Source organism: Macaca thibetana, chromosome 5 (assembly GCF_024542745.1).
Source record: "Macaca thibetana thibetana isolate TM-01 chromosome 5, ASM2454274v1, whole genome shotgun sequence".
Classification (NCBI taxonomy): Eukaryota; Metazoa; Chordata; class Mammalia; order Primates; family Cercopithecidae; genus Macaca; species Macaca thibetana.
In genome coordinates this window covers 3715311-3859489 of record NC_065582.1, presented here as the reverse complement: position 1 = coordinate 3859489, position 144179 = coordinate 3715311, and the positions used below count along the sequence as shown (strand labels likewise).

Here is a 144179-nt window from a genome sequence, read left to right as displayed (position 1 = left end):
GCCTCGGTGACCGTTCCGACGGCCCCCGACCCCTATCCCGAGGCGGCCTGAAGTGTCTGTCGCCGGCCTCCTCCCGGCCCAGCCTCCGGGCCTCGTGCAATCACCACGCCCCGGGGCCCGGAAACCGTTTTCCGGTCTTTCGCTTTCGGCTGGCGCGGAGCGCGGAGGCAGCGGTGCTGCGTAGCCCGGGCCGGGCGCAGGAACAGCCCCGTGGCGCCCTCCCTGGCCGCCGCCCAGGCGGGAAACGTCGTTCCGGGGACCCGGCGACTCCGCAGCGCCAGGCCCGCGAGGGGAAGGGGGCGGTGCGCGGCCGGCGCCGCCTCTCATCGCGTCCCCGCGGGCCCGCACTCGCCCGGAGCGCACCCAGCAGTCGCCAGCGAGGGCGATGGCGGGCATCTGGCTGGGGCTCGTGTGGCAGAAGCTGCTGCTGTGGGGCGCGGCGAGTGCCGTGTCCCTGGCCGGCGCCAGTCTGGTCCTGAGCCTGCTGCAGAGGGTGGCGAGCTACGTGAGGAAATGGCAGCAGATGCGGCCCATCCCCACGGTGGCCCGCGCCTACCCACTGGTGGGCCACGCGCTGCTGATGAAGCGGGACGGGCGAGGTAAGGGCCGACGCCCCTCCTGAAGCGCACCGGGGTCCGCAGCCCCGTCCCCACCCTCCGATCGGCCAGGAACCCGCTGCTTGTGGCGCTGGCCGCAGGAGAGAGGAGCCTGTCACCCTGTGGAGAATGCGCTCCCGGTTCTGTTCGTTGCCCCTGGCACCCACCGACACGGCTAGTGCCTCATCCCAAAGTGAGCATTTTCTTTGTGTGTAGCACAGGATGCGGTGTTTCCAAACCCCCGCCCTGAGTCTTTTCCCACCTCCCTGCTGCTCAGCTCTCCAAGCCCTGCCTTTCCTCCTGCCGTGGCTTGGGAAGCCTTAGGCACAGAAGCTCCCTGGGAGCGCAAAGCGCTTGTAAACTGGCCAACACCTTAACGCTTGGGGCCGCCTCCTCTCGCTCCCACTTTGGAAAATAAGAGACTGGAGATTCATTGGAGGCTTCCTCCCAGCATCACAAGACTTGACCGCTGCTTCAGTTCCCGCTTGACCTTCATATTTTAGCCCTTTAAAGGAGGTTGCAAATAACAGTTAAGAAACTGATTTAAAGGAGGTTACAAATAACTGTTAAGAAACTGTGACTTAAAGGAGGTTACGTAATAATAGTTCAGAAACTGACGGCAGGGCCATCCGGCAAACTTCTTTGGAGGGTTTCAAACTCCTTGTTTATTAAACAGTGAATTTTTAAATTAAAATCATGTTTTGAAACAGAGATGAACATTTTATTGATGGGAAAAAAATCACTTGAAGTTGGAAAGCTCTCAAAAGTACCTGGTATTTACAGCCCCCCGTCAGGGAGGGTGAACTCAATCTCAGCGCTTCATTTTCATCAGGGGTTAAGTTGAGGTACCTAGAACTGAAAAGATTTGCCCAAAATGACATATTTTAAAATGGGCCCCGACCAGAACCCAGTTCCCTCTGGGTTTATTTGTCAGTAACTGTTCTACAGGCTGAACGTTAACTAACTCCAAAGCTTGAAGGACTTTTTCTCATTTTCACTTGTTTTCTCTAATAAAAATAACGCTGCCATTTCAGTTTCACAAGATGAGGCCTCATGGAAGAGTGTTTACCAGAATATTAAAAGTATTTTGACAGAAAAGAATCAAGCGAACTCTTTGCCAACCAAATATCATCATGACTGATGTAACAAGTAATCCAGTCCAGATATGAAAATCACACTGTTAAAAATCATCTCAGTTAATTCTAAAAGCAGAGCTAACCACACCTTTTGTCCTAAGGCTTTACGGTATTAAAAAATAATTGTACAAAAATATAGGGGAATAATATATTTAAGTCTCATCATATTCTGTTGGGGATTCCAGTAATTAAAATCTCTGGTGAATAAGACCTGTTTCAAAACAACCTGTGAGCTGACTGGACTATTTAAAGTAATTCTCCTTGCAGTCACTTTCAGAGTGAAGACAATGACAAATGCTGTCTTTTACGAAGGGACTTTTTATTCCACCAACCAATTCTGGATTTTGGCATCAGGAAAACCACTGTTCAATTTCCAACAGTATATCCAAGTTGTTTGAGAAATTATTTAAAACTCTTTAACTTAGAGGGTTTTTCCCCCGTTAAAGTGACTATATTACAGAGTTACTTTAAGGATTAAATTTATTGCTTGCAAAGTTGCTAGATCACTGTCTAGAAGTTGGTTAGAATTGACAACTAAGTTCTTTAGTTGTCAATCAAGCATTTATTGAGGCCCTGCTTTGTGCCCAGTGTTGACCTCAACAAAGTTGGGGATACCAGAATATTCTAAGATATAATCATTGTTCTCAAGAATCCTGTCTTTCGTGTACAAGAGGTGTTGCCTTTCGTTTCGTGGCTCATGTCCAAACGCTGGCCTCAGCCATTTCACCTTGAAGATTGCAGTTGGCTTCCAACTGGCCTCTAAACTCTAATCTAGCATTTTCCAGTCCATAATGACAATGTCTGCCTTCCCCAGCTACTCCCAACTGTGGGCCCTGCTGCCTTAGAATCACAGATTGAGACTCCCCCGTCCCCTCTGGTGGACCGGACCAGGGCAGGCAGTATGTTAGCACGACTCAGGATGATTGACACTGGCGATCTGACCCAGCTCCTTTCATACCGGTTTTGACAGCTGCTCCATCTGAGAGACATTTGGAAGTAGCACAGTGTGTGGGGAAGTTCTGGAGTCTCGGTGCAAGCCAGGTTCCACCACTTACTAGCTCTGTGATATTAGGCAGTCGTTAGAAAGAATGCGCATTCTGGGACACCAAAACCTAATAATTATTATTCTCTAATAGCTAACATGCATTATGTATGTTTATTTGCTGTGGCAAATACTATTTTGAAAAAAACTTTAGACTTACAGAAAAGTTGCACTATTACAGACAGTTCACACATGCTCTCTACCTGGCTTCCTCTAACAGTAACACATTACCGAATTAGTATATTTATCAAAATGAGAAAACAAATGTTTGTCCAATACTGGTCACAACATTCTCATCTTGATTGAATTAAAATTTTGATGTTTTTCCCCAGAATTTTTTCAGCAGATCATTGAGTACACAGAGGAATACCGCCACATGCCACTCCTGAAGCTCTGGGTCGGGCCGGTGCCCATGGTGGCCCTTTATAATGCAGAAAATGTGGAGGTGGGTACGTGTGAATACGACCATTATTGCACTGTGTATCTTACAGTGTGAGAATCTCATCAGAATCAATATAATGCATCCTTACATTTCAACCATTTCAGTGCAAAAAACATTCCATTAAGTATTTTAGACTATATAGGTGCAATTTAATGTTTTTCAGATGTAGCCTGAATCCTGGGAGATTAACACCCTCCAGATATAAGTGCACAACTGCTATCAGGTCCCGTTATATTTATTCTTTTTTTGAAAGGATATCATTTTTTTAGAAACATAAATAAATTATTCCACAAGGCGAGCACTTGTTATCCACCAGATACCATTTTAAGACTTCAAAAATATATGACTAATAAAATATGTTTTCCTCAAGTTGCTCAGGTCTCATATTATATCAATGATAAACTTATTATTCCAAATTTAAAAGACAATGTAAATTTGATATTTATGGGATAAATATTACAAACCGATGCTATTGAAATTAGTCCTCCAAAAAACTGTAGTCCTTTTGCTAGTTGAAAGGTCTGGGGAAATCATCTTGTAGTATGGTGAGAAAAGGATTTGGGTGAGGAAACAAAGATGGGGTAAACAGACCATTGACCAAAATTAAAGGCCAAATTTCCTAGGAAGTAGTGCCAGGACACGTCTTTCTAATTATGGTGAAAATGTTGGAGTTTCTCATGCTTCTCCAGAATCCTGGCTCAGAGAAGAGAGCGAGAAGGGCAGACAGGATTTCAGCCACTGTTGGCCTAGTGTTAATAGAAGTTGGTGTGGTGGATGCAGATGGAGAGCTGTCCGGAGTAGGGGACTCGAGCAAGAAGCCTGGTGAGCACTCTGTGCTCAGCCCTAGACCCCATCCCTCCTCCCACTTCACGTGGACTCTTGGTGATCCGATCACACTCATGGCTTCCCTTGCTGCCTCTATGCTGGGGACACTCAAACAGGCATCTCCAGCTCAGGCCGTATCTTGGCTGTCTCATTTGCTTTCAGACCACAGCAACCTGAATGCCTCAAAGTCAACATCGCCTGAAAATACACCCATGATTTCCATCTCCCCACATGTGCTCACCCTCCAGATTTGCCTCCTCCCCACCTCGCTTTCCACCTCCCCCCATTAAATAACTCCACTTGGTTCCTGGTTTATGGCAGAAACTAGAGAATTGTCTGGGTCATCTTTCTTTCTCCCAACTGCATTGAGTCCCCAAGACTGAATGCTAGTTTTATGTTCAAAACTCTAATTGAAAGTCTTTGAGGCACAGGACTGAAAATGAACCACGGAGAAAATAAATGTTGCGAATGTCCTAAAAACTAGCTGTATTCTAGCCAGGTATTCCTATAATTACAGGGAGGTTGTTTGATGTCTGCATGTCTCTAAAATATGTTTTTCTCTTCCTAAGGTAATTTTAACTAGTTCAAAGCAAATTGACAAATCCTCTATGTACAAGTTTTTAGAACCATGGCTTGGCCTAGGACTTCTTACAAGGTATGCCAGTGTACCTTTGTAAAGCTGTCTATAGAAATGGTTACTTCTACCTGCAGCTTGTTACTTCAGGAATTGACACAGGGTAGCTTTTTTCTGTAGCAGGACTGTGCTGTCAGAAAGGAGGAGAAAGGCTGGAAAGGAAGGGCCAGCTGGCAGCTGCCCTTTGCCCGCCAAGAGGCCAAGAGTCGAGGTGAACGGTTATCTCCAGCTGTGGTGTTCAATAGTGTCTATCGCCAGTGTTCAGGAAGACTCAGAAGTTCCTGATGGACGGGACTGGGCAGGATGGAGGACACAGTAAAGCAAGGAGTGTCTGGAGCAGGGAAATCTTGAAAACCCAATCAAAAAGATAGCCCCAGAGAAGTACAGTGAGCTGGTATCTAGAAACAGGGTTCCATCCTCTGAGAGAGGTCCCCACAAGGGCAAGGCAGGAGCCTAGTAGGGCTTTGGAGAAGTGGAGCAGGGGAGACATCAAGGTAGAACCATGGAGTGAGGATCATCTGAGGACTAAGGCACTGATGGCAGGAGAAAAAAAATTTTGTTAAAAACTTGGAACTCAGAAATTGAGAAAAATTCTTAAATTTTTCAATTTTATGAATGCTATTTTAAACATTAATATTATGGAACAATGTCCAAAATATTCATATTTTATAACTATAGATGAATATCTTATAGATATGTGTATATCTTTGTCATTCTGCCAAAAGCATTTGAGAACCTGTAGATGAAGGTGTTTCAGGAGAATTTTGTTGACTTGCTATATTTATGCTTTAATTGTTTTGGATGTTACTTTTCTCTTTCTCTCTCTCTATATATGTATGTTTTTTGTAACCACATATTTTATTTCTAGTACTGGAAACAAATGGCGCTCCAGGAGAAAGATGTTAACACCCACTTTCCATTTTACCATTCTGGAAGATTTCTTAGATATCATGAATGAACAAGCAAATATATTGGTTAAGAAACTTGAAAAACATGTTAACCAAGAAGCATTTAACTGCTTTGTTTACATCACTCTTTGTGCCTTAGATATCATCTGTGGTGAGTCTCATCGATCTGTTTCTAAATTTATGGCATAAAGAGAAAATGGCCCAAATAGGAAATCACGCTCCACCGGGAAAGCAAATGAGGGGACTGGAAAGGGTGGTGGGCCCTTCAGAGCAGTTCTCCTGCCATGTTAGCCTTCTGAGGAGCAGCAGCCACGCCCAGGGCTGTGAGCAGGGCAGGCACGGAGCAACTGCCCAGGGAGCAAAGGGAAGGAAGAACAGGAACAGAGAGTAGAAGTGGCCGGTACAAGAGAAGGGGGTAAAGGGAGGAAGGAGAATTCTGAAAAATACAAGGACAAAGCAGGATGTACGTCTTTAGTGTCCGCCACTGCAAAATAAACACAAGATAACTAACGTGCATGAATTGAATGGTTGCTTCTCACCCATATTTTATAGAAACAGCTATGGGGAAGAATATTGGTGCTCAAAGTAACGATGATTCCGAGTATGTCCGTGCAGTTTATAGGTAAATGGAGTCCTTTCAGTTATTTCAAAAATTATTGATTTGGACTTTAAAAATTATCGCTAACAATTTCTGTGTTGTATCTTTTTATGGTTTCAAAATTAACCATTAAACTAGAAGTTAACCTCATCATGTAAGCATGTGTTAAGCAGTAGAGTAAAGGTTATATAAATTATGTCACATCTAGATTATGCAGTAATTTAAAATGATTATTCTCTAACATTGAGATTACATTATATTGTACATGATGATGCTTACATTGTGATGCTGAGAAAAAGATATAAACAGTTTTCTGCACAATGATAATTGTTATATTTAAAAAATATTCAAAGAAAACTAGCAGATACTATAACCAAATGTTAGCCATGGTTCTCATTGTCTCGTGTATGTGTTTCTTATTCTTGTGCTTTCCTTTTGTTGTTATTCTTCTTTCTCATATTTTCTGCACCCAGTAGGTATTGTTTTGGTCATCGAAACAGTCAATTTTACGCTAAAATTGCTTGCAATTATTCACCTGTTAAGAGGCAGGGCAAGGACTTGAGGAAGTACAGAGAAGTGCACTGAGCTGAGTACATTTAAGTCTCTTGCTCATTTCACTTCATTTTAACCAACATTTATTAAGCATCTGCGATCTTCCAATCACTGCACAGGGTACTGACTGGTTTTGTAGTAGTACACAAAACAGAATAACACAGGAGTCAGGCATCGGACAAAGAAATTCATGAATTGTAATAACTGCTCAGGAAGAAAAGATCAAATTGATATCGGAGAGGAAAACAAGAAAGTGTCCTACAGAGTGAGAGGCCAGCAAAGGTCTTTCTGAAGAACCGGCGTCTCAGCTGGTCCTGCAGGAGCTCACGTAGGGGCCTTTCTGCTCTATGGCTGGACATGAAAGGGAAGGGCCAGAACAGCCAAGTGACAGCTGGGTACTTCGAGAGCCCTCGCTGGTAGAAGAGGGCAGCCAGTTGTCTTCTGTCCCTCCAGAGGAGCGGTCAAACCAATGATGGACCTTAAAAGGAGGCCGATTTCATCTCAGCCCTTGGTACAGAGGCCCTAGGCAGAGTGGAAAACTCGCCCTGGAGAAACAGAAGCAGAGGCCAGATGGCTATCTAGTAAGAATGTTTTATAATGGATTCTTCATTCCTTTAATGATCCATTATTTTCTCAGGCTTCATGGGATGCATAATAGCCCGTACCTTCACTGTTGAGCGTAAAGCATGGAGCTCTTAGTAGCCTCTGAGACAGTCATCATCATTTCCACGATTGCCTTCATCAAGGCTAGGTACCAAAGAAGGGCTCAAGAAATACACCTTTCTGATACAACAGCTGATGTATTTTTTTCCCATCTATAGAATGAGTGAGATGATATTTCGAAGAATAAAGATGCCGTGGCTTTGGCTTGACCTCTGGTACCTTATGTTTAAAGAGGGATGGGAACACAAAAAGAGCCTTAAGATCCTACATGCTTTTACCAACAATGTAAGTCCCTGACTTTTAAAATTGTGGTAAAATAGACAAAACATAAAATTTTCCTTTACAGCCATTTTAACTGTACAGTTTGGTGGTATTAAGTACATTCACGATGTTGTGCAACCATGCCCACCATCCATTTCCAGAACTTTTGGTAAGTCCATGATGTCAATGTTTTGTTAACATACTCGGTGTAGGACTATTGAGCCTATATCTCAGAAAATAAAAGTTGAATAATAATAGAAAAAATTATTTAGCATATTTATACTTAAATTATGTATTTGACAAATATTAATTAAGTGCTCGCTAAGTGCCAAACACCATACCAAATGTTGGAAATTTAGTAATGAGTAGGACATGTGTATATGATCCCTACCTGAAAGGAAGTTATTCTAGTAAGAGAGGTCATCTATCAACACATAATTACAACATGTGACATGAACTATGAACACTTATTAACAAACAGGGTGCTGTGTAAAAGAATAAAGAAACGAATATCTGTGTATAGGAGTTTTCTGGAAAATGTTTGGATTCGGCAGTCATTTTCAAAGGCAGGGGGCATTGATAGCAGTATCTTAACGTGGAAAACATTACAATTAACTAGATATTAGTATTTTATTTCCAATTCAAAAATAACCAGAAGATAGTGATGTTGTTTTGAATATAGGATGTCAATCTTTGTGTTAATAATGTGTTTTGAAAAAGCAAGATTTAATTGAAAATATACGTCAAATTGTAATTTCAATGTATTGAAAAAAAGCCTATATAAATATGTCCTTTCTTTGCTGTAAATTTTGGTTAAAATCTATTGGAATTACGTCCTTGTGGTGAAGTATATACCCTATCGCAAGAGAGCAAATGATAAATAAATCAGTAGACGCTCCGTGAATGCAGTGTTGGCTGAGCTCGCCACAGTGGAGTGTGATCCCCTGGTTATAGGAGAATAGCCAGCAGGTTATATTTCATAGTTAAATTTTTCCTTAAATTTTGTGCATTAATATTTAATAGCAATAATTAAATGAATTCCTGACTGAATGGACAATATTTTATTCATTTAATAAACATTAAGAATTGCCTACTGAGGCCTGGGCTGTAAGAATTCCACCAAGAATAAAAGAAGACATGGTGTTTTGCCCTCAAAGAGCTTAGAATCTATTTAGGCCACTTAGTAGCAGGTTTGGTCAATTACCTGGTAGGAAAAGAAGGCTGAAATGTACAACCAAATTAAGCGTATGGGCCTTCATTCTTTTATCCATTCAAGAAATATCTAGTGAGTTCAAGCCGTACTCTATATATCAATGAACAAAGACATGCACAAGCATGGCAGAATTTGAGTTGGAAGAGAAAGAGGCTAAGTAACAAGTATAAGTATAATATCACATATAATAATAAGCATATTAGAAGTATCACATAATGTCAGGTGGCAAGGGAAATGGAGAAAAATAAAGCAGTGTTAGGAAGCATCGTAATGCTAGGGACGGGATGGCAAGGATGACGGAGGTCTCTCTGATCGTGCGACAGTGAGCAGAGATCTGGAAGAAGGGAAGGGGCAGCCATGCAGGCCTCTGAGGAAAGCATTTCAGGCAGCAGGAATTGCAAGCATAGAGGGTGAATTCACTAATCTACTTGCTGTTTCTTTTCTCCCCTACAACATGTAATTAAGTCTATAATGAGAGTATTGTATAATGACTGCATTCACTCCACCACTTAAACTTTTTCTCATTAGCACGATCAAATCTCTAGGGTACTATCTAGTAGACTATGATTCTATTCTTGTGTTGAAAAGACGGCAAAAATAGCACTTGAAAATTAGGAATTTGAGTGACATTACATTTGTTTTTAAAAGTTTCACCAAATAATCCCCAAAATATTAATGAGGCTTTACTGTGTTTTCACAAGAGCCTATGTTGTCGAAATGTTGAAATAGAAAGGCTTGGAAAAAATAAATGAAAGAAACTAGCATATTTTATAAGAAAATGTGTTACCAGCATGCATCCAAGTTCAAACAGAAGCATGTGATTATCATTCAAATCGTACAGGTTATCGCTGAACGGGCCAATGAAATGAACGTGGATGAAGACTGTAGAGGTGATGGCAGGGACTCCGCCCCCTCCAAAAATAAACGCAGGGCCTTTCTTGACTTGCTTTTAAGTGTGACTGACGACGAAGGGAACAGGCTAAGTCATGAAGATATTCGAGAAGAAGTTGACACCTTCATGTTTGAGGTATTGCATATTGTTATGTTCAGATATCATTAAACACATTTCAGTTATTGTTGGAATCTTTAGCATTATTTTTTAAAACGTAATCAAATTTTAAAGTCGTTTACTGTAACTGAGGAAGATTCATTATATTTTAATTAGAAATTACAAAATTTAAGAAACTGATTAACTCAACTTCCTTCTTCAGAAAACGATTTTGACTAGTGCTGGGCACAGCAGTAGACGCATTTGTTTTCCCTCAAGAAAACCTAAGACTTGTCAGAGTTTTCCCAAGCGGAAGAGCAGCCAGAGATCGTTGCTCTCGGTTCTCCACGTGGCTTCAGATTTCTTGCCAACCTCCGAGACCCACAAGTCCCCTTCCTCACCACCTCCTTTCTGAGGTTCCAGCAGATGAGCGCTTCGCTACTGCCATGAGCTGCTCTCCCGAAAGAGGACGGTGAGAGCCCTCCCACAGAGAATCGGCCAGTTCATGATTCTGAAGAGACCTCTGATCTCAAATTCATACAGATATATGAAGTGCTTTTTACAAAGATAGCTTAAATATTAAATACTACAAAGAGAGACTTTCTCTTTATGTGGATTGCAAAATAGATAAAGCGTGGTGTTTAGAAGCCATGTAGTAATATCCTCCACGTGGAGCAGAGTGAAAGGCACCTGAGTTGTTTTATTGTTTTTGAGACGGAGTCTCGCTCTGTCGCCCAGGCTGGAGTGCAGTGGTCGGATCTCAGCTCACTGCAAGCTCCGCCTCCCGGGTTCACGCCTTTCTCCTTCCTCAGCCTCCCGAGTAGCTGGGACTGCAGGCGCTGCCACCTCGCCCGGCTGAATTTTGTGTATTTTTAGTAGAGACGGGGTGTCACCGTGTTAGCCAGGATGGTCTCGATCTCTTGACCTCCTGATCCACCCCCCTCGGCCTCCCAAAGTGCTGGGATTACAGGCGTGAGCCACCGTGCCCGGCCAGGCACCTGAATTTTTAATGGCTCTGCCTGCCACCCACGTGTTAGCTGCTCTGTGGCAGCCTCTGGCAGCAGTGCCAAGCGTGTGCACTCTGGTGTGAGGCTCCACGACACGGTAGAAAAAACTGTGTGAAGGGTCTTTAGATCCGAGTTCCAGTTCAGGCTCTGTGCTGATGAGCCAAATAAGATGGTTCTGATCATTCCAGAGCGCTTTCACAATTTTCCTATGTGTAAAGAGAGAGATGGGCTACACTGGCAGTTTTAAACTTTTTAAAGCAGAAAACTTTACTGAAAATAAATCTGAAGCAGAAAGTGGACATGTAAATTAGCTGAAAAGTAGACAGGTGTTAAGCGTGTGGGCTCTAAGACCACATCCCAGCTAACACGCTGGAACCATGACCTCAAGCACCTCACCCAGCCGTTCTGGGCCTGAATATTCTTATTTTAATAGCACAAGCCTCATGGAGTAGTTATGATGATTAGATTTGTAAAAGTGCCCTGAGAATCGTGATTGGCCCATAAGAAGAATGCAGCACATACCAGGTGTCATTTGATGTTGAAGTGGAGAGCCTTCTCACATCTTCACCTTGCCCATGTACACACATGTGCACACACACATGCATACACTCATGTACACCCATGCACAAACACACATGCACACGTCTACACACACACATGCTCATGCACATACACACACATGCACAGACACATGTATATACCCACAAACACATTCACATATACACACATACACAAATGTATGCACACACCTACATACACTCATGCACATACACACATACATGCACACACATACACAAACGTGTATATCCACATGCACACACACGTGTATACAAACACACACAAATATACACACACACCCAGATACTCATGCACTTACACATGCATGCACACACATATATACCCATATGCACACATGCATGCATACACATACATGCACACACCACCCCACACACGTGCACACATTCATGTACATTTATGCAAATAATCACACATACAAAAACACACGTACAGACCTACATACACACATGCACATAGACACATACACATACATAGATGCACATATAAATACACATGCACACAGTCAGATGCACAAAGCCATGTACACTCGTGTATACATAAACACAAATGCACACACAAGCACATGTACATAGCCATGTACACACATGCATATATGCACACACCCCCATACACACATGTACACACATGTGCACACACACATCCATCTCCTACCAGGAACCTCTCAATCTCACGAAAACAACCAGAACCAGACTAATGATTTCTCTTCCAACTCTAACATTCCCTAACATTCTAATTCTTTTCTTCTTTGCATTGAAAGGGAGGCATAGCCGGTGTGAGTGTGATACTGTGGCCTCCTCCACAGGCTGGTCAATTTTTAATGCAGAGGATATGACTTAGAACCACACCTCTACCCCACCGGTGCCCGCCATCAACAGGCAAGGCCCACCTGACAGATGGGGGAAGGCAGAGAAGTACAGACCTGACAAGCAGGCTCATGAAAATCAGACTTCGTTCTATTCACAAAGGCCCAGCTCGCCTAGTGCCCGTGCAATGCCCCCTTTGTTAACACAGCACAGGCACGTCCCACCAGTGCGCACCACCATGCGGCGCAGAACTGTCATCTCTAGGCATGAACCTCCGCTTTTCAGGGACTGTTTCCTTGTTTATCACCGAGGTAAGGTGCTGCACGGAATTCATTTCTTATGTTCTGCAGTCACAGTGCAGCCATCAAATCTGGAGACAATTCAAAAGAGGTTTCTGGTCACTCCCGATCATCGCAGTGTAACTCTGCTTTTTCAGCTACTGTTTTCTCCATTTGTAGGGCCACGACACAACTGCAGCTGCAATGAACTGGTCCTTATACCTGTTGGGGTCTAACCCAGAAGTCCAGAAAAAAGTGGACCATGAACTGGATGACGTGTTTGGTATGTCTGGCCCCTTCCCTGGTTATATTGTGGTACTAAGTCCCCTGCAGAGATGTCACTGTGTTGTAAACACAGCGTAATGAGCAGGGAGGCTCCCCCGCGGGATCCTTTCCAGTACCATCCCCTTTGCAAGGCCTCATCCATTCACCCACAGGCCTCTGCCAGTCGCCTGGCCAGTGACCGTACTGGGCCGGATGCTGTGGTGCACAGATGCGTGCTGCCGTCCTCAAGGGTCTCACTGCTTCCCAGGCAAAACAGACACCTACGTGAAGCTTTGAGTCATGGGCTGTGCATTTGAATGAAGAAGGTGCTCTTTGGGAGAAACGAGGAGCTGGTGAAACTATCCAGAAGGGTACAGGAAAGCTGTTTCACAGATTGCATCTCGCCACAAAGGAGAGAAAAGATGGATTAAGCTACCAGGAGATACATTTCTATTACACAGCAAGCAACCGGAGGAAACGTCCTGCCAGTAGGATGTGCAGGGTCCCAGCCTTGCCCTTTGCTCCCTGCCCCTTACCGTCTTGGCTTTTGTTCTCTTGATTGGCGTTCCAAGCATCACATTCATCTTCAAGGCAGGAAGACGGGGTGGGGGTGCCGGGTGTCTTGGTGTCCTGTGGCTGCTGTGACAAATCCACAGACGGGGAGGTTCACAGCAGCGACATCTGTTCCCTCACAGTTCTGGACACCTGAGTCAAAGATCAGTGTCACTGAGCCCACATGACCGTGTGGGCAGCGCTGAGCTCCTCCTCGCCTCTTCAGCTTCCGGTGGCTGCCAGCGTTTCTTGGCTGACAGCTGCATCGCTGGCATCTCTGCCAGTCTCTGCATTGCCTTCTCTTTTCTCTGCGTGTGTGTGTGTGCACACACGTGCATGCGTGTGTGGTGTGTGTGTGCATGTGTGTGTGCTTGTGTCTTTCTCTCACAAACATACTTGTGACATACTTGTGATGGCGTTCAGGGCCCACCTGGATCATTGCCCCACTATAAGATCTTTAATTTAATCAAATCTGCCAAGAATTCTCTTCCTCCAAATAGGGTAACATTTACAGATTGCAGGGATTAAGACCTGATATTTTGGGGCCCATTATCAGCCTGCCACAAAGGGTCTTCCATCAATTTTATCCTTTTTGAAAATCACGTGTCACATGGCCCCCAATAGCTGCAAGGCGAAAAGGAATAAAGTTGAGTTAGCCGAGCAGCCAGTGGTATCTGATGCAGTTTTATAGCGAGAAGAGGGGAAGGAAAACTACAGGTATAAAGGTGGTGAGAGAAGGCGTTCTAGAAAGAGAGGAAGCAGATGAGCAACAGCGCAGAAATGGAAAGGGTTCTGGTCTGGAGGGCAATAGTGGAGAGTGAGAGACCGCGAGAACTCATCTCTCATTCCCTGGGAGATGAGGATGGAAAAGCAGTTTTGTGTGCAGATTGTGCTGGGACTGGAATTTCATATTAAGAGGCAAGCTTTTATTTTGCAGAATGGACACCTTCTAAACCTTTTGGCAACATTTTTGTCATCATTTTATTTTGTTTACACTGATTTTAGTTTTGCTTAGATTGCCTTGAGTGGGTAAATTTAGTCTTCTAAAAGCTCACAAGTTCTTTTGGAACAGGCTCCAATCCTCTGTATCCTCCACAATGTTAGTTCATTGCCAGTTCCACAAAGGTTTTTGGCCCTGCAGAGTCGGTGACACAGTCATCATTACTAGAATCTTTGCTCCGTGCTTCTCGTGTTTTCTGCTTATTGTGCCTCACTTTTTCTTCTACCCCCAATCCTAGTTCTACAATTTTTGAGCAACTAGACTGGGCATGGTGGCTCACACCTGTAATCCCAGCGCTTCAGGAGGCTGAGGTGCGCGGATCACAAGGTCAGGAGATGGAGACCATCCTGGCTAACCCGGTGAAACCCCGTCTCTACTAAAAATACAAAAAATTAGCCTGGCGTGGTGGCGGGCATCTGAAGTCCAGGCTACTCGGGAGGCTGAGGCAGGAGAATGGCATGAACCCGGGAGGCGGAACTTGCAGTGAGCCGAGATTGCGCCACTGCACTCCAGTCTGGGCGACAGAGCGAGACTCCATCTCAAAAATAAAAGAAGAAATTCTTTTTTGAGTAACTAATCTTTGTGTAGTGAGTTGCAAGTATTAATTCCTTGTTATTTTTTTACTGAGGTAAATGTCACATAATGTAAAATCTGCTATTTAAAAGTGTACATTTCAGTGGCATTTAGTACTTTCACCATGTTGTACAATAGTTACGTCTACCTAATTCCAGAACATTTTCAGCACCTCGAAAGGAAACCTGGTGCGATTAAGCAGTCCCTCTTGATTCCTCCTTCCCCCGGCCCTGGCAGCCTCTGATTTACTTTCTGTCTCTGCGGATTTACCTATTCAGAGTACTATTTATACATGGATTCGTACAATATGTGATCTTTAGTGTCTATTCATTTTACTTGGCATATTGCCTCATTTTATTTTGATTATGCATAGTGTTAGAAATTCTGCTTTAGCTGTGGGTATTTAGCATCTGGTGCATTGATCCACATGTTCTTCTTTGATGGGTATTTGATGGGTATTTAGCATCCCTTGCCTTGATCCACATGTTCTTCTTTGATGGATATTTGATGGGTATTTAGCATCCAGTACCCTGATCCACGTGTTCTTCTTTGATGGGTGTTGATGGGTGTATAGCATCCAGTACCTTGATCCACGTGTTCTTCTTTGATGGGTATTTGATGGGTATTTAGTATCCCCTGCCTTGATCCACATGTTCTTCTTTGATGGGTATTTGATGGGTATTTATCATCCAGTACCTTGATCCACGTGTTCTTCTTTGATGGGTATTTGATGAGTATTTAGCATCCAGTACCTTGATCCATGTGTTCTTCTTTGATGGGTATTTGATGGGTATTTAGCATCCAGTACCTTGATCCACGTGTTCTTCTTTGATGGGTGTTGATGGGTGTTTAGCATCCAGTACCTTGATCCACGTGTTCTTCTTTGATGGGTATTTGATGGGTATTTAGTATCCCCTGCCTTGATCCACGTGTTCTTCTTTGATGGATATTTGATGGGTATTTAGCATCCAGTACCCTGATCCACGTGTTCTTCTTTGATGGGTATTTAGCATTCAGTACCTTGATCCATGTGTTTTCTTTGATGGATATTTGATGGGTATTTATCATCCAGTACCCTGATCCACGTGTTCTTCTTTGATGGATATTTGATGGGTATTTAGCATCCAGTACCCTGATCCACATGTTCTTCTTTGATGGATATTTGATGGGTATTTAGCATCCAGTACCCTGATCCATGTGTTCTTCTTTGATGGGTATTTAGCATCCAGTACCTTGATCCACGTGTTTTCTTTGATGGATATTTGATGGGTATTTTGCATCCCCTGCCTTGATCCACGTGTTCTTCTTTGATGGATATTTGATGGGTATTTAGCATCCAGTACCCTGATCCACATGTTCTTCTTTGATGGGTATTTAATGGGTATTCAACATCCAGTACCCTGATCCACTGGTTCTTCTTTGATGGGTATTTGATGGGTATTTAGCATCCAGTACCCTGATCCACGTGTTCTTCTTTGATGGGTATTTGATTGGTATTTAGCATCCAGTACCTTGATCCACGTGTTCTTCTTTGATGGGTATTTGATGAGTGTTTAGCATCCCCTGCCTTGATCCACGTGTTCTTTTTCAATATATGAACCCCTGGCCCCCACCGCTCTTTCAGGTCATCTTATCTCGTTGCTTTCATCAGGGAGGTCTGACCGTCCCGCTACTGTAGAAGACCTGAAGAAACTTCGGTATCTGGAATGTGTTATTAAGGAGACCCTTCGCCTTTTTCCTTCTGTTCCTTTATTTGCCCGCAGTGTTAGTGAAGATTGTGAAGTGGGTAAGTATGCTATACCTAGAGTAGAAGGAAGAGGGAAACTTTCTAATGTCTGTCTTGCTATGGTCTCATGACGTATTGACTACTTCTTGACAGCAGGTTACAGAGTTCTGAAAGGCACTGAAGCCGTCATCATTCCCTATGCATTGCACAGAGATCCAAGATACTTCCCCAACCCTGAGGAGTTCCGGCCTGAGCGGTTCTTCCCTGAGAATGCACAAGGGCGCCATCCATATGCCTACGTGCCCTTCTCTGCTGGCCCCAGGAACTGTATAGGTTTGTATCCATCTCAGTTGGTTTGACCTTTCAGGCCCACTTGATAGTAGGTTTCTTACAGTTATTTCTTTGAGATGTGATATGATGTTGCCCACATGCAATAACCTTAAAAAAATAGCTGGTTCCTTTTTTCCCTGACTTACTGTGCTTTGTAGTTTTAAAATATTATGGTCAAAAGGTATATTAGTATATTAGCCTGCGTGGGCTTCCATAGCAAAATACCACAGACTGGGTGGCTTAAACAGCAGATATTTATCTTCTCACAGTTTTGGAGGCTGGAAGTTCAAGATCAAGGTGTTGGTAGGTCTGGTTTCTCCTGAGGCCTCTCTCCATGGCTTGTAGATGCCGTCTTCACCTCATGTCTTCACTTGGTCTTTCCTCTGTGTAGGTCTGTGTCCTGATCTTCTGTCCAGTCAGACTACTCTAGGGCCTACCCCAATGACCTCACTTATACTTACTGACCTCTTTCAATGACCTGTCCCCAAATACAGTCATATTCTAAGGCACGGGGGGCTTAGAATTTGGAGAGAGACACAATTACCCATAGCATAAGACATAATTAGTTTCATGGTAGAGTTTCAAAATGTTGTAGATTTTTAATTACAGTAGAATATCTTATTGTGGTAAAAACTTTATTTATGATTACTTATGGTTAACCTAATTTTTGTGTTTATTGCTTTTAAGAATTTCATTTTACAAATCAAAACAGAAAATGCTTGCCATATGGCCAGCTGAAGTACTTAAGCAAAATGAATGCACATCACTGCCCTGCATTATAAACCCTTTTGGTTTTAGTATCTCTAGCATTTTGTCATTTATGTAAATGCAGACCTTGGTAAAATGAGGACAGAATGAAATGGGTGAATCTGAAGCTTATTTGGTGAATCTATAGTAAATTAAACACCCACTAAGGCATAATCTAGAGTAGTGAGTCTCAAGCTTGAATGAGCTCAGGATTTATCTGGATCAGCTGGAGTACAAATTCCCTGGTCCTCCCCAGCTATAGATATGCAAAGTGGGAGCAGGGAGGGAAACTCAAGACTCTTCATTTTTAACAAGTGTCCCAAGCCATTCTGATTCTCCTTCCGCCTACTCTGAAAATGTAAAATGGCTTGCTTCCTGTGATAGGACCTCTTGTTTCTCACATTTGGGGTAAATCCATATCTAAAGCGATGGTATCTACATTGATTTGAAGGTCAAAAGTTTGCTGTGATGGAAGAAAAGACCATTCTTTCGTGCATCCTAAGGCACTTTTGGATAGAATCCAACCAGAAAAGAGAAGAACTTGGTCTAGAAGGACAGTTGATTCTTCGTCCAACTAATGGCATCTGGATCAAGTTGAAGAGGAGAAATGCAGATGAACCCTAACTTTATTATTGGGTCATGCCTTTATCATGAGAAAGGTCTTTATTTTAAGAGATCCTTGGCATTTACAATTTATAGATCATGAGTTCAATATGCTTGAATTCCCTAGACCTAATTTTTCCTTGATCCCACTGATCTTGACATCGAGTCTAACAAAGAAAGAGTTTTGAGTTTTGTATTTTATTTTATTTTCTTTTTTTTGGGACCGAGTCTCACTCTGTCGCCCAGGCTGAAGGAGTATAGTGGTGTGATCTCGGCTCACTGCAACCTCCAACTCCCAGGTTCAAGTGATTCTTCTGTCTCAGCCTCCCAAGTAGCTGGGATTACAGGCGCCTGCCACCACACCTGGCTAATTTTTTTGTATTTTTGGTAGAAACAGGGTTTCGCCATGTTGGCCAGACAGGTCTCGAACTCCTGACCTCAAGTGATCCACCCGCCTCAGCCTCCCAAAGTGCTGGGATTACAGTCATGAGCCACCGCGCCCGGCCAGAGTTTTGTATTTTCATCACCATCATAGATGTTACAGTTGGCTGTGGTCTCAAAAGTAGAGTTAAGTGTGTCAGTACCCAAATAAACATCTAACAGGTTTCTCAACAGAGGAATCCACAGTCCAATTCCACTTCAATTGATAGACCCCAAAAATATAATTTAATCAAAGTTCTAGAATTTTTGTTTGTTTGAGACAGAGTCTCGCTCTGTCGCCCATGCTGGAATGCAGTGGTGACATCTCAGCTCACTGCAGCCTCCATCTCGCAGGTTCAAGCAATTCTCCTGCCTCAGTCTTCTGAGTTGCTGGGGCTACAGGCGCATGCCACCACGCCCAGCTAATTTTTTTATTTTTAGTAGAGATGGGGTTTCATCATGTTGGCCAGGATGGTCTTGATCTGTTGGCCTCGTGATCTGCCTGCCTTGGCCTCCCAAAGTGCTGGCATTACAGGCATGAGCCACTGCGCCTGGCCCAAAGTTCTAGAATTTTTTAAAGGTATTCATGTTGACTCAGGAATACACAGACACACACACACACACACACAGCATAATTTGAAAGAGGTAAGTACTCTGACTTAGGCTCTCAGGTTTTAAAAATTATATTAGTGGCATCAGTTATGACAAGAATAATCATCATAGTACTTTTCAGATTTTATAACCTAGAGCAGATTATTTACAAGTTGATTTGCAGGTTCTGTTACAGTTTCTCTTTTGATTGTCACTTATGGTCTTCATTTAATTCCTCATAGAATCCCAATCACCTTTATATATTATTGGAAGAGATTCATCTTCATAATCTCCAACTTTTCACAGTGCCTCACAAGGTTAATCATGCCTTTTGGAGCTAGGACTTTAGAATGTGTCTAGTTATGCTCCTTTATATTATAAGTAAGGGAATAGAATCAGTAAGACAGTTTCTGCCCAAAGCCATGTTACCAGTTGGTGACAGAGCCAGAAATACATAGAGATCTATACTCTAAATCTCTCCACTCACATGCTGATATACTTTCTACTACAGTATGCTGTATGGAACTCAGGGTGATGAGCAGACGTGTCATTAGAACATGAGTCTTCTGCTTCTGATTTAGGCATACTTCTGGGATTCTTCCATCTTTAAAGGAAAAAGGAAGCCATTCCTCTGTATTTAGTAACCCAGTAATATCTCACTTAGTTTAGGGTTAGACCTTTAGTTAATTCAACCCTACAGATCATACTTATCAGGCTGATAACTGACACATATTCCCTGAATTTTAATTTGATAGGCAATACATCTACCCACTCCATTATTTTTTTAAAACTTCATTTAATAATTTAAACAAGATTGGTTTTGTTTTCAATTTTTATTCATTCTTCATAGAATCACAATTACCTTAATCATATATTTTTGGAAGAGATTCCTCAGTAACTGCCAATCTCTCATAGTGCCTCACAGGGTTGATCAATGGCTTTTGGAACTGGAAGGACCTTAGAACTTTCCTGGTTATGCTCCCAATAGGCAATAGCAGATAGAACCATGCAATCAAGAGGGTAGGATATGTATTCTTCAATGGATATCAAAGGAAGAGGTTGCAAACCAAAGCCATTTGGCAAGCCCTGTAGCCTGGGCCATTTAAGGCGGGGGCAATCTCAGCCATTGCACCCATTTAACTATCCCTAAAAGCCACAGTGCATAGAACCCAGGCCCTAAATTGGTGAGGAAAAAGTCAAGGAAGGAGGTGACACAATTGGAAATATTCCCGTCAAATGGTTAATCTTGTTATCTAGAAAATGGGTATATTAGAAAATTTTCTTCCGAGATGATTTTGGATAATAAGAGTTGTATTTGTGGAAATTGGTCTTATCTCTGTTTTATGCACTTACATTTACCCCTTACATTTTGTTTTTAGTGACCCCACATGACATTAAATTTAAAGAAAACATTGCTTAATGTTACCTTTTGGTCTGAGAACTTCATTCAGCTCCAGAATTATTGTTACTCACATTTTAATCAGTAAGTCATTTAAGCTATGACAGAGTAGGAATTGAGAAATTATTTCATGTGCTGCAGTATTGAAATGTGGATGCTTCCTTGTTTTATAAGAAGATGATCAAGTATCTGTTTGTGTGCCCATTACCTTTCTTCTGCTTGAAAGACGTGTCTCAAGAAAAATAAATTATATTTTAGATGCAGGTGCTGCATTTTATTCTAAGAATTGATATCAATTGAAAACATAGAAAGCTGTAAAAGATAAATCAGTGGGTGGCTGATTCATAATGGGTAATAAAAGAAATAGCACTTTTGAGTTGATGTCTTCAGTGACTCTTGGATTTTCTAACGAAAGGTTCCTGTACTGTTGTTGTAGACCAATCGTGAATTTCTCTAACCCTGAAGAATCAACTAGAAGAAGTAGAATAACCAGAACATATTGCTCAGCTGAAAGCACAAAGTAAACTCAGCTACTGGGAATCAGTAAAATCCACAGGCATCACTGGTCCCGGGGATTTAGAGTCCAGACACCTCTCCAGGTGATGGACTGTTGATCTGGGGTTCTGTGCATTGTCACAGGCAGCTGGGGATGTCAGTTTCCAGACCAAATGACCCAACAAGAGATGCTGGTCATAAAAATCCATTTTTATCTGGAATGTTTCTAGAAGATCAAAACATTTTTCCTTCCAGCATCTAATGCCTGAGTGATACATTTAAACATTTTTAGTCTGCCTAGGCACCCTCTTTTTCTAGGAGCAGCACTCTTTATTTTTGAAATTATCCTACAATGAATTACCGGCTTTTCTTCTGTTCTCATCTTTTTCCTTCTCCAACATACACACACTGTAAATATGTGGTTTCAATTGGAGCTGCCATGGTCTTAGGCAATCCCGCTTTCTCAACCTTTGTTGAGTGACCCAAGCAAGGTTAAATTCAAGTTCTCCCCCATGAGTTTTCCCAGCTGCAATTGAAGAAGAGATACAATCTCTGTGGTGGAAACTCCACGTTGTGAAACTCAAGATCAATCAGCAGTAGAATCTCTGGAGCAGCTGCTGGGTGATGAGTAGAGAAAAAGCAGGCAGAAGAAATGACCAGAATCCTGGAGGAGTCTGCGTCCCACGTGGCAGGTGATGCTGAGGCTCACTGCATGTCTGCCCTGGCCACCGTGCGGTGGGTCTACCCTATGTGGGAACCCAAGAGCCAATATATTGCCATTTGCTTACAAGGACTGTCTTTCATTTATGATCAAAAGCAACTTAGTGTGTGTCAGGTCAGCCGCAGGATGAAGGAAGGGCCCCCATTCTCTGGATATGATCTTAGGTCTTCACCCTATTTTCTTTGTGCTGTTCAATAATTCTCTAGATTGGATTATCAGCATATATGCCCACCAGTCATTTAAATGCAATACCATTTAAGAAAATGCAGAGTTTTCTCCTTTCTAGATAGTAGGAAAATTAAAGTTACAGTGCATTATTTTAGAATACAGCTAGGCTTAACCTAACACATCAGTCCAGTTTTTTGGTTCTGCCTTGATGACTCTCCGGACTAATTAGTCATTTTTCTCCTTCTCTAATTAAACCAGGTTCATTTTCCTGCTGGCTACCTGTATGTCACATTTCAGGGATAAATCTCTCATCCTTAATTACTGAAATGGACTGGTTGCATTCTTGCCTCAGTTTCTTGTCCAGAAGTTCACCAAATGGTTATTTCCTTGGGCCAAATTCAGTTTTGGAATGAACTCCAGTCTTCAGCTGTTGATTTTGTTCTCTTTATCCTAGTAGATAAATTTTTGGCACATTCTTTCTCCTTCCCATTGTTATCTGTCCTCTTTACCCATCACTTTCTTTCTGTTGGGGTTTGGATTTATTGATCTCAGCCTTTCCTGATACTACTCAATTTATATTTCACAGAAATAAAGGCTATACTTAAATGAAACTCAGATTCCTATATACAAATGTTGTGATAACTTGTTTCCTTCAATAAGGGTCACACAGATAGTATAGATCTTATCGGGAAGAAAAATTATCACAATATTTAGACATGACGGTCTTATTTTAAAAATGTTTTCAGTTTACTTTCAGATTCCATATATAGTTTTAAAATACATGTTTTAGTTGAAGAGTAAAAAAAAAAAGTGTAAGCACAGGAGTGTCATTGGGCACTCCTCGGAAGGAGAGCAGCCTTTTTTTTTGTTTTTTTTTTTTTTCCTTCCTTCCTTCCTTCCTTCCGTCCTTCCTTCCTTCCTTCCTTCCTTCCTTCCTTCCTTTCTCTCTCTCTCTCCTTTCTTTCTTTCCTTTTTTTTTTTCTATATTCTACCTCTAGGCTTTGCCTCCTTGCTTGCTCAAGTCAAGCCCAAGTTCTAAGTTTTATGCTTATGGAAATACAGTAAATTAAGGCATTTATTTATTCATTTATTTAATTTTATTTTTTGAGACAGGGTCTCACTCTGTCATCCAGGCTGAGTTGCAGTGATGCAATAGTGGCTCACTGCAACCTTCACCTACTGGGCTCAATGGATCATCCCACCTCAGTCTGCTGAGTAGCTAGGACTACAGGTGCATGCCACCACGCCTGTCTAATTGTTGTATCTTTTCTTGTACAGTTAGGGTTTTGCCGTGTTTCCCAGGCTAAATTAAGACATCTAAATCACTCAGGCACAACTAATTTTTTCATATTGCCACATCCTCCTATGAGAGGGATTGTGCTTCAGTCTTTTCAGCTGTCTATGCCTTAATTGTGACTCCCATCAATAATGCTTGATGTTGTAGCCAGCATTGGTTTGTTATTACCAAAAGCAATGCTGTTCTGGAAACACAAGGACAGCAGTGTCTCATGTGATGCAATTGGACAGAACCTCAAGAGGACATTTGCTCCCACCAAAGGGCATTCAGCAGAACAAGGACCAATCAGAATTCATCCGACAATGATGTTCAGTGTCATCTGACACCGGCAGGTCATAGCTTACATGTGTGATTGTGACTCTCATATGAGAATGAGATGGTCCACAACTGTGGGTGAAGGAACCTTCCTGTTCTCAATCTCTTGTTTTTTAAAAATATTTCATTCCTTATTCATGTGCTTATTTATTTATCATTTTACTCTTTCATTCATAAAAGTCTGCCAAATGCTATTCAGGGAACTAGGGAAAGACAAGAAGCAAGCCCCAATCCTTCCAGCAAAGTGTTACAGACAGGGGCATCTGAAGAACAACAGAGAAATGGACAAGGAGGCAATAGAATGGCAGAGAGTGAGAAGCGCTATGCGGAAAGACAAAGAACGGTAAAGAGACAGGAGGTGGAAGAGATGGAAGGTGCCTTTTCAGATGAGATGCTTGCTGGAGGATGGCATCCCAAGCAGATGATGCTTGAGCAGTGGTCTGATTGAAGTGAGTCACATGGAGATCTGGGACAAGGGGAGGTGGAGAGGGCTCCATCCTAAAGTGTCTAAGGGGAAGTTCTGGAGAAAACTTTTCTTTCAAGCACGTGCAGTGTGTTGGAATATTCAGAGCTTCTGATGGTAGGGGTGAAATCCCCATGTTCTTTTTGGCTCTGGTCCAGAGATGACTCTCAGGTCCTGCCCCGTGACCCATCTCAAAGCCAGTGCTGGAGCACTTCCCTGCTGTCAATCGCTCTCACGCTCTGAGTCTCTCTGACTTCTCCTTATGCTGACCGCAGAGGAAAACTCTACTTTTAACGGGCTCAAGTGATGAGATTCAGCCCACTCTAATTGACTCCATTTTGATGAGCACAAAGTCAACTGTTTAGTAATCTTAATGCCATCGGCAGAATTGCTTTTCTCATGTAACAATCACGGGCAGATGTGAAATCTCATTTTATTCACTGTCCCCAGGATTTGAGTGGGAGATTTGGGAGAACATTTTAGAATTCTACTGACCACGCCTCTTTTCAATTTAGTTCAGATTTGGTTCACCTGAATCTACAGAGGTTTTTTTAGTTTTATTGTATTACTAGAATGTAACATATTTCACTGTAAGAAAACTCCGAACTAAACACAGAAGCATATTTAAATAGGTTAAAAGTCTGTAATTTCACCTTTTAGAGAAACAAATTCTGAGGGTTTCTGCTGTGATTTGCAGGCAGGGTGCTTTTGTCCCAATTGCTTTTTGTTTTTTGTTTTCTGCTGAGCCTGGTAGCAGGTGAAATTTAAAATTTAAACTCTTTTCTACTCTGCACAAAGTGGAGAGATTTGTTGACTACTCTGCTGCACCGCTTGATATCCTAAATCTAAAAGACAGCACAACAGGCATATTTAAATTATGCTACTTCATTCCACCAGAAAATATTGTATTGGCAACATTATCCTACATTTCTAATAAATGTAGTTCTGCATTCCAGTAGTATACATAAAATATTTATTTAAGAATCGACTCCGAAAACTCTAATTTACTAATCAAGGTGATATACTGTAATTTCAAAGAATAGAAAACAAGGAGATTTAGTGGGCAAGTCATTGTGGTCTTTAAATATTTTAAAAGCAGAAAAAGGAAAATAAATTGTTTTGTGTGGGTCTAGTATGTAAATCTAGGACTGAATGGTAGAAGTTGCACGGAGGTATATTTCAGTATACAGGAAGTTTTTTTCTTTTCTTAAAAATAAAATTAAAATAGGGCCCTGAGCTCTGAAATAAAATAAAATTAAACTAGAGCTCCCTGAGTTGGAGCAGACTGCTTAGGAAACCAGTTTCTCCTCAGTCGAAGTATTTTGAGAGGAAAGTCTAAAGTCTATGTCAGAAGTGTTATCCAGCAGGTTTCAGCCAGCCTTATCTGTAGAGTCAGACAGTAAATCTTCTTGGCTTTTGAGGCCATGCTGCCTCTGTAGCAACTTCTTAACTCTGCCATGTAAGGTGAAAGCAGGCAGAGACAGTAAGTGAATGAATGGCCATGGCTGTTTTACAATAAAACTTTATTTACAAAAACAGGTGCAAAGCCGAATGTGGTCTGTGAACTGTGGTTTGTCAAGCCTGATATACTGCATTTCCTGAATTGGGTGGGAATAGGACCTAAACATCAACCCAGTCCCCTCCAAATCTAAGATTTCAGTGTTATGTGATTCTTTGGTAGGGTGTAGGAAGCATAGATATTATTTGCTAAAATATCCCTCTAGGAGCAGCTATCCATACCCATCCGTTATTGACTGTGCCTCCAAGCAACTCTAATAAAAAACGTTCAGTTAGAAGAGGTGCCAATTGCATGCCACCAAATAACTGGGAATGTTATGAGCATTTTTAAAAATGGAAACTTGTGCATAAACTGTGTGACCCTAAAATGAGATTAAGGTCCTTTTGAGTGCAGCATTTTTCTACCTTTTTTGATGTGTCTTTTACAAATAAAAATTATATATATCTTCTGTGTACAACATAGTGTTTTGATATACATGTACATTGTGAAATGATTACCATAGTCAAGCTAATTAGCATGTCCATTATTTTACATAGTTATCATTTGTGTGTGTGTGTATGTGTGTGTGCTGAGAACCCATCAGATCTATTCTCTAGCAAAGTTCATGTATACGATATAGTATTATGAACTATAGTCACCATGTTTGCATTAGTCAGGGTTTTCTAGAAGGACAGAACTAATAGGACAGATGTACATATAAAGGGCAGTTTATTAAGGAGTATTGACTCACAAGATCACAAGGTGAAGTCCCACAGTAGTCTGCCTGCAGGCTGAGAAGCAAGGAAGCCAGTCCCAGTTCCAAAACCTCAAAAGTGGGGAAGTGGACAGTGCAGCCTTCAGTCTGTGGTTGAAGATCCAAGAACCCCAGGCAAACCACTGGTGTAACTCCAAGAGTCCAAAAGCTGAAGAACTTTTGTTCAAGGGCAGGAAACATCCAGCACAGGAGAAAGATGAAGGCCAGAAGACTTAGCCAGTCTAGTCCTTCCACGTTCCTCTGCCTGCTTTTATCCTAGCTCTGTTGGCCCCGATTAGATGTTGCCCACCCAGATTGAGGGTGGGTCTACCTCTCCCAGTCAACTGACTCAAATATTAATTTCCTTTGGCAACACCCTCACAGACACATCCAGGAACCATACTTTGCATCCTTCAATCCAGTCAAGTTGACAGTATTAACCATCACAAGTCTACCCCTTGTTTACTTGAACCCATACGCATCTCCTGAAATCATATATAATCTTCAAATAAAGTCAATAATAAGGTCATAATTATGTTAGGTATACATAATACAGCTATCCTCCATACAACCAGAAATGTACCAATCCCCAAACCAAATGCTATTACATAAAGTTAACATTTAAATGCTATATGAAGTAAATAAATCTTATGTCACATGATAAAGGAAAAAGAAAGGAAATAAAATGAAGAAATTTTCTTAGTACAAGTGTATACATACACAAACATGTTCTTAACAAAATAAGGAGGAAATATGACAATTACAGTCCTCGTTTCTGCAACTGGTCATGTGGGCATAGCTGGTATTGATGACTACCTTCTTCTACTACCCATTCTGTATTCCTTTTGCCTTCAGCAAGCATCTTAGCAGGTTGTGGTTTTTTACCTAGTGGAGTGACCCAAACATTCATTCTTAAGGGGTCTGGGCAGTATGTAGCACTGCCTGGATTGAACTATTGTAGTTTCCCATTGACCTTGATCACAGAGCATGGTACTATGCTCATGATCACAGAGCTCTGTGATCATGGTACTAAAAGCATGGTACTAAGAGGTGCCTGAAGGGATCTCCTGTATTCCTCGCATACTCTTCCTTACCTCCATTGTGGAGTAATAGACTAACTTCATCCTTTTTTTTTTTTTAACATAAAATATTTTTAATGCAGGTGTAAAAATAAAAGAATTGTGAACATAATAAGGTATATTTAATTTTACTTCTTTTTAGGAAGTTAGAGTACAGACATGTATGCATATTTTGTTTCTTCTATTCAGTACAAGTCTATTTATAAAGTTTCAATATGTGCTATTTCTCTTTGTAGGGAGAAAAAAATGAATACAATGAACAAGTTGAGACAATATTCCTAGAGAATATATACAGTAACCAAATATAAAAGCAGCTTGAAATATGTTCCAAAATTATAAATTAGGCTTACATTCTTAAAGAGGATTGTTAACTATGCAAACTCATTTTCTCATCTCTAAGAACAAATGTTTGAAATTTAATTAAATACTATAAAATGCATATTGATGACATATATTTTAATAATGCAAATAGATCAGATTAATATATTGCAAAGGTCAATAGGTTATGCAACACAGGCCAAGTGAGATACTAAATACACATCATGACTTCTGTTTCTTCATCTTGATAGTCCAGGTCAATCATCCCAGCCAACACTGCAACTCCCTTCTTAGCCTGTTGACTTAGAGGTAAAAGGAGCTCAAAGTGTCCAGGTGGCAATCTTAACTTTCAGTTTAATGGAATCCTTGTTGTGTCTTCTGGTGGCAGCATTTTTGCCTCTGAAACTAATACCTCTAGGCAAGCAGAAAGTAATGTCTTGGGAACAGGAAGCAAAAATTTTGCTACTGGATCGCTAGGGATGATGGTGAGTGGTGCCACTTCCACTTCCACCCCTTGACTCCTAGACCTGTGAATCCTGGCTATGGGAGAAACAGTGCCATGTATTGGATGTTGATTCAGAGCATACACAGCCACCTGGAGAATTTTGCCCCAGCCCTGCAAAGTATTGTCCCCTAGTTGGCATTGTAATTGTGACTTCAAAAGACCATTCCACAGTTCTATCAATACAGCTGCTTCAGGATGATGGGAAACAATGTCATATATTAGATCCCCCAACTTATTCACACCGTGTAATTGAAACTTTGGACCCCTTGACCAAAACCACCCCATAGCCGGCACTCCCCATATGCTGGCTACCACCATTCTACTTTCTGTTACCATGACTTTGACTTTTTTTAGATTCTGCATGTAGTTGTAAGTGCCTCTCTTCAGATGATCATATGATTTTTATCCATCATTTTGTGAACGTGGTAGATAGCATTTATTGAGTTGCATATGTTGAACCATCCTTGCGTCCCAGGCTCGGTTGATCATGATCCTTTTAATGTGTTGTTGAATTTAGTCTGGTTAAGATTTTCTTCAGGATTTTTGGATCTATGTTCATCAGGAACATTGATCTATAATTTTACTTTTGTTTTCTTGTGATGTTCTTGTTTGGCTCTGCTATCAAAGTAATGCTGACCTCATTAAATGAGATTGGAAGTGTTTCCTCCTTTTCAATTATTTGAAAGAGTTTGAGAAGGATTTGTGTTAATTCTTCTTTAAATGTTTATAGACTTCACCAATGAAGACATCAGGTCCTGAGCTTTTCCTAGTTAAGAGTTTTTATTTCTGATTCAATCTCCTTACTTATTATTGGTCTGTTCAGATTTTCTATTTCTTCCTGATTCAGTCTTGGTAGGTTGTATGTTCCTAGGAATTTATCTATTTCTTCTATGTTATTTAATTTGTTGATGTACTGTTTTTCATAGTAGTCTCATGATTTTCTGTATTTCTGTGGTATCCATTGTAATGTTTCCTCCTTCAATTACAATTTTATTTGAGTTTTTTCTTTTTCTCCTAATTAGGCTAAAGATTTCTTGATTTATCTTTTTAAAAACAACAACAGTGTCACTGATCTTTTCTGTTGTTTTTCTGGTCTCTATTTTATTTATTTCTGCTCTGATCTTTATTATTTTCTTTCTTTCTCTGTCTTTGGGCTTAGTTTTTGTTTGTTTGTTTGTTTGTTTGTTTGTTTTTGCTTTCTTATTACTTCAGGTGTAAAGTTAGGATATTTCGGATCTTTCTGTTTTCTTAAGGTAGGCATTTATCGCTATAAACTTCCTCCTTAGAACTGCTTTTGTTGCATCCCATAAATTTTCAATGCCACAGGTTTTGTTTCTCTTTTCATTTTTCTCAAGATATTTTTTGATTTTCCTTTTGATTTCTTCTTTGACTCATTGGTTGTTCAGGAGTATGTTCATTTTCACATATTTGTGAATTTTCCATTTTTCCTTCTGTTATTGAGTTCTACTTTTATGCCATTATGGTTGAAAAAGATGCTTGATATGATTTCAATCTTCTTAAATTTGTTAAGATGTTTTTCATGGCCTAACATACGACCTATCCTGGAAAATGTTCTGTGTGCACTTAAAAAGAATGTGCATTCTGCTGCTTTTGGAAGGAATGTTCTACACATGTCTGTTAGGGCTATTGGTTTATAGTGTTTTGAAGTCCACAGTTTCCTTGTTGATTTTCTGTCTAGGTGATCTAATTCATTGTTGAAAGCATGTTGCTGTTTATTTTTCCTTTAGTTATGTTAATATTTGCTTTATAGATTTAGATGCACTGATGTTGGGTACGTATGTACTTACAATTGTTTTATCCTCTTAATGAATTGACCCTTTTACCATTGTATAATGACGTTCTCTGTCTCTTGTGACAGTATTTGACTTAAACTCTATCTCGTCTGTTGTAAGGATAGCCACCTCTGCTTTCTTTTGGTTATCATTTTAATGCAATCCTTTTTTCATCCCTTCACTTTCAGCTTATGTCTGTCCTTAAAGTGAAAGTTAATCTCTTACAGGCAGCATATAGTTAGGTCTTGTTTTTTATTCACTCAACTACTCTGTCTTTTGATTGGATAATTTAATACATTTATATCTAAAGTAATTATTGGTAGGTAAAGGCTTACTACTGTCATGTTGTTAATTGTTTTCTGATTGTTTTATAGCTCCTTTGTTGCTTCTTTTTGTCTCACTGTCTTCCTTTGTGACTTAATGATTTTTCTGAAGCAATTTGCTTTGATTCCTTTCTCTTTATGTTTTGTGTATCTACTATAAACTTTTTCTTTGTGGTTATCATGAGGTTTACATAAAATATTTCATATTTATAACCATCTATTTTAATCTGGTAACAACTTAGACTGCATTTAGAAATACTGTATTTTAACTTCTCCCCCCACATTTTATTATTTGTGCCATAGTTTATATCTTTTGTATGTTGTGTATTAATTAGCAAATTGTTGTAGTTATAGTTATTTTTTAATACTTTTGTTTTTTAACTTTCATACTAGAGTTAAAAGTGACTGTGGCACAATAACAGTATTGGAGAATTCTGTATTTGACTGTATAAGAATACCTTTAATGGAGTTTTATTCTTTCATATGTTTTCATGTTAGTGTCCTTTTGTTTAAACTCGACAATTCCCTTTTGCATTTCTTGTAAGGCAGGTTTAATGGTGTTGAAATCCCACAGCTTTTATTTGTCTGGTGACATGATTTGGCTCTGAACTGCCACCCAAATCTCATCTCGAATGGCAGTCCCCAGGTGTCAAAGGAGGGAGCTGTTGGGAGATGATTGGATCATGAGGAGTTTTCCCCCATTATGTTCTCATGATAGTGAGAGTGTTCTCATGAGATCTGATGGTTTAAAAGTGGCAGTTACCCCTGTGCACATGCTCTCTCTCTCTCCTGCTGCCTTGTGAAGAAGGTACCTGCTTCCCCTTCACCTTTCACCATAATTGTAAGTTTCCTGAGGCCTCCCTGGCCATGAGGAACTGTTAGTCAATTAGACCTCTTTTGTATATAAATTATCCAGTCTCAGGTAATATCTTTTAGCAGTGTGAAGATAAATAATACAGAGAATTGTTACTGACAGAGTGAGGTATTGCTGTAAAGATAACCTGAAAATGTGAAGGAAACTTTGAAACTGGGTAACAGGCAGAGGTTGGAACAGTTTGGAGGGCTCAGAAGAAGATAGGAAGATGTGAGAAAGTTTGAAACTTCCTAGAGACTTGTTGAATGGTTTTGACCAAAATGCTGATAATCATATTGACAATGAAGTCCAGGCTAAGGTGGTCTCAGATGGAGATGAGGAACTATTGAGAACTGGAGCAAAGGTCATTCTTGCTATGCTTTAGCAGAGACTGGCAGCATTTTGCCCCTGCCCTACAGATATGTGGAACTTTGAACTTGAGAGAGATGATTTAGGGTATCTGTCAGAAGAAATTTCTAAGCAGAAAAGCATTCAAGATATAACCTGGCTTTTTCTGAAAGCATACAGTCATATGCGTTCACAAAGAGATGGTCTTAAATTGGTACTTATGTTTAAAAGGGAAGCAAAGCATAAAAGTTTGGAAAATTTGCAGCCTGACCACGTGGTAGAAAAGAAAAACCAATTTTCTGGGGAGAAATTCAAGCTGGCTGCAGAAATTTACATAAGTAACCAGGAGCTGAATGTTAACTGCCAAACAATGGGGAAAATGTCACCAGGGCATTTCAGAGGTCTTCAAGGCAGCCCCTCCCATTACAAGCCCAGAGGCCTAGGAGGGAAAAATGGTTTCATGGGCCCTACTGCTGTGTGCAGCCTTGGGACTTGGTGGTCTGTGCCTCAGCCACTCCAGCTATGGCTAAAATTTCCATCTCCAGCTATGGCTAAAAGGTTCCATAGCTCAGGCTGTTGCTTCAAGGGTGCAAGCCTTGGTGGCTTCCATGTGCTCTTGGGCCTGCAAGTGCACAGAAAACAAGAGTTGAGCTTTGGGAGCCTCCGCCTAGATTTCACAGGCTGCGTGGAAACACCTGGCTGTCCAGGCAGAAGTCTGCTACAGGGACACAGCCCTCATGGAGAACCTCTATTAGGGCCATGCAGAGGTGAAATGTGGGGTTGGAGCCCACACACAGAGTCCCCACTGGGGCACTGCCCAGCGGGCTGTGAAAAGAGTTCCTCCATCTTCCAGACCCCAGAATGGTAGATCTACTGACCACTTTCACCATGTGCCTGGAAAAGTTGCAGGCATTCAGTGCCAGCCAATGAAGGCAGCCGTCGGGGCTGTACCCTGCAGAGCCACAGGGGCAGAGCTGCCCAAGGCCTTAACAGCCCACCTCTTGCATTAGCATGCCCTGGATGTGAGACAGGGGCTTAAAGGAGGTTATTTTGGAGCTTTAAAATTTAATGATTTCCCTGCTAGGTTTTGCACATGCATGGGGCCTATGGCCCCTTTATTTTGGCCAATTTCTCCCATTTGGAATGGGAACATTTACCCAATTCCTGTACCCCTGTTGTATTTTGGAAGTAATTAACTTGTTTTTTATTTTAAAGGCTCATTGTCTCAGATGAGACTTTGGACTTGGACTTTTGGGTTACTGTGGAATGAGTTAAGACTTTGGGGGACTGTTGGAAAGACATCATTGGTTTTGAAATCTGAAAAGGACGTGAGATTTGGGAAAGGCCAGGGGAAGAATGATATAGTTTGGCTCCATGTCCCCACCCAAACCTCATCTTGAATTGTAATCCCTGCATGTTGAAGGAGGGGCCTGGTGGGAGGTGACAGGATCATTGGGGTGGTTTCCCCTGTGCTGTGTTCTCATGATAGTGAGGGATTTAAAAGTAGCTGTTTCCCCTGCACATGCACACTCTGTCTCTCCTATCACCTTGTGAAGAAGGTGTCTGCTTCCCCTCTGCCTTCCATCATGATTATAAGTTTCCTGAGGCCTCCCCAGCCATGGGTAACCGTGGGTCAGTTCAACCTCTTTTGTTTATAAATTGCCCAGTCTCAGGTAGTATCTTTACAGCAATGTGAAACTGAACTAATACATCTGGGAAATTCTTTTTCTCTCCTTCCTTTCTGAAGGACAGCTTTGCCTGATATTATATTCCTGGTTGCCAGGTTTTGTACTTTCAGTACTTTGAATATATCATCCCATTCTCTCAGCCTACATGATTTCTGCTGAGAAATCCACTGATAATCTTATGAAGCTTCCCTTGTATGTGAAGAATTGCTTTTCTCTTGCTTCTTTGAAAATTCTTTCTTTGTCATGGTGAGGATCTCTTTATATTTAATCTATTGGAGTTCTTTTGGGCTTCATAAATCTGGATGTTTATTTCATTTATGTCTCCAAATTTTGAGAGTTTTCTGTTCTTATTTTTAAAAATAAGTTTCTGCAACTTTCTCTTTCTCTGCTTCTTCTGGAACTCTTGTCATGCATATTAGTTTTCTTAACAGTGTCCTGTAATTTTTGTCAGCTTTCTGCAATCTTTATCATTCCTTTTATTACTCTGACTGGGTAATTTCAAATGACCTGTATCTGAGTGTGCTGATTCTTTCTCCTGCTTGATCAAGTCTGCTGCTGAAGATGTTTGTGAATTTTTTCAATTCAGTCATTGTGTTCTTCAGTTCGAGAATTTCTGTTTGGTTCTTTTTATGGTTCCTATCTATCTTTTTGTTGAACTTCTAATTTTGCTCATGTATTATTTTCCTGATTTTGTTTACTGTCTATCTATATTGTTTTGTAGCTCACTGAGCTTTCTTAAGATAATTATTTTTAACTCTTTGTCATGCAGTATAGATCTCCATTTCTTTAGAGTCGCCTCCTGCTGCTTTATTTTCTTCCTTTGGTGGTTTCTTGTTTCCCTGATTATTTGTGATCAGTGTGGCCTTGCATTGAAGTAGGTACCTATTTCAGTCTTTACATACTAGCTTCAGTAGAGGAAGCCGTTCACTAGTCAGATTGACCAGAGATTATGGGTGGGCTGTCTGTTGGGGTCTATGCATAGGATTTCTGTTGGAGTTCTAAGGTAGGCAGGGCTGGATTCTGGGTTCATTCATTGTGGTTGTCTGTATTCTGTGCACAAGGACTGGCTTGAAGCATGGATCCTTGAGGGCTGACTTGGCACTGAAATGAGCCTTAAGCCTGAGTCTGCAGGGGCCAGCCTAACATGGGGATCACCTAGCACCTGAGTTCATGGGGACAGACCTGTTCCTGAGTTTATTCAGGCTGTCCTGGGACCAGGGTCCACTGGGGTGAGCCCAGCATCTGGGTCCACATGGCCAAGATCTCTGGAGGCTGACCTGGTGCTGGATCTGCAGGGGATGGCCTGAATTCTAGGCCCATGGGTACCAACTTGGAGCCTTGGGCTGCTGGGGCTAATGTGGAGGCTAGAGTCTTGGGGGCCAGGCTAGAGCTGGAGCAGGTCTGAAGTCTAGGTCTTCTGTGGCCACCTTGGAGTCTAGACCCCCAGGGGCTGACCTGGTCTGGGGTGAGCATGGGGCTGAGGCCACAGAGGCCAGTCTGGCCTGTGGCAGGCCTGAATCCTGGTGCCGGGGTTTACTGGAGTGGGCTTGGTGCTTGGGGTCTGTGGTGAAGGTGGGTGCTATCTTAACTGTCCCTCTTCCATGCAAGAGGGTATCTCTCTCCATGCTGTGCTGCCCAGGCTTGAAGGTGGGGTGACACTGGTAATGTGAAATTGTCCTTCCTATGCACTTCAATGTGTCTTTTCTTACTTCTGTGCTGCAACTGGGTGGTATAACCTCTCACCTGATTCCTGAGCTCTAGTGAAGTTATTTTCGTGCATGGATACTTATTCAAATTGATGTTTCTGCAAGGGATGAGCACTAGAAACTCCTGTTCTGACAAACTCCTATTCCGGTTCTTGCTGACATCACTCCCTGAAATAGTTAATATACTTAACAGCTGAACACGGATAGGATGTTCACGGAATATGTTGACAGGACAAAAAGTTGAAACTGTTGGCAGAAACCCAAAGTCAATATCGAAGCCAAGGAAAACATTGCCTGCGGTGCCACATTAGAACAGCTTGAAGACCGTTCATTTTTAAGTGACAAGAGACTCACCTCCAAGAAGCAATTGTGTTTTCAGGTAGCAAATTTCTATTATTCTGATTGTTTCCAAAGAAACTATAATTTTTAAAGTATAGTTTTTTACTTTATGAGAAAATTAGTCATTTATATTCTAATTTCCTGAGTATATAGATAGTAGAGAAGGAACTAATATTCCTTTATGTAGAAATATTTAAATGTAAGATGACTTTAAATCAAAAAGAATACTTGATTGATTTAAAATTTTTAATTGGGCTTTAATATTTTCAGAGGTTTTCTTTACTTAGGGATTTTTGGACTGACATTATTGCCATTATTTATTAATTTTCTTTTTGCTCAAATCAAGAGGTTTCATAACTGTTTAATCTCTCTCTCTACCAATTCCCTTTCCAACATTACTAGCCACAGAGTTTGCCAATCAACAATAAACACAACAGTAGTCTGGAGGTCTCAATTTGTATCTTGGGAAGCATTATAAACTTTCCAACTCCCTAGACACAAATGTAGAGAAAAAAACCCCTTGTTTTCTATACCAGAAACTGTGTGCTTTGTCTTGTAATTCAGACATTTACCAGAAGATCTGTATCACCTTAAATTAAGATTTATGTTAAATGCAGTCTAAAACCAACAGAGTTATGTATTGTTTTCTTTTTTAGAATGATTTTATTCAAGCAAGCAACTTATTTCGTTTCCTTGTTTGCTACAGTTTCCTGTGGTAAGTGAATTATCTCTAAAGCATGAAATTCAGGCTAAGACAGGAGTAGCCAAGCAAGTCGCACCACCTCTGGAGAAAGCTATTGAACATACAGCTTCGGGGATGGAGATAGTCCCTGATGATTCAGGACACGTGTCTATTTAATGTTCCAGAACAAGTACGACTTGTGAGATATATTGCTGTATACATACATTGCAGACCAGAGGAAGGAGCTCAGAAGCGGGAATGTCTTGGGACTTGTGTTAATAAAAACTTCTGTTCACAGATGACACTCTGCAAAACAAAACTCAAAACAAAAAAATTACTCCTCTATTTTTATCAACATTAAAAAATTAAACATTATCTGAAATTTCAAAAGAGTGCTGGGCATTATATAGTGTCTGGGTCCAATCCAAGTATCTGTTAGGTACATGATACATAGTTTTACTCTGGACAGCCAGGGAACCATTTCAAAAATGAAAGTACCTGGTTTAAATTTAACTTAGCAAACCAGGCATTTGGATAGTTCTAGGTGAATAACTTTCAACACTAGATTTCGATCTCATTTCTCTATTAATATCATTAATTTTTGGAGAATAAAAATGATTCTGGACATTTCATTAATCGCTATAGAGGGAGTTTTCTCTGTGTCCCCACAAGGCATGATTCTGAGTCTATGGTGACTTAAGAGGGCCACATAACAATGAGTATTTAACTTTCCTCTCGTATGGCTACAATAAACGTCTACAGGGAAGGTTTACATTCATAAAGAGACTACTTTTCCAGGAAAAAAGGCTTTGATTCCCCCTAAATCACAACTCCCCTGTGTCTGTCCCTCAACCCTGATTGCTTTTCTAAACCGTAATTTACCAACCCATGTGCAAACCCACTGAAAACTGAAAAGGAGCATGAGCCAGGGATACTGTGAACCACGGCCACCTCCAGGTGGTTTCTCATTTTCTGTTTTTTTTCTTCTGGCAAAATAAATCATGATTATGGCTAGGAAAATTAAGGATGTAAATAAGCAAAAAACTATAAACTACATATTGCATGTAGTCCCCAAATTCAGAAGCAGTCGTTGTTAAACATCTTTTGTTTAGTCTTTCAGATATTTTTCTACATATGCCTATTTGCACATTTTACAAAAAAGAGTTATTAACTATGGATACTCTTTGACTTGCATTTTCCACTTACAGCTACCTTTTGGTGCAAATAAATGACATTTTTTGGAGCTTGCTATTCTCTTTTTATGGTATGTTTGTGTGCACATTCTTATGCACTTAGTTATTTCTGTAGAATACATTTTTTGAAATAAAAATACTAGATTCAAAGGTATGAATATTTTAGAAGGTTTTATGGTGTGGCATCATGAAATTATCTTTCAGAAAAGTTACTCCCTAGTTGACTTCTTCTACCAGCTAATAATAGAGTCCTCACTTACCCCACTTAGGCCAACTCTAACAGGCTTCTGTTGCTTTGCATCCCGACATGTTTATCTTTCTGGAAACAGTATCCTAATTTATTTCTGCAGAGCTACTGCCTCTCAGTTTTGGTCCATGTGGTTCTGGTGACCCTGACTCTTCTGCTGAACCAGGAAGTGCACACATCCTGCTGACTGCAGTGACCCAATCAGAGCCAACATCTTGCAATGAAGCGTTTGTTTAGACGTCTAGAAATAGGACTCTTACTTTTTTTTTTTTCCAATTTAACTTGAAACATAAGAGAATACAGAGGCCTGAGCTGCTGGTCCTATTTTGCTACTATGTGGAGCTTGAGAGTAATGGTAACACCATGACTGGAGCAAGCGGAAGGAGACTATTGTCCACTGATGCTATCCGTTGAGCACAATGTGGGGTTACTCCTTAAGCCAGAGTCACCATGGGCTTTTTGGCTCCTGAACCAATAGATTTCATTTGTATTCAAGCCACTTTGTACTAGGTTTTCCATCATTTGCAATCAAAACCAGTATACAAATACTGGTTATTTAATTTTTCATTTTTACTAATCTCATGGAAAACTGGCTTCTAGTTGTTTTAACTTGCCTGTATTTGTGATTCTTCCCATTTTCGTGTACTTACTAATCACTTCTATTTCTTTTGTAAATTATCTTTTCATATTTGTCCACTAATTCTTTAAAATTAGAGTACTTTTCTTCTCCTTATTGTTTATGTAATTGTTAAACAAGACTGAATAACCTGCCCAAAATCCGTGGACATGGGAGCCCATGTGAAAGCTTTGAAAGCCACCATCATTATGAGATAAACTATATAACAGTACTTTACATATGCTCCAAAATACAGTACAGACACGGCTATCATTGTCATGATCATCATTATCAGCATGATCACCAACTTAGGAGGATAAGCAAGAACACCTACTAGAAGTTTCTTTCCATTCAGCAACAAAGTTGGCGTTTTTCTAGTCACTCCCTTCCCTGACTGAGTCACATGGCAGGTCACAGAGGCTCAATGGCAGAATGGGAAGCTCTGGGCCAGCACCAGCCATTGTGTGCATCCTTGCGTGTGAACCTAGGTGCTGGAAGAGGAGTGACTGCTTGATAATTATGAGTCAGTCAAAACCACCAACTGTCTGACAAAACAGACCTCTTTGTAACCTGTATTGTCACTAAACCAATGCCTCCATGCTTTGTGCATACATGAAATCTAGGCAATACACTTGTATTCCCCAAAGCTTCCATTTGAAGAGATCTGTGCTCTTCCCAAATGTAAACCTTACCCGAGAGGTGGTCATCTGGCCGCACCTCTGAGAGGGATAGAAGTCTTGCTGTGTTGGGTGGTCAGACTGGGGCTCAGGGCCAGAATTCCCAGGGGGTAGGATTGTGCAGAGAAGATGGCACTCTCCAGTGCTTAATAAAATGCACGTGGTCTAAGTTGCCCATTCCCTCAAAGGCAATAAAAAAATAGGTACTATTTAAATTGAAGAGTAACTACTGCCCCAGCGAATGGACAGGTTGTCATCGGAATAGCCATGGTTAATGCCCCAGCGAATGGACAGGTTGTCATCGGAATAGCCATGGTTAATGCCCCAGCGAATGGACAGGTTGTCATCGGAGTAGCCATGGTTAATGGTCAGTTGACTGACTGAAATGAATATGCTGGCTGACCAGGAAAGCTCATTAAGCAGACTTGGAAGAGAGTCTTTCCAGGTAAATCCACATTTACAAATTAAAGCAGTAATGACACCTAATTCTCTAATAATAGGTGGGGTGCAGTGTATTTTAGAGCTGGGAATAATTCCAAACAGCAAATAGTTCAAAATTTACTTTCCATTTAGCATATGCATGCATTTGCTTAAACTATCTTAAAAATGAGTAAAAAATATTGTCAGTTTGCTTGAATCATACTGAGATGCGGAACAATATTTAGCACTGCATGCTAGAAAAGGACGCAGGATTGGGAGTCAGGGCTGGGTGACTGTCGCAGGATTTTCATAAGTGTGTGGATCTTGGGCAAGTCTGTATGCCCTGAGATTCAGTTATTTAACTTTCTTTCAAAAAACCTAATCCAGATGCAGATAACAAAACCTGCTTCTAACTTCCCTTACAGAATTGTGAGAAGCTGGTGGAGATGTTTGTAACCAAAGTGTTTTGAAAATAGAGCAAATATTATTCTTTTTAAGGCATGATATTTTCATAGCATGTCAGGCAACAGGGAAAAACTAAGTTAGGATTTTATTTTATTGTGGGTAATTTATGTGCAAATTTTTGTGCAATTTAATGAAAATAAGCCAAAGTTTTAATGCAGAAGTGCCCAGAAAATTAAATAACAATCTACATTGTTCAAATGGTTGCCTTAATATATTTTATTTTCTCAGCATAATTAGAATTATATTATACAGGTCTTGGAGTAGTCAGTCAGTGGGAGAAGTTAAGACAACAGATATCTTTTTGTTAAAATTATTATTTGAATTATCTCAAATTAACTTTTATGGTTCTATCACAGGATGTCTGACTCAAGTATATGAAAACGCCTTCTTCAGAGGTGGGGATGTAGCTTCCATGTACACCCCGAACGCCCAGCACTGCCAGATGATGTGCACATTCCACCCAAGGTGTTTGCTATTCAGTTTTCTTCCAGCAAGTTCCATCAATGACATGGAGAAAAGGTAAAAGTTGATATTTCATTATTGGAGAAGCCATTTTTCTAAACTGAATCGGTTTTGTGCAAAGAGGTGTAGTATAACTGAGAGTTCTGTCTCAGACGGGGTTCAAGGACCAGCTTCAGCAAAATCCCTTCAAGTGGTTCTTACCAATGCAGATTCCTCGGCAGCAACCCAGATTTGCTGAACCAAAGTTTCTTGGGACTAGAAATTGCATTTTAAACAATCACTGTGTTTATTTAAAGTAGTAGAAGTTAGTCATTTTCTATTCAAAGCCTCAAAATGCTTGAACATCGTTGGGCTAAGAGATTGTCTCCAGAAAGCGTCTAACAGGCGAACATTTCATCTGAATAAAGAAACAGACTTAACTGTGTGACCCGTGATCACATTAGTGGCTAGCACAGTCCGAAGGAAATAACGTAAGACAAGCATTTTGTGGAGAATATAATTGAGAAACATCTAGAACTTGTGATTTTGGGACAGGGCAGATCTGAATGACGCCTAAAGTGAGCCAGTTTGGGCACCTATGGCATGATGCTATGTATGGTATGTGTGTGTTCATGTGTGCTTGTGCTTGTGTGAATATGTATTATTAACTGGAGATTTGTAAAAGTATTGGAAAAATACTACTTATGATTTTTTTTTTTTTTTGAGATGGAGTCTTGCTTTGTAACCCAGGCTGGAGTGCAGTGGCACGATCTTGGCTCACTGCAACTTCCGCCTCCCAGGTTCAAGCGATTCTCCTGCCTTAGCCTCCCAAGTAGCTGGGATTACAGGCACGCACCACTACATCTGGCTAATTTTTGTATTTTTAGTAGAGACGGGGTTTCACCATATTGGCCAGGCTGGCCTTGAACTCCTGACCTTGTGATCCACCTGCCTCTGCCTCCTAAAGTGCTGGGATTACAGGCGTGAGCCACCGCAACCGGCTGTAATTACAATTTTTATTACATCAGAGAGATGCTTATTAATCACAAGCTACAGTTTCATCTTAATGATTTTCATTTTGAATAAGAATAAGCTTTTCTTTGTTCTTCCCATTTCCATATTCATAACTCTTTTCTCATCTTCTCCACGTGAGTTTGTGAACTAGAAATTGGATAGTCATTCTCTGATCCTACATGTTAAACTTGTAGAGAAAACCCAGATTGTATGTGAGGATCATCATCTTAAAAGTGGAGGTAGGTTCTAGAATTCTTATAAATAATGAAATTAACATGGAGGCTGACATTTGAGACAGAGGGAAGTCTTTCATTAAGTGCAGACTACAAGGAGTTAATAAGCAAGATGAACACACAATATACAGATCCAGCTCTTATCACTAAGTTAATTTTTTAAGTAAATGAAAGTATTTGCAAAAATAATTACCAATTAAGGACATAGTTGCCTGAAAGTTTAAGAATACAGGAAAAGTCATTAACTCTTCAATGTGGTTGACTTCCTGTACTTAAAAAATGTGAGTGTAAAGAAAACGCAATGCTGAAGTTAAATATTATGGGGATGTTATAAAATTACCTCTAAGAGTGTTCTTTCCAGCAAGTTTTGGGGAAGCTATATTATTTCCCTTATTCCTGGTTTTATGTTAGTGTATAGAAAATGCTAGACATTTCCTCAATGTATGTTTGTTGTTCTACTTCCTAAATAAAGCTACTTTTAAAACAGGTTTGGCTGCTTCTTGAAAGATAGTGTTACAGGAACCTTGCCAAAAGTACATCGAGCAGGTGCAATTTCTGGACATTCCTTAAAGCAGTGTGGTCATCAAATAAGTGGTAAGCTGCGAATTTCTTAGCTACATTTGAGTTAATATTGAATCTACCTTAGAACAGCTTTTGCTAAAAGTCTGTACTGCTACAGCCTTTTGGAAGATAAAGATAGAAGATGGGGCAGTATTCTGGACACAAAAGAGGGACCCATATTCATCTGGACACTTCTGTTGTCTTTATCAATCGACACATATTTAATGAGCCTCTATTATTTATGAGGTTAGCACTCAAGTGTAAGATTTGCAGAAAATGAATCCAAATAATCGTGTCTCCTTGTTTCCAGATAAGAATTTTTAAGAAAACACGAGGGAACATCTCTCTCAGGTTCACGTGAGGGTAATTTTTATATCAGTGATTCTCAACCGGCAGTGATTTTTGTCTCTTCCGTTAGGGGACATTTGACAATGTCTGGAGACACTTTTGGTTGCTATGACTAGGGAGGGCGTTATTAGCATTTACTAAATAGAGGCCAGAATGCCTCTCTCATTTACTAAGAAGAGGCCAGAACGTTCGAATGCTGCTGCCCAACCTTCTACAAGGCACAGAGCAGTCCTCCACAGCAAATAATCTTCTGGCCCAAAATGTCAACAGTGCTGACATCAAGAAACTCTGATATACCATTAGGCCCAAACTGAAGAACTGGGTTCTGCGAATCTTGCTAAGAATAATACTTCTTAAAGGAAACTTGAGGACTAGGATGCTAGAGAACTTTGATTTTACATCTGAAGCTACTGATGTCTTGGGAAATAATTTCCAACACTATCCTAATAAATTTAAGACAAATGAACTATTTCTCAAACATGACTGGGACTGATCAGAAAGTGAGAAGTGCTGAAAAGATTCAACTGATGGGTTGTCGGAATCTTAAAATAGCTGTGCTGTGATTCTATGTGTGACTATACATCATAACTATTTTATTTGTATTATGCACAATTAATTTTGTAGGTTCAAATTTCAGATGTTTTTAAATTTGTCATCCTTTCCTCCCTCATTGATATCACCCCTTCAATACATACACACTTTGAGCCTGCTGTTTGCATGTTAACCAGTTATCAAAGGATGGCAAAGCGTTCGTTATGAATATGGGCCTGACTTAGCCAGTGTAATAAGTGTAGTCTACCTGAGGTGGGGTACATTTCCTGTTTTATAAGACCAATGTGTATGTTCATCTAATTTGGTATAAAGTATTCAAGGAAGTGCTGTTTCCAATTGTTGTATCTTATAGCAAAATTTAAAGAAAAAGTAATATTGTGCCTTCCCCAATATTCCTGTTATTGTTAATGTATTCTAAAACTCAGTGTTACTCACTTAGCTTGCTTTTAATGTTTTTTTCTAACTTCATCATCTTAAAGTGAAAAATTGTTCCCAAGTACATAAAATCTCTACTTTCAGGAACAATTCTAGTCGAAAGCATTTAGAGCTTTCATATGAACACTTACAAAGTTGTTATTTGTGAGAGTCCCATCCCAACTCTTAGCCTACTCTTTTCTCACATGCAGAAAAATTGGAAAGAGATTTCATTTCGACCGTCTGCAAATTCCTGTGTTTAAGAACCACTGTGAATAATCCACCTCCCTACCCAATTCCCAATTCGACATGCAGTTTTCCTGACAGTTTGTATGTTTTCTGTCTTTCCCACCCTTAAATTTAGTTTTATGACTTCAACCACACTTCTTAGGAGTGGAAAGTTACCTGTAATAGATTATGGTTTATTCCACATAATCTTGGGGAATAAAACTTTAAAAAAGTTTATGGTTTATACTTCTGGTTTACATTACTTCCTTAACCAAAAGTCTAACTAAGAAATTTGAATATTTTAAAAAAAAGAGCCTAATTTTGCTTCCTTGTCTGTGAAAAGAATTATCTATATCTTTTGCATGTAAGACAAATCTCAGTGAAAAGGGTGCTTAAATAGAAGTTAACACTATTTTAAAGCAAGAATGGAAGTGGCTTCATCATGCATAAACAACAACTCTCCACATTTTGTAACGATTGATCCAGATGCAATTTGTAGTCAGACAGGAGAAGTTGAAAGCAGAGAAAGAACACTGGGAGATACAGAAGCTCCTTCATTCAATGCAAAAGGTCAAAGGCACATCAGTTTCTTTAATAATGCAAACCTCAGCACACATGATCAGTGTCCTCATTATTATTGCCTTGTTTATTTCCCACTGCTCACTGTTAATTTCAACGTGAAATTTACCTGTATTGCTGCATGCATCTTGCAGTTTAAGAAGCGAAGTAACCCAATTTCCAAGCTAGTGCTTTCAGGAAAATACTGGATTGTATTTACTTCGAGCAGAGTTTGATAATTTATGGACATCATAAAAATTTTAAATCCCTTAATTAATATAGCAATTGCCAAAACTGGGCTGTTATCCTTCTAAACTACCGGCCCAAATGGTAGTGGGATCCGTCTAAACTACCGGCCCAAATGGTAGTGGGATCCTTCTAAACTACCAGCCCAAATGGTAGTGGGTATCTAATCTACCTCTAGAAAGAAAATGGACTGTGTTTGCTCTATTTACTTTTTCTTGTACAGCTTGCCACCGAGACATTTATAAAGGAATTGATATGAGAGGAGTCAATTTTAATGTATCTAAGGTTAGCAGTGTTGAAGAATGCCAAAAAAGGTGCACCAATAACATTCGCTGCCAATTTTTTTCATATGCCACACAAACATTTCACAATACAGAGTACCGGTGAGTACAATTCATGGTGTTTGTTCTTTATATTAGTACCCCCAGGATTTCACTGTATTCTTCACAACCTCTTTTGTTCCCAAACTAAAAACCAAACAGGGCTTTTACTCCTAACCACTTTCCTTATTTACTTACTCTATTTTATATTTTTATCTTCTTTTTTTTTTTTTTTTGAGACGGAGTCTCGCGTGTTGCCCAGGCTGGAGTGCAGTGGCGCAATCTCGGCTCACTGCAACCTGTGCTTCCTGGCTTCAAGCAATCCTCCTTCCTCAGCCTCCCATGTAGCTAGGACTACAGGCACCCACCACCACACCTAGCTAATTTTTATGTTTTTACTAGAGACGGGGTTTTACCATGTTGCTCAGGCTGGTCTGGAAATCCTGATCTCGTGATCCACCCACCTGGGCCTCCCAAAGCGCTGGGATTACAGGCATGAGCCACTGCTCCCGGCCCTTCATTTTAAAGTTAAATAATTCATTTAATTTCATTTGTTTCTCTACTCTTTTCCTCTGGCAGGTAATTGTACCCCATCTTCAAAGCCTGGCATCCTCTTCCACCACTTCTCCAAAGGCTGATTCTTTCAGGTCTTTCCTCAGATACCGTCCCCTCCAAAGGGCCATTTCTGAGCATTCTCTTTTAAGCCACATTCAGCTCTGTTTATTTCATTCGTAGAGCTAATCACAATTTGATTTTAACTTGTGAATTTCTTTCCTTATTTTTAAATCTCATTTTTGTTAGCATAGATGTATGGGGTACAAGTGTAATTTTGTTACCTTGGTGTATTGTACAGTGGTAAAGTCTGGGCTTTTGGTATATCCATCACTGGAGTCACGTACATTGTACCCACTAAGCAATTTGTCATCACCTGCCCCTTTCCCACCTCTCTATCACCTTCCCAGTCTCTACTGTCGATCACTCCATGCTCTTCTCAGTTGTGGTGTCATTTTTCCTGAAGCGAAATTTCGGTGTCATTGTTTCTGAAGTCATTTTCTGACGTCTGTGTCATTTTTTGCTTTCCTGAAGTGAATTTTGGTGTCATTTTTCCTGAAGTTCCATTTGCCCCACGCATAGGCCTTACTTATAGAATGAGGGTTTAGTGTCATGGTGTCTCCTGCCTCATTCTCACCCCAACTTTCCCTTGACCCCTTTGCGAGGAGAAGGATGTCCATTTGATTAATAATGCAAACCCCTAACCCACTCATTATCAGCATCATTGGTTTTTCCACTGTCTGTTTGAATACTAAATGTTACCTGGACTGCTACCTCCGCCTCAAAGTGCAGGAAGCAAAGTCACCTCTTTTCTTCCCATTCAGGAACACTTGCCTCTTAAAGCACAGTCCCGGAGGAACACCTACCACTATAAAGGTGCTGAATAACGTGGAATCTGGATTCTCACTGAAGCCCTGTGCCCTTTCAGAAATTGGTAATTGTAGGACCACTTCACCTTGTGATTGTAGTAGGCGGAATAGGACCCCCCAGAGATGTCCCTGTGCGGAGCCCCGGTACCTGTGCGTGTGTTCCCATAGCTGGCAAAAGCGTTTCTATCAATGGGATTCAGTTAAGGACTTTGAGATGGGGAGTTTACTCTGGATTTTCTCGATGGGCCCAATGTACTCACAGGATTGGGTGCTCACAAGGCTAATAAGAAAAAGGGAGAGGCAGAAGGGTCAGAGGCAGAGAGAGGTTTGAAGGTGTTACACTGCTGGCTTTGAAGATGAAGGTCCATGAGCCAAGGAATGCAGGTGGCCTCTAGAAGTTGAAAAGGGCGAGGAAACAGTTTCCCTGTGGAGCACCCTGGAGGAACAAGCCCTGCTGATGTCTTGATTTTAGCCCAGTAAGACCCAATCTCTAGAATGGTAAGATAATAAATTTTTGTTGTTTTTAACCACTGAGTTTGTGGTTATGCCCCTATAGCTGCAGTTATAGGAAACTAGTACAGTGATATTGTTATAGGTACAATGATATTGTAGCAAAACTGTAAGGACCTTCCTTGGTTGTGTCCCTATCTAGGGAAATGACTCTACCGGGGGGAGGGAAATAACATTCTGTCGTGTCACACATAAAGCTAATTTCAATGGAATTGTCCAGAAAATTGCCATGACATTCCACCTCATTTAGCGTATCAGGATGTTAATGACAAGATGTTACTGAAACCAAATCCCTTACTGCCAGTTCTCCGCAGTAGTGGGTGCTGGCTCTGTGCCTGGCCCTGTATTGGGTGCTGGGCTAGGATTTCCCTGTGGAAGATTGGGAAGGTTGGTTACAAGGTGTCTATTTTCCTGTCTCCTCTTTGTGACAGCACACCTTCTCCACGGTGCGTGCCAGGTTCACGTGTACTGGTGATGTGATTTTAACGTTCATATTATTTTTTTCCGGGAGAGTTTTTGAAGGCTGCCAGGAGGCAGGACTCGATGCAAGCATGGTCCATTCTGTACCCAGCACTGTTGCTGGAAGGATTTGCTGCACTTACCCAGGGAACAGGCAAGCTCATGCCGTGGTTCTGGGCTGTCACAGCTGCTGTCCACACCTGGGAGAGCACCCTGGATGGCTCATCTCTGTACTTGCTTTCTTGTTAAATTGCAGTGAGTTCACATGTGATTTAATCTGATCAAATGGCCTTTACAGACTGGTAAAAATCTGGCTGTTTCAGGCAGTGTTTTGAGCTGCTAAGGGCATGGCTTTTCACTGAGTACGTGTTCCCCGTTCCTCAGGGAACACCCAGTAGCTACGTGCCTCCTCAACCTGGAGTAGGGCTGTCTCCTGGCCTCACTGCCCAGATGAGATTCATAAGTTAGGGATAATCTGTAGTCATCACTACAGGTTTGTCCTTAGTTTCACCATGGATTTTTCTAATTTTACAAACAAAACCCCTAAGGCTCCTAGAAGGAGGGCAGAAGTGAAGGTGCTTGGGGGTCATATAGCTGATGAGCTGAACGAGAACTTGACCCTTGGGTCACACAGATTTCACATTGCTCACTCCCCATTTTGATTTTTTAATGGATTTAATGGTGTTTTAAAGTCTCCTGCCTCTCAACTCATATAAATTCATCATATTTACAGATTTCCTTCTCTTGCGGTCCATCTTCCTGCATAGATCTTGACAGATGTCAGGGTAATCACATCTTCCCAGTTAATTTAACAAAACCGTTTGCAATTCTGATATGGGAAATCTACCATATGACTTATTAATTTATCAATTGAGGTGATAAACATATTTTTCAAGCCAAAAGTAGGAGAACATAAACTGGAAAAAAAAGTTTTTTTTATTTTTTATTTTTTTATTTTTATCACCTCTGGGGAAGAAAATCTGATAAATGAACCTGGTTGATGAAATTGCAATTAGTGGGAGCAACATCATGGTTTCTATTCTGAGAATAACCAGATGGTATACTTGAAATAGAGAATGTCCTAGAAATCAACTGGTTGCTTGGCCAAAATATCTATAAACAGTGCCCGACATATTAGATAGGAAAAGCAAAGTAAAAGCAATTTTAATAGGTTAGGACATTGGGCTGAAGTATTGCATATATTTAATGTCACGTGCATCTGTGTGAAGAGACCACCAAACAGGCTTTGTGTGAGCAATAAAGCTTTTTAATCACCTGGGTGCAGGAAGGCTGAGTCCAAAAAGAGAGTCAGGGAAGCGAGATAGGGGTGGGGCCATTTTACAGGATTTGGGTAGGTAATGGAAAATTACAGTCAAAGGGGTTGTTCTCTGGTGGGCAGGGGTGGGGGTCACAAGGTGCTCAGTGGGAGAGCTTCTGAGCCAGGAGAAGGAATTTCACAAGGTAATGTCATCAGTTAAGGCAGGAACCGACTATTTTCACTTCTTTTGTCATTCTTCAGTTACTTCAGGCCATCTGGATGTATGTGTTCAGGCTTAGGCCCAGAGACCTGACATTCCTGTCTTCTCATATTAATAAGAAAAATAAAATGAAATAGGAGTAAAGTGTTGGGGTGGCAAAAATTTTGGGGGTGGTATGGAGAGATAACGGGCGATGTTTCTCAGGGCTGCTTCGAGCAGGATTAGGGGTGGCGTGGGAACCTAGAGTGGGAGAGATTAAGCTGAAGAAAGATTTTGTGGTAAAGGTTGATATTGTGGGGTTGTTAGTGGGAGCATTTGTCGTATAGAATGATTGGTGATAGCCTGGATATGGTTTTGTATGAATTGAGAAACTAAACAGAAGACATAAGGTCTGAATAAGAGAAGGAGAAAAACAGGTATTAAAAGACTAAGAATTGGGAGGACCCAGGACATCTAATTAGAGAGTGCCTAAGGGGGTTCAACATAATTAGTTGCTTGGTTGCTGAGTTTTTGGGCTCTATCCTTGACAGAGTCCTCCTTCTTAAGTTGGAGGCTGAGCTTGGTGAGGTGTGTTTTTAAAAGACCATTAGTCCTTTCTACCTTTCCTGAAGATTGAGGAGAGTAAGGAGTATGAAGGTTTTACTGACTACTAAGAGCCTGAGAAACTGCTTGGGTGATTTGACTAATAAAGGCCAGTCCATTATCAGATTGTATAGAGGTGGGAAGTCCAAACCAAGGAATTATGTCTTACAGAAGGGAAGAAATGACCACGGTGGCCTTCTCAGACCCTGTGGGAAAGGCCTCTACCCATCCAGTGAAAGTGTCTGCCCAGACCAAGAGGTATTTTAGTTTCCTGACTCGGGGCATGTGAGTAAAGTCAATTTACCAGTCCTCTGCAGGGACAAATCCCCAAGCTTGATGTGTAGGGAAGGGAGGGGGCCTGAACAATCCCTGAGGAGTAGTAGAATAGCAGATGGAATACTGAGAAGTGATTTCCTTGGGGATAGATTTCCACAATGGAAAGGAAAAGAGGGGTTTTAAGAGGCAGGCTAGTGGCTTGTAACTTACATGGAAGAGGTTACGAAATGATGACAGAATAGAATGGGCCTGTGAGGCTGGAAGGAGATATTTTCCTTGGTCCAAGAACTATTTGCCTTGTGTGGGAAGAGATCGATAGGTGGAAGTTTCAATGTGGGAGTAGATGGGAGTGACCGATTAGAGGGAGGAAAAACTGGCCGTGAGGGACAGAAGTTGGAATGCTAGCTGCTTTTATAACTACCTTATCAGCATGGGTGTTGCCTTGAGCAATGGGATCTGATGCCTTTTGATGGCCCTTGCAGTGAATGACTCCAGCTTCCTTTGGACGTAAAGTGGCCTTGAGAAGAGTTTTTATTAAAGAGGCATTAATGATGGAGGACCCTTGCAGAGTGAGGAAACCTCTTTCAGCCCATATAACAGCATAGTGGTGCAGGATATGGAAGGCATATTTAGAGTCAGTGTAAATATTGATGCATAGTCCCTTTGCAAGAGTGAGGACCTGAGTTAAGGCAATGAGTTTGGCTTGCTGAGAGGTAAGTTAAGGCAATGAGTTTGGCTTGCTGAGAGGTAGTGGAGGGGTGCAGAGTGGTAGCCTCAATGATAGATGTAGAAGATATTATAGCATACCCTGCCTTTGCTGGTGGGTGGAGATTAGGCCTGGTGGAACTGCCATCAATAAACCAAGTGTGATTAGGGTAAGGAATAGGAAAGACAGAAGTATGGGGAAATGGAGTGGATGTCAGGTGGATCAGAGAGATACAGTCATGGGGATGGGGGCCAGCCTAAAACAGTAAGGTCAAGTTGTTTCGACAGAAAGCCTACAGGGCATGGTCCTGGCTCTTGTGTAAGAATTTTGACTGCACAGCCCTGTACTTTGGTTGTGTGTAATGAAAAGGGTTGGGATGAATTAGGGAGAGCTAGTGTGGGAGCAGCTTCTAGTGCTGTTTTTAAGGAATGGCAAGAGGAGTGGCTAAAGGATTTAGGATCTATGGGGTCAGCTAGGTTTGCTTTTGTGAGTTTATATAATGGTTTAGTTAGGATGGTAAAACTAGGTATCCAAAGGCGGAAGTACTTAATGCCTAGGAAGAAAAGGAGTTGTTGTTTTGTAGAAGGGGTTGGGGCTTGGGAGATTAGCCAGACATGATCAGCAGGGAGAGCACGTGTGTTTTCATGAAGAATTATGTCCAGATAGGTAATGGATGAGGAAGAAATTTGGGCTTGACTGAAGTAATGGGGGCTGTCTGTGAAGCCTTGCAGCAGTACAGCCCAGGTAATTTGCTGAGCCTCATGGGTGTCAGAGTCAGTCCAAGTGAAAGCAAAGAGAGGCTGGGATGAAGGGTGCAAAGGAATAGTAAAGAAAGCATGTTTGAGATCCAGAACAGAATAATGGGTTATGGAGGGGTTGTGGAGGGAGGTATTGAGGATAGGAGAGTATATATCCACTGGGTGGATAGGCAAGACAGTTTGGTTGATAAGGCACAGATCCTGAACTAACCTGTAAGGCTTGTCTGGTTTTTGGACAGGTAAAATGGGGGAATTGTAAAGAGAGTTTATAGGCTTTAAAAGGCCCTGCTGTAACAGGCAAGTGATAACAGGCTTTAATCCTTTTAAAGTGTGCTGTGGGATGGAATAGTGGCATTGGGCAGGGTAAGGGTGATTAGGTTTTAATGGGATGGTAAGGGGTGCATGATCAGTCGCCAAGGAGGGAGCAGAGGTAACCTACACTTGTGGATGAAGGTGGGGACATAAAAGGGGAGGATGCGAAGGAGGCTTTGGGGACAAGGGTGGCAATGAGGTGTGGCTGTGGCCTAGGAAAGTCAGGGAGGCAGATAATTTAGTTAAAATGCCTCAACCTAATAAGGGAGCTGGGTAGGTGGGGATAACTAAAAAGGAGTGCATAAAAGAATGTTGTCCAAGTTGGCACCAGAGTTGGGGAGTTTTAAGAGGTTTAGAAGCCTGGCCATCAATACCCACAACAGTTATGGGAGCAAGGGAAACAGGCCCTTGCAAAGAAGGTAATGTGGAGTGGGTAGCCGCTGTATTAATTAAGAAGGGGACGGACTTACCCTCCACTGTAAGAGTTGCCCAAGGCGTCTGTGATGGTCCAGGAGGCTTCTGAGGCGATCAGGCAGCGTCAGTTTTCAGCTGCTAAGCCGAGAAGATCTGGGAAGGAGTCAGTCAGAGAGCCTTGGGTCAGAGTTCCAGGGGCTCTGGGAGTGGCTGCTGGGTGAGTTGGAGAATCCAATTTCCACTGGGGTCCCACATAGATGGGACATGGCTTAGGAGGAATCCTCGGCTGTGGGCATTCCTTGGCCCAGTGGCCAGATTTCTGGCACTTGAAACAAGATCCTAATGGAGGAGGTCCTGTAGGAATGCTTGGCCACTGCAGCTTAGGCATTTTGAAGTTTTTGTGTGCTGGAGATGTGGCTGGGTTTTGTCTCACAGCAGAGGCAAGGAATTGCAACTCAGAAATATGTTGCTACTTCTCTGCCTCTACTCTATTATTGTACACCTTGAAGGCAAGGTTAATTAAGTCCTGCTGTGGGGTTTGAGGGCTGGAATCTAATTTTTGGTGGTTTTTTTTTAAATGTCAGGAGCTGACTGGGTGATAAAATGCATATTGAGAATAAGACAGCTTTCTGGCCCTTCTGGGTCTAGGGCTGTAAAGCATCTCAAGGTTGCTGCCAAATGAGCCATGAACTGGGCTAGGCTTTTTATATTTGATGAAAAAGAGCCTAAATGCTAACTGATTTGGGAGAGGTCACATAAAGAAGAAGGAGCATTAATCTTGACTATGCCTTTAGCTCCAGCCACCTCTTTAGGAGGAAATTGTTGGGCAGGTGAGAGGGCCAGGTGTGAAGCCGGACCGGGTGTGAGGAAGGGAGGTGATAGAAGGATTATAGGGTGGAGGAGCAGAGGCTGAGGGAGAATTGGGACCTGGCTCAGTCTGGCAAGGAGCAGCCTGGGGAGGAGGGGAGAGGTCAGATGGGTCCATAGAAAAGGAAGATTGGAAAGACTCAGCAACGCTTGGGGTTGGGATTGAGGGGACAGGCGGGAGGGAAAGAAGGAAGATTTGGGATGAGTTGCATTGGGAACAAAGACTAGGGAGGGACTGACGTGTAAAAGACTGCCTGGACATCAGGCAGCTCAGACCATTTGCCCATTTTACAACAAGAATTATCTAGATCTTGTAGGATGGAAAAATCAAAAGCGCCGTTTTCTGGCTATTTGGAACCATTGTCAAGTTTGTATTGGGGTTAAGCGGCATTGCAGAAGAAAATAAGGCGTTTTGGTTTTAGGTCAGGTGTGAGTTGAAGAGGTTTTAAGTTCTTGAGAACATAGGCTGAGGGAGAAGAAGGAGGAGTGGAGGGTGGAAAGTTGCCTATAGTGAATGAGGCAAGCCCAGAGAAAAGAGAGGGTAGAGACACGGAGAGAAGGGGTCAGGGTGCTTGCCCCCCACGAAAGTGGTGCTTGCCACTAAGGGTGAAGGATCAAGGCAGGCATCCCTAAGGTGATCAGACACCTCTGAAACATGGGCGCATAATCAAGCAGGTGTCCCTGTAGTGATTAAATGCCAAGGGAAGACTGTCTTCCCGAGTCCATGACTGGTGCCAGAGTTTTGGGTTCACAGATAAAACGCGTCTCCTCTGTCTCTACCAGAAAATGAAATGAATTGAAATTAAGAGAAGGGAGAGATTGAAGGATGGCGCCAAGATTAAAAGGAGAAAGAGGTTGAGGGATAGTGAGAGAGATTGGATAAGAGAGTAAAAAGAGGCCGTTTACCCAATTTAAAATTGGTGAGATGTTCCTTGGGCTGGTTGGTCTGAGGACCAGAGGTCATAGGTGGATCTTTCTCACAGAGCAAAGAGCAGGAGGACAGGGGATTGATCTCCCAAGGGAGGTCCCCCAATCCGTGTCACGGCACCAAATGTCATGTGCACCCGTGTGAAGAGACCACTAAACAGGCTTTGTGTAAGCAATAAAGCTTTTTAATCACCTGGGTGCAGGTGGGCTGAGTCAGAAAAGAGAGTCAGTGAAGGGAGATAGGGGTGGGCCGTTTTATAGGATTTGGGTGGGTAATAGAGAATTACAGTCAAAGGGGTTGTTCTCTGATGGGCAGGGTCGGAGCTCACAAGGTGCTCAGTGGGTGAGCTTCTGAGCCAGGAGAAGGAATTTCATAAGGTGATGTCATCAGTTAAGGCAGGAACTGGCCATTTTCACTTCTTTTGTCATTCTTCAGTTACTTCAGGCCATCTGGATGTATGCGTGCAGGCTTGGGCCCAGAGACCTGACATTTAACATGAATAAATGTGAAGTTCTTAGAATCATACATACACATTGGAAAAGATGGGGTTTAATAGCACTTTATAAGGAGACTTGAAGAATGTTTGAGAATCCACCATGAAGCTGCTGAAAATATCAAGAAAATTTAATTCTTATGTATATAAATAATGTGTCTGTTTTACATGAATTCCCTCTATCAAGTTTGGTATTTTAATATAGCATATATTATTTTTTCATAGTAGATTTAAAATTTTTGATGTATAATTTAGATAACATAAAATTAACCCTTTGAAAGTGTACAACTCGGTGGTTTTTAGTATATCCACCTGATTTCACAAGAATCACCACTATCTAGTTCCAGAACATTTTTATTACCACTGAAGAAAGACTGTATCCATTGGCAGTCTTTCTCCATTGCCTACTCCTCCAATCCCCTGGCAACCACTAATCTACTTTCTATGTCTGTGGACTTGACTCTTCGGGACATTTTACATAAATGGAATCATGCAATGCAGCACATTTTGCATATAGCTTTTTTCATCTGGAGTGTTTTCAAGGCTCATTCATATTCTAGCATATATCGGTACTTTGTTCCTATTTAGGACTAAATAGTATTCTATTATATGAATAAACCATATTTTGTTTATATACTTAGTTTGATGAACATTTGAGTTGTTTCTGGATTTTTTTTTTTTTTTTTTTTTTTTTTTGCCTCTTATGAATAATGCTGCAATGGACAGCAGTTTTTGTGTAGGCATACATTTTAAATTATCTTATGTATATACTTAGGATTAAAATTGTTGGATCATACAGTAACTCCATGTTTAACTTTTTGAGGAAGTGTCAAACTGTTTTTGAGAGCAGCTACACAATTTTACATTCTTACCAGCAACAACTGAGTGCTTCAATCTCTCTACAACCTTAACAACACTTGTTATTGTCTTTTTTATTATTGCCTTTCTAGGCAGTGTGAAGTGGTGTCTCACTGTGGTTTTGATATGTATTTCCCTAATGACTAATAATGTTGTGTATCTTTTCATATGCTTATTATCAATTTGAATAAATTCTTTGGGGAAATCTCTGTTTAAATCCTTTAGCCATTAAAAATAATTGTGTTATTTTGTTTTCATTGTTGAGTTGTATGAACTCTTTATATACTCTGGATACTACACTCTTGTAACATATATTATTGGCAAATTTTCTGTGCATCTGCAGGTCATCTTTTCACTTTAGTGATGGTGTTCTCTGAAGCGCAAAAGTTTTTAAACTTGATGAAATACAGTCTGGCTTTATTCTTGCATGTGCTTTACCTAAAATGTCAAAACCTAATTCATGGTTATGAAGATTTTTGCGTATGATTTGTTCTTAGAGGTTTATAGTTTTAGCTCTTACATTTAGGCATTTGATGCATTTTAAATTAAATTTTGTATATGGTGTAAAGTAGGAATCCAACTTAATTCTTGTATGTGGATATTCAGTTATTCCATTGTCTTGAAACTTTTTTCAAAATCAATTTTCTATAAATGTAAGAGTTTATTTTTAGACCATCAGTTCTATCCCATTGACCTGTATGTCTGTCCTAATGCCAGTTACACACAGTCTTGATTACCATAACTTCGTAGTAAGTTTTGAACTCAGACAGTCTGAGTGCTTTTATTTTGTTCTTTTTCAAGATTAATTTGGTTATTCCGGATCTTTTGCATTTCCATATGAATTGTAGGTTGGTTGTCAATTTCTGCAACCAGAAGGCAGCAGGATTTTGACAGAGAGTGCATTGAATCTGTAGACCAATGAGTATCAATAGAATTATGTGTTATCAAATTTAGTAAACTACGTAAACGATAGGAACACAGCTAAAATAAAACTAAGATATAAGATCGTATTAATGTAATGTTAATAAAAGTAGATTGTCTCCCATTCTAATTTTAATGGGCACAAGGCATTTTTGTTAATCACTTCTTATTAAATAATTTTTTATAATATTCAGGAAAATACAACAACAAAAAACCCTTACATTCCAAAGGCCTCAGAGTCAGAGTAATAGAAGGAAAACGTAAACACATGCTGAGTAATGCAAACATTTGGCAACGGTGGTGACTGGAGCTGGGAGCACAGCTTTTATTTCTCTGACATAGGAGTTTGCCTCTTAGAGTTGGACCAGTTTTGCCTTCCTCTAAATGACAAACAGTTTGGAGGTATTTTAAAGGACGTTTTGTCACTTAGGATGTTTAGTACCATGAATAATATAAATAGTCATAATTCCTTAATTACGATGACAAAATACAAGCGAATTTAGCATCGTGTGGTTTCCTAAGGAACATCTCTCCTGAGTTCACAGGTTGTCACATGAACATCTTCCAGCATCTTGCCTTCTCGGATGTGGATGTTGCCAGAGTTCTCGCCCCAGATGCTTTTGTGTGTCGAACCATCTGCACCTATCATCCCAGCTGCCTCTTCTTTACGTTCTATACGAATGCATGGAAGATCGAGTCACAAAGGCCAGTATGCATGGCTGGCACTTGCTGCTGTACTTTCATCAATTTTATTTTAGAGTCTGAGTTTTTAAAAGTTTCCTTCATTTCCCTCAAAACACTTGGACCTGCAGTTTAAGTAGGTACTTTTCTGCCAGGTGCAGATTAGTTAAGAGATTAGCAGACTTCTCTGCTTGTCTTCTCTTACTTTAAAACACAGGTTACCGGACGGGCGCGGTGGCCCACGCCTGTAATCCCAGCACATTGGGAGGCCGAGGCGGGCGGATCATGAGGTCAGGAGATTGAGACCATCCTGGCTAACACGGTGAAACCCCGTCTCTACTAAAAATACAAAAAATTAGCCGGGCGAGGTGGGGGCGCCTGTAGTCGCAGCTACTCGGGAGGCTGAGGCAGGAGAATGGCGGGAACCCGGGGGGCGGAGCTTGCAGGGAGCCAAGATGGCGCCGCTCACTCCAGCCTGGGCGACAGAGTGAGACTCCGTCTCAAACAAACAAAAAACAAAAACAAAAAAAACACGTTACCATTGAATCCAGGAAGCAATAGGCATGAGAACAAAGAAGGATCTGACGCCTTTGAATGAAGATTCAAAACATGATCTTCATGTTTTGTAATAGCTTGGCGTAAAAGCCACTCCCTGGCAGAATATCCCTTAAGCTTTTTGCCTCTTCCCTTTGTTTCAGAAACTAGAGCTCTGTTTATTCTGATCAAGGCTCTGTCCCACTCTCTTTATCTCAGATAACCCACCCTCTTCTACACACAGCATGGAGCTAAGAGAAGGGTGCCTAGTTATGGAATATCATCAGCAGCATAAACTCCCAGAATTTCTTCTTTGATTTGTTTGTTTGTTTGTTTTTCCAGTTAGAAGGTGGAACTTCGTCACTGTCCTCTCTTCAGGTTGTCTGTGCCTATTAGTTTTCTCCAGAGGGAGATGTGGTTTGATTTACATTTAATCTCTGCAATTTATTAGAGTCCTGTAGTCGGATTTACTTGGAAGAGAGTTTCCCAAAAGAATAAAATTTGCCAACTTCCTTTTTGGGTGTGAGCTGCTTTTGTATTTGCCTAATGCCTTTAATGCAAACTTCTTTCTTTCTCTCTTGCTTTTTTATAAAAATTAGAAATGTTTGTTTTCTTAAAACATCTGAAAGTGGCACACCAAGTTCCTCTACTCCTCAAGAAAACACCACATCTGGATACAGCCTTTTAACCTGCAAAAGAACTTTACCTGGTAATGTGATTCAATAATAATATTACATAAAACGTAACATATTTCATGACTTAACAGCAACAGTGTTGAAACAATCCACAAGGTAACAGAAACTTGTGTAAATGTCGTTCATTGCTTTTCTCATTTGGTATCTTTTCATGTTTATAATTGACACAGAACCCTGCCATTCTAAAATTTACCCGGGAGTTGACTTTGGAGGAGAAGAATTGAATGTGACTTTCGTTAAAGGAGTGAATGTTTGCCAAGAGACTTGTACAAAGATGATTCGCTGTCAGTTTTTCACTTATTCTTTACTCCCAGAAGACTGTAAGGAGGAAAAGTAAGGGACATTTTATTTTTCATGATCATTTCATATTCTTTTTCCCCTAGTGAAGGCTTACTCTTTCTACTGTTCATTTCATCTAGGTGTAAGTGTTTCTTAAGATTATCTTCGGATGGTTCTCCAACTAGGATTACATATGGGACACAAGGGAGCTCTGGTTACTCTTTGAGATTGTGTAACACTGGGGACAGCTCTGGTGAGTAACCTCACTTTTTCATGGAACTGTAAGGGATGTCTGTCATGTTGATAGTGTGCTTAGTCTTAAGGAATTATATGTCTTGTTCTCCTTGGTTAGAAGGGACTTTGATTCACTTCTAATTTCAACCATTAGCATCAACACTCTTGTTTCAGTCTGCACAACAAAAACAAGCTCACGCATTGTTGGAGGAACAAACTCTTCTTGGGGAGAGTGGCCCTGGCAGGTGAGCCTGCAGGTGAAGCTGATGGCTCAGAGGCATCTGTGTGGAGGGTCACTCATAGGACACCAGTGGGTCCTCACTGCTGCCCACTGCTTTGATGGGTAAGTGTTGGATGCATCTCATCCAGAGTCTTACCTTGACTTTTCATTTTGAAGGGTCTGTGATCAGCTGCTTCACCGTCATGTGACTTTATGAATAGAGACGTGTTAAAGCAGGGATGGTATTCACAACATTTAACTAGCAGAGTCCAAGCACTGACCAGTCTGACCATCATAACAGAGTGTGGTCTCTGTACAGGACTGATGGCCCTGGGTGGGTATTCTCCCACAGAAAGAGAAACAAACACAATACACCACTCCTCCAACCCACCACCCGCCACCAATCCCACCACCCATCCCACCACACAACCCACCACCCATCCTGACACCAATCCCAACACCAATTCCACCACCAATCCCACCACCACCCACCACCAATCCCTCCACCAATCCCACCACCACCCACCACCAATCCCATCACCAATCCCACCACCAATCCCACCACCACCCACCACCAATCCCACCACCAATCCCAGCACCCGTCCCACCACCAATCCCACCACCAATCCCACCACCCATCCCACCACCACCCACCACCACCCACCACCACCCACCACCAATCCCACCACCAATCCCACCACCACCCACCACCACCCACCACCAATCCCACCACCAATCCCACCACCACCCACCACCAATCCCACCACCAATCCCAGCACCCATCCCACCACCAATCCCACCACCAATCCCACCACCCATCCCACCACCAATCCCACCACCAATCCCAATCCCACCACCACCAATCCCACCACCAATCCCACCACCAGTCCCACCACCACCCCACCACCAGTCCCACCACCAGTCCCCACCACCACCCACCACCAATCCCACCACCAATCCCACCACCACCCACCACCAATCCCACCACCACCCACCACCACCATCCCACCACCAATCCCACCACCACCCACCACCACCAATCCCACCACCAATCCCACCACCAATCCCACCACCAATCCCACCACCAATCCCACCACCAATCCCACCACCACCCACCACCAATCCCACCACCACCCACCACCAATCCCACCCACACCAATCCCACCACCAATCCCACCACCACCCACCACCAATCCCACCACCACCTACCACCAATCCCACCACCAATCCCACCACCAATCCCACCACCACCCACCACCCATCCCACCACCAATCCCACCACCACCCACCACCAATCCCACCACCACCCACCCACCAATCCCACCACCAATCCCACCACCAATCCCACCACCACCCACCACCAATCCCACCACCAATCCCACCACCACCCCCCACCAATCCCTCCACCAATCTCACCACCACCCCCCACCAATCCCACCACCACCCACCACCAATCCCACCACCAATCCCACCACCAATCCCACCACCACCCACCACCAATCCCACCAGGAGTCCTACCACCAATCCCTCCACCAATCCCACCACCAATCCCAGCACCTATCCCAACACCAATCCCACCACCAATCCCACCACCACCCACCACCAATCCCACCACCAATCCCACCACCACCCCACCCACCACCATCCCCACGACCCACCACCAATCCCACCACCAATCCCAGCACCCATCCCACCACCAATCCTACCACCACCCACCACCAATCCCACCATCACCCACCACCACCCATCACCAATCCCACCACCAATAACACCACCAGTCCCAATGCTACCCACCACCAATCCTTCCACCAATCCCACCACCACCCACCACCAATCCCACCACCCATCCCACCACCAATCCCACCACCAATCCCACCACCACCAATCCCACCACCACCAATCCCACCACCACCAATCCCACCACCACCCACCACCAATCCCACCACCAATCCCACCACCAATCCCACCACCACCCACCACCAATCCCACCACCAATCCCACCACCACCCACCACCAATCCCACCACCAATCCCACCACCACCCACCATCAATCCCACCACCAATCCCAGCACCAATCCCAGCACCAATCCCACCACCACCCACCACCAATCCCACCACCAATCCCACCACCAATCCCACCACCACCCACCACCAATCCCACCACCAATCCCACCACCACCCACCACCAATCCCACCACCACCCACCACCAATCCTACCACCAATCCCACCACCAATCCCACCACCCACCACCAATCCCACCAGCAGTCCTACCACCAATCCCTCCACCAATCCCACCACCAATCCCAGCACCTATCCCACCACCAATCCCACCACCACCCACCACCAATCCCACCACCAATCCCAGCACCCATCCCACCACCAATCCCACCACCACCCACCACCAATCCCACCACCACCCACCACCAATCCCACCACCAGTCCCACCACCAATCCCACCACCAATCCCACCACCAATCCCACCACCAATCCCACCACCACCCACCACCAATCCCACCACCAATCCCACCACCAATCCCACCACCACCCACCACCAATCCCACCACCAATCCCACCACCACCCACCACCAATCCCACCACCACCCACCGCCAATCCTACCACCAATCCCACCACCCACTACCAATCCCACCAGCAGTCCTACCACCAATCCCTCCACCAATCCCACCACCAATCCCACCACCCACCACCAATCCCACCACCACCCACCACTAATCCCACCACCAATCCCACCAGCAATCCCACCAGCAATAAATCAAAGACTTATTTCTCAGGCCCATAGAAATGTTACTTCTTGCTTTTTGATTAATAAATATACTAATAATAATTTTTAAAAGTGAGAGTTTTGTACTCCGTATATTTCAACGTATATAATTTGATCTATTTCAGTTTTATTGGTCAAATAGTAGACATGTTAGGTAAGTCTTAAAACACTGAGGTTTTGGAGTTAGACAAAACATGGCTTGAGTGATAGCTTTGCTGCTTATTAGAGGTGTGGCCTAGGAGATTTGTAAATCTCTCTGAGCTTTATTTTATCTAAAATATAAATAATAATAGTACCTAATTTGTAAGGTTATTGGGAGGATTAAGTGACACATTTAAAATGCTTAGTACTATATGTTGAACATGAACACTGCTCAACAAATGTAAACTATGATTTCTATATTCAATAAGAAGTGTAGAAATGGACAAAGCATATGAAAAAGCAAAAGAAATACTAGAAGACACTTGATTTTTCTAAAAAATAAACACAAAGTACTTTTGTTTTAGTGAAATTCATGCTTAGATGCTGTGTACTAGGATTGAACATATAGCCGCCAAAATATAGCAGTTGGTGGTACAGGTGGGTGGAGCAAGCCCCCTCCACCTTGTCACCGTGAAGGGGCTCCGCCATACATCACCTTGCATATGGTTTAAAGGTGGTTGGCCTGGAAGAAAAGGCCCAAGATGGGAAACAGTAGGTGTCTTTTTTACTAAATGCACTCCAATTTGAGACCAGGAATTTTCATTCTTGAAGGCTCAGTATTGTAAGTTTATAAGAGATAATAGACATAAAAGTACTATGATTTCATTAAAAAAAGGCTCATTTGCACGTGATATCTCAGTTATTTTTTCTAGAATATTGTGCACACATGCCTTGCACCACTTGGTGATGATAAAGATTTCTAGATCTTTGCACAGAATAAGGCTTTGCTTTAGATCATAATTTTGGGTGTACTTAGTATGTATTCATCTTTTAAAGAATCAATTTAAATTTTCATACTTTCATATATATATATATACACACACACATACACAAACACATGCACACACTTTATTTTAATATTTTATTTATTTATTTATTGAGATGGAATCTCACTCTGTCACCCAGGCTGGAGTGCAGTGGCAGGCTCTCGGCTCACTGCAGCCTCCGCCTCCCAGGTTCAAGCGAGTCCCCTGCCTCATCCTCTTGAGTAGCTGGGATTACAGGCATGCACCACCATGCCCGACAAATTTTTGCATTTTCAGTAGAGACGGGGTTTCACCATGTTGGTCAGGCTGGCCTTAAACTCCTGGCCTCAAGTGATCCATCCGCCTCGGCCTCCCGAAGTGCTGGGATTACAGGTGTGAACCACTGTGCCCGGCCGTATAGAGATATTTTAAACAACACTGAAGTCCTCCTACTCTGCCTAATTAGAAGAGCGTTGAAAGATCAGTCTGACTTCTTGATAGTTCTGAATTTAATGGAGCAATGAGGTGCAGCTTTGGTGAATGAGCTTAATTTTTCCATGATAAATTGCTAGTCTCTTCCCACTACAGTGTCTCTCAAAAATGGGACAGCAACATTCTTTGTGTTTTCACTTGCAGTAAGTAAGCATGATACAATTACATAAATGTACACTTCTCAGTTTGTTAAATAGAATCTTCAGAGATTCACGTCTGCCGCTATTGGTGATGAAAAATGACCGTGGGAGGAATTAGGTAGGAGAAAATATGTCCTATGTAGTATTTCCTTCCCAGTTCTCTTTGAACGAGAGTGATAGGAAAAAGGAACAATATTGAAGGAAGGCCTTCCCAGTTTCAAACAGGTTTTATTTTTCTCTCCTAGGCTTCCCTTACCGGATGTTTGGCGCATTTATAGTGGCATTTTAAATCTGTCAGACATTACAAAAGAAACACCTTTCTCACAAATAAAAGAGATCATTATTCACCAAAACTATAGAATCTCAGAAGGGAATCATGATATCGCCTTAATAAAACTCCAGGCTCCTTTGAATTACACTGGTATGTAGCGTATGTAAGAAGGTGGATAACAGAATTGTACTGGATGATATTTTCATATTAGTTTGAACAAGAGGGCAGATCTAGAGAGACTGTTGTTATTTTCTGACCAGTGGAGTTGAGGGAAAGGTGAGGGTTGCATGGGAAGTGAAGATCCCACGACTTGCCATGAAATCTCTTCTACGTAAAGAGCAAGAAACGTGAATTAGTTCTTTCAGGGAGGAGCACAGCCGCGTGCAGGTGATGGAAATAATGGACGGAGGAGATGTCTGTGCCGTCTGAGAGGCACCGGGCTTCTTTTGACAAGAGTAGCAGAACTGTCATTGCTTTGGGCTTAGGGATATTAGAATGTGTGAGGACCAGTGGGACTAGATACATATTTCCAGGTATAATTTTGGTAGGAAAGAGACTGATGCCGAAAGAAGCCCTGGAAAGGCCAGAGCATCGTGATCAGAGGTGTTGCCTTTGGAGGTTCATTGCTGCCAGGAGCTGAATACCCACTGTATCCAATAACATTAATGGCCAGGCATGGTGGCTCACCCCTGTAATCCCCACACTTTGGGATGCCCAGGTGGGAGGATTGCTTGAGGTCAGGAGTTTGAGATCAGCCTGGGCAACACAGTGAGACCCTGTCTCTACATAAAATTACAAAAAAAACAATTAACTGGGTGTGGTGGTGTGCACCTGTAGTCCAAGCTAGTCAGGAGGCTGAGACAAGAGGATCATGTCAGCCCAGGAGGTCAAGGCTGTAGTGAGCCAAGATAGTGCCACTGCACACAATTATGTGACCTTGGGCAAGTTGCTTTACCTCTTTGCACCTCTTAATTTCCTCATCTGTAAAATGAGGATGATAATTTCTTCCTGGGTTTGTTGTAATAATCAATACATTAAAGCACTTCATGTCTGGAACAGTGAAGACACCTGCTATGACTATTAAGGATAGCATACACGGAATAAGACGCAGGAACTTCTAAATGCTTTTGACCGTAGATTTAGGTTCTGAGTTTTAAGAATGTAACTCAGGAAATTGTAACACCAAAAAGGTCATGTGAAAAATGGTGGTGACAAATTTTCTTGAATCAATAGCCTTAGAAGTTGGGCAGAAAGCAAAAAAGTTATTCTTGGTGCTACTCTATAGAAAGAGAAGACAGAAAAAGAAAAAGATGTATTTTTAAAGTCTATATCCATAACTTTATTTGACCAAACTCTAATTTAAAAATTATGTTTCAGAATTCCAAAAACCAATATGCCTACCTTCCAAAGGTGACACAAACACAATTTATACCAACTGTTGGGTAACTGGATGGGGCTTCTCGAAGGAAAAAGGTACAGCATGATGCTTTAAATATTGCTTCTAGAGTAAGTCTTACATGTTGAGATGCATGGAGTGGGTCGTTTTAATCGGCTTCTCTCTGAAATTATATCGAACCCCTTTATCTTTCCTACCTATTTATTCCCCAATATTTATTCAGTTATTCTTAAAAAACGTATTTTTGCTTTGGCTTGAAAAAAAAAATTTTAGGGAGAATTTTAAGCATCTTACTTCATTCTAAAGATCGTTTGCTTGACTTCGCACGAAAGATTGTCCCCATCTAAGGCTGAGGAGCCCGTGCAAGACCATCTGGTCCTCAGTGTTAGCAGCATTCCCATCTCCCAATACCATGTTCTCCCTTGATGCTAATGGCCCGGAGCACAGGCAGGCGTGTCGCCTCTCTCTGTGGCCAGTTCTTCGTCTTCTTCTCCCAGGCACCCTTCCTGCAATCTGAGGAAGCCTAGGAACCACTTCTCTAACAATGCTTTTAAATGCTTAAATAAAATACACAGGATTACAAAAGAAACCAAGTGAAGTGCAAGACAGTTCTCAAAATACTTTCAAAAAGTACTACAATAATATATATGCCTCTTTATTAATCCTCTACATAGCAAGTTATTCTAATACCAAACCTACTTTTGAAATAGTGGTGAGCATAAATGGCATTTTCACTTATCTGCCACAACAGAAAAGGGATATGAAAATATCTGTAATCTCTGTTGATGGCAAAGTCATAGGTGCCACTGATACTGCTGTGTTTGTTGTCTGCATTCGTAATCGAAGGGAGTGGTAGGCTTCATCTGGAGGTTTGTGAAAACAAAGACTTTTTTTCTACACAAATTTATAAGCCATGTGAATTCTTTCTGAGGACCTTAGGTTTGCAATTCCTACTTGTGGGTATCTGGAGTGTTCCAATTGTCCTTGAACTTTTTAGAAAACAGACCAGTCTCCCTTTCCAAAATTATGTTCCTGACAGACACTATGGAGAATAATATCTGTGTCATTCTTTACAGAAGAAGGTAGCTTGCCAAACTCTCTCCATCTTTCCCAATTCAGTCCTTCGTTCAAGTGATTCACATTTTTAGATTTTTTACTGGTAATCTGAGACAAGAAGAAATTAAAAGTAATCTTCACTAAGCAACGAAAGCTCCCAACACTGTCCTCCCCATGAGAGATGCTCGCTTGCATTTACTCAGAAACAAAAGACCCCAAGACCCCTCTGTCGCGAAAGCTCGGAGGGCTTTTCAGAAACGATAGGGCTTTCAATTATAATTTGGAATATATGAAACAAAAAAATGAAAAGTGAGAACTTCCAGGCTTTGGATTTTTGTAGATGATAAATATAAAATGGGATTTCTGTGGGACTGTTACCGAGATGAGGGGATGGAAGAAGACACGGAAGCAAGGTCTCTGGTCAGCCCAGGGTGCTGGGCTTGTCCCAACACCACACAGGTAATAAGAGGACAGTGCAGGGCTCCGTGTCTCTCTCTCTCTCTCTCTCTCTGTGTGTGTGTGTGTGTGTGTAACACTACCTTCCTAATTTTTACTATTTGTATTCAAAGATACGGCCCTTATAAAAAAAGTACACTGCTCTGATTCACTTGAAAACTTATTTCCATATTTACTATTTATTGTGTTTCCTCCCTCTGAAGTTATATATTGGTTACTTCACAGGTGAAATCCAAGATATTCTACAAAAGGTAAATATTCCTTTGGTAACAAATGAAGAATGCCAGAAAAGATATCAAGATTATAAAATAACCCAACGGATGGTCTGTGCTGGCTATAAAGAAGGGGGAAAAGATGCTTGTAAGGTAATGCATGAGATTATGAAAAACACAATAGGCTGCTTGAGAAAATTCACTTCAAAATATATTTTCCAATAGCATAATTTATTATAGTTTTTAAAAAAATTCAGAGACAAATGATCTGATAAATTTATAAGCAACTTTTAACAAATTGAATATATACAATACATATTTATATTATTCATGATGTATGTCAAAATCTATGCATGTGCTAATTTAAGAGGGACAAAAATACATACAATAGTTGCACTAAAATATAAAAACATTAGATTTCTTTGTCATTGGGATGATGATATCAAGATTTCTTTGTTAGATTTATTTAAGAATTGAAGAGGGGATACAAAAAATGCAGGCACATGAGATACTTGGAGAACTTTAAGAAAGTTGTGTGTGTGTGTGTGTGTGCTGTGTAGTGGACTACAGAATTTTAGAGGTGGTCACTTATTTGAGTCCCATTGTCATAACTTTCTACCATTTTATTTTTCCCCTGTGACTCAGGGAGATTCAGGGGGTCCCTTAGCTTGCAAACACAATGGAATGTGGCGTTTGGTGGGCATCACCAGCTGGGGCGAAGGCTGTGCCCGCAGGGAGCAACCTGGTGTCTACACCAAAGTCGCTGAGTACATGGACTGGATTTTAGAGAAAACACAGAGCAGTGATGGAAACGCTCGGATGCAGGCGCCAGCATGAGGAGCAGCCCAGAGTCTTGGCGAGTTTTACAACCTGGGTTCAAGTCAAATTCTGAGCCTGGGGGTCCTCATCTGCAAAGCATGGAGAGTGGCATCTACTTTGCACCCTGTCATAAGGACAAAAGACAGTGCACTCAGAGCTGCTGAGGACAATGTTTTGCTGAAGCCAGCTTTCAGCATTCAGTAACTGGGAGCTGATAATGTGAAGTCGCAACTGAGATCTCCATGATTGTGTGTCGTAAAATAAAATGGTAAAAGATCACAATTAGCAAGTGTTTTCTTCTGGTTGTGAAACAGAACTGAAAGTAAGTGGTTGAGGTTCTAGCACAGTGCCTGGACTCCCTCTAATTGCACTACTTCTTCTGGAACTCAGTCTATCTCAAAGATGTAATTTCCTCTCCTTGCTGCACCTGGTTAGCCACTGAAACCCACGATTGTCTGCTTCACTTGTGGCAAAGAGCTAGCAGGCTTGGGTTCTGTTCTGCCGAGTGGAAGGGAGAACACCTGCGTCACACCCACTCTTATAAGAAAGAGATGGGTTACCTGAACCCATAGGGTATATTTGCCTCTTGGCCTCCTAACTTTGCTACTGGGGCATGGATAGGAGGGTCCAGGCTGCGTGTGTGGAGGAACTCGAGGGGCTGCAGCATTGCACAGCCTTCATGGTAGGCAAGGAATCTGCTTTGCAAGGGGCATTAGCCCTGGAGGCTCAGTGGATATGGGCTATTGCAATACTAATTCAAGGAGCATTTTTAGGATGGCACATTGGCTCATGCCTGTAATTCCAACAATTTGGGAGATCACGGCAGGTGGATCTCTTGAGCCTAGGAGTTCAAGACCAGCCTGGGCAATGTGACAAAACCCCATCTCTACAAAAATTAGCTGGGCTTGGTGGTGCATACCTGTAATCCCAGCTCCCCCAGAAGCTGAGGCAGGAGGATCACTTGAGTGTGGCTGCAGTGAGCAGAGATCGCACTACTGCATTCCAGCCTGGACGACAGAGTGAGACTCTGTCTCAAAAAAAAAAGGAAGCATTGTTAGGTATAAATTACTATTATTTATTTATTTATTTTTGAAAGGAGTCTCGCTCTATCACCCAGGCTGCAGTGCAGTGGCGCCATCTCGGCTCACTGCAAGCTCCGCCTCCCAGGTTCACAGCATTCTCCTGCCTCAGCCTCCCGAGTAGCTGGGATTACAGGTGCCCGCCACCACGCCTGGCTAATTTTTTGTATTTTTAGTAGAAACGGGGTTTCACTGTGTTGGCCAGGATGGTCTCGATCTCCTGACCTTGTGATCCACCTGCCTTGGCCTCCCAAAGTGCTGGGATTACAGACTTGAACCACCGTGCCCGGCCCTGTTAGGTATAAATTATTTCATAAAATTCAGACTTGTAAATTTATCATAGCCTTTAGAATGGATGATAGAAATCCTTATGCCACACAAATTCCTCATATGCCAGGGCTCACCATAACTGATACCAGCTCACTTGATTCAGCTCAGTTTAACATTTACACAGAATTGGCCATTTACAAAATCTTACATAAGTTAAGTAGAAAAATAGAAAAGTGAGGTTTTCTGAAAGAGTTTGGGTTTTTCCTTCAATGCTCAACAACAGAGGTCCCCAATCTTTCTGGCACCAGAGACCAGTTTTGTGCAAGACACTTTTTCCATGAACCAGCGTGGTGGGGGGGGGATGATTCTGGAATGATTCAAGTGCATGACATTTATTGTGCACTTTATTTCTATGATTACTACATTGTAATATATAATGACATAATTATGCAACTCACCATAATGTAGAATCAGTGGGAGCTCTGAGCTTGTTTTCCTGCAACTAGACAGTCCCATCTGAGGGTGATGGGAGACAGTGACAGATCATCAGGCATTAGATTCTCATAAGGAAGCTAGATCCCTCGCATGTGCGGTTCACAGTAGGGTTTGAGCTTCTATGAGAATCTCCTGCTGCTGCGGATCTGGCAGGAGGCTGAGCTCAGGTGGTAATGCTTGCTGGCCTGCCACTCACCTCCTGCTGTGCGGCCTGGTTCCTAACAGGCCATGGACCGGGTACTGGTCTGTGTCCCCGGGATTGGGAACCCCTTCTCAAAGACACACTGGGTGGTAGGAGGGGCTAAAGGTGGAGAGGCTAAAGGAAAACATGAGGTCTGGGCTATCCACAAATCAGATAGTAGGAAACTGAAGAGTTAAAAATTTACTTCGGAATTGAATGGCTTTTGTAAAATCCGGCTAGATTCCATGAAATCATTTTAAAACCGCACTATGTAAACTTTTGCCTTTGCATGCTATGAAGACATTAGTCCTTGTTCATGTGGATTTTTTTACGTTTAAAAGGGAGAAAACGGTTTGCAATGAAACTCTTCTATCTCAGTCTTTGAGTGTTGACCATCGGGTGTCGGAACAGGACTTTGGAATGCCTGCAGGGGAAACCTTTGGTCTGTGTTAGTCAGGGAATGACCTAGTTTGGTAAAACAGAGGAGAGTTTTGAAATGTGGAACTTTCCCGAGGCATAAACTGTCATTGTAAAGTTGTCAATCAAAGTCCGGTAGGACCGGGATGGTGTCTCGGTCACTCACTGTGTGCTCACACCCAGGGGAAACTGAGGAGCCCTTCACACAGTTACAGCCTCGTGGGACTAAAAAGTGTGAAATGGGCTAAGCAAATGAGAGGCTGGAATGACTTCACTCTCACCAGGAAGAGTGAAGGGAGCAGGCATGGGTCACTGGCAGTTCTACTTCACCAAGGCTGGTGGCAGTGCCAATCCTGCGAGCTGGCCTTGCCCTCCTGCGGGTGCAGTGTACACGTGGCTTGCAAGCACATGCGCAAGTCATCTGGCTCCAAGGTCGGCCAAGGGCTCCAACATCTGTCTCAGTCCCTGCCAAGGCATGGGAACCCCCTCTTGAAAACTTGGAACTTTTCCTTTCAATGATTGTTTCTGTCTGTCTGCTTTACTTGACTGCGAGCAGCTTCTAGGAAGGCTCTCTCATTCATGTTGCATATGATGGGCATTCAGTAAATGGCTGATGATGATACACCTTTATTACAAAAATAAGGCAATGGAGACTTGAAGAGGTAAAATGATTAGCTCAAGGTCACTGGCAAGGACAGAGCTGGAACGAAGCTCAGTATTCCCGTCCCAGACAATGTCCTCTCACCGATATCCTGTTGCTTCTCCCTAGGAGAAGGAGGAAAGCTGACGGAGCATTTATAACCGCCATTTGTTATTTTCATTAACATCTGACACTGGTGTTTCCCCACCGGGAGCGATTTTGCCCTCCCTTCCCCTCAGGAAACATTAGGCAATGTCTAGAGACATTTTCGGTGGTCCTAATGGGAGAGGGTGTGCAACTGGCTGGAGTGGGTAGAGGCCAGGGATGCTGCTAAACATCCTGCGATGTGTGGGACAGCCCCTCACAAAAGAGAGTTATCCTGCCCCAATATCAGTAATGCCAGGGTTGAGAAAGCCTGACCTCATGTCAGCATTAAAACCTTGTAATAAGAAGAGGACGTTTCAGGAACAGCAAGAAAGGGGTCGTAGGACCTGGCAGGTTGTGCCCTTTCTCTTCTTTGTTTTTGATACATTATATTTGTACATATTCATGGGGCACATGTGAAATTGTGTTATATGCATGGAACGTGTAATGATCAAGTCAGGGTGTTTAGGATACATACCCATCACCCGACCATTTCTATGTGTTGAGTACATTTCAAGTCCTTTTCTAGCTATTTAGAAAACTATGATACCTTGTTGTTAACTATAGTCACCCTGCTCTTCTATCAAACATTAGAATGTATTCCTTCTGTCTAACTCTATGGTTGCACCCATTCAGCAACCTCTCTTCGCCCCCACCCCCCACCCCCAACCCACACACCCTTCCCAGCCTCTGGTAACCACCATATACTCTCTACCACCATGAAATCATATTTTATGGAATCATGCGATGTTTGTCTTTCTGTGCTTGGCTTATTTTTAACATAATGACCTCCAGTTCCATCACGTTGAATGGAACACTTACCATAATGACCTCCAGTTCCATCCACGTTGCTGCAAATGAAAGATTTCCTTCTTTTTTATTGTGTCTGTTTTCAAAGCGGGTTTTGATAGGCGAGAGAAGGGGCTCTGAGAGTTGACTAGGGCCATGCCTGAGAAGGGGTCTTAGTCAACTGATGCCATTGTGGTCATTCCTGTCCCAAGCGGAAGGCTTTAGGTCACAATATGTCCAATACATCTCCCACCTATGATCCACTGGATCCCACCTATGATCCACTGGTCCCAATAAACCTTGGGACCCCCAAAATCACGAAGCCACATGGAAAAGTCAAGCTGGGAACTGCATTGGGCAAACCTTCCTCCCATTCTATTCCTAAATAAGATAGTTTTTCTAAGCTATAAGAAACCTTTTTTAAGCTTTAAAAAGGTTTTAAAAAGCTACATTCCTCACAATTTGCCCACGAGGAAATTCCTTATGGAAAGAGGACAGGCAGAAGTCAGAGTCGCCCCTCTGCTGACATGAGACAAGCGGGTATCTGATTGCTTCATTTGCCATGTTGTTTCACGGAGCCAGACTAAGGCATGAGTGACTGTTCTTGTAAATTGCATATTTGGTGAAGGGCTAATCGGAAACTCGATAAAATGCACCTGTTGTCTCTTATCTACCTATGACCTGGAAGCCCCCTTCCCTTCTTCTAGTTGTCCCACCTTTTCAGACCAAACCAATGTACATCTCACATAGATTGATTGAGGTCTTATGTCTCCCTAAAATGTATAAAATCAGGCTGGGCCCTGACCACTTCGGACACATGTCATCAGGACCTCAGGAGGCTATGTCATAGGCACATCCTTATCCTTGGCAAAATAAACTTTCTAAATTGATTGAGACCTGTCTCAGATACTTTTTGGTTTATAATCCTAACTTCTGACTTGTACTTGGGTTTCTGCAGACTAACTTCCAGATTCTTCCCAAGACTTTGTCTAGTTATTCCTGAGTTTCATCAGGTGTCAAATATTCAAAAACCATTCATTTCACTGAAAAACAATTAGGATAAAAATAGCTGATATCAGAATTTTAAACTGCAACGCATTAGTTGAAAATAATTTTTAAAGAATATCTAGGTCAGTTTAAAAGAAAGGTCTATTTAATCTCAAAGAGTTTCTATGTAGTCAAGACTTTTATTCTAGGCCGGGCCCGGTGGCTCACGCCTGTAATTCCAGCACTTGGGAGGCCGAGGCAGGTGGATCGCTTGTGCCCAGGCATTCCAGACCAGCTTGGGCAACACGGCAAAACCCTGTCTCTACAAAAAGTACAAAAATTAGCCATGCGGGGTGATGTGCAGCTGTAGTCCTAGCTGCTCAGGAGGCTGAGGTGGGAGGATCACCTGGTGGCTGCGGTGAGTTGAGATCACACCACTGTACTCCCATCTGGGTGACAGGAGTGAAGCCTTGTCTAAAACAAAACAAAACAAAACAAAACAAAAACTCTTATTCTACTTTTATCTAAATAGACACAAATTTTTTGAATCCTGATACTATTTCAAAGACCTTAAAGATTTCACTAACTAGCTAAATCAAACTTAGGAAAATATTATTTGGTTTTCCAATGAACATTTCTCTTATTTAGACCCTTTCTGTTTCTCTCAATAGGGTTGAAGAGTTATCCTTATCTTTTTTTTATTGTGGCTTCAGAAGAGAGATGAGGTTTCATGGAGTAAACAATACAAGGATATAAGGACCTCATATAATCTCACATATCTGTTCTCCATGAAAGCCATTCTTAGCATGAATTTGCCATTCTATGTTTGAGCCTCATAAAAGGCAATGCATCATAAATATGCACTTTTTGGGCAGCTGGAATGTACTTAACTTTAAATGGGAAACTCAAGAAAACAGCTAGGAACTCTTTATGCCAGGATAGGTCAAATGTACTGGCAATAGATCAAATAAAAATATCTGAGTAAATGCCTTCCAGATAGAACATCACCCTAGTTCTTCAGCACTTTACAAAGTAAAGACCTGTTCTCAGTTCACATTCCCTTAATTCCCTGTCATTTCTCCCCTGGTCTTCCAAATATGTTTTTTAAAATTATGATTCCATTTATAAACACAAGATCGTATTTTGCTTCTCTAGGAAAAATTGAGAGCCTTCTCTGAACCATAAAATTATCTTTCTCCAAAATGTATTCAAATCACGCATATTGAAAACTGTTTTGTGCTCATGTTGTGAGGTTTTTTAGGGAACCGCACAGAAACTCTGAGCGCTAGTTAGTGCCTTATGTTCTAAATGAGGAAACTGAAGCCAAGAGCCTGCAGGTGGCTGGTGACAGTGCACAGGGGTTCCGCTCAAGTCACATGACTCGTCAGCCAGTGAGTAGGTCTGGGTGACAGTGAGTAGGTCTGCGTGACAGTGAGTAGGTCTGGGTGACAGTGAGTAGGTCTGGGTGACAGTGAGTAGGTCTGCGTAACAGTGAGTAGGTCTGGGTAACAGTGAGTAGGTCTGCGTAACAGTGAGTAGGTCTGGGTGACAGTGAGTATGTCTGGGTGACAGTGAGTAGGTCTGCGTGACAGTGAGTAGGTCTGCATGACAGTGAGTAGGTCTGGGTAACAGTGAGTAGGTCTGGGTGACAGTGAGTAGGTCTGCGTAACAGTGAGTAGGTCTGGGTGACAGTGAGTAGGTCTGCGTGACAGTGAGTAGGTCTGGGTAACAGTGAGTAGGTTGGGTGACAGTGAGTAGGTCTGCGTGACAGTGAGTAGGTCTGGGTGACAGTGAGTAGGTCTGCGTGACAGTGAGTAGGTCTGCGTAACAGTGAGTAGGTCTGGGTGACAGTGAGTAGGTCTGCGTGACAGTGAGTAGGTCTGGGTGACAGTGAGTAGGTCTGCGTGACAGTGAGTAGGTCTGGGTGACAGTGAGTAGGTCTGCGTGACAGTGAGTAGGTCTGGGTGACAGTGAGTAGGTCTGCGTGACAGTGAGTAGGTCTGGGTGACAGTGAGTAGGTCTGGGTGACACTGAGTAGGTCTGGGTGACAGTGAGTAGGTCTGGGTGACAGTGAGTAGGTCTGCATAACAGTGAGTAAGTCTGGGTAACAGTGAGTAGGTCTGGGTAACAGTGAGTAGGTCTGGGTGACACTGAGTAGGTCTGGGTGACAGTGAGTAGGTCTGCATAACAGTGAGTAAGTCTGGGTGACAGTGAGTAGGTCTGGGTAACAGTGAGTAGGTCTGGGTGACAGTGAGTAGGTCTGGGTGACACTGAGTAGGTCTGGGTGACAGTGAGTAGGTCTGGGTGACACTGAGTAGGTCTGGGTGACAGTGAGTAGGTCTGGGTGACACTGAGTAGGTCTGGGTGACAGTGAGTAGGTCTGGGTGACAGTGAGTAGGTCTGGGTGACAGTGAGTAGGTCTGGGTGACACTGAGTAGGTCTGGGTGACAGTGAGTAGGTCTGGGTGACAGTGAGTAGGTCTGCGTGACAGTGAGTAGGTCTGGGTGACAGTGAGTAGGTCTGGGTGACACTGAGTAGGTCTGGGTGACAGTGAGTAGGTCTGGGTAACAGTGAGTAGGTCTGGGTGACAGTGAGTAGGTCTGGGTGACACTGAGTAGGTCTGGGTGACAGTGAGTAGGTCTGCGTGACAGTGAGTAGGTCTGGGTGACAGTGAGTAGGTCTGCGTGACAGTGAGTAGGTCTGGGTGACAGTGAGTAGGTCTGCGTGACAGTGAGTAGGTCTGGGTGACAGTGAGTAGGTCTGCATGACAGTGAGTAGGTCTGGGTGACAGTGAGTAGGTCTGCGTGACAGTGAGTAGGTCTGGGTGACAGTGAGTAGGTCTGCATAACAGTGAGTAGGTCTGGGTGACAGTGAGTAGGTCTGCATGACAGTGAGTAGGTCTGGGTGACAGTGAGTACGTCTGCGTGACAGTGAGTAGGTCTGGGTGACAGTGAGTAGGTCTGCGTGACAGTGAGTAGGTCTGGGTAACAGTGAGTAGGTCTGGGTAACAGTGAGTAGGTCTGGGTGACAGTGAGTAGGTCTGTGTGACACTGAGTAGGTCTGGGTGACACTGAGTAGGTCTGGGTAACAGTGAGTAGGTCTGGGTGACAGTGAGTAGGTCTGTGTGACAGTGAGTAGGTCTGCATAACACTGAGTAGGTCTGGGTGACAGTGAGTAGGTCTGGGTAACAGTGAGTAGGTCTGGGTGACAGTGAGTAGGTCTGGGTGACACTGAGTAGGTCTGGGTGACAGTGAGTAGGTCTGCGTGACACTGAGTAGGTCTGGGTGACACTGAGTAGGTCTGGGTGACAGTGAGTAGGTCTGGGTGACACTGAGTAGGTCTGGGTGACAGTGAGTAGGTCTGGGTGACACTGAGTAGGTCTGGGTGACAGTGAGTAGGTCTGGGTGACACTGAGTAGGTCTGGGTGACAGTGAGTAGGTCTGCGTGACAGTGAGTAGGTCTGGGTGACAGTGACTAGGTCTGCGTGACAGTGAGTAGGTCTGGGTGACAGTGAGTAGGTCTGCGTGACAGTGAGTAGGTCTGCGTGACAGTGAGTATGTCTGGGTGACAGTGAGTAGGTCTGGGTGACAGTGAGTAGGTCTGGGTGACACTGAGTAGGTCTGGGTGACAGTGAGTAGGTCTGGGTGACACTGAGTAGGTCTGGGTGACAGCAGGCAGGGATGAACATGCCCTCCATAGGCTTTCAGACCTTCTTCAAGGCCAGAGGGAAAGCATTCATGGAAATATAATTATGTGACACCCCCCAAAATGTTTTCACAAACTTTCCCGCCTATAAGCGACAGGTCCTACCACTGCAAGGCTCCCTCCAGACAAAACCACGCTTTCCTTCCGGGATGTGACCTGCTCTGCTTTTGCTGACTGTCATGCAGCCGCTAGACGTGTCACTTCCTAGCTCTCCATTTGGGTCTGTGTCCCAGGATCTAAAGAAAGCTAAAAAGAGGCTGGGCGTGGTGGCTCATGCCTGTAATCCCAGCGTTTGGGAGGCCGAGGCTGGCGTATCATTTGAGGTCAGGAGTTTGAGACCAGTCTGACCAACATGGTGAAACCCTGTCTCTACTAAAAATACAAAAATAAATAAACAAATAAATATAAATTAGCCAGGCATGGTGGCACGTGCCTGTAGTCCCAGCTACTCAGGAGGCTGACGCAGGAGAATCGCTTGAACCCGAGAGGTGGAGGTTGCAGTGAGCCGAGATCACGCCACTGCATTCATGCCTGCATCACGAGAGACTCCGTCTTAAGAAAGAAAGAAAGAAAGAAAGAAAGAAAGAAAGAAAGAAAGAAAGAAAGAAAGAAAGAAAGAAAGAAAGAAAGAAAGAAGAGAAAGCTAAAAGAGCTTATTTTTTTTTTGTTTTAAAAAATAGACTTTTAGTGTTCACAAGTGAGAAAAAAAAAAAAAGCTTGGCCTTAGCAGGAATCCTGTCTGCATAGGCCTCTGAGAGCAGCCTTACCTGAAAGGAAACTGACTCCACAGGAGCCAGGCACTTAGGAGCCGTCTGTACTTTGCTTCCCACCCATCCTGTCTCCCCCAGCAGCCAAAGTCTCCTCCCTCCACTATATTGCAAATCAATGAATCCATTAGACTTTCCATGTTTTCTTTTTAGACTTTGGGATTCAAGGTAAGCTGGAATTAATGGTTAACAGCCGACAGGTGAAAGTGTGGTTAAATGCAGCTTTGGCTAGCAGGCACGTTGTGTGACCGCTAAGGCACACAGACAAAATCAAGCTCTATAGCTGTCTGTGTATGTCACTTGTTTGAATATGAATTAAAATTAAAATATAAATTCAATGTATTGAGAAAGCAAGCAATTCTCTCAAGGTATATTTCTGACATACTAAGATTTTAACGACTTTCACAAATATGCTGTACCGAGAGACAATGTTACATAACACTGAGAACTAGTACAAGTAAATATTAAAGTTAAGTGACCATTTCCTACACAAGCTCATTCAGAGGAGGATGAAGATCAATTTGGAAGAAGAAAAACACCCTTATTAAGAATTGCAGCAAATAAGCAAACAAGGTCTTTTCAGGTACAGTTTCAGAGCTTATTATTTAACATTCCTCTCAAGCAAATATGCCTTGAAATGCTTTTTGTAAATCATAGGAATTTAAAAACACTTTACAATAGAGAATGACGGATTTTTAAAATGTGTCTGATTGAGCTTTGTAGTGATGTTCAGCTAATATCCATAACTAATTTGAGAGGAAATGGGGAACGAAAGAAGAGCAACAGTGTCTACTCAGTGACAAGTGTTTTATGAGTTAAAAAGGCATCCAAATGCAATACTGAAAAATCGGAAGTCTTGATTTGTCTCACTGATGACTCCGTCTTTCCTAGAGCCTGTTTAATGCTTAGTGGGGATAAATAGATTCATAGGTGACCAAGACAATCTATTAATGTATTAGCCACAGATTTTTTTAAAGAGAAAATTTTCTAAGTAGGAAATCATTCATAGCTCTTTGAAAGATATAGGGAGAGGCCTCAAGGAAAGAAAGGAAGGAAAAAAATTGGGAAAGGAAACAAAGACGAACAATTGGGGTCAGGAGAGCGGCCAGATGGTGGCGGTGGGAAGGATCTGATCATAGCAAGCAGCGGGGCGACTGGGAAGGAGGGAGGAGGGGAGGGCCTGCTTCCCTGTGGGTTCAGCTTCTGCAGAAGCTAGTGTTGAACGATACACACACAGCCACACTAAGGAATGCTCCAGGATTGGGAAAGATAACATTCAACATTAAGTTAACTACTCCCCTCTCTCCCTATTTCTTGTAAATCTTAGTGTCAGTAAACTAATTCTAAATTTACATTTTATATTCTAAAAACATGCACCTTTTTCTCATTGTAGGATGATTTTCTTATATCAAATGGTACATTTCATTCTATTTACGTCAGTTTCTGGTGGTAAGTAGAGTGTTATCTTAACTAGGGACTGGGAGAGGGAAACCACACTACAGTCTCCACACATGTGGGAGAATCCCACACTGATTATGCCAGGGAAGGAAATAAAATGGTTTTCTTTACTTCCTGATTAAGGCTCCAGAGGTTTTCAAAGCAGGGTAGGAATTGAGGTGGAAAAATTGTTTGTACTGGTAGGAATCTGTGTCTTTAAGTATACCGTATCTATATCCATGCCTACGTACATCATTCATTTAAATGATATTTAAAAGCAATATTAAAAAGAAGAAATCTTGACTTGCCTCACTAATTGGTTGGTTTTTCATAAAGCAGTCAGTTCAATGGAACATACACACACACATAAAATAGGAATTTTGTACTGAAAAATGTTATGTAAATATTCATACATAGTTTATGCATTTCAATAATTTAACTACCCTGTTAATTCTCCACCGTATGTCACATCTGCTAAATCTGTTTATAAATTACTTAGCCAATATTAAGTAGAATATATCAGTACAAGTATTGTTTAGTTCCACGACCATTCTTTACTTAAAATGAAAGCTGAAGCATTCTTTTAGAAAAATAGCTTATGTATACATGTTATATTTAATTTCTGATACTATTGCTAGCATTTTAAGCACAGCAAATTCTTCTTTTTCTGGCATATGTGAAAAAAGGCAAATCTAGGTGAAGATATTAAAGATAAATTCCACTTAATATATTAAATTACACAGTTCATAAGTTCAATGTTCTCTGTGACAAGATTACTGCTCAAGTTATACTATTCCTTTGTTATAATTATCCGGAAATTGTATTGTTATTTCATTGATAAACATGTCAGCGCTAAATAATTGGATATATTTTGAACACTGGACCCAATAACTGCATGAACAATTGGCCCCCGAATCATGAGTTCTACATCCATGGGTTCAAACAACCTTGGAGTGAAATATTTTTTAAAAATTGTACTCAACATGTGTAGACATTTTTCTTGTCATTGTTCCCTAAACAACACAGTATAACAACAATTTACATAACATTTACATTGTACTAGGTATTATAAGTAATCTTAAGATGATTTAAAGTACACAGGAGGCTGTGAGTAGGTTATATGTAAATACTATGCCATTTTATATCAGGGACTTGAGCGTTCATGGATTTTGGTATCTGCAGGAGGTCTTGCAGCCAATTCCTCACAGATATCAAAGAATGATAGTGTACATATATAGGTCCTTTATACATGCATACGGAACATTTACAGATATTGACCACACACAAGCCTCTGAAACAAGTCTCAACAGATTTTAAAGGGTTAAAATTATACCGAACATGTTATTCAATCACTGTGAATGGGAGCTAACATAATAATAAAAAGGGAACTGAAAATCCCCAAATGTTTGAAAATTGAGTATACCTTTTTAAATTAATATGAGTCAGAGATGAAATCACAATGGTAATTACAAAAAGAATTGTACAATAATGAAAATACAGTATATCAGAACTTGGAGATGTAACTGAATCAGTGTTGAGATCAAATGTACAGATTTACATGTATACATTAGAATACAGAAAACGTAAAAATTAATGACATAAGATGACCAGAAGATAGAGAATAGCGACTTAAGTGCTAAGAAACTAGAAGGCAGAAAGAATAAATCGCAGAAATTAATTAAATGGAAGACAAACATATTTGAGAGATCAACATAATCCCTTTCCAATCCATTTTATAAGGTCAGTGTAATCTTAACACCAAAATCTCATAGGAAAATTCTGAGGGAAAAAAAAAAATCACAGGTCTTTTATCTTATGAACATATGTAAATATCCTTAACAAAATATTATCCAACTTAACCCAGTAGAATGTTAAACAAATTAAAGGATGATTACAGTGTGACATTGTGACAACATTAGGCTTATTCCAGGAATGAAAAGTTGATTTAACATTCAAAATCAATAGATGTGTGACTTTGGGGTATATACCAAAAAAAAAAAAAAAAAAAAAAAAAAGGGAAAGCAGGACTCACACAGATATACCTGTACACCCATCTTCATAGCAGCGTTATTCACACTAATCCAAAGGCGGAAGCAGCCCATGGCTTTATCGACAGGTGGCTGCATAAACAAAGTGTGGTACATACAGACAATGGAATATTACTCAGCCCTAAAAAGAAAGGAAATTCTGACACATGCTACCACATGGATAAACCTTGAAGACATTATGCTAAGTGAAATAAGCCAGTCACGAAAGAACAAATACTGTGGGATCCCATTGATATGAGGTACCTAAGGTAGTCAATTTCATCAAGATGGAAACTAGAACAGAGGTTGCCAGGGGCCGAGGGGTGAGGGAAGGGGTGAAAGTTGGTGTTTAATGGGCACAGAGCATCTGCTGGGGAAGTTGGAAAGTTCTGGAGGCGGATGATGCTGATGGTTACGCAGCAATGTAAATGCACTTAGTGCCACAGAACTGTACACTCAAAATGGCTACATGGCACATGGTATGTTATCTGTCACAATAAAAAATAAAAATAATTTTAAATATTAATATGTGCAGAAAAAGGCTTGCTAAAATTCTGTTGTTGATCAAAACTCTTAGTAAGCTGAAAATGGAAGCAAACTTTCATCAACCATTAAAGGGCATTTTAAACAAAAGCAAACAAAAATCCAAACCAAAAGTTTTCAAAAAACATAATACATAATAGTTTATTATATGTGGAATATATAATATATGGAATATTGAAAGCTTTCCCAAGGGATTGAGAATAAGACAAGAATACTTCCCATTGTTTCCATTTTATATTATAAGGAGGTACTAGTTGGTGCAGTAGGGATAGGAAATAAAAGGAAAATGATTAGGAGGAGCATAAGCTCTCATTTTACACAGATGATATGATCGTGTACCCAGAAAAATCCAAAATTAACCATCACATAAATTATTTGAGCCAATTAATTAAATTAGTAAGAAGTCTAGATACAACGTCAATATACAATAGCAAGCCCTTGCTAGTTCGCAAAACAGATTAACTAGTTTTTACTGACACTAGAAGCTGCATGTGGATTTTCCAAAATTTTTAAAATGTTTATATGTTTAGGAGCTGTAAGTGCAGATTTCTTACATACATATGTTATGCAGTGGTGAAGTGCTGGCTTTTAGTGTACCCATCACCCAAGCAGTGAACCAACAGGTAATTTTTCAATGCTCACCCACTCCCATCCTCCCACCAGGTGGCATATTGAAAATCAATTTGTCTTGTAAAATTAAATAATCCAATTAGGAGGGGGATATATTCTAAGAAAATCAGTGCATGGTGCACACACACAGAGCACGCGTGTGTGCACGTGTGTGTGCACGTGTGTGTGCACGTGTGTGTGCACGTGTGAGAGAGAAGGACAGGAGGGAAACTGAGTCTTGCTCTGTCGCCCAGGCTGGAGTGCAGTGGTGCAAACACAGCTCACTGCAGCCTCAAACTCCCAGGCTCAGGAGATCCTCCTACCTCAGCCTCCCGAGTAGCTGGGATTACAGGTGGAAACCACCATGCCCAGCTAATTTTTTTTTTGTATTTTTTATAGAGACAGGGTCTTGCCACATTGCCCAGGCTGGTCTTGAGCTCCTCAGCTCAAGCAATCTGCCTACCTTAGCCTCCCAAAGTGCTGGGATTACAAGCACGAGCCACTGCGCCCACGCCACATGATTAAATATAGAACATTTACTTGATTCGTCAATTAATATTCTTCTTAAAAGTAGTATTTTAAAGTAGCAAGATTGCTTTCCCCCCAAAGATGGGGATTTCCATGGTGGGGTTTCCAGATTATTCTCAGTGGGGTGAGGATGTATGTTATCACACCCCCGGGCCATCAGATGCTGTCAGAAACTGATCACTCTGGAGCCTTCGTTTCAAACAAGCACAGGGTTTGGACGAAGAGACGCAGTTAGGAAAGCAAAAAGCAGAAGGCTCATTCCAAACCGGGATGAGATCCTGAAAAGCAGCAGCTTTTGCCAGTAAAGATCCTTGAAACGATTCAATCACTCTCAAAGCACTCCTCGTCTCCAAGACAATGACTCATAAGCACAATTCCATTGAAGCCAATGTACCATTTTGTGATTTTCGTTTCCAGCTGAGGCTGTTCATTCAGAAAACTCACATAAGTGTTCATTGCCTTGATTTCCAAATTCAGGTGTATTTCCTGTTAAGTAGAGCTACTTGCCTTGCCTGTATGAGATTATTACCTAATTAGATATATGCCCAGTAAAATCCAAAATAAAGCATGCCATGTGTTACATCACAGAATGTGTGACTCGGTTGTTCAAGGACATCCACTTTGAAGGAGGGGACATTGCTACGGTTTTCACACCAAGCGCCAAGCACTGCCAGGTGGTCTGCACTCACCACCCACGATGTCTGCTCTTCACTTTCACGGGGGAATCTGCATCTGAGGATCCTACCCAGTGGTAAGTGCTTCTGTTTCCACATCGAGGAGACGGATTTTTACAGGGAGACTGCTGTTCTTAACACATCTCCATCTACCGTTTTACACAATTTAACATTGACAACTGGAAGATCAATTGTCTTTCAGTAGAAATATTATTACAGAAAGAAGGGATGGTGGTTAGGCAGTTCAGAAAAGAATAAATATGCCTCCAAGTGTAGGCTTTCCAGCCTCTCTTATAGTCTCAGTATTAATGGTATGTTTCTTCTGTTTGTCTCAATTTTTATGCTTCTTAAACATTTCACACTTTGCTTTTCTATCAATTATTAATTTTTGTTGTGCTTTAAACTGGAACTTCTCCCAACTATTTTATTAGAAAAAAAATTAAATATTTAAAAAGATAATTTGAAGAAATAGTACAGTACCATGATCCCTTGCCACCACCAAGACTGCAATGTTTGCTATATTTGTATAGCAATATACAATACACAATATAATATATAATACAATACACAATACCTATATTTGTACACATGCTTAACCATTTGAAATAATTTTAAAACATGACACTTTACCCCAAATACTTCAACATGCATTATCCTACACAAAAGACATACAAAATTTAACAAGAATTCCTTTATATTACTTCAGTTTTCCCTCAAATGTAATTTATAGTAATTAACCAGAATCTTACCAAGAGTTACACATTGCACTGGGTTGTTTGTCAGGTTGAAAATATTTTGAACAGTCCGCCAACCATTTGTGTTCCCATCCTGAGCTTGAAAGTGTAATAATAAACCTTTCTGTAGAATTAAGTTTTCAACATCTTTGTGTATTATTGCTGCATTCACAGGCATTTATATAACACCCTGAACTTATAACATTTACTACTCCAGAATCTAGAACAGGGTTTGGAAAATGCCTTCTTAATAAAGCAGAGTAAATATATTAGGCTTTGTGGGCAAAACCCGCAGTAAAGCCAAGGATATTATATAAGTATTTATGTCACCGCTTAAAATGTAACCATTTGAAAATATAAAAATCATTTTGTAGAGCTAACAGGCTAAACAAAAACACACAGATTTTTGGTTGCATTTTACCAACAGGCCATAGTTCACCCACTCCTGTTTGTTCCTGTTAGGAAGGAGTATTACACGTAGTCTCTTAAGTGTAGGGATGTTGAAGTAAAAAGCAAACTCAGAATCTTGCTAAGAAAATATTTGTTTTGGCATGAGATAAAGTAGTTTGTTTCCTTCTCTTTGGCTTTCTGTGTGCTGACTTTTAAGACCCATTATTTTAAAAACATAAATTCCTATTCAGTAATACGTATTTTTTAAAAAACAGGTTTACTTGTGTCCTGAAGGACAGTGTTACAGAAACACTGCCAAGAGTGAATAGGACAGGAGTGATTTCTGGGTATTCTTTCAAGCAATGCTCACACCAAATAAGCGGTAAGATATGTTGTTAAAACCGACAAATACCATTGTGATGTATACATATAGTCACATCAGATATGGTTTTATGGCAATGAAATAAAACACTGCTATGTGGAAATAAACCCCCTTAACGAAGTTCTTTCAATGTAGAGTATAAACTAGCATACTGCATGCCTGCCCTCCAACACACTAAAAATTTCCTTACCTCATAGAAAGACATATCTTACTACCTCACTTCTCATCATTTATTTATATTGTTTCTACTTCCCAGCCTAAAATCTTAAATGAAAGTCTTTTTTTTTTTTTTTTTTTTTTTTTTTTGCGACAAGGTCTCACTCTGTTGTCCAGGCTGGAGTGCAGTGGTGCAATCACAGCTCACTGCAGCCTCAACCACCTGGGTTCAAGTGATCCTCCTGCCTTAGCCTCTGGAGTAGCTGGGACCAGAAGCATGCACCACCATTCCCAGCTAATTTGTTAATTGTTCCTAGAGACAGAGTCTCACTGTATTGCCCAGGCTGGTCTCAAACTCCTGGCCTCAAGTGATCCACCCGCCTCGGCCTTCCAGAGTGCTGGGATTCCATGGTGCACAGTTGAAATTCATTATTAAACATATTAATCCAAATCAAAAGGAGCAAATATAGAAGTTGAAGTGACACTTGTCTTAATAGTGAGCAGATACTTGAATGAGTTAATTAGTGAAATAATCAGTGCAGTTAAGGAGCAGAGAGGCAAGGTCAGAAAATCAAAATGTGAATTTATGAGTCTAAAATTGTTACAATACAAGAAGGACATTGGCATTCTTTTACTGCTTTCATTCAAGAATAAGAATTTTGTAGATTAATGTAACAAAAGACTTCTGAGGAAAGGTGGGTGAAAAAGTTCAGGGTGAGTCAGGAGGGACAGTTGCTGAGGTCAGCGCCTCTGGAATCTGGAAGGTACTCACGTTGTCTGCTTTTATTTCCAGCTTGCAACAAAGACATTTATGTGGACCTAGACATGAAGGGCACAAACTATAACAGCTCACTTGCCACGAGTGCTCAAGAATGCCAAGAAAGATGCACGGATGACGTCCACTGCCACTTTTTCACGTATGCCACAAGGCAGTTTCCCAGTCTGGAGCATCGGTGAGTGAGCTTCGGCATTCGAGTGGCCAGTGACAAACAGAATGGTGATTTACTAAAAAGTTTTTGTCATCAACTTTATGCCAGAATTAATTTTGAACCCCTAGAAGGCATTTCAATAAAAGTACTCCTGGTTTTCTTCATGAAAAACACACTTAAAGCCTAATTTGGATGCATTTCATTTGTGGTAAGGAGTTTATCTTTTAATAACACTGTCAGAAAAATATATACACTTAGCTAATTTCAAAAGTGCTACACTTTTAAATTGGCAATTTTGAAACAGCTACAATTGGTCTGATTGTCAGTGCCCTTCCCAGTCTAAAAAATGTTACAGTCTAACAGAATAAAAATAAAAACCTACTCCTCTCTCTCTCTCTCTCCCTCTAAATAACAGTTCCTTACCTAAGACAAAATACTCATGTAAAAAGTATTATCCTGCTGCATACTGGATTTTGAAATATTTCAAGGATAAATCTATTGTGTAAGGATTTAAAAATGATCTGATCTCCAATGACCAAATCTGTGTCCTCATCTTTAAAAATTTCCATGGGAAATAGATTATTTTGTATATTCAGAAATATACATTATACAATATACAATATTATGCAATATTGTATACAATATACAACATTATCCAATATTGTATACAATATACAACATTATACAATATTAATTTGTATATTCAGAAATATACTGAGATTATTTAGATTTTCATAGTAAACTGCATTTATCTGGAATCAACAGAAAAGTGAAAAACATTCTAATTACTAATATTTGTGAGTTTCTTTCTTTTTTTTTTTGACAAAGTTTCGCTCTTTGTTGCACAGGCTGGAGTGCAATGGCGCGATCTCGGCTCACTGCAACCTTAGCCTCCTGGGTTCAAGTGAATCTCCTGTCTCAGCCTCCTGAGTAGCTGGAATTATAGGTGCCCACCACCATGCCTGGCTAATTTTTGTATTTTTAGTAGAGATGGGGTGTCACCATGTTGGCCAGGCTGGTCTCGAACTACTGACCTCAGATAATCCTCCCGCCTTGGCCTCCCAAAATGCTGGGATTGCAGGTGTGAGCCACCGCACCCGGCCTAATATTTCTGTTTTAACATTGGATTTTAACATTCTGCCCGCCACATTAACAAAGAGGAGTAAACGGAAAGCAAACAAAGCATCAATGAGTTATTTCAAAAACAACAGTGATTACACACACACACACACACACACACACACACCCAAACCCCTAACTTAGTCATTTGACTTGCAACGCTTGTCTGTAGCTCAGCTCAGATGACAGCTTTTATGTCTAAGACTTAACGGAATGTGAACTGCAAGCCAAGAAAGTGGAGGCTTCTAAGCAAGATAAAAAAAAGTAAAATCATTAAAAGTAAGAAGGACTTGGCCAGGTGCAGTGGCTCACTTTGCGAGGCTGAGGTGGGCAGATCACCTGAGGTCAGGAGTTCGACACCAGCCTGACCAATATGATGAAACCCCATCTCTACTAAAAAAGAATACAAAAATTAGCCAGGCGTGGTGGTGGGCGCCTGTAATCCCAGCTACTCGGGAGGCTGAGACAGGAGAATCGCTTGAACCTGGGAGGCAGAGGTTGCAGTGAGCCGAGATCGCGCCATTGCGCTCCAGCCTGGGCAACAAGAGCCAAACTCCGTCTCAAAAAAAAAAAAAAGTGAGAAGGGCTTGAGAAGTCATTCACTCATGCAGTCTCCTTCTTCATGTGGCCACTCTCTCAAGCTGTCACTGTACTGAAGAAGAAATAAAGTTACACGGTTCACAGGTGCTTAGTGGCACTGCTAGGACCACGCCCAGCCACTCAGCCTCCCAGATGGATGCTTCAGGGTCTCGCAGGTCCTCTCTCCAAAGGGGACTTTCTTCTTGTCTCATGTTTTCTCCTCCTTGCACTTGGAAGAATAAGACACTTTTCCTTTTTCTTTTTATTCAGTAACATTTGTCTACTGAAGCACACCCAAACGGGGACACCAACCGGAATAATGAAGCTCGATAAAGTGGTGACTGGATTTTCACTGAAATCCTGTGCACTTTCTAATCTGGGTAACTATTGACTTCTTGATGACGTAGTGCAACCATTAAACATGCTGATGATCAGGACAATAGATCTCACTCAGGATACCAGCTTATGCTCACAATGGAACGGACCCAAAGACCTTTACCTTCTTCATGTGATAGATTTCATCATGTCTTGTACAGTTAGATCCTCTATTTAAATTTCAAGTTTAAAATAATCATGTCATTTTCTTCTAAATAAAAAAAATTTAAAAGATCTTGGGATACACTTACATTTTTTAATATGGAATTTACAAATGCTGTGACTGGAATTTTCCTGATAGCGGGTGAACTGAGTTCCTAACACAGTTCTTCTGTTGCGCAGCTTGTATCAGGGACGTTTTCCCCAACACAGTGTTTGCGGACAGCAACATCGATAGTGTCATGGCTCCAGATGCCTTTGTCTGTCGCCGGATCTGCACTCATCATCCCGGTTGCTTGTTTTTTACCTTCTTTTCCCAGGAATGGCCCAAAGAATCTCAAAGGTAAGGAGTTAACAAGTAAGGATAATTTGTTATCTTTTAAAAATAGCTGATCAAAATCCATCATTAAAAACTCCAAGTAACTAAAAATTTACTCTAAATGTTAGTATAGGATAAAAATTGCAAAGAATTTCTAGCCGCTCTCCCATTCTATTCCCCACCTACTTAGCACAAACCCGACATTACCGAGGACTCTTTTTTTTTTGAGACGGAGTCTCGCTGTACTGCCCAGGCTGGAGTACAATGGTGTGATCTCAGCTCACTGCAACCTTTGCCTCCCAAGTTCAAGTGATTCTCCTGCCTCCGCCTCCTGAGTAGCTGGGATTATAGGCATGGGCCACCATGCCCAGCTAATTTTTTTTTTTTTTTTTGTATTTTTAGTAGAGACAGGGTTTCACCATGTTGGCCAGGCTGGTCTCGAACTCCTGACCTCAGGCGATCCGCCTGCCTCGGCCTCCCGAAGTGCTGAGATTATAGGGTTGAGCCACCATGCCTGGTCAATAAATTTTAAAATAAATATTATTTTACCTAAATAAATTTTAGGTACAGGTACAGTTTTGTTACATGGATATACTGTGTAGTGTGAAGTCCGGGCTTTTGCTGCTCCACCCTCCCCTATCCTTCCAACTGTCTGAGTCTCCAATAGCTTTCATTCCACTCTCTCTGTGCCTGTGTACATTTTATTTAGCTCCCACTTATAAGTGACAACATGGAATATTTGACTTTCTGTTTCTGAGTTGTTTCACTTGAGATAATAGCCTCCAGTTCTATCCATGTTGCTGCAAAAGACATGATTTTATGATTTTTTATGGCTAAGTAACATTCTATAGTATATTCTATACACCACATTTTCTTTATCCATTCATTTGTGGATAGACTCTTAGGTTGATCCATATCTTTGTTATTATGAATAGTGCTGCAGTAAACATGTGAGTGTAGGTATCTTTGAGAAATAATGACTTTTTTTCTTTCTTTTCCTTTGGACATGTACCCAGTAGTGGGATTGCTGGAGGTCTCCTTGGCAAAGGGAGAGTTGTCTAATTCTAAATGAAATGAAGAGATTCCATTTCCGTTTCATGACCACTAAAAGACAATTCAGTCCAATGCTTTGTTTAAAATAATTGAACCAGGAGCAGAAAGAGCTGAAAATGTCAGTGACATGTCAAACCCAAAGTGGAGAGAGAGAGGTGGAAATGAATGTCTCCATCAAGTGGGTTAGGATGGTGGTGGAGGGAGATTTGAGAATTGAGTTCCTGTTTCCTTACCAATGGAAATTAACACAGGACATCAGAAACAGCATGAAAAAATTCTTTGATTATCAAAAGGACATTAGCTAAGGTTGCTGTCCCTCTTTTATTTATTTATTTGAGACAGGGTCTTGCTCTGTCACTCAGATTTGGGTGCACTGGGTGTGATCTCAGCCCGCTGCAGCCTCCACTTCCTAGGTTCAAACACTCCACCTGTCTCATCCTCCCAAGTTGCTGGGACCACAGGTGTGCACCACCATGCCCAGCTAATGTTTGTATTTTTGTAGCGACAGGGTTTCGCCACGTTGGTCAGGCTGGTCTAGAACTGCTGGCCTCAAGCAATCCATCGGCCGTGGTCTCCCACAGTGCAGGGATTACAAGCCTGAGCCACCATGCCCAGCTTGCTATTCTTCATTGACAACATTCACTTAAACAAACAAACATCCATAAAATTAAGTCAGTTTTAAAACCTAGCTTGTATATATCTTTGAATTGGAACTCTCAGAGCCTTCAGCACTTGCTTGATTGGCCTCCTGTTGATGAAAATGTGTCCTCCAGACAATTCAGCCAAGGGGAGCCCCGTGTGCCTTGCCCATCACACGAACCTCGCTTTCCACTGAGTGAGGCTGTAATTTCAGAAGTGCCAGGTTTGTCACATGAAAATATATCTGTTACCATCACCTACTGAACAAATTTAGTAGAATTTGTTTGGTGCCTATTATGTATCAGGCATTGTTCTGAAGACTGGGGATACCATTTAGTGAACTAAATAGATGAAAACCTTGCTGATTGGACCAGAGTGGAGATGAGAGAGAAGTGACCAGATTGATATGTGTTACAGCAGAGAGCCAATAAGATTTACTGATGGATTGGATCATGGATTGTGAAGTAGTCAGTGATAGCACCGAGACTTTTGGCCCAAGAAACTGGAAAGATGGAAATGCTGATGACAGAGATGTGGAAAGTTTCACAAGCAGCAGAGTGTAGGAGAAGCAATGCCCATGACACATCTAGAGGAAAGGGTTGAACCGACAGCTGGAAATAGAAGTCACATTCAGGAGAGAGGTTTATGTGTACATCTGTGTTTATGTGTCGCCAATATACAACTGATATTTTTTAAAAATCTGGTGAAATTATCAAAGAATTAAATGCAGACAGGGAAGAAAGTAGGTCCAAAGATGGAGCCTTGGGGTGTTATAAAGTTCAGAAATAAGAAAGATGCCATTGTCACTTGTAATTTTGTGTTCGTCACTGCTCTTTTTCTTTGTCTTATTCCCTTACCGACCAATTCCTAGACTAGGAATAACACATTTGATCTTTAATACAGAATGTGATAGGAATATGGCTTCTATAAGCCAAAGCTTGGCAATTTAAACTTAAATTTATTAAAATTAAATAAAACTGGCTGGGTGCAGTGCCTCATGCCTGTAATCCCAGTACTTTGGGAGGCAGAGGCAGGTGGATCACTTGAGGTCAGGAGTTCGAGACCATCCTGGCCAACATGGCGAAACCCCGTCTCTACCAAAAATACAAAACTTAGCCTGATATGGTGGCGTGTGCCTGTAATCCCAGCTACTCAGGAGGCTGAGGCAGGAGAATCACTTGAACCCGGGACGTGGAGGTTACAGTGAGCCGAGATCGGGACACTGCACTCCAGCCTGGATTACAAGAGAAAGACTCTGTCTCAAATAAATAAATAAATAAATAAATAAATAAATAAATAAAACTAAAAATTCACCTTCCCAGCTGTATTGGCCACATTCCAAGTGCCCAGCAGCCACATGTGGTTGGCGGTTACTATATTGGATGGCATAGACATAGAATATTTCCATCACTGCAGAAAGTTCTAGGGACAGCCTTGCTCTAGACTGTGGTTTTGTCTACTTAGGAAAAGTCACTCTTTTCCAGGAAGATGCTTCCAGGGTGTAGAGTCAACGATGTACTTCACTCATCTCCTTATAAACCTGTTGCAATCCTGGATAGGAGGTTTCTAGGTAGCATGAAGACTCTTGAATCTTTAAGACAGGCTGGGAGTTTTGAAAGGAAGAAAATGGAAAGAGAAGATACTGGGAAGACTGACAATAGAGTAAGCTCAGAAAATTGTTATGGAGCCAGGTGATTTAGTTAGAAAATGTGTCTGAAACCTAAGGGTCATGGAGTGTGACTCTGTGGTTTATGAGTGTGACTCTGTGGTTCATGGGTGTGACTCTGTGGTTTATGAGTGTGACTCTGTGGTTCATGGGTGTGACTCTGTGGTTTATGGGTGTGACTCTATGGTTTGAGTGTGACTCTGTGGTTTATGAGTGTGACTCTGTGGTTCATGTGATTCTGTGGTTTATGAGTGTGACTCTGTGGTTTATGGGTGTGACTCCACGGTTTGGGTGTGACTCTGTGGTTTATGAGTGTGACTCTGTGGTTTATGGGTGTGACTCCATGGTTTGAGTGTGACTCTGTGGTTTATGGGTGTGACTCCATGGTTTATGGGTGTGACTCCGTGGTTTATGGGTGTGACTCTGCGGTTTATGAGTGTGACTCTGTGGTTTATGGGTGTGACTCCATGGTTTATGGGTGTGACTCTGTGGTTTATGAGTGTGACTCCATGGTTTATGAGTGTGACTCTGTGGTTTATGGGTGTGACTCCATGGTTTGGGTGTGACTCTGTGGTTTATGAGTGTGACTCTGTGGTTTATGGGTGTGACTCTGTGGTTTATGAGTGTGACTCTGTGGTTTATGGGTGTGACTCTGTGGTTTATGAGTGTGACTCTGTGGTTTATGGGTGTGACTCCGTGGTTTGAGTGTGACTTTGTGGTTTGAGTGTGACTCCGTGGTTTATGGGTGTGACTCCATGGTTTATGAGTGTGACTCCATGGTTTATGGGTGTGACTCCATGATTTATGAGTGTGACTCCATGGTTTATGAGTGTGACTCTGTGGTTTATGGGTGTGACTCCATGGTTTGAGTATGACTTCGTGGTTTGAATGTGACTCTGTGGTTTATGGGTGTGACTCCGTGGTTTATGAGTGTGACTCCATGGTTTATGGGTGTGACTCCGTGGTTTATGGGTGTGACTCCATGGTTTATGGGTGTGACTCCATGATTTATGAGTGTGACTCCATGGTTTATGAGTGTGACTCCATCGTTTATGGGTGTGACTCCATGGTTTATGGTGTGACTCCATGTGGTTTGAATGTGACTCTGTGGTTTATGGGTGTGACTCATGGTTTATGAGTGTGACTCCATGGTTTATGAGTGTGACTCCGTGGTTTATGGGTGTGACTCCATGGTTTATGAGTGTGACTCTATGGTTTATGAGTGTGACTCTGTGGTTTATGGGTGTGACTCCGTGGTTTATGAGTGTGACTCCATGGTTTATGTGTGTGACTCCATGGTTTATGGGTGTGACTCCATGGTTTATGAGTGTGACTCCGTGGTTTATGAGTGTGACTCCGTGGTTTATGAGTGTGACTCTGTGGTTTATGGGTGTGACTCCATGGTTTATGAGTGTGACTCCATGATTTATGAGTGTGACTCCATGGTTTACAAATAGTACTTTCAAAATAGGAAAATCTTCACAATTAAGTGCCAGCATGAGCTGACTTTACTTTCTCTAGGTGCTGTAAAAATGTTTTTACGTGTCTGATATATTTCTACTTCCCTTTTGTTTTTGTTAGAAATCTTTGTCTCCTTAAAACATCTGAGAGTGGATTACCCAGTACACGCATTAAAAAGAGCAAAGCTCTTTCTGGTTTCAGTCTCCAAAGCTGCAGGCACAGCATCCCAGGTAAACTGAGTTCTGCATTCTGGCTGAGAGTGACCAGCCCCGAGGAGGCTGATGCATGCTGAGGGAGGGTCTTGCTCTGACATGTGGTCTGCTGTCTAGTGTTCTGCCATTCTTCATTTTACCATGACACTGATTTCTTGGGAGAAGAACTGGATATTGTTGCTGTGAAAGGTCACGAGGCCTGCCAGAAACTGTGCACCAATGCCGTCCGCTGCCAGTTTTTTACCTATGCCCCAGCTCAAGCATCTTGCAACGAAGGGAAGTAAGCCATGTGAAGCGCTATGCAGATACCCTTGTCTCGTCTGCCTGTGAGGCGCATTACGTTTATACCATTTTGTTTCCAACTGCAGGGGCAAATGTTACTTAAAGCTTTCTTCAAATGGATCTCCAACTAAAATACTTCGCGGGACAGGAGGCATCTCTGGATACACATTAAGGCTGTGTAAAATGGATAATGGTGAGTATAATGTCACTTGAAAAAATACAGCTGAAGGAATTATTCCATACGGAATCCATCACAACCAAGACTATCAGGTCCAGCCGCAGAGGGGAGAACGTTCATGAAATAAACACATTTTGCCGTTTTCCATTGTTTTCACTCCTATCACCCAAGCTGACCATGTTTTAAACGTAAATACTGGGGCTTGACCAAACTGTACATTGCCTAGTATTAACCAAATATATGTTTTAATTTGACACATTTATACACCTGGCATTTCTGTTTTCTTTCTTTTTTTTTTTGGAGACGGAGTCTCGCTCTGCCGCCCATGTTGGAGTGCAGTGGCCGGATCTCAGCTCACTGCAAGCTCCGCCTCCTGGGTTTACGCCATTCTCCTGCCTCAGCCTCCCCAGTAGCTGGGACTTCTTTCGCCCGGCTAGTTTTTTTTTTTTTAGAGACGGGGTTTCACCATGTTAGCCAGGATGGTCTCGATCTCCCGACCTCGTGATCCGCCCATCTCGGCCTCCCAAAGTGCTGGGATTACAGGCTTGAGCCACCGCGCCCGGCCTTCTGTTTTCTTTCTTTCTTTCTTTCTTTTTTTTTTTTTTGAGACAGAGTCTCACTCTGTTGTCCAGGCTGGAGTGCAGTGATGTGGTCAGTGTTTACTGCAGCCTCTGCCTTGAACTCCTGGACTCCAACAATCCTCCCACCTTAGCTCCCTGAGTAGCTGGGGCTACAGGCGTGCACCACAACACCCGGCTAATTTTTTGTAGAGATGGGGTCTTGCCATGTTGCCCAGGATGCTCTTGAACTCCTGGGCTCAAGCGATCCTCCCGCTTTGGCTTCCCAAAGTTCTGGGATTATAGGTTTGAACCACTGTACCCAGCCACAACTGGCATTTCATAATGAGACCCAGACTCTGCCAACACTCCTGTGATCAAGGCCAGTAATCTTTCCTGTTATCCTTTGTAAGGGAAATATCGATCAATACTTTGGTTAGTCAAATTACTCATTTTCTTCTAAAAAATGTGTATCTGTTCAAGAAATACTGGCACACCTCCTTTTTAGAGGTCTTTATTCAGATTCCATGCAAGGTTCCAGAGACTTAGGAATTGGCATAGGTTAAGGTAAAACTTTACTAACAACAATGAGTGTGGTAGGGTGGAAATAAGAGTGTTTAGATTATACAAGACCTATGGTAACATAAAAGTTGCAAGAAAAATCCGACCAGCAGTGTTTCCATCCCAGTGGCCAGTTTCTGAGTATAGTCACAAGAGATGGTTTGTAGGCAAATAGAATTGTCCCAAGGGACAAAATCCCCAACAGGAAAGAATGCACCACAAGCACTCCTGCCTAAATTACTGTCATAACTTAGGATGGCTTTACTATATACTGATTTACAGAAGCTGTATGTTCTTAACTGTTTACTGCTAAATGTCCAATATTCCAATACACTGTAAGATGCAACTGAGATTTAATGAATGAAATGCAAGTGATAATCATGCTTTGTCATAGTTTTAGAAGCACAAAAACCTTTCGTGTCAGATTATCTGCTGTACTGAGAAGGCGAGTCAATCCTTCATTTCTGAGAACTTGTTTTGTAGAACATAAAGATGTCATATTGGCCGGGCGCAGTGGCTCAAGCCTGTAATCCCAGCACTTTGGGAGGCCGAGACGGGTGGATCACGAGGTCAGGAGATCGAGACCATCCTGGCTAACCCGGTGAAACCCCGTCTCTACTAAAAAACTAGCCAGGCGTGGTGGCGGCGCCTGTGGTCCCAGCTACTCGGGAGGCTGAGGCCGGAGAATGGCGGGAACCCGGGGGGCGGAGCTTGCAGTGAGCTGAAGATGGCGCCGCTCACTCCAGCCTGGGCCACAGAGCGAGACTCCGTCTCAAAAAAAAAAAAAAAAGGAAAAAAGATGTCATATTGCCTCCAACACTGATATCCTAACTAGTAAACTGCGCCCTCCTAGAGCTCAGAGGCGCTCCGATGAGAATCTTTGGATGGCTCAAGCCTCCTTAAAAAGCAAGTCGATTAAGTCGTATCCCATACATTGTTTTCCTCACCATAAATTTCCCTAAGACAAGAAGGAGCATTCAGCACCATTCTGCTGTCTTTCTTCTACTTCTGAGCATTAGAAGGGACGCTTAGCGGATGTTGTTGTTAAGTAATGTTGACATGATTTAAAAAATGGGAACGAGCACGTATACCTTAATACATTGCAGACTGCGTTTCCCCCTTCCTTCTTCATTATGGTTTTCTCATTGGATTTACAGACTCTGGCCTGTAGAAGTTACAGAATATACCAGATAAAGATTGATAGCTGCAGGAGAAAATGTAAGATAAAGGAAAATAAACTTATGTCTTTTCAGTGCACCTTTGGAGGGAGTGAATTAGATAACTAGGTTTTTGCTGCACTGTATTTGATGAAATAACTCCCTAATGTGAAAGGGAATAGCTACGTGAGATGTTGATGGTGTCTTGTCTGCCATTGGTCTACAATGTAACTTAACTTTCTGAAGATAGATAGCAGCACCATTAAAACAAACATTTCTTAACACAAAATATGATTCTAAACACGTATTTTCAGCCTTTCGTTTAAACTGAGAATCAAAATAGGATGAACATCAAGGCCTCTCACCTGTACTTAATAGGTTCTTGATTGAGTTATTTCTAACGTACACTAGTTACTGCTTACCTATTAATTTTCCTAAAATTTACCTTTATGACACTTCCCACCTTGCGAACTATAAAGGCTTCCGAGAAATTCCAGAATAGAGGGCCCTCCAAAACAAATTTTCACCCTACCAGCTCTAAAATGAGAGCCTCTGTTCAGGCTTCCAAAGACACAGCCTGCTCGTTCTCACCTCAGTTGCTGTTAGCTGCTGTTTCCTTCCAAACTCCTTCTCTCTTCCTCTCCTTCTATTTGAAATCCACGCCAGAATTATACGCTCATTTTCCTACCATGGAGAAAAAGGCCTAGAAAGGTTGTTTTATACCCACAAAACGAGTGAGTGGATCTTCTAGGATCCGGCTTCTCATCAGTGATTCTTCTGTTAACTTAGACTCCTCCCTTAGCTTGGGACACGGAGCCTCTCTGAGCACCTGAGCCTGGTTATTCTAAGTGTGATCTGGGCACGGCACATTGGCATCGCCCAGAAGGTTATTAGAATTTCAGGACCCACACAGACGTTACGGAGTCAGGATCTGCAATTTAAAGGCTATGCAGGCGACCCATAGGCACATAAAAGTATGAGTCGCATAGGTGTGTGCGTGTGTGTGCATGTGTCTAGAATACTGCTGTCTACGAACCCCCACTCCCATGCCATCTGTATTCCGTGTGCGCGTGCGTGTGTGTGCATGTGTGTGTTCGTGTGTGTGTCTAGAATACTGCTGTCTACGAACCCCCACTCCCATGCCATCTGTATTCCGTGTGTGCATGTGTGTGCATGTGTGTGTGTGCATGTGTGTATGTGTATGTGCATGTGTGTGTCTAGAATACTGCTGTCTACAAACACCCAAATCCCATGCCATCTGTGTTCTGTGTGTGTGTGTGTACGTGTGTGTGTGTACGTGTGTGTGTGCATGTGTGCATGTGTGCATGCATGTGCATGTGTAAGTCTAGAATACTGCTGTCTACGAACACCCCACTCCCATGCCATCTCTTTTCCTTGTGTGTGTGGGTACGTGCATGTGTGTGCACGTGTGTGTGTGCATGTGTGTGCATGTGTGCGTGTGTGTGTGTCTAGAATACTGCTGTCTACAAACACCCCATTCCCATGCCATCTCTGTTCCTTGTGTGTGCGTGTGTGTGTGTGTGCATGTGTGTGCATTTGCGTGTGTGTACACACGTGGGTGTGCATGTGTATGTGTGTGTACATGTATGTGTGTGTCTGCGTGTGTCTAGAATACTCTTTACTAACACCCCACTCCCATGCCATCTGTGTTCCATGTGTGCGTGTGTGTGCATGTGTCTAGAATACTCTTTAACACCCCACTCCCATGCCATCTGTGTTCCGTGTGTGTGTGTGTGTGCATGTGTCTAGAATACTCTTTAACGATTGTGTGCATGCACGTGTGTGCGATTGTGTGCATGTGTGTGCGTGTGTGTGTGCGTGTGTGTGTCTAGAATACTGCTGTCTATGAACACCCCACTCCCATGCCATCTGTGTTCCGTGTGTGTGTGCGATTGTGTGTGTCAGAGTGTGTGCATGCCATCTGGGTGTGTGTGTGTGTGTGTGTCTAGAGTATGAACACCCCACTCCCATGCCATCTGGGTTCCGTGTGTGTGTGTGTGTGTCTAGAGTATGAACACCCCACTCCCATGCCATCTGGGTTCTGTGTGTGTGTGTGTCTAGAGTATGAACACCCCACTCCCATGCCATCTGGGTTCCATGGCAGGCTGGGTCAAGGTTCCAGCCTGGAGGATGGGTTCTTGTGTTGGGCATCCAGTAAGTAGAAAGAGAAGGAACTGTTCTTTCTAGGCAGCCCCAAGAGTAAAGAAACACAGAATGAACCTAAGTCAAAGTCCCTGAAAAGTACCAAGGACCCCAGAGAATCCCAAACTGTCAACAAGGCCAAAGGTCAGAGGAAGTTCGCAGATCAGTCTTACTTTGGACGTGGATGGAGCAGGAGTGACTGGGAGTCATGGTCAGCAGAGTCACGGGAACAGGGCAGGAACTAGATAATGGCTGCAGCCTGAGGGCAAGGTGCTCGCCTTTTCTTTCTAAGAGTAGTTCTCAAACGCCAGCAGGGCTGGTTTAAACACAGAGGGCTGAGCTTCCAGGCTGGAGTTTCTCATTCACTGGATCTGAGGTGGGGCTGAAGAATGTGCATTTCTGACAAGTTCCCAGGTGACACTGTTGGTCTGGAGACTGCACTCGACAACCACTGGTTTAAAAGAACCATTCGCGTTATCATTTGAAGAAGGATAAGACAGCCTCGTAGTACCACACAAGAGGGCCACATCCTTTGGGGTGTGTAATTACAAGATGAATTAGTTACTTCCATTTTTCATGTGCATGTTTTGCTTTGGCAACTTGATTATAAAGTCTCTGGAACTCAGGGTCATGATAAACTGTTGACTTGAGGGCAGGTTTTCTTCTTCTTGTTCCTGAAAGAGCACAATTACTGGTGGAAAGGAAGATGTAGGAAGCTGCTCATCGCAATGCTTCTGTTGCAGAGTGTACCACCAAAATCAAGCCCAGGATCGTTGGAGGAACTGCATCTGTTCGTGGTGAGTGGCCATGGCAGGTGACTCTGCACACCACCTCACCCACTCAGAGACACCTGTGTGGAGGCTCCATCATTGGAAACCAGTGGATATTAACGGCCGCTCACTGTTTCTATGGGTCAGTACCACGGCTGCTTTTATTAGTTCATCTTCTTCACGCATTTATAAAAAATATTACTAGCATATCAGGAAATACTTTAATCAATTAAATTGTCTTATTTGCAAAATTAATTCCTTCAGTGGTAAAAAAGGCAGAAAGGAAGAGTCCCTCATGGTCTCCCAGCATCAGAACAGGTGCAGGTACACGGCCGCTTGACTGCCTGCAATTCTGCTTCCCGTTTAACCACATCCACATCCCCAGGGGCCTTCATGTTATTCCCTGCAAGAGCATACCTCCCTCCCTGTGTGTGCCTCGCTCTGTGCGCTGCGCCCAGAACTAAACTCACAGAGGATTTACCACTCTCGGAATCAAATTTCTAATATGTGTGTGTGCGTGTGTGCGTGTGTGTGTGTTTAAACACAGAAAGAGGCCAGGTGTGGTGGTTCATGCCTGTAATCCCAGCACTTTGGGTGGCTGAGGAGGGAGGATCACTTGATGCCAGGAGTCTGAGGTCAGCCTGGGCAACATAGTGAGACCCTGTCTCTAAAAATTATTTAAAAACGAGTCAGGCCTGGTGGTTTGTGCACCTGTAGCACCAGCTGCTCAGAAGGCTGAGGTAGGAGGAATGCTTGAGCCCAAGAGTTCAAGGGTTCAGTGAGTTACTACAGTGCCACTGCGCTCCAGCGTGAGCAACAGAGCGAGACCCTATCTCTAAGTAAATAAATAAAATACAGGAAGAGTTCAGTAGGCATCCTCAAACTGGGTTCCTTACTTAGGTCACTTTCTGCACTGGCCAAACATAAAGGCTCCAGCTGGGGGTATATATATATTCCAGGGAAGTTAAGTCAGCCAAACTTTCTGTTTGCTACTTTAGTATCCTCCGAGTTGTTTCCAGACACAGTTTTGTGTGCTTTTTAGTTTTAGTTTTCTTTTTTAATCAGTCTGCAGCACACTCATATTAAACTCAAGAACACATGTGAAATCAAGAGTCCCCGTTACCTGTCACATATGGGAATGGAGTAGCAGAGAGGCCGCCTGAGTTTCTCAGTGTCACAGCTAGTCACTGGCGAGGGTGAGACTAAGTCCAGTGATCTTCGTGTGTGTGTGTGTGTGTGTGCCTCTGTGTGCCTGTGTGTGTGTGTGTTGGAGCATGGAGGGGGTGCTCATTCATTTTTTGTGTATAATGGATTTTCTTTATAGGGTGAATATGTTTTTTATCCTGAAAAATCTTAGGAAAAAAATCACTTTTTTCCACCTAAATGTCCGTCATTGGCAGAAAATATTAGTAATAGTTAAATAGTCACACACTTCACAATGTCTGGGAATTATTTTCAGTAAAGGAAATTTGTTTTCCTCTGCTGTTTGCTCCTTAGGGTACAGTCACCTAAGATTTTGCGTGTCTACATTGGCATTTTAAATCAATCTGAAATAAAAGAGGATACATCTTTCTTTGGGGTTCAAGAAATAATAATCCATGATCAATATAAAATGGCAGAAAGTGGGTATGATATTGCCTTGTTGAAACTGGAAACCACAGTGAATTACACAGGTATGGAGAATTTTATCTGGAAAGTTATCTCCAATGGTGAACTGGATAAAATGTTTAACGCTGCTAGATTTACGACCTGAGCCTGCCAGTCTCTCTGTGTGTTATCATCATGGAAGCGAGAGGGCCTGGAACACGAGCCATTCATTCTGTTAAGGCTGACACACGTTCCTGGCGATTGAAACTTATTTGGGGAATGTGGGTGAAGAGATACGTTTTCCTGAGGCTTCTTCAGGTGCATAGAATGACACAATTTCATAATACATTGGAATAGTAAAGATAATTTAGTCTAAAGATAATTTAGTAAAGGTAATTTAGGGATGAAGGATTGAAGGTTAGGACAATTAAGCAACTTGTGCAGGATCACAAACTGAGTTGGATGAGGAGTTAGTGGCCAGGGTGGGGCTTGTCTCTCTCTCGCCCCCTCATCCTGGCGCTTGTGCGATATTATGCTGAACCTGAGGGAGGAAAATATACGAAAACAAGGCAAAAAAAGAATATAGTAAACAAAGAAAACACAGATAATGTACAGTGGAAGAAGAGTCTCTTCTGGAAAAGAGGATCTATTTTGCATCTCATATTTAAACCATGATTTTTTACATTTAGATTCTCAACGACCCATATGCCTGCCTTCAAAAGGAGATAGAAATGTGATATACACTGACTGCTGGGTGACTGGATGGGGGTACAGAAAATTAAGAGGTAAAAATGATGTTGTTATATGTGCTCCAGCCTAGAAATGAAGAACGGAAACCTTTCTGCCCTGTCAAGTCATGTAGCTGAAGCACAAGTCGAGTCACACTACTCAGCTGCAGGAAGCGGATTAATACCGATGGAGAGGCAAAAGTCACCCAAGTGAGGCTGGTGCCTCGTCTGTTTGATTGGAAATTTTAAATGTGACTACATCTCTTTAAAGACTAATTATATTTAATGAAGTTTAATGTGAAGCCTAGCACTTTTCAGTAAATGTTCTAGCCTGCTATCCAATTACTTTCTCTGGGAAGTCATTCCAGTTAGAGTCATAATTAATTTTGGAACTTAATTAACATTAACAAAATGGTACATGCAATAGTGGGAATAATGTTTTCTTCATACTTGCAATTATAAAAGGTCTGTGAAGTAAATCTAACATTTTTTCCTTCTAGATTTTTATATAGGCATGATTGTTGTTGTTGTTGTTGTTGTTGTTTTTGAGGTGGAGTCTCGCTCTGTCGCCCAGGCTGGAGTGCAGTGGTGCAATCTCGGCTCACTGCAAGCTCTGCCTCCCGGGTTCAAGCAATTCTCCTGCCTCAGCCTCCCAAGTAGCTGGGATTACAGGTGCCCACCACCACCCCAAGCTAAGTTTTGGTATTTTTAGTAGAGACAGGGTTTCACCGTGTTAGCCAGGATGGTCTCCATCTCCTGACCCTGTGATCTGCCTGCCTCGGCCTCCCAAAGCGCTGGGATTACAGGTATAAGTCACTGCGCCCGGCTGTGATTTTTATTTTAAATATATGCGGCCGGGCGTGGTGGCTCACGCCTGTAATCCCAGTGCTTTGAGAAGCCAAGATGGGTGGATCACTTGAGGTCAGGAGTTCAAGACCGGCCTGCCCAACACGGTGAAACTCCATCTCAACTAAAAATACAGACATTAGCCGGGCATAATGGCAGGTGCCTGTACATCCCATGTACTCGGGAGGCTGAGGCAGGAGAATTGCTTGAACCTGGGAGGCGGAGGTTGCAGTGAGCCGAGATCGCGCCACTGCACTCCAGCGTGGGCAACAAAAAGAGACTCTGTCTCAATTAAAAAAAAAGTGTGTGTGTGTATGTGTGTGTGTGTATATATGTATATATGTTTATGTGTATTGTATATGGTTATTCCACAAACAAACCAAAAAATTTTTTTCAGACAAAATACAGAATACTCTCCAGAAAGCCAAGATACCCTTAGTGACCAATGACGAGTGCCAGAAGAGATACAGAGGACATAAAATAACCCATAAGATGATCTGCGCCGGCTACAGGGAAGGAGGGAAGGATGCTTGCAAGGTAACGCAGTGTTCTTAGCCAATGGAATATACACAAATTGGAATGCTTAATGCATTTTTTTTTTGAAATGGAGTCTTGCTCTGTCACCCAGGCTAGAGTGCAGTGGTGTGATCTCTGCTCACTGCAACCTCCACCTCCAGGTTCAAGCGATTCTCCAGCCTCAGCCTCCTGAGTAGCTGGGATTATAGGCGTGCACCACCACACCTGGCTAATTTATTTTGTATTTTTAGTAGAGACAAGGTTTCACCATGTTGGCCAGGATGGTCTTGATCTCTTGACCTCGTGATCCACCCGCCTTGGCCTCCCAAAGTGCTGGGATTGCAGGTGTGAGGCACCGTGCCCGGCCGCTTAATGCATTTTGAAAAGCAGTCTTCTGCCAATGAGCAGGGAACACAGTGTATTTGCTTGACTTGGAACACAGTGTATTTGCTTGACTTGGCAAAAATGAGGAGACTGACTGGAAGAACGCAAGCACCCGGGTTCTCTGCAGTATATTAAGAGTCCAAGACAGCATTTACACAAAATCAGCCTGAGCAAGATGTGCTGAAGACGGGAAGCGTCTGAGTTGATCTGTGCACCTTTTCTTGTCTCCCCTTGTTCTAGGGAGATTCGGGAGGCCCTCTGTCCTGCAAACACAACGAGGTCTGGCATCTGGTGGGCATCACGAGCTGGGGCGAAGGCTGTGCTCAAAGGGAGCGGCCAGGCGTTTACACCAACGTGGTCGAGTACGTGGACTGGATTCTGGAGAAAACTCAAGCAGCGTGAACGGGTTCCCAGGGGCCACTGCAGTCCCTGAAAGACAGAGGATTTGCTGGGAGAGGGCGTTGAGCTCATTGTGCCAGCTTGCTTCCTCCACAGTAACACGCTGAAGGGGCTTGGTGCTGGTAGGAAAATGCCAGAAGAAAACAAACTGTCACAAGCTGTTATGTCCAAAGCTCCCGTTCTATGATCATTGTAGTTTGTTTCAGCATCCAGTGTCTTTGTTTCTGATCACGCTTCTAAGGAGTCCAAGAATTACCATAAGGCAATATTTCTGACGATTACTATATAGGCAGATATACCAGAAAATAACCAAGTAGTGGCAGCAGGGATCAGGTAGAAGAACTGATAAAAGAAACCACCATAAATAGATTTGTTCAATGAAAAATGAAAACTGGAAGAAAGGAGAACAAAGACAGTCTTCACCATTTTGCAGGAATCTACACTCTGCCTGTGTGAACACATTTCTTTGTAAAGAAAGAATTTGATTGCATTTAATGGCAGATTTTCAGAATAGTCAGGAATTCGTGTCATTTCCATTTTAAAACATATGTGTAAAAAAATCAGTTTGAGTAGACACAAGCTAAGAGTGAATGTGAAGATACCAGAATTTCTGTATGGAAGAGGGTGACAAGCAGCAATGTACCTGGAAGTGGTACCTTAGGACCAATCTTAAAGATACACTTTCCTGAAAAATGATTTGTGATGGATCGTATATTTATTTAAAATATCTTGGGAGGGAGAGGCTGATGGCGATAGGGAGGCAAGCTGAAGCCTCCATAAGACAAGCTGCTACTGCGACTGTGGCCCCCAAAGAGCTACACCACATATTTATTTGACAAAAGTCACCATTGACTACATCCGTACTACAGAGAAAAAACAATTTGGGCACAAATGGATGGTTACAGTAAAGTCTTCAGCAAGCAGCTCCCTGTATTCTGAGTACTGGGCTTTTCTGTTTGGTGCAAATATTTATCTCATTATTGCTGTGATCTAGTCCAGTAACCTAGAATTTGATTTGTCACCACATAGCTTTCAACCTGTGCCAACAATTATACAATTCATCAAGTGTGAATTTTTTTTTTTTTTTTTTTTTTTTTTTGAGACGAAGTCTCACTCTGTTGCCCAGGCTGGAGTGCAGTGGTGTAACTTCGACTCACTGTAACCTACACCTCCTGGGTTCAAGCGATTGTCCTGCCTCAGTCTCCCAAGTAGCTGAGACTACAGGCACACGCCACCATGCCCAGCTAATTTTTATATTTTTAGTAGAGATGTGGTTTCACTATGTTGGCCAGGCTGGTCTTGAACTTCTGACCTTGTGATCCACCCACCTCAGCCTCTCAAAGTGCTGGGATTACAGGCGTGAGTCACTGAACCTGGCCTTGGAAAATATTTATTGAGCACAATTACTTGAGAGCATCATGCTGAGCTTTGAGGATACAGTGGTGAGCAAACAGATATGTCCTGGCTTCATGAAGCTTATACTCTAGCTAACATGAACAACAAAATAAAATAATCACACAAAATATAGAAGTTCAAGCTGAAATGAGCGGCTGCACCGGATTCTATCAGATGAGAAAGGACAGTTTTCACAAAGTTCAAAGACTGGGGATACAAAGGAATTTGTCCTGAGAAAGACAAAACAAAAACAACCAACAAAACCCCAAAAGAGTAAAATGACGGTAGGGTATAACGGGGCCAGATCCAAAATGCGGACAGGTTCAAACAAAATTGGAACTGAAAATCAGAGTGCCTTCAAGAGTAGCAAACGATATTATCTTGTTACCTGCTAATTACCTTAGTAGACTGGAAGCAACACTTCACACAAAAGAGGGTTGGGATGTAATTTCTGATAAGAAGAGGTGTTTCTGTGAAGTCTTTCCTGAGAACATATTATTTGAGAAAAACACATATTGTTGTTTTTAGCATTTCACTTTGTATAAGTCTTAATTTTTGAAGAGCTGGTATATGCCCATGATTTGTTAATGAAAATACTATAAGATATAAAATATACAATGAGAAGATCTCCTCTTCTGTGCCAGGAGAGTGCACATTCTACACACTGCGTAGCACCTTTCTGACTTCCGTTCTGTCTGGGCACAGTTCTGATTGCCATGCAGAGGGCTCCCTCTGTCTGGGGATATTTCTCACGGGTACCGAGAGAGCCTCCTCTATCTTGGGGTATTTCCGATGCGTACAGAAGGACTGCCTCTGTCCACTATGGAAGGCTGGTGTTCACTGCGGGGATTCCGCACTTCGTTTAACCAGAGTCCCCTGTGGAAGGACACTTGGGTTGTTTTCAATCTTTCCCTCTTTCACACATGTGCAGGAACATTTGTAGGATAAAGTCCAGAGGTAGAATTACTGAAGAAATTTCTCTTCAAAAATTTGTAGCCATTTTCTCTCCCACCAGCAATGTAAGAGAAGGTCACATTCTGGCTACCGTAACACCACAATTAGGAATTTTTGACAGTCTGATAGGTGGGAAAAGGTAGCTCACTGTAGTTTATTTTGCAGTTCTCTTACTATGACAAATTAATATAAATGACATTATGCTAATTTGGTGTATAAAGTCACCAAATTGTTCATCACTTCATTTTTTACTTAAATACTAATTTGGTATTTATCACGTAGACAAAAATAGAGTATGCTCCTTGCAGTCATATAAAAACGGTAAGAGTTCTTGCCAAAAGAACAAAACAAACGTTCCGAGCTTTTGTTGTTCAACCTTGGGAGTGGCTCAGTGTGGCAGACCTAGTGGTTGTCCAGCCTTCTCCCTGTGTGTTAGGGACATAAATTTGGGGTGCAAGTGGCCTCATCTCCAGGGGTGGATCCTGATTCCCACACATTCCCTGATGGAATCGCATCCTCGTTGCCCTGGGAATCGGTTTCTGGTGGTACAGGCCAAGGCAACGGGTACACACCTTCACCCCGTCAGAGCGACGGGCACGCGCCTTCACCCCACCAGACGGGCACGCACCTTCAGCCCCCAGAGCGACGGGCACGCGCCTTCACCCCACCAGACGGGCACGCGCCTTCACCCCCCAGAGCGACGGGCACGCGCCTTCACCCCACCAGACGGGCACGCACCTTCACCTCCCAGAGCGACGGGCACGCGCCTTCGGGCACGCGCCTTCACCCCACCAGAGCGACGGGCACGCGCCTTCACCCCCCAGAGCGACGGGTACGCGCCTTCACCCCACCAGACGGGCACGCGCCTTCACCCCTCCAGAGCGACGGGCACGCGCCTTCACCCCCCAGACGGGCACGCGCCTTCACCCCCCAGAGCGACGGGCACGCGCCTTCACCCCCCAGAGCGACGGGCACGCGCCTTCACCCCACCAGACGGGCACGCGCCTTCACCCCGCCAGAGCGACGGGCACGCGCCTTCACCCCACCAGACGGGCACGCGCCTTCACCCCCCAGAGCGACGGGCACGCGCCTTCACCCCACCACAGTGACTGGCTCCGAGTCAGCATCCCGGGCAGAGGTTGAGGATTTGCATGTCCTGTCGGAATAAATGCTTTCTCTTTCCCTTCCACGTGAATGCGGAAGCGTTGGCCCTGGGGGCGGTGGCACTAATCGTGAGAAGCCACCCGAGGTCCCTGATGCCCAGACAGAGGGGCTGAGGTCTGCACCAGCTCTGGGCTTCCCTCTCCCGCAGCCACGGCCGCTTTCGTGTTTGAGCCGCGGGTTTCCCACCACCTGCGGGAAGCGTCCCGTGTGCTGGGGCTCGGGTTATTGGTCACACCCCCGAGTCAGGGAAATGTACCTGACATTGATGAGGCACGCGTTACCATAGTGCTCTAGGCGGCACAGTTTTTTTTTTTTTTTTTTTTTTTTTTTTTTCCGATTTTAGAAGTTGGAAATATTCTTGAATAGTTTTGATCCTAAACCTTCAGAAAGTCTGTCTGTGACCCTCTCCAGAGCTGCCTCCCTTCTGACGTGAGCGGTGCTCTCGGCCAGCGGGCGATGAGGCCACGCTGGTGATGGACGCTGCGGTTCTCACCTGCGGCACCCTGGGCACCAGTGGCTGGTTATTGCTCTACACTCGAAAGAGGGAAACTAAACTTTGGAAGGAGAATCAAATGTTTAAGATATTTAAGAAAGGCTTCAGAAATAATGCATTTACATTATACATGACCCACTCATGGCCTTACCTGTGGGCCTGTCTCATGAAAGCATTAGAGGAAATGTTCCCCATTTTGCTAAGGGGCATGTCTCCATCTCACCTGCTCCGGTCCACTTCTCCCCTCATCCTGGCTTTTCTCTGTGATTTTTCACTCCATTCACCGGTCCTATTCAGGATGGGTCTTTCCCAGGCCAGGTGTGGTGGCTCACGCCTGTAATCCCAGCACTTTGGGAGCCGAGGAGGGCGGATCATGAGGTCAGGAGATCAAGACCATCCTGGCCAACATAGTGAAACGCCGTCTCTACTAAAATACAAAAAATTAGCTGGGCGTGGTGGCGGGCGCCTGTAGTCCCAGCTACTTGGGAGGCTGAGGCAGGAGAATGGCAGGAACCCGGGAGGCGGAGCTTGCAGTGAGCTGAGATCAGGCCACTGCACTCCAGTCTGGCCTACAGAGTGAGACTGTGTCTCAAAAAAAAAAAAAAAAAAAAAAAAAAAAAAAAAGAAAAAAAAGAAAAGAAAACGGAAAGAAAGAATGGGTCTTTCCCTTGGCTCGTGTGAGAGGATTTTCAACATTCCAGCCAGCAGTGTCCCAGAGCTCACGTGTATGGAATTTCCCCACTGCACAGAGGCTCCGCCGGCCCTGTGTGGTCAGGGCAATCCTCTCTGTGAATGTCCTTTCCACAAGACATCTCTGAGGCCACCTGTCACCTGGGAGGGCTTCCCTTTGTCCAGGCAGAGGTGGCGGCCACAGTCTCATGGATTCCTGGCGCGCCCTGTGGGCCCCACCCCAACTGTCCCACCTGCTTCCCGCTTGTTGTATGCGGATGTGTTCATTATTCACAGCAGGCCAAGCTTCTTTTAGAACATTTCTTCCTTTCCAAGGCAATCCCACGAACTACAAATAACTGTTTAGAGCAATTCTTCAGTGAGGAACGTCCGTGTGTGTGTGTGTGTGTGTGTGTGTGTGTGTGTGTGTGTGAGAGAGAGAGAAAGAGAGAGAGAATGAAAATGAAAGCGATTATTTCTGATACCCGAAGCGCTCGGACACTCCAGCTTCACTTCCTCACTGGTCCCTGGGTTTCCTCACCTTTAGATGCTGTGTTACTTTCCTTTGGGTTCTGTAACAAATTACCACAACCCACCAGGGTGGCTGAATAGCCCAGATTTCTCCCCCTGGCTCTGGAGGCTGCAACGCCGGAACCACGGTGTCGGCAGAGCCCAGCTCCCGTCCAGGCCTCGCCTCTTCCTCGTTCCTCGGCTGCCTCCTTCTCCACTTGGGCCTCTCCCATGTTTCTTCTCCCTTTCTCGTAAGAAAACTAGTAATATTGGTTGAGAGCCCAAACTGCTGTTTACAGTGTGTACTATATGTGGCACACAGTACACAGCTTACTGTCGTTTTCCATTGAATTCTAACTTTCAGAGAAGAGACTATATTCAAGCTGCCTCCCACAATAATGGGCACACACAGTGTTCAGCAAACTAGTTCCCTCTCCTTTGCCCTTGGGTATCAGGCAATTGTCTTTACAAATGTAACAGTGTATGGTGGACTCACTGGTGGAGAGAATTGTTTGGGTTTGTGTTTGTCTTACCTTATCTATCCAGAGAGGGGTCAAAATTTATCTTATATGTACGGATGCAGCTTTCTACTGCGCCCAGCACTCCCCAGGAAACATGCGCACGCTTTGTAGCCACCGGGAACTTTCAAAGGACGATGCTGTGCACAGGTGGCAATTTTCACGTGCTGTGATGATTGTGTGGATTCCTTCAATGCCCAGACACTGTCAAAACGGCAGTCAGAATGGCTCCCAAGAGCGTGGTTGGGAAGGCACCTTTACAAACAATACAGACTAGAAAACCTTTGTCATCCACGGAAAACACTATCAAACACAACACAGAAGTATGGGTTTTGGGGTTTGGGGTTTTTTTTGATAAGTTTCTGCTGCTACCATTTGAAATAATTATCTTCACTATTAGAACAAGAAAGCAGTAAAGAAAATATCAAGACAAAAAGTGACTTTCTCAGAAATATTTATATACTTGAGCAAATTAATATTTGATTTGGGTGAATCTGAATGTATTTCTCAAGAAATTGCTTCATTAAAAATAAAACTGTGGGCTGGGTGTGGAGGCTCACCGCTGTAATCCTAGCACTTTGGGAGGCCGAGGTGGGTGGATCATGAGGTCAGGAGATTGAGACCATCCTGGCCAACATGGTGAAACCCCGTCTCTACTAAAATACAAAAAATTAGCCGGGTGTGGTGGCGGGCGCCTGTGGTCCCAGCTACTCAGGAGGCTGAGGCAGGAGAATTGCTTGAACCCGGGAGGCAGAGGTAGCAGTGAGCCGAGATCGCGCCACCGCACTCCAGCCTAGGGGACAGAGTGAGATACCGTCTCAAAAACAAACAAACAAATAAAACAAACTTTCGCAGAAACAGAAAACCAAATGCCACATGTTCTCACTTCTAAGTGGGAGCTGAACGTTGGGTACTCATGGACATCAAGATGGGAACGTCCTGTCACCTCCAGCAGCTTCCGGCCCAGCACTGGGGATTTTAAAAGGGGAGATGAAGGGAGGGGCCGAAGGCTGAAAAACTACCTATTGCGCGTTATAGTCTCTGCCTGGGCAATGGGATCAGTAGAAGGTTAAATCTCAGCGTTACACAATACAATGACCTGCATGCACGCGCCCAGAATCTAAAATAAAAATAGGATAAATAAATAGAAGAAATAAAGGCATTAAAAATAATTTTTCAGCAATATATATATACATATAGATAGATATTTCATTGTGCTTGTTATTTGGCAAGAAAAATCAAGATAGGTCTATTTTTCAGATTTGAAAGTTAGTTTTTAAAATTCAGATTCCATTTTATAAATGAGCAGTTTGTGATGTGATGGGCAGCCTTTAATATTTTATCTGACAATCAGTAGATGGATTTATCAGCATGTTTATGGCTGTGCTGGTGTCTGTAAAAATAGTATACAGCTAATTTTTTTTTTTTTTTTTTTTTTTTTTTTATGAGACAGAGTCTCACTCTGTCGCCCAGGCTGGATTGCAGTGGCGCAATCTAGGCTCACTGCAACTTCCACCTCCCGGGTTTAAGCGATTCTCCTGCCCCAACTTCTGGAGTAGCTGGGATTACAGGTGCATGCTACCATGCCCAGCTAATTATTTTTTCTGAATTTTTAGTAGAGACGGGGGTTTCACCATGTTAGCCAAGAGGGTCGGCTGCTGGTGTTGCTTCAGTATACAGCTAAATTAAAGGCTTCGATTCTCAGTTTGCTCATTCTAATTTAGCTGAATTCTGAGTATTATGCATTTGTATCTGAGGTTCCAGGCTTCTCCCTCATCCTTCTCGGGCTGTTAAAACTCATGTTGCCAGGTGCAGTGGTGCATGACTGTAGTCCCAGCTACTCAAGAGGCTGAAGCAGGAGGATGGCTGGGGCCAGGAATTTGAGACCAGCTTAGGCAACATATGGAGACCTCCATCTCAAAACAACAACCACCAAAAAATAAAAAATAAAAAAAATTTTAAAAACCCCTCACGTGAAGAGTTCTTTCTGCTACCCTTGAAGATCAGAATAACGTAAGCTCAAAGCTGCTCTGGTATCCAGTCAAATCTACTCCTTCATTTTTTTGCATTGACCAAAGTGCTAATGGTCAGGAAGTAACGAGACCAGTGGAAGATGTTATTTGGCACGTTGATTATTGGGGACCTATTGGGGACCCCTAAGCTGTTAGAGCTGAAGGAGACTTTAGCAATCATTCCACAGAAATGAAACTCCAGGCGGGGATGTGACCTCTCCCAGCTCACAAGGCCTGTCAGGGCAGACGCTGAGCCCAGGAAATGTAGGTCTTTTGTGCGTCTTCAGTTCTTCAGGGGACAATTTAAATGAGAAGGAAGTTGGGTAGCAGAGTCCATGGAATAGCAGTTCCTCTATCAGGCCTGTGTTTCTCTTTGCTGCTACTTACATATGAGAAAGAAACATGTTCCTGAGATGCTACACTTATCACTTAAAGGCACTTTTCATTGTGTTGCTGTTGGTCTGTGCTCACTGCTGACAGCAATGGCAGGCTGCCATCCTCGGAGTGAGGACCTGTGGTTCTCCTTCCTGCTTCCTCTGAGCCCCAGCAGCTGCCAGCACGGCGTCTAGGAATAGTGGATGTGGACATAATTAGGAGTTTCTTGGGCAGCCTAGTTAACAATCCCGCAGAGGGCATGATCATAAGAACGTCAATCATGTCGTTATCATTTAATTCTATCCAAAAAGAGTTAAAATGGACATTCTAGAGTTAAGTGAACAGCTTGTTAAATGAATAACATAGACATAAAATCCAGTGGGTCCAACCAGCAGTGATTACTATAGTTAATAATAATAATATCATCTTGATTAACAAGAACAGGAGATAGAATACAGATAAGACTATCGCCATATTCACGTGTTTCAGGATCCTGCGATGCGCTGTGCACCATGCAGCGGGCTTTGCTTCTCACCAGCACTGTGCAATAAGATATTATTATTATTCGCTTTATAGCATAATCCATGTGTTTTACAGGTGGAAAAGAGAGACAAGACAAACCTGCTGGTAAATATTTCAACCCAGTTCTCCATTTTCCCACTAGATGGCACTTTTATACCTCTCTGGTCCATTTTACAATCACAGCAGATGGGCAGAGTGCACTTAATTTATAGTATGTTTAAACAAATCCTATGTATATATAATATCTGGGAACATTAAATCAAATAAACGGCTTCCATTCAAATATGCTTTCCTTTTCCAATATAACAGTTGTAAATATCTGGTCCCTGGACAGCCTGTTCGCCTTTCCACCAGATGCTCCAAGGCCGGCTCTGGGCCCTTGCTCCTGCCCTGACCACCCAGCCTGAGCCCCGGGGCCAGGTCCACGGTGCCCGTGCGCACTGCCTTCTGCTGGGGCTGGGCTCAGGGCTGCTTCGCCCCTCGCCGGCTTTCTCTGCGCTGTTGCTGCCCTCCCTGCACCCCCACCCCGGCTCACTCAGCTCCTTCACCTCTTCCCTGATGAACTGGGGAACAGCATCCCCAACCTTGATCCACAATGTATTAAGGCTGTGTTGTACTTTTAAAACAAACAAACATAAACATTTGAACGCTGAAGGCTTAGTGATAACAAAAATAAATAAATCTACCCACTCCCCCACACATCACAACGCACACACGACACATGCATATATAAAACATACATCCACACATGAAACACACACATAAAACACATTCGCACACGAAACACACACACATATAACACATTCACACACGTGAAACACACAAAACAACACATACAAAAAACACACACACAACACACAAAATACAAGCAAAACACATACACATGAAACACGCACACAACACACAAAACACACATGAAACACACATGCACGTGAAACACACACATATAACACATTCACACACATGAAACACAAAACACAAACAAAACACGCACACAACACACAAAATACACACAAAACATACATGAAACACAGATGAAACGCACACAACACACAAAACACACATGAAACACACATGCACATGACACACACACGAAACACACATGAAATACGCACATCGAACACACATGAAAGACACACGACACACACACATCGGGAAGCGGCGATGGACACGCCCACTCCAAGACCCCAGGTCCCGCGGAGGCTTCCCGGGCCCATGTCCGCTGCCAGCCAAGCCTAAGCCCGCTCTCCGCGGGGCCCACGGGGCACCCACAGGTTCTGCGCGGCTGAAGCTTGTACCATTTTGTGACTGTGACATAGGAAGCCTCCTGGGGACAAACTTCGGTCAGCCTTTGGCTGTCCCCTTCCTGTGCCCAGAGAGAAAGGCTGAGGTACGAATCAGCCCTGACTGGGGACAGTGTCTCATAAACGAGTCAGCTGGTCAGGGACTCGGAAAGACACGGGAACGGGGACCAGAAAGCCTGGGGGACGGAGCCCCGCGGCGTCCAACTGTGACCACCAGAGGGCGCCGTGCCCCCGCCCGCAGCACCTCCGCCCGCAGCACCTCCGCCCGCAGCACCTCCGCCCGCAGCACCTCCGCCCGCAGCACCTCCGCCCGCAGCACCTCCGCCCGCAGCACCTCCGCCCGCAGCGCCCCCTCCCGCAGCCTCTGCCCGCAGCGCCCCCTCCCGCAGAACCTCCGCCCGCAGCCTCTGCCCGCAGAACCTCCGCCCGCAGCGCCCCCGCCCGCAGCACCTCCGCCCGCAGCCTCTGCCCGCAGAACCTCCGCCCGCAGCGCCCCCGCCCGCAGCCTCCGCCCGCAGCCTCCGGAGGGCTGGGCGCTGCTTGAAGCTAGAACGCACTCCCTTCTCAGTCCCACTTTTGCCGTCTCTTCACCTTGGAGCCCCCAAGTTTCCAAAAGAGACTGGAGTCCCGTCTCAGCCTGAGCACCGTATAACAAAATTAGGGTTCAACCCCACTAACTGGAGGTAACCGGAGGTAACTGGATCATGTGGGAGGCCCAGGTGTGCAGAGCCCCCGGAAAGTTACAGCATCTCCACCTAGGCGTGGAGACCTGGGCACCCCAGCCCCGCTGGGCATCGCATCGGCGTGGAGACCTGGGCACCCCAGCCCCGCTGGGCATCTCCACCTAGGCATGGAGAACTGGGCCACCCCAGCCCCGCTGGGCATCGCATGGGCGTGGAGACCTGGGCACCCCAGCCCCGCTGGGCATCGTATGGGCGTGGAGACCTGGGCACCCCAGCCCCGCTGGGCATCGCAGGAATGGGCTTCCAGTGCCTCCTCCGTGTGGCCATTACACCATCAAGCTAAAACCACCTCCCATGGACTATATATGTATAAAGAAAACAAAGGAGACCCCTTCAGAAAGTGAGCTCAGATGACGCCCCTCTGCTAAGAGGTGCCTGCTGGGCAGGTATTTCTTTGGGTGCCACATACTTTTGGGGAAAACAAGGCCTTAGCAACTCGTATTTTTATTCACAAATAAGCCATTAAACTGTTCATTGAAGGAAGAGAGTGTGGCCTCTATTAGAAAATACAGAACAAACATTTACACAAAAGTGTTATTTTGGAATAAATTTCAGTTCGAGAGCTCCCTTTTTAAAGTCACCCTAAGCATACCGGTTGCTACACAGAGCAGGATTCAAACATCAAAATTACTCAAAACTCTTAGAGACAAACCAGTGAAATTCATTGTCCTACTCATTATCCAATTTACCAACAGTAATCGAGTACACGGTGTAGGCAGGCGTGTCTGAAGGCATAGAAGTCTCTGCCTGGGCATTAACAAAATGACTGGAAAAATCGGACAACTGCATCTTGGGGCATTGATATCTCTTATCTGCACATTAGACTTAGTTTTATGAGTAACAAAATTGAGTTGAGACTCTTAACCGATGTTCAGATTCACAGCCAGCACTCCCCACACATAAAAGGAAACGCCCTGTGTCCGGTGGGCAGACCCACGCAAGCCCACCCCCAAAGCCCGGGGACACACCCCCAAAGCCCGGGGACACACCCCCAAAGCCCGGGGACACACCCCCAAAGCCCGGGGACACAGAGGGGCTGAGGAAAGAGGCTGACAAATCCAGACTCTCAGAAAGGAGCACGGAGTAGGGACTTATGCCGCAGCTGCCGTCCAGAAAGCTAGCTAGCTTGCTTGCTAGCTTGCTTGCTTGCTTTTTTCTTTTTCTTTCTTTCTCTCTTTCTCTCTTTCTCTCTCTCTCTCTCTTTCTTTTTTTCTTTCTTTCTTTCTTTCCTTCTTTCTTTCTTTCTTTCTTTCTCCTCCTTCCCTCCCTCCCTCCCTCCCTCCCTCCCTCCCTCCCTCCCTCCCTCCCTCCTTCCTTCCTTCCTTCCTTCCTCCTTCCTTCCTTCCTTCCTTCCTTCCTTCCTTCCTTCCTATATGGAATCTCGCTCTGTTGTCAGGCTGCAGTGCAATGGCGCAACCTCAGCTCACTGCAACCTCTGCCTCCCGGGTTCAAGTGATTTGCACCAGCCTCCCGAGTAGCTGGGACTACAGGTGCGTGGCGCCTCACCCAGCTAATTTTTGTATTTTTAGTAGAGACAGGGTTTCACCATGTTGGCCAGGATGGTCTCAATCTCTTGACCTCGTGATCCACCTACCTTGGCCTCCCAAAGTGCTGAAGTGCTAGGACTACAGACGAGAGCCACCATCCCCGACCTAGAAAGCGTTCTTTTTACAGCAGCTTTTGTAAGACTGGTGCACCAGACCCTCTTGCGAAACTGCTGCCCAGTGGGGAGGTTGAATCAGCATCTTTATAGGGGTTGTCTATGCCACAGGCATTGTTTGTTTGTAGGGGTTGTCTATGCCACAGGCATTGTTTCTGAGGAACTAATTGGTGTGCAGGGGTCCAACAGTCACTTCAAGATGGCTGACTCTTGCCATGCACTGATCTCACCACTCAGAAAACACTCAAAGGCCACTTTCTGGGGCACACATGAAAGGTCTCTGCTCTTCAGCTGAATCGAAGCATTTGAAATTGGCTGTTTGTTTTCAAATCTGTTCAGGTCAATTTAACTGTTATTGTAAAGAAGTAATTCACTTATAGTTACATAAGCCCAACCTGAAAGAATTCCCAAGAACCAAAGCTGGAAGAACTCGAGTGGCAGAATGAATGATCTCGTATTGGATTACATCTGAAAGTAAAAAATCAATATCCCATGAGTTCATACAGATACAAAATGACTGAGTGAATAAAACAGTGAGAGAGAAGAGAGAAGTCTCCCATACAGGATTCCAAATAAGTTACACCATTACTCCTCTCTCAAGGACACGGAGTTTAACTCTCTACCCTCACTTAGGAAACTGCTTCCAAAGAGTAGAGCATGGATAGGAGGGAGAAGGTGATTTAAAGAGGAGAAACAGGCTATCGGTGAGCTAACATCACCAATGATAAGTCACATTCATAGCATGCACTGTTTAACAAACAGATTTATCAATATATAGTCATGTATACCCAAACTTCCATTTAAAACTATGATTCGGGCCGGGCGCGGTGGCTCTCACCAGTAATCCCAGCACTGTGGGAGGCCGAGGCAGGTGGGTCATGAGGTCAGGAGATGGAGACCAACCTGGCTAACATGGTGAAACCCCGTCTCTACTAAAAATACAAACAATTAGCCTGGCATGGTGGAGGACACCTGCAGTCCCAGCTACTTGGGAGGCTGAGGCAGGAGAATGGCATGAACCCGGGAGGTGGAGGAGGTTGCAGTGAGCTGAGATGGCACCACTGCACTCCAGCCTGGGTGACAGAGTGAGACTGCATCTCAAAAATAAATAAATAAACAAATAAATAAATTAAATAAAATAAAATTATGATTCAGTGATTTTTAGTATATTTCCAGAGTAGTGTGATCATTAACCTAATTTTCTAACATCTTCATCACTCCCCAAAAGAAACCTCATACCTATTAACAGTCATTTACCCATCTATCCCAGCGCCAGACATTCACTACTCTACTTTTGGTCTCTGTAGATTTGCCTTTTCTGAACATCTTACGTAAATGCAATCATACAACATGGGGTCTTTTGTGACCTGTTTCTTTCACTTTCACCTTGTTTTCAAGGAGCAACCATGTTGTGAAGCCTGTACTTCATTCCTTCATATTGCCATATAATAAAAAGGAATTGCCCTTGTGTAATTAAACACATCCTATTTATCCATTCATCAGATGGAAATGTGGGTTTTCTCACTTTTTGGCCATCATGAATAATGTTGCTATAAATATTCATGTATGAGTTTTTGTGTGGACACATGTTTATGTTTCTGTTGAGCGTGTACCCAGGAGCAGAATTTCTGGGTCGTATGGGAACACTATGCTTCCTATTTTGAAGAATGACGTTTCTGAAAGCAGCTACACCATTTTACGTTCCCACCGGCAACGTCTGAAGGCTCCAGTGTCGCCACATCCTGGCTCACAATGATTATTCTCTGTCTTTTTGATTCTAAGGCCACCGTAGTGGGTGTGAAGTGGTATCTTATTGTGGTTTTGATTTGCATTTCCCCAATGATTAATGATGTTGAGAACGTCTTTATGTGTTCATCAGCCATTAGTATATTTTCTTTGGAGAAATATTTATTTACTTATTTTCTCCATTTTTAATTGGGGTATTTGCTTTGTATTACAAAGTTGTGAGTTCTTTACATATTCTGGATGCAAGTCCTTGTCAGATACATGATTTGCAAATATTTTATGCCATACTATGGGTTATCTTTTCACTTTCTTGATGGTGTTTTGTGAAATACAGAAGTGTTTATTTTTGATGATGTCCAGTATATCTATTTTTTTTATTTTGTTGATTATAATCTTGAAGTTGTGTCTAAGGAACGATTGCCTAATCCAAGGGCACAAAGATTTATTCCTGTGATTTCATCGAGGAGTTTTATAGATTTAGCAGTTACGTTTAGGGGCGTGATCCACTTTGAGTTCATTTTTGTGTGTGATGTGATACATTGAGTCCAAATCCATCTTTTCCATGTGAATTCCAGTTGTCCCAGCACTGGACCCCTTGTCAAAAGTCAATTGACCATAAATGTGAGGGTTTGTATCTGGACTCTCAATGTTATTTCATTGATCTATGTGTCTGTCATCATGCCCGCTCCACACAGTGTTGACTGCTGGAGCTTTGCACTAAATTTTGAAATTGGGCAACATGAGTCCTCCAAATTAATTCTTCTTTTTTTAAATATTATTTTGGCTATTTTGAGTCCCTTGAATTTCTACATGAATTTTTGGATCAACTAGTCTATTTTTGCAATAAAAGACAGCTGAGATTTTGATAAAGATTAATTTGTGGAGTGTAGCCATCTTAACAATATTAAGTCTCCTGATCCATGAATGTAGAATATCTTTCCATTTATTTAGATTTTTAATTTGTTTCATATCTTAGCATATAAATTTTGTACTTCGTTTGTTAAATGCATGCCTAGACATTTTATTTTTATGCTATTAAAATGCATTTTTTCCTTAATTTTCATTTTTGTATTATTTATTGCTAGTGTATATAAATAAAATTATTTTTGTATATTGACCTCATATGCTGCCTCATGCTGAAGTGGTTTGTTAGCTGTAGTGATTTTTCTGTGGATTCCTTAGGATTTGTTTATATATGTGATCATGTCATCTGAAAATGGAGGTCGTTTTAACTGTTCCCTTTTTTTTTCCTTTGTAATTGCCCTGGCTACAACATCTAGAAAGATGTTGAATAGAAGTGGCTAGAGCAGGCATTGTCTCATTCTTGATATTAGGGAGAAAGCATTAGTCTCGCTCCAGTAAATATGATGTTAGTTGTGGGTTTTTCATAGATGCTTCTAGCCAAGCTGTGAAAGTTTCCTATGTCCAGTTTGCTAAAATTTTAATCAAGTTGAGGAGGTTTCCTCCTATGTGTAGTTCGTTAAGCATTTTTATCATGAAAAGGTTTTAGATTTAGTAAATTACTTTCTTCCATCTATTGAGATGATTGCCATAACTTGTGCCTTGTTCTGTGAATATGATGCATTACATTGATAGGCTCTTGGATGTTGAACTGACCTTACATTACTGTGATAAATTCCACTTGGTCAGTGTCTGATCTTTTAATATGGGATGGAATTAAGGTTGAACCGACCTTACATTACTGTGATAAATTCCACTTGGTCATAGTGTCTGATCTTTTAATATGGGATGGAATTAAGGTTGCTCATAATTTGTCGAGGATTTTTTTAGTCTCTAACGGTTATCACTGTGTGATTTTTTTTCTTATGATGTCTTTGGTTTTAGTGTTAGGGTGATACTGGCTTTACAGCATGAGTAGGGAAGTGTGCTCTTCTGTTGTATGTTCTGGAAGAGTTTGTGGAGAATCAGTATTAATTCTTTGAATGTTTTGTAGAATTCACAGTGAACCCCTCTGGGCCTGGGATTTTCTCTGTTAAAGTCTTAAAATTAACAGTTCAAGCTTATCCATGTCTTCTTGAGTCAGTGTCAGTAGTTTGGGTTTTTCTGGGAATTTGTCCATTTTATCTGAGTAATTTGTGGCATGCACAATTTTTCATAGTATTTCACTATAATCTTTTATGATTGTTCGTGGTATTCCCCTATAATCTTTTTTATTTCCACAAGGTCATAGGTGATGTCCTCTCTTCCATTCTGGATTTTATTAATTTGATTGTTCCCTCTCTCTTTTTCCTGGTGAGTGTCACTAAAGGTTTGTCGATTTTATTAATCTTTTCAAAGAATTCACATATGTTTTTTTTTGATTTTTCTATTTATTCTTTCCTTTATGTCTACTGTAATCTTGTTTCCCTTTTAATGAACTTTTTTGACTATGCAAAGACCAGTTCCGGTGAGTATGACAGGGGAGCCCTGCCACAGTGTTGCCCAGGGCCCAGGTGGGTATGACAGGGGAGCCCTGCCACAGTGTTGCCCAGGGCCCAGGTGGGTATGACAGGGGAGCCCTGCCACAGTGTTACCCAGGGCCCAGGTGGGTATGACAGGGGAGCCCTGCCACAGTGTCGCCCAGGGCCCTGTTCCTGTGGGTATGACAGGGGAGCCCTGCCACAGTGTCGCCCAGGGCCCAGGTGGGTATGACAGGGGAGCCCTGCCACAGTGTTGCCCAGGGCCCTGTTCCTGTGGGTATGACAGGGGAGCCCTGCCACAGTGTCGCCCAGGACCCAGGTGGGTATGACAGGGGAGCCCTGCCACAGTGTTGCCCAGGGCCCCATTCCTGTGGGTATGACAGGGGAGCCCTGCCACAGTGTTGCCCAGGGCTTTGCAGATGGTTTGGAATTTCCCTCTCATCGCACCTTAATGCCTTTATGAAGGTATGTTCTGTGGCATAATTCAGATTCCGGAGCCACAGTAGAAGAGATTTCACCAGATTTGTATTCACATTGCTGAATCTCAGTCCGTCCATCTCTGGTTGGAAATAGAATACGAAGTACCTTCGTGATACTAGCAGTATACAGGCACTTACACTTTTGAAATTAGGCAATGTGAGTTTTCCAACTTAATTCTTTTTTTCCATATAATTTTGGCTATTCTTATTCTTATTTTACAGATGAGAAGACTGAGGCACATAGAGGTTAAAAATTAGAGAAGAAGTGAGTAAGAGGTAGCGAGTAGGCTAGAAAATCAAATCCATAGCATCTGCTCCTGAATCTACACTTTTCCCCACTACCTGAGGAATCAGCTAATAATGGCTTCTGAATCAAATCTGACCTGCTGTCTGTCTTTGCAAATAAAGTTTTCCTGGAACACAGCCATAGCCATTCATTGACACATCATGTATGGTTGCTTTTGCTCTTTAACAACAGAGTTGAGTAATTGAAGGCAAGATCCTGTGGCTCACAAAGCCTAAAATATTTGCTACTTGGTGCTTTTCCAGAAAAGTGCACTGATCCCAGCACTGTGCTATTCTGACTGTCATTCCAATCATACGTGCCTCAAGGCCATTTTGAAAACAAATAACGCAACTGATGAAATATGCCTAGAAGAGTGTCTAGCACACACATAGACGTGTGTGTTTGTATATATATAATATATATATGTGTGTGTGCGTGTGTGGATGGGTGGGTGTGTGTGTATCAAGGTCCTTTCTCTGACAGTCTGCCTATCAGTAATTCATTGTATCATAAATCATTTCTGTTTTGGTTCTAGAGATTAAGTCGAACCCGCTAGTCTGCTTTCCTTTCTCATTTTGGGTCTCATTGGAGCCCCATTCAGCTCTTTCCCATCAAGAACACATAAGACATGTCTGCCAAGGTGGGGAGGGATGAGGTCACGATTCACACTCCAAGGAGAAGGAAGGAAAGGCTGATTTCCAGAGTGAGACTCTGGTTTGTGGCAGAGCCAGTGACCTGACCAGAATGAAACGACATCGTGAATTTTCATTCCAACAAAGGAGAAAGAAATCCAGCATAAAACTAGCTTTGACTAGATTTTGCTGCAAAACAGAAAATGATATTGAGCTAAATAATTCAAATTCTTATTCAGAACCTAGAGAATGTGGGGGCATTCATTCTCTCCTGTCAAGAGCCTGGTAATGCGATTTCAGCTGCACCATGCTCCCCTTGCTTCCAGCCTCCCATGTGGCCAGCCTGGGAAACTGCCACCACCTCCACATCCTGCCCAGATCTCACCTGCTAGAGCACGGGCGGCAGAGATCCTCTCCCCAGCACATCACTTTTGGTCCATCAGAAACAGAACATTAGAGACGACTCTCAATACTGCTCATGTTAGAATAAAGCCAGCTTCTTTGCTATTAAAAAAAGGTTGTACAACTCGCGTGAGGTTTGCCAGCGATGCAGAGGAGGGGGTTTTGTTGTTGCAGGGCTAATACCTTTCCATTTGTTTTTCCTCACGGAATTTTCTCCAGCACTCCCATGTAGCACTGCGTGCCCCGCCCCAGCCCCGCACTACGCAATGCTTTGGTGCTCCAGGGTTGCCGGTGGTTCTGCAGGGTCTGCAGTGACACAGGTCTCTCTGCCTGACGCATGGGGTCCTTGTGGGTCTCAGCCATGTTCTTCTCCCAATAACTGGTCAAATGCAGAAGTGAAAACAAAGCATTTCAATATTTATTGAATTATCCTATTTGCTAGCCCGCCCTTTCATTTTCAGTTTATTTTTACACATATTTGATATCTATTATGTGTAGGGGACAGAGCTAGGTTCTGAGAGGAAAACAATAAGGAAAAAGCATTCCTGTTTCTGATAAGTAGTATTCTCTATTGAGAAAGTGGAATGAGAACAGAAAGAAATTCACAAATAATTGTAATGCAAGCAGAATCACATTGTTCCCAACACTGTCCACAGAAGGGTCGCTGGGCTTCTTTCTCAAGGGCCTCTAGCCGGGCTGTGGGATGTTACTGGAATAGACGTACAGCATTCTTTGATTCATTCATTCACTCACTCCCCACCTCACTTGCTTCTTAGCCCCACTCAGCCAAGCCAAATCTCCTTCTGTCTCTTGAAAGTGTTACACTGCTTAATCTTTGGGGCACAGCATCTGTCATTGCTTCTGCCTACCCCTTTACAACCATATGCACCTGCTTGTATTTTTTAACTGAGTCGTCAGTCATCTCCTCCACGAAGCCGTCACAGGCTTTCTCAGGATGACCCCCTCTTCCATGATGCATTGTTGCCTGGTCCGTGCCCCTCTGTAGAACTTGCCACATTGCATTATGGCCAGAGGCTTGTGTGTGTCCCCACTAACCCTGAGCTCATTGTTCTACCTACTCCCTGCACTTAACACCGTGTTTGGCTCCCTATAAACACTGAATAAAGGTTTGCTGATTGTTGCATACAAGAAAGTGTTCAAAAATCTGGAGCAGCAGATATTAATGCAACCAAAACAATAAGATCTTGGCTATTTTGCAGAGTCCATAGCTCTGAGAGCCAGGGGAAAATAACATACGTTGAATTTCTGTGGATTCTATTTTTTATGTATTGAGGCAGATGTGTACATGTTCCAGAGAATAGTGGGGGTATAAAATTGGACATACCTCAGCCAGCTCGTAGAAAGCTAACTAACAGCCAGGTGATTCTGTAAGATGAAACTACCTCTTGGGCAAATGTACATGGCCTTTGATTTAGAGGCTTCTAGAAATTCTTTTGGCTCTCCATAGACTAGACATTAGCACCAACTCTCAACATTTTATCTTACCTCAGACAACATTGCTTTAATTACTTCTAGAGTGGCATTGTCTAGTAGAACTTTCTGCAGTTATGGAAATATTATTTAATTGTGCTGTCCAGTGTCACTAGCCTCATGTGGCAGTTGAACCCTTGTAAAGTTACTACTGCAACCAAGGAACTGAATTTGCTTTAATGAAATTTAAATTTAAATGGGCCTCCTGTGTCTAGCAGCTATCCTATTGCGCAGCATAGCTCTAGAAACTTGGGCATATTATACCATCCTATCTATGTCCACTAAACTTCGTGACTGTGGATGCTTGTGAGGTAATAAGCTGGGCCCTGGAAGTTAAAATTATTTTTGACATGGAGGTAGCGTGTGATAAGTGCACTGATGGTAGCTAGGGCTGCATTCAAACTTTCAGAGGCACCAAAACCCTCATGATGCCAATCCTTTGGCCACTGCCTGCTCCTATGCTGTATGGAATTAAATAGATTTTTTAAATTTTACACACACACACACACACACACACGTTTAACAGCCTATAAAGTATAACAAAATTCAATAAAGTTTTAGTTTTTCCTGTGTCTTAGCTTTTTCCTCTTCAATGCATTTTTAAATTATCAAATATAAAATTCTTTAAGAAGCGAAGTGTTCCTGCTTCGCTAGTGCGCGAATCGCCTGTGATGCCAGGCTAGACTGGCACTCTGGCACTGATACTGCTCAAGGCAGAGCAGAGAGCTGTGGAGTGAAATTCACCAGACGGGGAAAAACTTCATCACAAAATACCTCCAGGGCCAGGGGTGGGGTGAGGAAAGAGGTTATAGAAAGCCAAGGTTCTGATTAAAATGGAAGTGGTTTCTAGAGAGGCTAATACAAACATCCATTTATCATCTCTCAAATGCACAAAACTCCAAGGAACCACAGCTGTGCTCTCAAGTGGATTTCTTGTCTGCCAAAACTTATTTTGGACAAACTTGACATGGAAGCCTGCCATAGAAATGAGAGGAAGACAAGCTGCTGGGGAGGGCTGGAAGGAAGATCCAGCTTCATACATGTGCCTGGAAACAGAGGCCCTCTGAGGAGCCCCTGGGCACTTAGGAAATACATTTCAAGCCAATGAAATTCACTACTTGTAGGAAAATAAATCCAGAAAATTCCCCGAGTCAGCTATGGCAGGGCTTGGCTAAGAACGAGATACTTGTGGCTTCAGTACTATACCTGAGCCTTCAGCTCTGCAGCCCTGCAGTGTTCCAGCCCCGAGACTGGCCTGGACAGTGTCTAGCTGGGGCCGGAGGAGCCCATCCCAATAGGTCAGTGTGCAATGCTGGGGGGAAGGAAAGAAGAGGCCAGTGGCAGTCACAGCCCAACATAAACCACAGCTTCAATTCTGGGTGAAATGTGACAGGGATCAGGGTACCTTGCTCCAACGAGGTCAGCCTGTTGAGGTTAGGGAAGAGAGAGGGGGTTCAGAGAAAGAGGGGAGATGAGAGGAAAAAAGAAAAACTTCATTACACAATTTAACTACATTCTGTGCAAATATCCAAAACATAAGTTAAAATATTTAAATCTGCTGTAGCCAAGTCTGAGTTGTTGTTCATTACTATAGAAGATCATTTGGACAAAGCTTATGTTTCATGGATTCCAGTTTAAAGCTAGTCAAATCCTGTCCCCGAACTCATCCCAGCCCACTGTATCAGTTATACTAAATATCATTTTAAACTTTATCCCCAGGCCAGGTTCCCCAGACACACTGTAAGATGGAGACTCGCACACAGGAGATTTGGGGACATGCAGTGGGGACCAACGCCTGCAAAGACATTGTGCTGCAAGAGAGGGACTTGGGACAGAGCCCCAGTCAACCCCACAGGGTGCTCTGAAACTGGAGGGATCCAACCGAGTTGTCCCAAACTAAAACAGGAGGCCTATGCTATTGCTCATCCCAGCAAGGGAAGGAGGCATGAACTGGGCTTGATCCTATCTGCTGAGAACAATTCCTGAAGAGAAACCCAGCTAGAAGCCATTGTCAGTCACCACTGCAGGAGAGATTCTGGCCTCAGTTCTGAGCGGGGATCTGGGCAGTGCAACACCGTAGCCACCATGTTCGGCTTCACATGCCCCTGTGGTTCAGACCCTGGCCATAGAACCAGCTGCTCACAATGGAAGAAATGTTGAGATAACTGGTTCCACACGCTCTCCTAACAGAAACCCGGGCTCAGAACGATGAAGCGAGTTGTCCTTGGGCGTGCCGATGGTTGTCAGACGTTCTTTTCCATCGGAATCACCTAGAGGGTTTGTTATTACTGGGCTCCATCCCTGGAGTTTCTGACTGGGTAGATTTGGGATGGAGAATTGGCGTCTCTAACAACTTCCCGGGTGCCTCTGCTGCTGCTGGCTCAGGAGCCACACTCTGAGAAGCCGGGGGAGCAGGTGACCAGGCGCCTCTGCTGCTGCTGGCTCAGGAGCCACACTCTGACAAGCCGGGGGAGCAGGTGACCAGGCGCCTCTGCTGCTGCTGGCTCAGGAGCCACACTCTGAGAAGCCGGGGAGCAGGTGAATGTCGGGGAAACATTCTGCAAGACAGGAGTGGCAGAGGCGACCTTCTCATGGTGGAGAAAAGGAACAAAGCACACGAGACAGTCCTGGAAGTGCTTCCTGCCAGTCCACTCGCTGTAGAATCAGTTGGTGTGGGAGGAGTGAAGGCATGGGGCCAGGAGCTTGACGCTCTGAATTGGAATCTTCCGTCTACTATATACTGACTGGGTCATCTTGGGCAACTTACTGAACCATTCCATGATGTAGTTCCCATAAAATGGGGATGGTGATGACAGTAGTTACCTAAGTCACTGTGAGGATTAAGTGAGTCATAGAAAGTACATTTTGAGGAGTGCTTGGCATATTTTAGGTGTACAAAGTATCGTATTAGAGAAAAATCAGCTGCTCTTTTTGTTCTTCTGATGGATTGCTAATGAACCAATATCCATGAAGGAAGAAAACCAGTTGAAGCTTTTTGTGGTTCAGGAGAGGGGCAGCCGTGTCTCTTTGGACAGAATTTGTACTTACTCTAAGGCATACAAAACAGTGCCAAGATAATATATTTTTAAATGAGCTTAAAAAAAAAAGAAAAACTTTTAGGCCAGGCACGGTGGCTCATGTTTGTAATCCCAGCACTTAGGGAGGCTGTGGTGGGCGGATCACCTGAGGTCGGGAGTTCAAGACCAGCCTGGTCAACATGGTGAAACTCCATCTCTATTAAAAATACAAAAATTAACCAGGCATGGTGTTGGGCACCTGTAATCCCAGCTACTCGGAAGACTGAGACAGGAGAATCACTTGAACCCGGGAGGCGGAGGTCGCAGTGAGCCGAGATCGTGCCATTACACTCCAGCCTGGGTGACAAGAGCAAGACTTCATCTCAAAAAAGAAACCAGACAAACAAAAAAAAACCCTTTAGATTTACAGAGAAATTACAAAGACAGTGCAAGAGTACCCATGTATCTCCAACTCAATTTCCCTTATGAGTAACACTTTACATTATGTGCATTTGTCACAATGAATGAACCAATATTGGCACATGATTATTAACTAAAGCCCATACTTTACTCACATTTCCTTATTTTTTTCCTAATGTCCTTTTGCTGTCCCAGGATCTCATCAGGAATACAACATTATAAGTAGTAATTATGTCTCCTTAGGCTCCTTTTGCCTGTGACACTTTCTCCAACTTGCCTTGTGTTTGATGACCTTGACAGTTTTGAGAAGTGCTAGTCAGATATTTTGTAGAATGTCTCTCAGCTTAGGTCTGTCTGATGTTTTTCTTATAACTGGGCTGGACAATGGGTTTTTGAGAGGAACATGGAATGCCATTCTCACCTCATTAGATCAAGGGTGCACGCTTTCAACGTGACTTATATCTATTGATGGAGATCAGCTGGCTAAGACAGAGCATGCCAAGCCTTTCCACTATCAAGTTATTCTTTTTCCCCATTTCCATACTGTGCACTTTGGAAGGAAGTAGCTGTGCCAAGCCCAGCTCGCATGTAAGAAGTTGGGAGTTATGCTCGACTCCTTTAAGGGTATTTACATAAATTTGTTGGAGTTCTTTTGCGTAGAGATTTGCCTACTGTTCACCATTCATTTATTTACTGAATTATTCATTTATATCAAAATGAATTTATAGATACTTTGGATTATGCTTTGGGTTATAATCCAATGCTACCTTATTATTTTTTAGCATATTCTTATTTTCTGTCACTACAAAATGCTCCAGACTCACTTATACATTTCCTATCCCAGTCCTAGAATCAGTCTTTTCTCTTAGGAGCCCTGGTTCCCTTTTATTGGACAATAGTATTCAAAATCAAGATCTGGACATTAGATGTGCTCACCGATGCAGGGGAATTGTTGCTTCTAGGCCCTCTCAGCTGACCGAGAAAGGAAATTCAAAATGAAAAGGAAATGTATATACATATGTGTTGTATATGTGTCAGCACCTACATGTGTATATATGTGATGCTAATATATATACACATATCTGTATAAATAGTTCTAACATATGTATCTATAGTAGGGTAAATGTGAGTTCACAGTGATATCTTAGTTGTATTCTATTAGCACAGGATGGTTGTAGCCTCCTCCCTTGGTTTACCTGTACCCTCAACTCCAATAGCAAGAAAAGTGGCTCTCAGCACTCACTGTTTGTTTATTTAATTGTTTGATACTAGTATGCATGGGTAATGTTTCAGAATTATTAACCTGCACCTGATGGGAAACATTTTACCAAACCAGAGACCAGAGCTCACACACATCTAGATGCTTTCAGTCTTTGCAGACCCCACTGGTTTCCAGAGTTATTTCGTCCATTTCAGGGAGGTTGTTTTGGACATTCGTAATGCAGAAAGATTCTTTCATAATCTTCTTTATTTCATCCTGGTGTTTCCTGACCTCCTAAATATTTTTTTAAATGTGTACACACAGTAAGTCTCACTTGTTGTGGTCTAAATTTCAATGGGGTTTGACAAATGCAGTGTCAGGCATTCACCATCATGGTATCATACAGAATAGTTTCACCACCAGAATATCCCCTGTGCTTCTCTTGCTTCATATCATACACACTTCAAATGCCTGGCAACCACGAATCTCTCTATAGTTTTACCTTTTCCAGAATGTCATACATTTGGAACTATATAGATATAGCCTTTACAGACAGACTGCTTTCACTTAACAATATTTGTTTAAGATTCATCTGTGTCTTCTGTGAGGCTTACTAGCTCATCCTTTTTATCACTGGGTAATATTCCACCATATGATGTACCACAGTGTTTGTATCCACTCATCTACTGAATGAAATATTGGTTGCTTCCAGTTATTTGATGATTTTGAGTAAACTCCTATAAACTTTTGCATGAACATTTTTGTGTAGACCCCAGTTTTCAAAGCAGTTGGGAAAATACCTAGGCGCACAGTTGCTGGATTGTGTGGTAAGACTATGTTCAGTTTTGTGAAAAAAACCTGCCACCTTGTCTTCCAAAGTGGCTGTATCATTTTGCATTTTTATCAGTAATGAAAGGGAGTTCCTGTCGCTTTGCATCCTCACCAGCAATTGGTATTGTCATTTTTTAAAATTTTAGCCATTTTAGGCCGGGCGCGGTGGCCCACGCCTGTAATCCCAGCACTTTGGGAGCCTGAGGCGGGTGGATCACCTGAGGTCAGGAGATCCAGACCAGCCTGCCCAACATGGCAAAACCCCGTCTCTACTAAAAATACAAAAAATTAGCCAGGAGTGGTGGCAGGTGCCTGTAATCCCAGCTACTCGGGAGACTGAGGCAGGAGAATTGCTGGAACCCGGGAGGTGGAGGTTGCAGTGAGCTGAGATCATGCCCCCTGCACTCCAGCCTGGCCAACAAGAGTGAAACTCCATCTAAAAAAAAAAAAAAAAAAATAGCCATTTTAATAGGTATATAGTGGTATCTCATTCTTTTTAAATGTGTATTTCCATAAGAACATAGGATGTTGAGCATCTTTTCTTATGCTCATTTGCTGGTGAAGTGTCCAGATCTTTGCTCATTTTTTTTTAATGGGGTTGTTTGTCCTCTTATTGTTTAGTTTTATACATTCTTTGTATATTTTGGATGCAAGACCTTTATCAGATATGTGTTCTGCAAAATTTTCTTCCAGTCTTTGGCTTGTCTTTCATCCCTCAACAGTGTCTGTTTGTTTCTAATTCTAATTTGATTTTATTTTTTAACTTATGTTTTAGTTCTAGGGATACACGTGCAGGTTTGTTATACAGGCAAATTGCGTGTTGCAGGGCTTGAGTGTACAGATTATTTGGTCACCCAGGTAATAAGCAGGGTGTGCCGTAGGTAGATTTTTGATCCTCTGCCTCCTCCCGTCCCCCACTCTCAAGCAGACCCTGGTGTCCAATGTTCCCTTCTTTGTGTCCCTGTGTACTCGTTGTTTAGCTCCCACTTATAAGTGACAACGTGCGGTATTTGGTTTTCTGTTCCTGCATTAGTTTGCTCAGGATAACGGCCTCCAGCTTCATCCATGTTGCTGCAAAGGACATGATTTTATTCCTTTTATGGCTGAACATTATTCCATGGTGTACGTGCCATATTTTCTTATCCAGTCCACCATTGATGGGCATCTAGGTTGATGCCGTGTCTTTGCTATTGTGAATAGTGCTGCAATGAACATATGCATGCATGTGTCTTTATGGTAGAACGATGTATATTCCTTTGGGTATATACTCAGTAATGGGATTGCTCAGTCGAATGGTAGTTCTGTTTGAAATTTTTTGAGAAACTGTCAAACTTCTTTCCACAGTGGCTGAACTAATTTACATTCCCACCAGCTGTATATAAGCATTCCATTTTCTCTGCAACCTCGCCAGCATCTCTTCACAGTGTCTTGTGCAAAGTAGAAGTTTTTAATTTTAATGAAGTCTAACTGTATTTTTTTGTGTCATGGTTGTATTTTTGGTGTTGTATCCAAAAACTCATAATCAGAATCAAGGTCGTATAAATTCTTTTATGTTTTCTTCTGGAAGATTTACAGCTTTTGCATTTTAAAATTAGGCCTATGTTTCACTTTGAGTTAATCTTTGTAAAAGACATAAATTTTTGTCTAGGTTTAAAGCCATGCCCCAGTTATTACCCTGTGGGGACAGGTTTGGCTAGCATGGCTCTGAGAAGCCAGAGGACAGCATGAGGACCTGTGGCAAGAAGGAAAGACAAAGGAAAGATGAAGGAAACGACACTGGAAAATGTAGCTGGAAAGGAGACAGGGCAAACTTTGTAATTTGTCTCAGGCTAGCTCTGTAAGAGTGGAAACACATTCACTCATTTTTAATAATGTAAAATTTGGACCATTGAAAGATTCAAATAGTGGCTGTAGGTGGTCAAAAAGGAGGATTCTGGCACTTTTGTTAGTGAAACATTATCCATATCTTAGTTGTTGCATCAAAGGACACATTGAACTGGGCTGTGGCAACCGCAGCCTCCCCTTGTGCCCAATCCCCTCTCCGCATGCGTGATCTGCTCGGGGGGGGGGGATTGCTCCATTGTGGAAGGTGCTCACGTGTGGGAGCCCAGCACCTCTCTCGGCCTGCCTTTGTGTTCTCCTAACTCTATCAGTAGTAGAATAAATAAAGTAGAACTTTAACCTTCAGATTACTAAAACAAATGTTTTCTGTGTTACCGTTTCTTTAAATGTGAATAAAAGCCTCCTTCCTTCCTTCCTTCCTTCCCTCCCTCCCTTCTTTCCTTCCTTTCTTCCTTCCTTTCTCTTCTCCTCTTCCCCCTTCTTTCTTCTTTTCTTCTTCTTCTTCTTCTTCTTCTTCTTCTTCTTCTTCTTCTTCTTCTTCTTCTTCTTCTTCTTCTTCTTCTTCTTCCTCTTCCTCTTCCTCTTCCTCTTCCTTCTTCTTTTCAATTTTATATGGTGCTAAGACAATATCCCAGGACCACCCTATTCGTAAAGTGCCATCACCCAAACTTGTCATAGGATTGCTTTAGAACTGGGTTGTGATGATAAAATAGCAATGTCTATCATGCCTTTCTTGTGAGCCTGGTGCTGTACTAATTTGTATAAAGATGATCTCATTTAATATTCCCAATAACCTGCAAGAGCTGATGGCATTTTCCCTGTTCTATGAATGAGGAAGCCGAGACTCTGACGGGTTAGGTGGCTTGTCTGTGGGCACTCCCTCAGTAAGGAGCAGGGCTGGCTGGCAGGCTCGCTCTGACCCCATCAGCAATACTGCCCACTCCCCTGCCACGGTGCTTGCTGCCGGAGGGGTCTCCAATCACTCAGCTGAATTTTAATTTTATCTTACGGATGAAGAGTCAAGTTTGAGAGTGTACTGAACAGAATTTTTTCACGTACAGTTGGTACTATGAATTGTAACTATGTAAGATTGAATTGAGAGCTGACAGGGGAGCTTTGCGTGGCAAAAATCAGAAGTGAGGAAATTAAGACTGGGCTGGAGCTAATGTACGGTGACGGAGACTTCTAAGGCTCATCCGTATTTCAGCCTCCTCTCCGTCTGGGCTTCTCCTGCCCCCCGATTCTGCTGCAATTAGGCAGAGCTATACTACTATTTCTGACGAATGAATGGTGGTGAAAAATAAAGTGGCTTAAATATAGCTTAATAGGCAGGAACATTTATTTACTTATTGGTATAAAATGTGTAGAAATAGGCCAGGCATGGTAACTTATGCCTGTAATCCCAGCACTTTGGGAGGCCGAGGCGGGCGGATCAGTAGAGGTCGGGAGTTCCAGACCAACCTAACCAACATGGAGAAACCCTGTCTCTACTAAAAATACAAAAAGAGCCGGGCGTGGTGGCGCCTGCCTGTCATCCCAGCTACCTGGGAGGCTGAGGCAGGAGAATAGCTTGAACCCGGAAGGCGGAGGTTGCGGTGACCTGAGATCACACCATTGCACTCCAGCCTGGGGGACAAGAGTGAAACCCCATCTCAAAAAAAAAAGTCAGGAAATGTTGCCTCCTGTTGTGACGATCACTTGGATTCATATGGAGAAATCTCACTCGGGATTACCCGGGGGCCAGGCAACTACAAAGGTGCCCAGACACACAGAGGATTTTGCACACATGAGAAGTCAACTTGTTCGGTTTTAAACCACAGAGACTTGAGGGTTGGTGGTTCACGTGGCATCACCTGGCCTTTCTGGCGCCTGGGCTCTCCATTAGCCTGTTACCTCCAGTTTAGGTGATGGGCACACTGTGACATGCTCCCTCCCCGCCGTGCTCACAGTTTATCTTATATGATTTTGAAATAATTCAGATTTCTCTGGAAAGGCTTCTGTCGTTTACTTCAGTCTGGAGGTTGAAGATCCTCCACAGAGCAGGCACCAGCCACAGTTTTACAAGGTGTTCCTATGATCTCTCATTTCCTGCAGAGGGAAGGAGTTGGGTTTCTGTGTTGTGCCTACTGCAGGGAAGGGGTTGGAAATGGATTCTCTCACCGGGGTTATTGAGGACCTGGACCGAGGCTCAGGTGTTTCTGGGCACTTTAGAAATCATTCTGACTTTTCTTCAGCATTGAAAATAAAAAAAGGAAGGTGTTATTTCAGCTCATACACTGTAACAAAATTAGTGATATTTAGCTTTCCAATTTACCCCATTTTTTGAGGTAGCAGAAATTCAAGCTATAACACCATCAACACCTGTGAAGGGATTTATTGGTAGGGATGGAGTTTATTATAAACTGAATCCTTGTGTTGAGTGGAGTGGGCTCACATTCAACAGCTACTGGAGCAGTCATGGAGGTCACATTTCACTAAATCATAAGCATTCCAGTAAAACAAATGTAAGGCTGGGTATGGTGGCTCATGCCTATAATCCCAGCACTTCAGGAGGCTGAGGCAGGAGCATTGCTGGAGCCCAGTTAAAGACCAGCCTGGGCAACATAGTGAGACCCTGTCTCTACAAAAAGTAAAAAATTAACTGGGTATGGTGTTGCTCACCTGTAGTTTCAGCTACTCAGGAAGCTGAGGCAAGAGAACTGCTTGAGCCTAGGAGGTCAAGGTCACAGCGAGCTATCATCACACCAGTGCACTCCAGCTTGGCAACAGAGTGAGATGCTGTTTCAAAAACAAATAGGTGCATATATTTGCATATGTACATGCATCTGTGTGATAGATGCATCTATTTTATATATATGAATCTATTAATATAGATGCATCAATTATACATAAAAATAGAAGCATCAATTATACATACATAATATATATGCATCTATTTTATATATAATATATAATAATATATATTTTATATGTAATATATCATATATAAATTATATATAAAAATTATATATGCAAAATTTATGAATATATTAAATATACATTATATAAAGATATATTACTATAGATAATATATTATATAAATATATTATATATTATATAAATACATATTAGTTATTGTATGTAATACTTAATACATTATTATGTATTTATAATAAAATATTATATAATATATAATAGATGCATATATATTTTCTATATATGCAGATATATATTTCAGGGCTATCTGGGTAAAAGTAAAATTATAGAATTGATTCTCAATGAAATTAGCATTCTTAAATAAAATGGTAGAATTAACCACTTTTCTGAATTACATCATTATTTTCACATTTTGAAGCATTTTACTTTTCAGCAATTATTTGCACAGTCGGAATCTAGAGGAAACGCAGAGAATATGGGATGCCATCCTGGCCTGAAATTGCAATCGCAAGAGCACTGACTGCCAGATAATCAGTGTGAATGAGAAGGAAGACTTCTACTCAAATTTAGGACTAGATTAAAATTATAGATCGATCTATAGATAGATAGAATTAGATTAGTTTATATGCATTAATATGTATATATAATTATACAGAAAATGTGGTTATTACATTTTAGAATAAAGTTCAATTATACACTTGTGTATATACACATGTACACATATATATACACATATGTGCCATAATAAGCATTTTGAATATGTAGGTAGGAGAAAAGAAAGAAATGAGTAAGAGAAGGAGGGAAAGAGGGAAGGAAGGAAAACTAGATTATACTAGAATGAAAGACATCAAAATATTAACAATGGTTATCGATGAATGGTGGAATTATATGCACTGTTTTTAAAAAAAAATACTGCATGATATTTTATTTAATAACAATACATTGTTCTAATAATCACTAAAGTAAAACAACAATGAATGTAAATTAAAAGAACATGAACGGTACTAAGTTCATATCTAAGCATACTTTAAAGAAAAAGAAAAAGTTATTTTATTTTTTAAAATAAGCTTTACTTTTTCATTGAGAAATGCCTCTCATTTGTAAAAGTGTACTCTTAACTTCTGATTTCCATTTCAACACACAAAGAGCTTGACGTCATCCCTCACATCCTAACAACAGGAACAAAGCTGAATGAACTGAACATCAGCAACTTCTCTTGGATCCGTCAGAGAATTGAGGTCACTGGACGTGCCACAGCCTTAAAATTGGAGAGGCAGACAGATAAACACGGAGAATTATAGCTTACCAAACTCAGCCCAGGAGCAGAAACTACCACGGAGCCAGCACTGGGGTAGGAAAACTTAGACTGCAATTAACAAATGTCTGAAAGTGCTTGAGCATTAAAAATGCCAGAAGGGGGCCCGGTCTGTGGTGGGGGCACACTTTTGTGAGTTTTACCTCCAGAAGCTCTATGGTTCTCATGGTGAGAAAAGAAAAAAATCCCCTCTTGCTTCCCAAAGGGAGCCGTTTTGAGACATGCCCAGAGCATTCTGTGCTCCTTAACAAGACCCATCTTCTGAATTTGTAAGGGAAGGCAAAAGATGCAGATGACTAGACACAATATTAAAGGAAAAGAACCAAGCTGAAGAGCTGATATTACCTAACTTCAAGACTTACCGTAAAGCTATGGTAATCAAGACAAGGTGGTATTGGTGAAAGAACAGACAAATCGACCAGTGGAACAGGGTAGAGAGCCCACACCCACACAGATCCAATCAAGCAATCTTTGAAAAGGGAGCAAAGACGTTTCAGTGGAGAATGATAGTCTCTTCAGAAAATGGCTCTGAAACAATTGGATATCTGCATGCATACGAATGAATTAGAGTTTTCTTATATATTTCACAAATAACTAAAGATGAATCGAAAGTCTAAATGTAAAATGTAAAACTATGAAACTCCTAGAAGATAATAGGAGAAAATCTAGGTGGTCTTGGGTATGACGATGACTTTTCAGATACAACACCAAAATTATGGCCCGTGAAAGAAAAAAATTATGTCAGACTTCTTAAAATTAAAAACTTCAGCTCTGCAAAAAACTCTGTTAAGAGAATGAACAGACATGCCACAGACTAATAGAAATCATTGCAAAAACACACACTTGATAAAGGATTTGAATCCAAAATACACAAAGAACTTTTTTTTTTTAGAGTGAGACTCTGCCGCCCAGGCTGGAGTGCGGTGGTGAGATCTTGGCTTACTACAACCTCTGCCTCCCTGGTTCAAGCGATTCTCCTGCCTCAGCCTCCCGAGTAGCTGGGACTACAGGTACGTGCCACCACGCCTGGATAATTTTTTCTATTTTTAGTAGAGACAAGGTTTCACCGTGCTGGCCAGGATGGTCTCGACCCCCTGACCTTGTGATTCTCCCGCCTTGGCCTCCCAAAGTGCTGGGATTACAGACAAAGAACTTTTAAAACTTAACAATAAGAAAACAAACAACCCAATTACAAAATGAGCCAAAGATCTGAACAGATACCTCACCAGAGATATACAGATAGCAAATAAGCATATAAAAAGATGCTCAACATCGTATGTTATTAGAGAAATGCAAACTAAAGCAACAAGAAGACACCACTACATACCCATCAGAATGGCTAAAATCCAAAACACGGACACTACCAAATGCTAGAGAGGACATGAAGCAGCAGGAGCTCTCATTCATTGTTTTGTCTTTACAAAATGAAACACTCTCTCACCATATAACATGGAAAATGCATGTGTTGGTATTTATCCAAATGGGTTGAAAACCTATGCATATATAAAAGCCTAAATATAGATTGTATATGCTCTATTCATAATTGCCCAAACTAGAAAGCACCTAAGACGTTATCAAATAGGAGAATAAATAAACAAACTGTAGGACAAAGTTGTAATGGAATATTATTTACCAATAAAAAGGAACAAACTATCAAACCATTAAAAGACATGGGAAAATCTTAAAGGCATATTGCTAAGAGAAAGAAGCCAATCTGGGCCACGCGTGGTGGCTCACACCTGTCATCCCAGCACTTTGGAAGGCAGAGGCAGGTAGATCACGAGGTCAGGAGATTGAGACCATCCTGGCTAACATAGTGAAAGCCCGTCTCTACTAAAAATACAGAAATCAGCTGGGCATGGTGGCAGGTGCCTGTAATCCCAGCTACCCGGGAGGCTGAGGCAGGAGAATCCCTTGAACTCGGGAGGCAGAAGTTGCAGTGAGCTGAGATCGTGCCATTGCACTCCAGCCTGGTGACAGAGCGAGACTCCATCTCAAAAAACAAAAAAAGAGAAAGAAGCCCATCTGAAAAAGCTACATGCTGTATAATTCCAATTATGACATTCTGGAAAAACCAAAAGTATGGAAACAGAAAAAAAAAAATCAGTGATTGTCTAGGATTTCTGAGGAGGAAGGAAGGGATGGATGGGTGGAACACGGGGTTTTCAGGGCTGTGAAATTATTTGGTGTGATTCTATAATGACGGTTTGTATGTCATTATACATTTGTCAAAACCCATAACGTGTACATGTAACCAAGAGTTAGCCCTAATGTAAAATGTAGATTTTAGCTAAGAATTATGTAGCAATATGTTCATCAGTTTTAACAAACGTCCTCCACTAATGCAAGATGTTAGTAGGAGAACCTGGAAGGGGAGGAGAAGAATACATAAGAACCCTCTGTATTTTCTGTTTAATTTTTCTACAAATCTAAAACTGCTCTATAAAGTAAAGTCTACTAAGTTTTAAAAGTGTACGCCAGTTTGGAAATAAGTCCTACCACATAGAGCATGATGGGTGAGCCTAAACTCTAGGTCCAGACTGCCTGAGTGACCTGGAACAAATGAGGTGTGGAAAATAGCAGGAACAGTGTCTGGCCATAGGGCTGGTTTGAAAGGGCAGATGAAAATCTATGGGGAGCAGTTGGCCAAGTGCCTCCAGATAATTATAACATTAGATAGAGTTCTTGCAAGATAATTTCTACTAATAAGAACTACTCAAAATGGGACTGGGCTCTCTTGTAAAATAGTTTCTGTCGCTCAAGTATTCAAGCACGGACTGATGGATTAATTCAGTATTCTGTATTGGATTTGAAAAGAAACACAGCCTTATAAGGATGATCAAATAGTATGTTCTCTAACGTGCTGGAATTTTAGGATTGTCTGAAAGAAGGTGACATGTAAAACCATGCAGGAGATTGTAAAAACCAAACATTCAAGACATTGTTTGTGAAGATCATCTTTTTTTTACTGCCCATTTCAGCTCATTGTCAAACAAATTTCTCCAGAGCCTTGGAATTATATAGGATCAGCATTGGAGAAAACGGTGCTCATAAAATCAGCCACACTTTACAGATGCAGAGTAAGAGGTGCTAAGAGATTGAGTTTCCAAGGTGGCAAAGCTCTTCAGTGATAAAGTTGAGTTTAAGCTGTTGCTCTAAACCTCACTTCAGGACTCATTTTATTACATATGATGCCATTATTACTATTAGTCACAGTAACAGTTTCAAAATCCTAAAGACCCCACATTTGCATTGAAACCAAGACAATTTGGTGTTTCTTTCTGGAGTGCCTCCTCAAAGCTCCACGGTCATCACCTTTTTGGGAGAAAATGTTTCCAGCTGCCACTCTTTGTAGAAGTTGCTCCCATTTGCTGTTCTATGTCCACAATGCTGCCAATCAAAATTTTACAACACGTGGGCGATGACTTTACTGGCTAACATTATAATAGCACCTTCATGCTAAACAATTTTCAAATCACTATTGTATTACCTCTTTGTAATAGGCTTATGAAGTTGACAGGACAGAATTTTATTTTAATCTTCATTTTATAGATGGCAAACTGGGATTCAGAGAAGTTTCATGACTCACCTACATTCATAGAACCAATCGGTGCGTGAAGTGGATTTCACATAAGTCTTCTGGCTTCTTAATCTGGTACGGCCTCACTTGCTGTTGCTATTTGGAAATAAGGTGTTACAGAAGCTACTTCATACGCTTGATTCAAAGTCATTTGCTTGGCTAAAGAAATAATGTCTTAACAACAATTCTTTAAAAATATTTTGTAATATTTGATATAGGCAAAAGAACATAAGTAAGCTATATGCTACCTATTATGAAACATAATAATAAAATAAACACCTGTGAACTCACCCTCTCAAAATACCTTGAAGCTACCTGTGTGTCTTCTTCATATTATTACTTTGTCTCTCCCCCAAAGGTAATGCTTATCATTACCTCTTTTAAAAACTGTTTTTTTTTTTTTAGGTTAGCACAACATTATCTGTATCTCTAACATTATATTGTTTAGCTTTGTTTGTTTTTAAGTTACATTAAATATTTTTCCAGGCTGTATACTGTCTTCAGCAAATTGCTCTTTTCATTCAATATTTAATTTAAGATTGTTTTTTATGTAACAGTTTATCCATGTTCTGCTAAATCATATTCCATCATGTGAAATACCACAAAATATTTATGCATTTTTTTTGCATTTGGGCTCTCTTGTAAAATAGTTGCATGTCCCTCAAGTATTCAAGCATAGACTGACGGATTAATTCAGTATTCTGTACTGGTTTTGAAAAGAAACACAGCATCATAAGGATAATCAAATAGTATGTTCTCTAATGTGCTGGGATTTTAGGACTGTCATTTGGGTGGACATTTGGGTTGTTGACAACTTTTTTCTGTTGCGAACAACGATAAATGGAATTTTCGTGTTTGTCTCCTGTGCACACATGCAAGTATTTACAGCTGGGTATGAAATTGGTGGGTTAAGGACGAGACAAGTATTCAAACTCATGAAATGCTGCCATACTGGTTTCCAAAGCTGTTATGACAATTTGAGTTATCAGATATTAATTTTTTCCAATCTACGGTTGATAAAATAATACATCATTGAGATCTCAGGACGTATTTCCTGAGAAGCTAATGAGGGTAAATTACTTTTTGTGGTGATTTGTAATTTGGGCTTTCTTCTCTGAAACAATTATTCGTGTCTTTTGTCCATTGTTGTTTGTTTCCTTTGCTAGGTAGGGATTTTTTTCCGTCAAATGTAATGTATGCATGTATCCTCTCCCAGCTTATGGCTTTCCTTTTCATCTTCTTTCTAAAGTTCTTTTTTTTTCTTTTTTTTTTTTTAAGACAGAGTCCTGCTCTTGTCGCCCAGGCTGGAGCACAGTGGCGTGATCTCAGTTCACTGCAGCCTCCGCCTACCCGGTTCAAGCAATTCTCCTGCCTCAGCCTCCCGAGTAGCTGGGATTATAGGCAACCGCTACAACGCCCAGCTAATTTTTGTATCTTTAGTAGAGACACGGTTTTGCCATGTTGCCCAGGCTGGTCTTGAACTCCTGACCTCAGGTGATCCACTAATCTTGGCCTCCCAGAGTGCTGGGATTACAGGCGTGAGCCACCACACCTGGCCTAAAGCATTTTCATGTGCTCAAATATTTCATATAGTGAACAGTCTTTTATAGGTCATATTAAAAATCCTTCTTCACTATTAAGTTTATAAAATTGTTTTTCTAAAACATGTAAAGGGTTTTGTTTCCCATTTAAGTCTTTAACCCCTCAGGAATTTACTTCAGTATACGGTAATAGTAGGGATCCAGCTTTTCTCACACGGATAACCAACTGTCCCCACGCGATCTTTTGAAAACCTGATCTTTTCCTCAGTTCCAGGCAATGTCACCACCTCTTTCTTATTTCAGTTTTCTAGATCTTTGAGGGTCTATTTCTTGGCTTGTGATGTCGTTCCTCTGTTCAGTTTGTGGATCCTGCTGCCCGTGCCTTAACTAACATTGCTTTACAGGCTATGTTGATATCCGGTAAGAACTGCTCTCACAGATTCTCAACAGAGTCCTGTCCCTTATATGTTTGCTATTCCATGTTAACTTTAGAATCATATTTTTGTCAGGTTTGTCAAAAGCAGCAGAAGAAAAAAAAAGAATCTATGGGGCTTTGACTGGAATTGGATTGAGTGTAGGTTATACTATTGATTGTACTGTCGCAAACTTGGTAATATTGATTCTTTCTATCCTTGAACATATTATAGAATCTCTTCATTTCTTTTGTCTTTCTTATTATCTTTCAATATAGTTTTTTTGGTGTGTTCTCCATAGTGGTCTCAAACATCTCTCACTATTGTATTTCTGGGTGTCTTGCTTTTTAAATGTTTTACTTGTAAAGCCACACAGGCCTGCTGATTTCTCTGTACAAATAATTTTGACTATAGATTCAATCATTTTAATGGCAAAAATACTTGTCTTAATAGAATATCTGAAGAGACTAAGAGGTTAAAAATATTTTTCTGCAGAGAGGAATTGAATTTTCTTCTGCTGGGAGCCAGGGAGCACATCTGACCTGGAGCCACTGCAGCACCTTTGTGGGGTCCCACTCCCCTGCCCACGGCCCTGGTGCCTCTGAATTGCTGCTGGCATCTGGCCCTCAGGGAAACCAAGCTTTTCTGTGAATAATACCTAGTGAATGATATTTTCTGTGACTAATACCTAGTGATTGATAGATATTTTTATGTGAATAATACCTAGTGAATAATACTTTATGTGACTAATACTTAGTACTTAGGGCCCTGATTTTAATTCAAGTTATTATAATAAAAATTTATTTTCTTTATTTTGTAATTGGCCCCTTTGATATTTCTCTGATTTCCAGCCAGCTCAGAAATGCACAAGAGAAAAATAAACATGTTGTACGGAGGACGTAGATGCTTTTCAGTGAAAGGACACTGTAGAATATCCAGCCTGACCTTCTGTCAATAATAAGCATCTTCAGACTGACTCTTAGGTAGCCACTCGGCAGTTTGCATGGCGCCCCACTCCTAACAACAACAACAAAAACAACACATTTTGCATCACGCTGAGCATGATGAAGGGTAGCTGAGAAGCATTCCTTTTTATTTAGAGATAATCACTGCCTATCTTAAAGAAAGATCTTTCTTGATTTGTACTGTTGCTTGGTTATTTATGATGTTTCAAGTGAAAAATAACATGGTTCTATCTACTAATTTGTAGCTTGGTTTACATTAACACACATGTACATTCACACACACACACTCAGAGTCCATCAAATAAGTGGAAATATCCAAAGATTATTTGGGGGAGTATCACTCAGAGGAAACACATAGACTTGAAATACAAGTAGATGTTTAATTGCATCAGTGAGTAAGCCACCCCTGGCAATGCCACTGCCCCCCAAGTTTTTTACGCAACTACCACTCAGAGTGGCACAATGAAAATATCTCAATGCAGCAGCAATGCTATGGAACGCTTACCACGTGTAGGCACCATATACAGTCACACAATTCCTATTGATGTAGCAGCAATGCTATGGAACGCTTACCACGTGTAGGCACCATATACAGTCACACAATTCCTATTGATGTATATGCTTACTTGCATTCACTGGAAGCCTTGCCTTGCTTGTCATTATTGAATTCCAGTGAGGCCTGCATGCGGCAGGTGTGCCCAGCTGGGACTGGCCAAGCTGCGGTTTGTGATCGTGCTCCCATCTTTCCAAGCCATCTGCTCACCCTTATTTATGTGGACTTGAATATTTGGGCATGACTCTCAAGCATTTTTCCAAGGGCTCCTGTCACTCACCACTCTTGAATGTGAGAACTGCCTTGTGCATCACTATGTCAACCAGCTAGCCTGGTACATGTTTGCTGTACCGAACTCTTCAGATGGGGCTCGGAGTAAAGGATACAACTTATCCCCTTTCTGGGCAAGCTTGGTTATTTATGATGTTTCAAATAAAAAATAACATGGTTCTATCTACTAATTTGTAGCTTGGTTTATATTAACACACATGTACATTCACACACACACACTCAGAGTCCATCAAATAAGTGGGACTATCCAAAGATTATTTGGGGGAGTATCACTCATAAGAAATACATGGACTTGACAAGTAGACGTTTAATTGCATCTCATCCTAAATGCCACAAACAGAGCTAAAAATTATTTATCAGCCTCATTAGAGAGTTGAGCTCTGCTTGAACAATGCGGCCTAAATAACACTCAGGCTTGTGTTTGCTCTGATTTTATACTTCATGCATGTAGAGTCTGGATTCCATTCTATCTAGTTTGTGAAAAGATTTTCACCATTTACTCTTTTTCAAATAGCTAACATTTCTGGTGAGCTTACAAAACGTATGCTACGCTGTTACGTTTAGTAACACAACAAAAAGAAAGGGACTAGGCACCAGCCCTACAGGAACTCTGATTCTCCTATAAGAATTAGATACACAGGGCGGGCGTGGTGACTCACACCTGTAATCCAACACTTTGGGAGGCTGAGGCGGGTGGGCCACAAGGTCAGGAGTTTGAGACCAGCCTGACCAACATGGTGAAACCCCGTCTCTACTAAAATACAAAAATTAACCAGATGTGGTGTGGGCACCTGTAATCCGAGATACTTGGGAGGCTGAGGCAGGAGAATTGCTTAAACCTGGGGGGTGGAGGTTTCAATGAGCCAAGATTGCGCCACTGCACTCTAGCCTGGGCGACAGAGCAAGACTCTGTCTCCAAAAACAAAAACAAAAACAAACCAAAACAAAGAATTAGATACACAGTTGCAGGAGTGTAAAAAGTGCTTTGAAATATGTACATACAAAGAATCAGGACAGTAACCAAGAGTAATCACTTCTGCCTCAGCCAGGAAAGAATGAGCGGGGAAATTATATTCGGGCCACATAGGAATTTTCCAGGAGGAGCACAACATGCACGTGTCACGCAGAGGGAACAGCATGATGTAGTGGAATTGCAACGAGAAAAGCATCAGTTTCCATTCTGGACTCATCGCTCTGCAGTTTTTGGTTAACAATCACTTTCCTTTGAGAGAATCATTTCTTCTTTGCAAATTAGGCACAATTACTTATCTCAGACATAGCATAGGACTGACTGAGATAAATTATGAAGTGCTTAGCTCAGCACATCACTCCTAAAAGGCAGTCAAGTGGAGGCAGTTATAATTTGCAAAGACAAATAAGTCAAATGCAGGAGGCTGAGGCAGGAGGATCACTTGGCCCAGGAGTTTAAGACCAGCCTGGGCAACACAGCGAGACCCTGTCTCTACAAAAAATAAAAAAAGTAGCCTGGCATGATGGCTCACGCTTTTAATCCCAGCACTTCAGGAGGCTGAGGAAACATTGCTTGAGTCCAGGATATCGAGGCTGCCGTAAGCTGTGATCACGTCACTGCTCTCTAGCCTGGGTGACGGAGCAAGAACCTGTCTCTTAAAAAATAAAACATAAATTAGTCACGAGCAAGAAATAAAATGTTGGTCAATATTTTTCTTTTTCTTTTTTTGAGACGGAGGCTTGCTCTGTCTCCCAGGCTGGAGTGAGTGGTGCAATCTCTGCTCACTGCAAGCTCAAGCTCGCCTCCCATGTTCCTGCCATTCTCCTGCCTCAGCCTCCCGAGTAGCTGGGACTACAGGCGCCGCCACCACGCCCGGCTAGTTTTTTGTATGTTTAGTAGAGACGGGGTTTCACCATGTTAGCCAGGATGGTCTCGATCTCCTGACCTCCTGATCCGCCCGCCTCAGCCTCCCAAAGTGCTGGGATTACCGGCGTAAGCCACCTACCGTGCCCACCTGGTCAATAATTTTTAAAATATTTTCCAGTGAAGTCCATAGTGTCTAGAGTCTCATTCCTCCTTGTCTATTTATAATGTGTATTTGATCTGACTTTGAAAAGGTCTTTGAATAAATTGAAGAGTTTGAAGATGGTGAAGAGAAAAATGCTTTGCCCAACTTTACTGTTGTTTAATTAAACTTTTTGTTTTGAGATAATGGTAAGTTCACATGTAGTTTTAAGAAACAATACGGGAGATCCCAGGTACTCTAGTAAGTTTACCACAACGGTAACACTGTGCAAAACTACAGTAGAATAACACAATCAGGATATTAACATGGATGCAGTGGAGATACAGAACATCCCAGGGCCACAAGCATCTCTCATGTGGCCTGGTGATAGCCTAACCCACTGCCCACCTGCCCCCAGCCCTCCCGAACCCTGACAACCACTAATCTAGTCTCCATTTCTATCATTTTGTCATTGCAAGAATGTTATGTAAATGGAATCATCTAGCACAGGAACCTTTTGGGATTGGCATCCTCCCTCACTCACGGTTCCCTGAAGATTCAGCCAGGTTCTTTAATGTGTTGGGGGTTCATTCCTTTTTTGTTGCTGGGTAGTGCTCTATGATATGGATGTACCACAGTTTAACCATTCACTTGTTGAAGGACAACTGGGTTATTTCCAGTTTTTGTCTCTTATGAATCAAGTTGCTATAAACATCCATGTATAGGTTGTTGTGTAAACAACAGTCTTCATCTCTCTGGGATCAATGCCCAAAAGAATAATTGCTAGGTCATATGATAGTGTGTGTGTGTGTTTAAGAAACTGTTTCAAACTGTTTCCTGAGTGGCTGTAGCAGCTCACATTCCCACCAGCACCACATGAGTGGTCAACTGTCTCTGCATCCTTGCCAGCTTTTGGTGTCCTTTTATTTTGTAGCCATTTTAACAGGTATATAGTGATGCCAAGTGATTTTACTTTACACTTCTTTAATGACTAACTTATTAAGGATCTTTTCATATGCTTATTTGCCATCAGTAACATGTCTGTTTATGTCTTTTGCCAATTTTTTAATTGGATTTTTGGTTTTTACCATGGGGTTTTCAGAGTTCCTTTTATGTTCTACATATTATTTTTTTGCTGTATATGTG

General features: G+C 42.4%; 3 protein-coding genes, 1 long non-coding RNA gene and 1 pseudogene across 9 annotated transcripts; 3 read left to right on the top strand and 2 right to left on the bottom strand.

Annotated features, from left to right (window-relative positions):
• The window catches only part of LOC126955072 (collagen alpha-1(I) chain-like), a 1453-nt pseudogene extending 1126 nt beyond the window's left edge, over positions 1–327 (bottom strand).
• Positions 88–21103, top strand: LOC126955236 (cytochrome P450 4V2). 4 transcript variants are annotated; one of them, XM_050791584.1, is made up of 11 exons: positions 88–599; positions 3107–3219; positions 4611–4696; positions 5544–5734; positions 6136–6205; positions 7555–7681; positions 9712–9897; positions 12706–12808; positions 16566–16700; positions 16794–16973; positions 18169–21103. In XM_050791584.1, the coding sequence occupies exons 1-11, from the start codon at positions 386–388 to the stop codon at positions 18339–18341; spliced, it is 1578 nt and encodes a 525-aa protein (XP_050647541.1). In that variant the 5' UTR covers positions 88–385; the 3' UTR covers positions 18342–21103. The 4 variants fall into 4 exon arrangements, with proteins under 4 accessions (XP_050647541.1, XP_050647539.1, XP_050647540.1 ...); XM_050791582.1 differs by having other exon boundaries at positions 353–599; positions 16539–16700; XM_050791583.1 differs by having other exon boundaries at positions 373–599; positions 16539–16700; positions 16797–16973.
• LOC126955238 (uncharacterized) lies at positions 14969–15941 on the bottom strand. Its single transcript, XR_007725851.1, has 3 exons — positions 15890–15941; positions 15667–15722; positions 14969–15554 (listed from the first exon to the last, which is right to left on the bottom strand). It is a non-coding gene; the product is annotated as an uncharacterized LOC126955238 (long non-coding RNA).
• Positions 21104–35252: 14149 nt separating the features above from the next.
• Positions 35253–67084, top strand: KLKB1 (kallikrein B1). 2 transcript variants are annotated; one of them, XM_050791578.1, is made up of 15 exons: positions 35253–35433; positions 36050–36108; positions 40050–40212; positions 41869–41975; positions 44512–44671; positions 45985–46094; positions 56137–56296; positions 57406–57515; positions 57672–57834; positions 57921–58033; positions 58189–58357; positions 62840–63015; positions 64243–64338; positions 65999–66138; positions 66631–67084. In XM_050791578.1, exons 2-15 carry the CDS (start codon positions 36051–36053, stop codon positions 66820–66822), a joined length of 1917 nt encoding a protein of 638 aa, XP_050647535.1. In that variant the 5' UTR covers positions 35253–35433; position 36050; the 3' UTR covers positions 66823–67084. The 2 variants fall into 2 exon arrangements, with proteins under 2 accessions (XP_050647535.1, XP_050647536.1); XM_050791579.1 differs by lacking the exons at positions 35253–35433; positions 36050–36108; positions 40050–40212; ... (1 more) ...; positions 44512–44671; positions 45985–46094 and having other exon boundaries at positions 56176–56314; positions 57393–57515.
• Positions 67085–76492: 9408 nt separating this feature from the next.
• F11 (coagulation factor XI) lies at positions 76493–104163 on the top strand. Of its 2 annotated transcripts, none has more exons than XM_050791580.1 (15): positions 76493–76861; positions 77672–77727; positions 82011–82173; positions 83496–83602; positions 84552–84711; positions 86656–86765; positions 87103–87262; positions 92178–92287; positions 92387–92549; positions 92638–92744; positions 97911–98079; positions 99435–99610; positions 100214–100309; positions 101496–101635; positions 102239–104163. In XM_050791580.1, the coding sequence occupies exons 2-15, from the start codon at positions 77673–77675 to the stop codon at positions 102398–102400; spliced, it is 1878 nt and encodes a 625-aa protein (XP_050647537.1). In that variant the 5' UTR covers positions 76493–76861; position 77672; the 3' UTR covers positions 102401–104163. The 2 variants fall into 2 exon arrangements, with proteins under 2 accessions (XP_050647537.1, XP_050647538.1); XM_050791581.1 differs by having other exon boundaries at positions 76535–76861; positions 92435–92549.
• The last annotated feature ends 40016 nt before the right edge of the window (positions 104164–144179 follow it).

Excerpts from the sequence above, each read along its gene's own strand:
- LOC126955236 (XM_050791582.1), top strand. The coding sequence starts at position 386 with ATGGCGGGCATCTGGCTGGGGCTCGTGTGGCAGAAGCTGCTGCTGTGG. Across the intron at positions 600-3,106 it reads GATGAAGCGGGACGGGCGAG|AATTTTTTCAGCAGATCATT; the intron begins GTAAGGGCCGAC and ends GTTTTTCCCCAG. Across the intron at positions 12,809-16,538 it reads TGAACTGGATGACGTGTTTG|GTCATCTTATCTCGTTGCTT; the intron begins GTATGTCTGGCC and ends CCGCTCTTTCAG.
- KLKB1 (XM_050791578.1), top strand. The coding sequence starts at position 36,051 with ATGATTTTATTCAAGCAAGCAACTTATTTCGTTTCCTTGTTTGCTACA. Across the intron at positions 44,672-45,984 it reads TTTCACAATACAGAGTACCG|GAACACTTGCCTCTTAAAGC; the intron begins GTGAGTACAATT and ends CTTCCCATTCAG. Across the intron at positions 56,297-57,405 it reads TGGAAGATCGAGTCACAAAG|AAATGTTTGTTTTCTTAAAA; the intron begins GCCAGTATGCAT and ends TATAAAAATTAG.
- F11 (XM_050791580.1), top strand. The coding sequence starts at position 77,673 with ATGATTTTCTTATATCAAATGGTACATTTCATTCTATTTACGTCAGTT. Across the intron at positions 83,603-84,551 it reads ATGCTCACACCAAATAAGCG|CTTGCAACAAAGACATTTAT; the intron begins GTAAGATATGTT and ends TTTTATTTCCAG. Across the intron at positions 101,636-102,238 it reads GAGGGAAGGATGCTTGCAAG|GGAGATTCGGGAGGCCCTCT; the intron begins GTAACGCAGTGT and ends CCCTTGTTCTAG.